The sequence below is a fragment of the Cuculus canorus genome, chromosome 5 (genome assembly GCF_017976375.1).
Source record: "Cuculus canorus isolate bCucCan1 chromosome 5, bCucCan1.pri, whole genome shotgun sequence".
Taxonomy (NCBI): domain Eukaryota; kingdom Metazoa; phylum Chordata; class Aves; order Cuculiformes; family Cuculidae; genus Cuculus; species Cuculus canorus.
This window is the reverse complement of record NC_071405.1, coordinates 20,879,424-21,023,602: the sequence shown is the minus strand read 5'-3', so window position 1 is coordinate 21,023,602 and position 144,179 is coordinate 20,879,424.

Below are 144,179 nucleotides of genomic sequence, written 5' to 3'. Positions count from 1 at the left end.
GCTGAAATAAATTGTAGAACAACAGTAGAGTTCCTTTTATCCATTTTAAGGACATCGATTAATTTAGCACTTGAATACAAATATGCCTTCTCCATATGCCAAGAAATGTCAAATGAGAATAGTATAATTATTCTGGCACTATTCAAGTATTATTCTGTGCAATCTAAACACTGTCTTAGGTCTTCCATGAGCTAATGTGGTACGTTAAATTTATCTTCCTAGTACTAAAATAATCTAACAGTAATAGGTACTGGATTATTATAACAAGCTATGTATGTCTTATGTAAATTTAAATGTAAAGCATACCCCAACGTTAGTAACAAATGTAAAAGACTGACAGTTGATGTATTGTCCCCTGTCTATGTAGATCAGCTAGAAATAAAGTTATAAGTTGATAGCAGTGTTTAGTGCATTCTATGCTTCTCTGCACCGTTCCTCAGTTGTCCCATCATTCTAGATCTACTTTGAGACCACTATGAGGAACCAAGAGCATGAATAGAAGTTAGTATTCTGAAGATCATTGAGTCCTTTCTACTGAGATAATTAACAATATGTCATTATGTGTTGTAGTGATAAAGGCTGAAATGTAGTTAACTGGCACCTCCATCAACACATTATACCTCAAGTAAACTTCACAGGATCAAATATTTCTTATATTCTCCAGATTTTCTTGCCATATAGCTTTCCTAAACATAATGAGTGCGAGATTGAGTGCTTGCTAAATCTTTATATGGCTTATGCATTTCTCCCTAAAAACACATCTGAGCACTGTGGAAGCAAAGTATAATTGTAGCTTCTGATAGTGTCAACATCAGAAAGAAAATAGAAAAAATGTTTTAATGTTATTTTTTTGTATGTGAATACTATTAAGGAAGTTTATCATTAGAAGACCCCTCAATATCTGTTCCTATATTGTGTTTAGACACTTCCATACCTTTAGGGGAAAAAAAAAATTCTCATGTTGTCCTACAAGATCCAGTTTGAAAATCAAGTGTATCACTGTGCACATATCCCTTATAGCTCCACCAGTTCACGTAGATCATGAATAGAAGCCAAGTATGAATCAGTTAGGGTCCCACAAATAAAAGACGCTAACTATATATAAAACATATATGATGAGGATGAGGATGAGGATAACAACTTCGTTCACACCAAAACAGTGATGGACAAGTTGCTAATGCATTAAGATTTCTCTTGTGATAGACGTGCCATTTTGCAAGTTGGTGGTTCAACGTTGTCTTTAACAGAAAGAGACATCTTACTGCTGTGCCTCACTTTTAAAAGGATTACCATAGCTGCCTATACTCAGTGTTTAAATTGGACTGAAAGAACTGCCATATCCATCCATCATTGCCAAATGATAGATTTTCATCAGTTCTTAATAAAATTGAATTGCTTGGACAGTCTGCTGAGATAAATTTAATGCTCTTTGTGAAAAAGGATATTCTTGGCCTTGGCAGCTGAATATCAAGCATGCAATAAGTGTTCGTGGAGCAGCATGTACACTTTTCACTGCATAGTGAACACCCTAAATGTAATGGCATTGTTCTTTTCCTACATATTTTTAGTTATCTCTTTTATCAATTTTATATTTACTAAGAAGGTATTATTTTCCCATGGTTTTAAATAAGATTTAATATTTTTGATAAAGTTTACCTTAAAAGATGGTAGGAAAAGGAAATTCTATAGTAGCTCTGTTGTTAACAAATGTAGGTTTACAAATCTGAAGTTAATTATGGAAAGAATACCAGGCAATGAGTAGAAATTTGTGGTCTCAAAAGCGGACAAAAACTGGACAGGAAAGCAAAGAATGCAGTGTGTCCCTCCAACTGTTTTCCTCTGGCATGAATTTATTATATTTTGAACAAACATATGCCCATACACATAAAAGCAAGCTTGAACCAGTTCCAAGACACAAAATCAAGCACTAAATTTTCATTAAGTTGTTATAATTAACTGTTATTCTATCTGCTTTTAGATTTCAAATAATAACTGGACCTAGTAGAAATTAAATATCCCACTTACATTTATTGAGGCTACCCCAAAGTACTCCCATCCTAAAATGACAGAGATGTAATGTGTGACACACCTTGCAAGGAACAGGATATTTTCTTTGGGAACTCCAGAACAATTCTCCAAGATAAAATAATCTGTTATTCTATTATCTTACATCAGAATGACCTCTATGCTGAGACTTCAGTTAAAACAGAATAGGGTATCCAGCATATGATGTCATAAAGGACAAATACTTGCACTGAATACCATTAGTTAGCTAAAAATGTGAAAGAGGTGCAAATACTATTTGAAACATTAAAAAAATCTTAAAGATCAAATTAACGTGCAAGGAAGAGAAAATAAATTTTGTTATATTATAAGATTTTTTGCTAAATAACTGTATTTTATTGGATTCTGTCACTGAGATTTATCTGACAGATATGCAAAATTTCAAGACCTATGCAATGATACTGTAATTTTGTTAATTTTACGTCTGAAAAAGATTTTTTAGATTTATTTTAAGTCCCTGTTATTTTGTGGGATAGACGTTCCTCATGTTGGACCTTATCCCACATTAATGTCTTGGAAGGTTTAGAGACTTACAGCAAAAAAAGTAATTTAGCAATATAAGCCTCATATGGAAAAGACAATTCAGTGAAGAATAGATTCTGAAAATGAGTTTGAGTTATCAGAAAATGCCCTACTTTATTATTTCTCATATATTTTCTGATAACTCAAACTCATTTTCAGAAACCATTCTTCGCTGAGCTGTCTTTTCTATGAGCTTTAGCCAAGAAAATCTTCCAAATATGCTTGTTTCTTGGTGTGTTCACTAGTCTAAATTTCTCTGTTAGAGGCAGTCACATTTCCACTGATGATTGTTCGGATTGAGACCTGTTTCTAGTAAAGTTTGAGTGTAACCTGTTGAATATCAATGGAAATATAATGCTTCCACTAAGGTAGAATAAAGTATCAGCATCATTCTGAAAAAAAAATAATATCTGTGCTCATTCATTCCATATAAGTGAATGAAATAATTCTATTTTTGTTAAGTGGAATCATAAAGTATGCAAATTCCATGTAGCATAACCAACTAGGAAAACGGTCTTTTCTTCTAGGAAAAGTAACTTCCACTATTACAATTTTTTGAACTTAATTAAAAAAAAATTCTAGTTGTTCCAGACTTTGAATACGGAAGCTTGTATTAAGTTTGTAGATTATCTGTTCCATTTGGTGTTGAATGTACATAGTCAAAACAACCTCCTGATATTGGCATCTTCTAACACAAACCTTCAATGTCATCAAGCATTACTAATGTGCCACTGAATGTTGGCAAATGTTACTGTAAGGGTTAAAATGTAAGATGAACGAATTATTTAAAAGATAACAGGCAGTTAGATTTACACCAGGCTTTTCCTGAAGTAAGAAATGCCTATGAAAGTCATTTGTTAGACATCTCATTTATGATGTCAACATATTTGATGCAAAAATTCAACACTAAGTGTATTCAGGTACATGACAATGATGAAATTAGAAATGTGGCAAAGGTTGTCAATTGATATCTGTAGTAAATGTTTCCAAAATAGTTTTAATATTACATCTGTAGAAATGGTATAAAAATCACTAATTATTTCAAATGCTCACATCTCAATAAAAATGTTTTAGTGTTTGTTTCTCAGTTTTCTCTCCTCATCTGTTTGCAAAACTGATTTGCATCTTTACATATATAAATTGCAAAGTAGAGATTTCAATACTTCTACTTTAATCAGGTAGCTCCAAAAGCTCAGCAGTTTCATCTTTGTTTATGATTATGCAAGCTTTTATAACCCACAGAGTATAGAAGCATCACCTAAGGAGCAAACCAAATTTCTAAGTAGCACATTTGTAAGTATACCCAAAAGCAAGCCAGTATGCATACAAACTGTAACTCGTGAGTGATGAGGGACTTTGCAATAACACATTACTGTAAACAGCTGACTCCTTATGAACACAGTGGCACAGTAACCAGTTATATATAGACTACACTATGGTAACCATGAGCGTTTTTGAGAATGTGAAGCTGAGTATGCAGACTTGAGGAGTTCATGGGTGACCTTATAACAACAAAGCAGAATGACCTCAAAAATTCTCTATGCAAGAAAAGAAAATATTAGAAAGCATATCAGAATAAAATTTCATAGAGTTACTTAAAGATCTGTTATTTCTGTCCCAGGAGATTTTTCTGATATTTTCATTCAAAATTATGAAGAAAAGAGCTATATTTTTTAATATTTGCAATGGGCCTGTGTAATAATGCACTGCAAAAACTTCATAGAATCATAGAATAGTTAGGTTTGGAAGGGACCTTGAAGATCATCTAGTTCCAACTCCCCCTGCCACGAGCAGGGACATCCCACTAGACCAGGCTGCCCAAGGCCCCATCCAACCTGGCCTTGAACACGTCCAGGGATGGGGCAGCCACAACCTCCCTGGGCAGCCTGTGCCAGTGCCTCACCACCCTCATAAGTGAAGACATTCCTCCTTATGTCTAGTCTAAATCTGTCCCTCTCCAGTTTATACCCATTGCCTTTAGTCAGTCCTATAGCTACAAGCCTTTGTAGAAAGTCCCTCCCCAGCTTTCTTGTAGGCCCCTTGTTTGTTTTTGAACAAAAATCCTTTCTGAAATATGTAAACATCATATCTTTTATTTTATATACTACATATTTTTGTGAAGCTTGTAAAGTCGTCCCGGTTCTCTGCTTGAAGTCCAAGTTTTCCTTTGGACCCACTGATATGATGCCTCTTGAGAAAGACAAGGTGACAGGATCTTTTTTCATATAATTTCATGTCATGTCTTTCATTTTCATGTCATCTGCCATTTCATGTCAGATATTTTCAATTAAAATTTTTGTGTACAAATTTGCAGTTTTCCAATTTTTCTGCTAAAAATAGAAAATAAAAGAGCTGATTAGTTACAGTACAATTATAACTATAATAAAAACAGATGAGAACAACTTAATTCTTTGATATTGACCACAATACATTGAACATGAAGTAGTGATAAGAGACACAAGTGGCATTTTGAAAAATAATGCATGACTACTCTTTTGGGAGTAATGACAAAGCTTCAAAGATTTAAAATGAATGGTTTGCTGTAATCAGCTTTTAGTGCTATTAGAAATAGCTTTTTACAATAATTCCTTTCCAAATTAGTACTTCCTATTTCTTACTTTGTTACCTATATTATGATTCATAGATTTTGGCATGCCAGTTGTCACCATTAAGAAATGTCTGTCTCATCAGCTTCTCTACAGGACTATGGAACAATTAATAACACACCACAAGTTTTTAAATATACATTTTCTATAACAGGCTAGAAATGCTGCATTACATTTTACAGATATTCTGGTTCTTGCTGAAGAAGTTCTGTCTTTGTGTTATTTATTCTTACATCGGATAATCCCTTATCATACCTGGAAAGGTATTTCACTTCTTTTACATGATTATATGGGCAGAGAAGGAAAGAATTAATGATCCAAGAGAACGCTGGATACAAGGCACAAACCTGCTTTTGAGGCTCTAGGATCCGGCCGCAATTCAGAGAAAGCAATATTTTAATTCAGATGAATCCCCTATTCTCATTTAAAGGGGGGAAATAGAATATTCCTTTTCTCATTTCCTTACCAAATGCTTAAAGATTTTTTGGTTCTGCAAAAGGGAACAAATTAAATATTATTTGATACAGATAAAACTGGTGTGAGAGAGAGCACACACACAAACATTAAACACCTTTTACACACCTAATAGGCTGAAAAATCTCAGTGCTAGAAAAGCAACATTAGTTCCACAGCAATTAGAGATATAAAGCATTAAATACATATTATTTATAGGAGAGATAGCAACTTACTGTTCGCTGTTTTTTCTTTTCTCCTTCTGCTTCAAGGGTGCTGAACTTAGAGTAAATTTAAATGTACATCTGAAATAGACATGCACAAAGAATGCTACTTATTTATATGTGTGTATATATATACACACACACAAAAATCTTTAACTTTTTCTGTTTAGAGGCAGCATTTGTAGGTGTAATATAAATAAAAGTCCAAAATCTTCATCTGTAACATCAAATGATGACTGTTATTCAAAATTTATATTTTTAGAATTTAATTATGTTCCCATTATGTCTTTATAACCTGAAATTGACTAAGTGTACATAATTTAGGTACTTTTATGATTCAAACAAATAAGTATGAGTGTTTATAAATAATTTGCACCATCATTTTCATTGATAGAACTGTTTAATAAAGACTTTCACTGGAATTTCAGAGAGGCTGTACTGGTATTGTGTCTTTTCTCAGTTGGTCAGAGAGTACTAAAAGTATGTCAGACACAACAGAGAAGCAGCAGGAAGATACTAGTGGAATACTTGGAGTTAAATATAACTTACAAGTCGTCTGCTCTATACAGTCTGTACATGTTGGGCCTCGAATCTTCATTTTTATAAACAAATTGACATCTGGGCCAGATGAAGGCAGGTAATATTTTACAGAATCATGTTTTTCAGATAAGACTAATGACTGCATAATTGGTGCCAGACTAAGAATTTGTACGAGAAGCATTCATCAGTTCCAGCAAGCGATTAAAATTTGTTTAAATCCTATGTACACTAACATATATGAGACCATCATTCATTTTTTCCCTGTTTTTCTTATTGATTTTAATTTTAACTGTAGACCTCTTCAGGCATTTTGCTTACACTGTACAAACAGAATAATACTTAAAATTCCTCCTCCATGCCATACGCATATATCTACATTTCCTTTCAGATGGACAACCTGAGTATGATTTTACACATATCTTCTGCATTCTGAAATATAAACTAGTTTACAAATCTTGCATGCTCTCTTGCAAGAGAAATCATAAAAGTTTATGATGTGGTTTAACTGTTCCATGTACGCCCTCCCTGAAGTAGTTTGTAGGACCAAGTGAAGCTGCCTGAAATCAGGCTACTCGGAAACCGCAGTTCATTGCCTCTAAAGGGAATCGCACCTTTTCTACACCAATTCAGTTTCTGGTTTTTTGATATTGTCATATTAAATACATCAATTACACAATGGTTGAATTGAAGCAACCATCCTAATATAACTATGCAGGACTCCATGTCAGCTCCCGTGTGTGGTACTGTTTAAAGTAAACAAACAGCAAATCCTCAAAACTCAACTTTATGTCATTTGTATATGTTGCTTTAGACCTTTATTGAGTAAAGATTTAGCAAAGACAGGATGATTGTATTCTTAACACGAAACAAAAATCCTTCCAAAAAGGAGAGGGTAAAGAGGGTAAGAGCAGCTAAACAGAAAATATTCCATCTTTATTTCTGGATCTAAATTTCTTTCATTTTCTATTTACACATCCTTCAGAACTGCCCAGAAAACAGGAAAAAGCAACATTAAGAACATAATGTAAAGCTTTGACTTCGTGATTTTGACTCTGTCCGAAGTATTTCAAGAAGTGTGAATAAACAATCAGATCAGAGTGTAATAAACCCATCAACAATGCTCTTTGCATTAACTCTGCCAGTTGCCTGTGTCTTCTCCTGAAACTTGTGGCAAATTACTTTCCACTTTTCCTGGGCGGATTCCTGCTGACTTTTTTAAGCCTCATGACACTTGATGCAAGTTAAAATGAAATAATGGGTGGGGGCTTTGGCCAGAAAAATCATGATTATATCAGTCTTTTTTGTCCTGTTGATAGCAATACCCTCCAGAGTTTACCGAATCACAGCAGCCTGTTATTTGTCTCCTTGGCAAGTTTTCTGTGAGAGAAATCTGCCCAAGAGAAGGCTAGTCACAAGAAGGCTGTATGAAAATCCACCTGGGCCAGTTTATCTAAGGGCTAAGAAATGTTTCTGGTCTTCTTTATTTAGTAATATAGACATAGCTGTTAGTTTAATTGCCTTTCCTTGCCATTCCCACTCCCTTAAATTGTAAACACAGATGGAAAAGCAGTCAGTGTGCAAAATAATTGCATCTCCTTTGATTATTGTTAAATGATAAAACAAAACAGTATGTTGAAAACCCTCTAGAAGAGGGAAAAATAGAGCCTGAAATGGAAGAGCGTTCAAGAAACGCTGCAGTTGTGAAATGATACGAGGATTTGACCTCCTTGTTAAACAGGAGAAGGAGGAGAAAGAGAAGGAGAAAAGAAGACAGAAACAGTAACTCCTCTGAGCCTCTTAGCATTATTTTCGACCTCTCTTTGCAAAGACTCTGCCTTCTGTTTAGGAGGGCAGATGTGTCACAGTGGTATATTTGTTGGGAGGGTGCAAGGGAAAACCAAGGCCAAAGAACAGATTCTCGGGGTTATAGAATACCCTCTGAAATTATTAATATAAGCAGAGAAATACAAGGAAGAAAAAAAGAAGCTGCGTAACACTAAGAGGGAGTTAGAGTATATGAAATAAAAATAAGAAGAATCCTACTCGTGCATCTGCTACCATTCAAGTTCAAATAGGCAATGAAACCATGCTTTTTATCTGGAACCTGGTACAATTCCCACTGTCCTCTGTCTTACGATGCCTGCTGCTTTAAAACACAAAAGAGCTAAATGTTTGCCAGCTATGGAGAAGTTTATGCTGATCTTTGTCAAGATCCATGTAACACACAGATTTACAATGCAGGTTGAGTGCAAATGCATTAGCCAATGAAAGACTGATTATAATGTTTGCTCTGCTTCCTCCTGAATTCATGGTCTAGTTTAACAATTCTTTGTTTGCTTTACTAACTCCTATGATCATATAATTGTGATGTAACTTCGAGCATAGACTGAAGTTGTGTTATTTCTGTTATCAAAGAATAAAATCTTATAGCAAAAGTGAATTGTAAAGATTAAGAGATGTTTTAGACTAGATGTCTAAACTTGCCTTTAAAAGATACTGGAATATCCTTTTAGGATTTATAATCAGGACACTAGAGAACTCCAAGAAACTCCAAGAACAGAAATATCCCTACAATGAAAGTTGATTACTTACTAAAAAAGTTAGTGTGATCCTTCATGTGTAAATGATTGGCAACAGAATTCATACAATGGTAATCATTTGTACCACATGTAACAACTCCTAAACTGTTGTGTCCAGCTCCAATGTCAGCATGTCAAGAAGAATACTGAAAACTTGACAAAAAGCCATGAAAGACCCCCCCTCCACAAATAAAGAAAAATATTCATTATGACAAATACAGTTTTCAGGGTAGCAAAGAGGGTTTGACTCCCTCTCTAATGGACAACTTTTAAAGGTCCCTTCCAACCCAAACTATTCTACAATTCTATGCTAAAAAATCAAGTAATGGCTTGATATATTCCTCATAATAAACTTGTATGTCTTTATAAATATAGACACTAGGAATTCAAATTTGATAAACCTTTTGTCAGCTGTAGTGACAAGAGCATTGCAGGCCAGAAAAGTTGGGAATGGAATGTCTCTATATATTTGAAGAATATTATACATCATATATGTATTTTAGATTAAGATATAGAACATTGTACTAAAGCTAATAGCCTTCAAATAATTTTTAAAGAATTGTTGTAGACTCTTACTAAACATTTAAATCAGGTTGGGATATTTCCACACAAGATGCGGTATTCGTAGCAAGCAGGAAAGGAACATAGGATAATCCCAGGGCCTGAATTGTGGAGGAAGACAGACTAAACATTGGCCTTAAATGCTACTGCCTTCTGGCTTTCAAATCTGTGAATCATAAATCTGAGATTCTTTTCAATTGAGTCATTTAATTGGAAGGGGGAACTTGGGAGTTTAGTCTGTACCATCTGAATACTGACACAGCGTAGAAGCCATCAATAATATTCATAGTTTAAAGACTTTGCTACTGTGTTTCTCAGCCTTGATTAAATAGTCTCTGAGTTGCCATGGATTGAGAAGATAAACATCCAGGTCTTTCAACATACAAACTGAAGCTGTGAAAACCACATCACTGCTTGTAATACATAGAAACAAAGTTTATATTCTTTCAGGCGTGCAAGGAGTATCAGAAATCTAGGTTGTGGGGAGGTGGAATAGGGATCAAGAAGAGAATTTCTGCAATTTACCCATCTCCACTCATTGCTACTAACAATTTATTTTTCTAATTAAAGTTCCATACAGAGTGTATAAATGGCTGTAATGCCAAACTTTAAATCATTGTCTAAGGCAGCTAAAGAATCCAGTGCTTAGACTGTTATTTCTAAAGTGGTTATTTAATGTCTTTGGAGCAGAAACTGAAGAGGGCATGTTTAGACTGATGTGTATAGTTTTTCTTATCCACACATGAGTATGTCTGCAAAGCATTTTGTTTTTTTCTTGAAAGATTCCAGTGAAAGGATGATCTTCAGTGGTTCTCAGGCAAGTACAGTACTCTGTGAAATCTTTTATTTAGCAAAAGGAGGTCAGGATAGGGAGTTAGATATTTTTTTAGTAGCTTATCATGACTGTACTTCATTGCTTTTCAGGGAATATTTCTTGAAATGCCAAAGCAGGTGTCTTAAAATGCCTCATATTTTTTTGCAGTAACCCGCACTCGTAAAATCCCTGCTATGCATGTTAAAACTTTATAGCTGGAATATATCATATTAACATACCAAGAGCTATATTGAAGTAAAATTACAAAACTGAGACACCCAGAGAAAGTCAGGGAATTTAGTGTGATTTCACTTGAACTTTACATCTTTTTACACTGTGTCTGAGTGACATGAGAGTGTGAAATCAATTTGTGATGTTGAATATTTGAAGGCTGAGACTACAGTGTAAACAAATGCAGGCAAAGGAAGCATACATATCACACACTGATTGCTAACTAGAAGGAATGCAGTGGAATTAAAACTATATCCTTCTCTCAAAGCTGTACTTACCTTTATGGATGAATATAAACCAATTGAGTTAAATGGTAAAGGTTGCCAGGAGTAGGGAAGATCAAGCATAATTCTCTTCCTATTCTAGGCAGTTGATAGTTCCCAGTGAACCAGAAAATACAGTTGCATAGAAAAAGAAAGTTACCTATTTTGATGTTAGTTTTTTCAAAGTTTTTATACTTTCGAAAAAATCAATAAAAGGAACCCAGTCTTTAATGTTTGGGACTGTGTGTGCTTGGAGGGGTGAGGAGGGAGGACTTATCACAGACTATGTGAGCAATTATAAAAACAATTAAAATAAATGCAGCTACAGTGCTTCGATTCACCATATCTAATTAGTGAAACACATGATCACAGCTGTAGTGCTTCTGTGGAACTTCTTGTTTCTAAATCATCCTTCCTAACTTTTTAACTTAGGCGGTGTAAATTCCATGTAATTCTGCATGCTCTTGTGATACAATCCATTTGTGGGTTATTCAACAAACACACATGCATCAAAGCTGTGCAGGTCTTAAGCAGGTCTATAGTAATCACTTGTGTATGTTAGAGATGTAGACAGTAATGAGATTCAGGAATTATCTGTTCTGACCTAAGCAGTGTTAGGGGAAGACACAAATGAGAATAGCTGGGTATATGAGAGTCAAGTAAATCGTAGGCTGTTATAGGCACCATTTAATAATGGTGAATTGTAAGGAGTTTCAAGCAGCCTTCCTAGAAAATCAGCAGAAACTTCATCAGCTGAGTAATATTTAAAAAGATTAGTCAAAGTTTTGGAGAGTGATTAGTTGAAAAGCTAATGGTGATAGGGGGAAAAAATTGTCTTTGATTCTCTATTTTGTTTCTTACTTTGTTTAGCGATCGCTCTTTAGAGTCTATTTCTGTATCTTAATTCTCAGTTACATCTGAATCTGATCATTTAAATAAGAAAGGAACAAGGCACATGAAACTGTGTGAGACATTTATGTTTTTGTTAACAGTAGCTCTCTCCAACTTCTATGTCATTTGAGTAATCACCTGAAATACATCCACTTCCATTGTCACAACTACAATTTCACAATCCTTTCAAATACACTTTTACATTAGACATTTGTTTTTAGTAATCCGGCAGTTTATTTCCTCACTTCCCATTGCTTTCAGTCACCAGCACCTCAGACTTTGATGAGAGTTGCTCTACAAAGACAAATGCATAGACAGATACTTTTACAATCCCCACAGCTTTCAGTACCCCATCTCCCTTTCTTTAAAGATCAAATTTGAAGTCAAGGGAAAGAAGAAGGAAATATAAATACTTGGAAGAGATAAGGTGCATGACATTGATATATTTATGCCATAGAAGCAGACTGTCTATGCAATAGATGTAGATAATACAATCTGTTTGGGATTAGCCATTTTTCTTTCTTTCTCCAAAAAGTTTACCTGATATTTCTTTAAACTGAGTTCAGTTAAAGTCATTAACTTAATTAAGATCTGCTTCTAGGCATGATCTGTGTTTCAGCACCATGTGAATTTTTATGACTGAATTGTTACTCCTACTGGAAATAGTGCTAATTTTTAAAATGGAAATAGTGACGGGCAGGCCCTCAGCCATTATAATGTTAGTAGTGAGACCGTGCAAATGCAAGGGCATTAATGGAGTTCCTGAGGTAATTGCAATTACATTATGTATATATGTAATTTCCTGATTAAAACCTGCCATCCATGTTTTAATGAGAAAGCCTGGGAACACATAAATCCTTTAGCCAACAAACCTATAAACAGTCTGGATTGTTTGGACCAATTATGCCTCTCATAGCTGAAGATGCCTCAGATATTAAAATAAGTTGGGTCTTTAGAGTAATGCACTACTCACACTAAGAAAAGGTAAATGACATGAGGCCTGTGCTGGGGTCAGAACCAAAAGGAAAAAATGAATTAAATTTTAAAGAAAGAATTATCAAAAAAGTGAGAAGAAGTTTCTCTTTCCTGTATTCTCTGTCAAAAATGACGCCTCCAAGAGTCTTAAAGGAAAGCTTAGGTCTAACAGAAAAGTACCAAACAAATGATGCAAAATAAAGAAGCTCAAATAATTTATAGTTAACATATATAGCTATTGAAACTTTATAATTATTAGCCACAATTACCCTGATTTCTCTTAAGTCCACAATTTACCTGAATTCATTTCTGTAGCATTTCTCAAAAGACACAGAAACATTCCCAGCTCATAGTAGAAGCTACAGAATTTTTTCAAAACCTTATATGAAGTTTAAAGAAACAATAAAATATAAAAAATAATGAAGCATCGAATTAATCTTCATTTACATATAGGAAAACTGAGTCATATGTTATTTCTTGTAGATGTCCGAGGAAAACAAAAAATAGGAGTCCTTTGTTCTCCTGTCACATTTTTGTATTTAGACCTACCTGTTGTAAACCCACCCCACTAATGGCACTTTTTCCTTCCATTTTAGCAGTGAGAGTAAAGGAGTTGGAGAGAGCTGCCTGTGCTGTGATACAGCAAGGCTTTTGCATAGCACTCTCATCTCCTGGTGTGGGCAGTTCTGCATTTTTTAACTAGTACTTCTGCACAACAGACACCTTCTGTCAATCCAAATCGGAAATTTTTGTTTACATTTTTCAGGGTTCTGTGAACACCTAGAGGACTTGACTTCCCTGGCTAGCTTCCCTGGACACTTACCCATGCTTTTCTTCCTTGGATAAATGAAGATAACTTCTTAACCCAGGCAACAGGCACCTCTACCCGAGGAGGTAGACCTTATGGTCTACCTATGCTGGACCTTATGGTCACCAATGAAAATGAGCTTATCAGTGATATGAAGATCAGAGGCAGCCTGGTCTGCAGTGATCACACATTGGTAGAGTTCAAGGTCCTGAGGGATATGGGACAAGCAAGGAGTATAGTCAAGACTCTAAATTTTAAGAATGCAAACATCCAGCTACTCAAGGAGTTAGTAGGAATCGTGTGAAACGGTCCTGGGGAATGAGGGAGCAGAACAAAGCTGGCAAATATTTAAGGATGCTTTCCATAGAAAGCACAAGTGCTCAGTAGCAGGAGGTAGGAAACCAGGCAGGGAAGGGAAGAAACCAGCATGGATGAGTCGAGACCTGCTGGTCAAACTGAAGAGCAAGAGGCAACTGCACAGGCAGTGCAAGCAGAGACAGAGAACTTGGGAAGCATATAGGGACACCGCCTGGATGTGTAGGGATGGGGTCAGAAAGGCCAAGGCACAGCTGAAGCTGAACTGGACAGGGGGAGCAAAGAAGAACTAGAAGGGCTTCTACAGGTACGACAATCAGAAAAGGAAGGTTAAAGAAAGTGTACACCAACTGATGGGTGAAAATACTGACCTCGTATCAACAGATGAGAAGACTGAGGAACTTCTCATAGCTGACAACCAACTCTCTTGTGTTGTGTTTCACAACAACACAGGAAAAGCAAAGGCTGTAATCGATCTGGACCTCTGCAAAGCTTTGACATGGTGCCCCACAACGTCCTTCTTTCTAAATTGGAGAGATGGATTTGATGGGTGGACTGTTTGGTGGATAAGACACTGTTTGGATGGTCACATTCAGAGAGTAGTGGTCAGTGGCTTGATGTCCAGATGGAGATCCATGACAAATGGTGTCCCTCAGGACATTTAATATTTTCATCAATGAAATAAAGAGCAAGATCGAGTGCACCCTCAGCAAGTCTGCAGATGATACCAAGCTGAGTAGTGCAGTTGTCACACCAGAAGGATGGAATGTCATCCAGAGGGACCTTGACAAGCTGGAGAAATAGGCCTATGTGAATTTCATGAAATTCTACAAGGCTAAGTGTAAGATCCTACACCTGTTGGAACTAGATGGTCTTTAAACTCCCTTGCAACTCAAACCATTCTATGATTCTATAATTCTACTATCTCAATGTCCATGTCAGCTCAGGCCTGTGTAATTCATGGTGGCCTGAACAATATCATGGCTCAGACTGTGTCCAGCCCTGCTTCTGCTGCTCCAGATTACTCGTAGATTATCCTGGGACTACCCACTAGGTTAATTGTCTCCAGTCCCATCTTGGCTCCTGTCTTATCCTGCCCTGTGGAAGACCCCACTCTTGCTCTTCTGTGACAGCAGTTTTCACTTTCTTTCCTCTTCCCTGACCCTTTTTGTTCATATTTGTATTCTGGCTGCTCCAGCCTGGAGCTGAGCACGCACATTTTCCTTGTTTTTAATGATGTGAATTCTACAATTCAATGAGAGGCCAAAGGGCTGCTAATAATACTTGAAGTCTGGAGTTCAGAAGTCAAGTGTTTTAAAACTGTCATCTGGATTCCAGAGAGAAAGAAAATTCAAGAAATCCTACCTATTTCTCCCTTCACCTTCGCAGGTCAGCCTGCAAAGTTATAACAATAACATTGCTTACGTTTAAGCTCAGCTCCATCAACTAAGAGATATAACTTACTTCATTTCTCTAGAGAGGTTCAGATTTTAAGGTGATTTGCTTAAAGTCATAGGTCAACAGAACTGAAAATGCAGCTGTTATGCTCAGTACAGACCACATCTTTTAACCCCCAGTTTCTGCTCAAGCTTCCAAATATGTCCCACTGTTCAATCTCAGCAGCTAGCTTGAAATCTGTATTTCCTACCCAGTCTTCATCTCTACTTGGTGGAAAGAAGAAAGATCTTTCTGAGGGCAGGCCTAGACGATCTGGTTTCTTTCTTTCAGCAAAATATAAAATATAGGCTTTTATTTCAGGCGCATTAAAGACCTATTCTTAAAATGTTCCACTATCAGCAAGAGTATCAGACCATTTTTGTCATGTAGCACAAAAAAAAAATTACATTTGGAAGTACTCCTTTTATAGAAGGGAGTGTACACTGATCAGAGGACAGCCTTGAGACCTATTCATTAAAGTTTGTGTTATCCTGGAAGAGAAAGCTGCAGAGAGTCCATCACTCTGACTATCTAACTGACAAAAGGTTACCTGCATGGAAAAATTAGGTAGAATCAGACAAGGAAGGGGCAAACTGAAATAGGTCCTCCCTCTCCTTCCTCTCCTCTTCTGGGAGGTCTCATCAGAAAATAGGAGAGGGATGGCAGTAGGGTTTTGTTCATTATTTTAATGTTCATGAGATAATGAGCTTGAAATCTTCCTTATAGACATAATACCTGTCTGACATGCTGCATTATAAAAAAGTTTGTAGCTCAAGAGACTGTTACCTAAGGAAATTTACATATATAAATTAGCATAGGGTGAAAATGTAATGGCTGGAGTTTTCTGCTTTCATTGATAGTTTTTCAGTGTAACAGTGTTATCTGTGTACAAATTAACACATTTTTCTATGTAATTCTCATTTTATCAAGGTTTATTAATTTAATAACTAATCACTCTCAGTCCCACGGTACTTTTGCTATATGGAGCTGGCTGGCTCCCATAAACCATCAAATTTATAATTTTAATTTTAAGTAGACTACTAATTTAACACACATGTGGAGTAAATTAAATGTCAGGTTGATATTTGGTATTTGGGAAGGATTATGTAGCTGTGATATGTAAAGCAGTTTCCAAAAAATTTAGCACAGAAATTACATTAATTGAAATTGGTTTGAATTTAATTTTATTACCCATTTCACCAATACACAAATCATTTCAAAATGGTGTTTTATTATGCAGTCATGTTTTGTATTAGTGATCACACACATTAGTATATAGGTTATTTTGATGGGTTTTTTTGCCTTTTAATTTCTGTTTTTAATGACTAATATAAGAATGGTAGTTCCGCTGCAGTTTTACCAGAAGGCAGTATAGATAAGGTAAAAGAAGTGGCCAGTCTTGGAGAGAAAGTTGACGTAAGTTGGGAATGCTTTTTTTTCCAAACTTTAAATAAGTCCTATCTTGCTATATATGTTTCTTCAGTCCTCCAGATACTCAACCATTCTCAGTCAGGGATTTTTTATCCGCCTAAAATCACCTGAGGGCATATGAGCAACCACATTGATAAGCATCGTGTGGAGTAAGACTATAGATTATAGGATTGTTAACTGTAGTATAAATTTTAGGATCTGACTTGTGCAAATCACAAGAGAAGTCTTTCATTGGGCCAAGTCATCTCTGAATGAAAAGGAAAGCAGTAACAGGAGTGAAATTTGGAGGAGGTAGGCTTTAATAGCTGTTTCATTAGGTAACCACAATTTGAACAACCAGTTCTAATGAATTTATCTCATTGTTCATCAAAACCCTCTCTGCTATATGCTAATAAGCAAAATCGCGAGGGTACTTTACACTTGGGGATGAATAAGGAGGTATCCCACAGTGACCTCTTATGTGTATTCTGAATCAACAGGGAAATTCTCAAAGGATTTTTATGGTATTGCTGTATGCCACATGCAATTCTTTCTAAAATGAAGATTCTTAGGGTACAATTTCTTCCTAAGAACAATGAATTCAGTGTTCATGCAGGGCAGATTCAAATAATCACCCAATGGATTGCATGAAATTGCCAGCTGAATACGTAGGAGTTGTTAACACATGTGAATATACATTGTTCAATGCTCCTGTGGTCAAGGTCCTTCAGTTTCACAATGTTTTTGTATGAGAATACTATAGTAATGATACAAAAACTGTGATAAAATTAAGTTTATTCCTGCCCTGTCATTGAAAGAAAAAACAAAGTTTTGAGAATGAGATAATTGTTCTTAAACAACTAGGGAAAAGGATTGCATGGAAGAAGATGACTTCCATGCAGATCCCATGGCACCAAAAGGCTACATCAGTTTCACATTGAAGCCATTTGGATCAATTGCATTTCCAGACTTTTAACATCCCATGGAATTGCCTTGTCATTGTGACAACCAGCAGAAAATGGGATTGGAAAAGAGAGGAAATTGCAAAGCTGAGAGGAAATTAGATCAACTTTGCTTGTCAGAAATACAACTCGTTACACCCTAAATCAATTACCAACATAAACTGAAGTTGCTTCTCAACAGTTTAAGTCAGATTTTTTAGAGGTGAAGCAAGAGTTGGAAAGCGGGGCTCCATTGATTGATTCAATCCCTAGACTACCAAGACTTTCTTTTTCTTTCTGTCTTTCTGTTCTTCAGTGAGTACTGAATAAAAGAATAACAATATCTTTGAGGAGGGGAACTGAGAGAATTATGCCTCAGAATAGGTAGCAATAAGAGGATCAGCTCGCAGCTCTGTCACATGAGAAACATATTCAATGGAAAATGCCAGAGTATCAGTCTTTCTTATATCTGTTTCAATGTTCTATCAGCTTGACTACAGGCTGTAAGAAATTTCCTTCTGCCTGGAATTTTGAAATTGATCAATCAGAGAATGCTTGTTTTATCTGTCTTCAAAGTTAAGCTTCCTTGAGCTACCCAGTAAATGTAAATATATCTTTACTGAAAAACTCTTTTCCTGAATACCTTATAAATTCAGCACTAAATTGCTTAGACTTATCAAGGCTTAGGTAATTTAAGCATAGTAATCATTAGAAATGCAGACTCCTATGAAGGAATCACAAGATTATGTGACAACTGAATGGGGATAGCAAGCATTATTTTTTTCTAAGTATGGAACAAAGGGATTAAAAAGATGCTTAGACAACTTTGTCCATCTAGTCTTTTCTCATAGCTGCACTGACATCAATAAGACATTTACACAATTAAGACAGTTACTCCATCTAACTATCTGTAATTTCAGTAGATATGCAGTGGAGGAATTTGGCCACCTATTTCTACTGGAAGAATATTTGCAAGCATTATTGTGACATCTTTAAATGCACTATCTATTTGAAAAATATTTTGAAAACAACTAGGGAGATATTTCCATTGTTCTATATTTTTCTTTTGTTATTCTGCATGAACCATTGTGTCAAGTAAGTAATATTTTGTGCTTTTCTCTAATTCCAGTGGTTTCAAATCATTCCTGTATACACTAGAATAATGACATTTTCCGTAAGTTTTTATGTGCATAATTCAAAAAAGGATATACTCGTGTTATGCTTCCCAACTTTTCTATTTAGTTTATCCAGACTTTCTTGAGGACAAATTGTTGTTATTTTAAAATGAAGAAAATGGATTATCATATTTCTTGTATAAATATTGACAGATACATCTTTTAATTCAAATGTACGAATACTCCCTTTGGAAGGGCATACACAATTATTTAATCAGACGTGAAAAAAATACCATGTAATTTGTATGTGCCGTGCAGATGAACTAGCAAAGATTGGATTTCAGATATTTTCAGTCATTAGGCATAATGTAAATGAACTCAAAGTAGCCCAGTAATCACAACTGTTAAATGTCTATGAAATTTCTGTTTTCTCTCATTCTTTAATGAGAAAAGACACAAAGCTCATTAGATAAGTGATACTTTGTATATTATTTATGCTGATCAGTGACATATTTTGTCTGGGAACAGACATGTTAAGTAAGATGATGGATTTTTTGGTATTTCTGAAATAGGTGAAATCATCTTTAATCTTTGCCTAAGTTGACATTGGCTACCATGCAGCTTTTAATAAAAGCTTGGGTTGTTTTTCTTTATAACTCTGTTTCTATTGTGTGCTTTCCAAAAATCTAGCAATGGTCTTATTCTACTTTCTGTAGAACTATGTCAGTCCAAATTAAGAACACTAGAAAGTTTAGATTTCCTTCTCAGTTACCATCCTGTTGTCCCCCAGTGAGCAGGATAGAAACTGATCCTGAAAAAAAAAAGATGAGAAAGTTCAAACATCTTTTCAAAAAGTCTTATGGCAGCAAACTGTATTTACAGCTTTTCACTGAACATCATATAAATAGTCTACTGCAATCAAAACTGTACTCTTGGACGATAGTTCTATTACAGGGGAAAAAAAAGTGCAATGGCATTAAATGTCAGAGAAAGTAAATGACAGATAACAGCTTAGAATCTTTAATCTGATGGAATAGCTGCCTAAATCAATGTGAGGAAAATTATGTGCCTGCTACTCATTTTCAAACAGGAAAGAATGCTCTAGTGCCACCAATCACATGCTAACTTGCCATTTTACCATTGCAAATATTTGCTTAAGTAGATTTTATTAGTGGTTACTGAAGATTTCAGGTATTTTTATTCAAGAGATGTCTAGATAATGAAAATAACGAGACAGAAAAAAATAATAAATATACTATCCTATAGGAATTATTAGGAACATCCATATTTAGGATGAATTTTTTGGACTGATTTTGTAGCATTCTTTAAATTGCCATATTCTGAGTGTGTTTGTCAACTAACCAGCAGGTTATTGAGGCTCAGGTCCTCCTGTTAATAAAGTAAGAGTACTCTTTATCTTAAAATAATTAATGAATTAAATAAATTTTAATGGAAAAGAAGAAAACAGGAAAACTATTATTAAGGAAGCAGCAGCATGAAAAGAACTGACACAGCAGGACTGAATAGATTATTTGGGAAATAAACTTGAAAATTCCATTTCCAATTTTCTGAATTTATTTAAAGTGCATGTTCGTTATCATTCTTTTTGGAAGGTGGCTGGATCTCAGCAGCAGGTAGAATAATATTCTACTTGCTTCAATTATACTTAAATTCACTGACCATTCCTCTAATATCATTATATACTACGTTCAATAGAATTATTCTGATACATACACTTATCAGGTTTCGACTGTAGTATTCAATTCCTTCTTCCGTCAAAGTACCTAGCTAAATATCTGTCAGTTTTCAAGGAGGCATAATTTTGCTCATGACTCATTAATACTTTTTCCGCTTTTTATTTGCTATACACTTTTTCTTTTTTTTTTGGGTCAAATCTCTTGCAGTCAGCCTGGCATGTCTTAAAACCACATACGAATAAAAAGTGTGGACAGAAATTGCAAATATACAAAAGTAAGAAAAATGATAGCAACAAATATTACTAAAGCTTGAAATATTTGTAGGAAGGACATCTCTGCAATTGAATTAATAAAATAGAAGACCAAAGAGTTTACTACTGAACCTTTAAACTCTCTTTGGAGATTAAAAAAAACCAAAACAATAATAACATATGAGCAGTTAAAGGATGTTAAACATGGTCCAAAAAGCTTAACCATAAAAGATAAAAGTAGCAGTTACTCAAGTTGCCTAAGATAATTTCTTGCATGTAGTAACAGCATCACTCCTCTTAATGTCTTAGTCTTGAGATCTGTCACATGCTGATAAAGTTGAAGACTGAGCTTTTCTCAGGTTTAGGTTTTCTCCCAGCCTCTTCAACCCAACCCCTTTTCCCTGTCATTTGCAGCTGTTTTGAAGAATTTTGTTATCAGCTCCTCAATGGGGAGACGAACACATGGTAGTTTGGATATTTAAATTCCTTCCAGCTCTAATCATTTCACCCTGTCAGGAAAGAGGGCAGGAATAATAATAACAATAAAAAAGTTAAAACTTGAGATTGTGAGCCACTGTCAACTCTAACTTGTTTCATCTGGGGTTTTTTTTGGTTTTCTCCCTCCCTTGAATCTTTTTCCCTAGATTGCTGGGGACAGTAAATAACATCATGGTTTGAATGATATCCCTCTGCACCTCTTCAGGTGTTCACTCAAACAGATACATACAGATCAGTGCTCGTTCTTCCTTGTTGTCTTAATATTAATAGTAGTAATACAACTAATAATAATGGCATTAAAACACAAAATGAGACACATGATGTTAGGTTTTGATGACTGATATCCTCCATATGCTCATCGAGAGGCCTTACTAACTTACTTCTGTCAGCATGCCAAGCATAAAATTGAAATATTGCCAAGACAGAGACAGGAAAAATGCAAACCCAAAGTTCTCTTTCTTAGGTGGGATTAGATTGAGACGATAATGAAGTTGCCAAAGTAATTTGAACACTGGAGCCAGAAGAGGTGATGCCCTTCTTGGTTGACTGATTTTCTATCGGTGGCCTGTCATAATTTATAAAACATAAGCCACAGAGCAATAGGAATAAAAGAACTTAAGGAGAAGCCAATGGAACACAGTGAGATTTCTGCTAAGTGTGAATATTGTCTTGGGGTCGTCCAGTGCCACTGCGGTTATCAATCTTCTCTCTCAGCTTTTTTGACTATCTTAAGAAAGTCTGATCTATTTGGGAAAGAAACAGGGGTCTCATGGGGTTGTACTAAGAGTGCCACATGTACCACGTCTTCTGCACAGCCACAGAACTACAATTACTTTCTACAAAAATAGGAGTGTACTCTTTCAGATTATTGTGCATATTTTTTTCTCTTTCTCACATGAGCACTAGCATTATTCTGTTTTGGGGATTTTGTGGCTTTAAGGGGAAGTACATAAAGGTGAATGAGGGTATCTCTCCTTTTCTTTTGGGTGCACATTTGATAGAACTTAATTACTATGAGAGGAGATATTCCTTCAGAAATCATAGAATCGTAGAATCACTAGGTTGGAAGGGACCCACTGGGTCATCAAGTCCAACCATTCCTACACTCCCTAAACCATGTTCTTTAGCACCTCTAGGGAAGTGACACAACCACCTCCCTGGGCAGCCTCTGCTGGTGCCCAATGACCCTTTCCATGAAAAATTTTTTCCTGATGTCAAGCCTGAACCTCCCCCGGCAGAGCTTGAGGCCATTCTCCCTTGTCCTGTCCCCTGACACTTGGGAGAAAAGGCCTGCTCCTTTCAAGTAATTGTGGAGAGCAATAAGGTCTCCCCTCAGCCTCCTCTTCTCCAGGCTAAACAACCCCAGCTCTCTCAGCCGCTCCTCGTAAGCCTTGTTCTCCAGCCCCCTCACCAGCTTTGTTGCTCTTCTCTGGACACTCTCCAGAGCCTCAACATCCTTCTTGTGGTGAGGGGCCCAGAACTGAACACAGTACTCAAGGTGCGGTCTCACCAGTGCCGAGTACAGAGGGAGAATAACCTCCCTGGACCTGCTAGTCACACTGTTTCTGATACAAGCCAAGATGCCATTGGCCTTCTTGGCCATCTGGGCACACTGCTGGCTCTTGTTCAGTTCGCTGTCAACCAGCACCCCGAGGTCCTTCTCCTCTAGGCAGCTTTCTAGCCAGACTTCTCCTGGTCTGTAGCACTGCATAGGGTTGTTATGCCCCAAGTGCAGGACCCGGCATTTGGCCTTGTTAAACCTCATGCCATTGGTCTCAGCCCAGCAGTCCAGCCTGTTCAGATCCCTTTGCAGAGCCTCCCTACCCTCCAGGAGATCCACGCTTCCACCCAGCTTAGTGTCATCTGCAAACTTGCTGAGGGTGCACTCAATGCCTTCATCCAGGTCATTGATAAAGACATCGAACAGGGTGGACCCAGTACTGAGCCCTGAGGAACTCCACTTGTGACTGGCCTCCAGTTGGAGTTAACTCCATTCACCACCACTCTCTGGGCCCGACCATCCAACCAGTTTTCAGCCCAGGAGAGTGTGCGCCTGTCCAGGCCAGAGGCTGACAGTTACTGAAGCAGAATGCTGTGAGAAACTGTCAAAGGCTTTACTGAAGTCCAAGAAGTCTACATCCACGTGGTATGAAATGGGTGGTAATGTTAAAAATTTGCCTGATTTTTAAATAGGTAGCAAAAATAGTGCAGGAATAACATGAACCAAGCCAAACCAAAATAATTTTTTGCGTAGACCACTGTTAATTTTCTCCAATGTTAGAGAAGTTCTTGTGGTGTCAGCTGAAATCAGTAAGGCTGAAAGTCACTTTCTCTCATGCTTAGGTACAGTATCTCTAACTTTGCCAATTTGAGTTATGCATTTTGTTCTCATCTGGCTCATATTTTCTGTTGATACACTGACGTGATTTTTATCTGGTTGGCAAAGAAATATGACTTTTTGGTAACAAATAATCAATGAATTCATTTCTGGAAGAAGTCAACTTGTGAGAGGAGAGAAGTGGAAAGGATTGGTATTATCATAGAATCATAAAATCATTAAATGGTTTGGGTTGAAAGGGACCTTAAAGATGATCTAGTTACAATCTTCCTGCCATGGGCAGGGACATGTCCCAACAGACCAGGTGCTCAAAGCCTCACTCAGCCCTGTCTTGAACACTTCCAGGGAGGGGTCATCCTAAACTTCCCTGGGCAACCTGTTCCAGTGTCTCACCACACTCATCATGAAGAATTTCTTCCTAATGTTTAATCTAAACCTTACCCCTTCCAATATAAAGCCGTTCTCCCTTGTCCTATCACTGCATGCCCTTGTAAAAAGTCCCTCCCCATCTTTCTTGCAGGCCTCCTTCAGTTATTAGAAGGCCACTATAAGGTCTCTCCAGAGCTTGCTCTTCTCCGGGCTAAACAACCCCCACTCTCTCAGCCTGGAGCAGTAATAAAAGTAATCGAAGTAGTTTATAGAAGATCTACATCTTAAATATTTATAGTGAAGACATGTGAAAGCTAGGCCAAAGACTTCATTCCATGATGAAAAGCTCAAAGGAAGACCTTGATAAATGACTATGTCATAGAAGAAAAGTGAGAAATTTAACATGTGGGGTTTTTTCCAAGCTATAATCCTAATTTGAATTATGTTTTTCAGTGCTTTTGGGTTTCTTCAGTCAAAAAAAGTGACAAGTGGAATGTAATGATCTTTTTCACAGGATTTTAGAAATGTTTGTGAAGGAGGAACTATGGACTCATTGTGTTTCCATATAGCTGCTGATTCTTCTCTGCATACAAATACATGGGATACAAACCTGTTTGCATCCTTTTTATTTGTGTTTTCTGTTCAGTTGAACCACAATGAGCAACAAGTCTTAAAAATACATTGTCATAAGGAAATACTGAACTTAGAAATGTTTTTTTGGCATTTCAACAACTTTGTTTTGAGGACCAGTATTAAGGGCAGATAGGCTGGTGACTCTAACACACCAGACAGTTCAGTGATAATGTTGTCTTTTCACATTAACATCTTTCCTGTGTTGTCAAGGCAAGACTTTAATAAAGGATTTTACTCAGTCATTTATCATTTCTATGCAGCAAGACTGTCAATGCTATTTAGACTCGTGACAAGATGGCATGTGGTATTGCTAGTATCTTGCTAACGTGGATGTAGTCTTGCAATTTCTTCCACTAGGTTGTGTATTGTACTGAGTAAGAAAAGATGAAGAAAAAAGAAAGTGGAAAGTTTAATTTGGCTCCAGAAGGGCAAGTTTCTAATAGGAGAAAAGAATTCCCCACATTCAGAGGAAAAAAAGATTAAAGCAAAGCTATTGCTGGGTTATCTCAGTATTTGCAAATTGTGTTTGTACTATGTTCATGATATTTAAGTTAACCTGTTACTCAGTAGTTATCCTTCAAGTCTTGTCTCTGTAATGATTAAAGGTACATATTTCAGCACATGATTCAGTCTCTGAAAAACCCTTTCAGCTGAAAGTTTTCCTCTTTGAGTTTTAATTTTTTCTTTGACTATTTGATCAACTCAATCATACTTCACTTAATATCCTACTCTATGATGGCCCCTTTTTTGCTGGCTGTCTAATGTAGGCTGTTTCTAGTATCAAAAAGCAAGGCAAGTCTGAACTGCAAGTTATTTTCCCTCTGTCAGCTTTGATCAGCAGATCAGTTAAGTTGCCTCTTTTTTGTCTTAAGTGCCCATAAGGGAACATGTGCTTCTTGTTTACAATAACATATAGTAGTTGTAAGAGGATGCTCATTTCTACAATGTAAAAACAGCAGGCGTTCAAAACTGAAACACTGAAAATTCAGATAAGTATAAGAGGTTTTCTGAATCACAGGGAGGAAATATGCAACAGAAGATTTAGAATTGGATCCATTGATTAGACACAAGGCGCAAAGAATTCTGTTGCTTAAGAAATGTTGACTTGTTAATCTCTAATGCTGTCAGAATGCTAAAGAGGCTGAGGAAAACCCAGGTGTGCTTTAATTCCCAGCCTCCTCAGGGAAATGGTCTTAATGTGTTTATTAAGCTACGTAAGGTACAGAGACAGCATTTAATAAACTATTTTCAGACATTAAAGATGTTTGCTTATCTGAGAGTGAAAGAGGGAGGGACAAGTTGTCCCTGCTGTACTTTTGATGGCTTTATGGAAGGAAATTACTTGTGGAAGGGACTGGAACAGGGACACTCTGCTCAACTTTGTCACTGCTCCCCAAACCCAGATTGGGGTGTATGGGCTGCAGTTGCTCTACTCTCACAGTCTTGATGTGTTGTTGCAATAGCTAGGAACAAGTTTCATTTCACAAGGGAGCACAGGAAGGGGTAATTTGGCCTTGTCTTATCACTCCAAACATGTGCCCCTTCCCTTGCATCTTTTGGTTTCTGTGATAGGATTTCCAATAAGATGCTACTTATTCTTTTTTGGGGGGTTTATTGCACACTTTTGATGTGATGTAAGTATAGACCTGCTAGAAATTGAGATGATCAGCTGCGATGATACTTCAAACTAACAAAAAGCTATTTTTTAATAAAAACTTCTAGCTGACACCATCTGGACTGACTTTAGACCAGTGCATAAAGAAGGTTACATATACTACAGTGGCATTTTCAAATGATTCAGGATAAGGAAGAGGTGAGGACAGAAAAGCGTAAAAATTGGCTGATGTGCAATAAGCAAATAGTAACATAACTCAATTCATCTGAGATAATGGCATTAACATGGGGATTCTGTACTTCAGCTGAGTCTTAGTCCTATGTGTGAACTAAATTTGCCATTGGGATAAGCTGTCACAGCTGTGTTGATGTCACTGGAACTTCAAAAGTCAGCAGCAAAAGTGAATCTATTTGTTTTCTTTGGCGACTTTGGTCTTGGGTCACTACACATGCTTTCTAAAATCAATAACATGTGGCATACTAAGCATGTTAACAGCCGCAGTTTTGGTGGGGCTGCTGTGCATGCAATTGGCTAATTCGGTTTAAAATAGTTTCAGGAGGAGAATCAAGGTTTTTTTATTACTCCTTCTTTTCACTCATTGTGTCAGACTCTGATTTAAACAAGCTGTGTGCCAACATCTTTCACTATTTATTTATTTAGATTTTGTAAGTACCACCTCAAATGGATTTATGTGCAGGACAACTAGTATTTGACATGAATATGATTTGATAGATTGAAACAAATACTGAAAATTTGCAAGACCAGACTGACCGTATGTTATGTTTCACCTACTGGACTGCATAAGCAACCTTCCTACTGGAATGTGCTATGGCAAGTATTCATTCTGCCACTGTCTTGGTAAGGACAGCTCCAGGCAAATATATAAAATTTCTTATTAGTATTTTTTCTGCAAATTGAAAAATACCTTGTTCATAATTTAGAAGAAATTCTGTAGGGACAATAAAAGGAATAATAATAATTCACTAGTCCTCTTATAGCTATTTCAACATGACACTGTAGTATTTAATTAATATTCAGATTGGAACTTCACATTCTTTTTGTACTTGCAGTAAATGCAAACCTGTGTAGATTGCTTTAAGGCTTTTCAGCTGAACACCATAAGGAAGACATCCTCAGCATCCACTAAAGCCTCAGGCCAAATTCCACATGTTTGATCATACTGGATACTTCCAAACTTCTAACAAGAGAAATATAGCCACTGACAATAAATGTTGTTTCCTGCTTTCTTGAAAATAGTCATACTGTGTATATTCTCATATTTGGCAGTTACCTGTTTTGTATTATTCTTAATTGTGAATAAGAACTTTCTTATATCAGATGTAACATCTTATTTAATTATTTAAAAGTGAAGTGCTTTGTCTAAATTAATAGAATGGAATGGACATTTTCAAGCGCAGAGTCATTCCATTTAAGAAACATAACTGTTGCAGCGGACTAAATTATTTTTAGATTACGTATTGTTCTATTGCCTCTAGTTCTATGCTTAGTAACTTTACATGTAGTTTAATTAGTAGGAGGCATTACTCATAGGTGTTGTGGGTTAACTCTGGCAGGCAGCTAACAACGTCTTGCTCACTGTCCCCCTAGTAGGATGAGAGAGTATCAGAAGGGTAAAAGTGAGAAAACTCATGGGTTTAGATAAAGACAATTTAATAGGTAAAAAGAAAATCGCAAGTGCAATCAAAGCAAAGCAAGGAATTAATTCACAACTTTCTATGGCCAGGCAAGTGTTCTGCAATTCCAAGGAAATTAGGGCTTCATTAATGTAAGAGTTATTTGAGGTGACAAATGCCATGACTACAAACATGTCTTCCCCCTTCCTCCTTCTTCCTTGCATGTTTTATTACTGAACATGGCATCATATGGTACAGAATATGCCTTTGGTCAGTTGAGGCCAGCTGTACCAACTGTGTCCCCTCCCAATTTCTTGTGCACTTGCAACATACTTATTGGGAGGGTGATGTGAGAAGTGGAAAAGTCTTTGATACTGCGTAAACCCTTTTCAACGATAGCTAAAACATCTCTGTGTTATTAACACCATTTTCATCACAAATCCAGAACACACCACTATAAAAGCCACTATGAAGAAAATTAATTCTATCCTCCACAAAAATTACAATAGGGAAGGGTCTCCTGATGTTTTACAATAGCTGTCATACAGTGCAAAGGAAATAAAAGGGTAGCTAAAGTGTCTCTTCAAAAAGCAATATTTAGAGATAAATTTTAGAACTACTAGTTCTAAACCATGACCAGAACACATGAACAGCTTTCAGTTTACTTTCAAAGAAAGGATACCATTAGGTTGTCAGTGCAACACTGTGTGTATTCTTCATGACAACTCACTTAACAAGAGTCACATGATCATAGTGCCTCATAGCAGATCATAGACTCAGAGTCATAGAATATCTGAACTTGGTGGGGAGACATAAAGATCATCGAGTCCAAGTCCCCACTCCTTGCAGGACTAGTTAACATTAAACCATATGACTAAGAATATCATCCAGGTCCTACTTGAGCTCTGACAGGATTGGTGTCGTGACCACTTCCTTGGAGAGCCTGCTCCAGTGACCAACTACCCTCCCAGGGGAGAATCTCCTCCTAATGTCCAATCTGGACTTCCTCTGATGCAGTTTCATTCCGTTTCCTCGTGTCCTGTCACTGATCACCTTTTATTCTCTAAACTGAACAAACCAAGTGACCTCAGCCACTCCTTGTAAGTCTTGCCTTACACTGTCTTGGTCATCCTCCTCTGGAAATAATTTAGTAGTTTGATGTCCTTCTTAAACTGAGGTGCCCCAAACTGTACCTAATTCTCAAGGTGGGGCCACAGCAGTGCAATCACCTCCCTCAACAAGCCGACTATCCTGTGCTTGATGCCACTCAGGACATAGTTGGCCCTTTTGACTGCCAGGACACACCGTAGACAACTTACCATCAAACCAAAGCCCCAGATCTCTTTCTGTAGGGCTGTTCTCCAGCCTCTTGTCCCCTAATTTGTACTTATAACCAGGATTCCCCCCTCCCAGGTGGAGAATCTTACCCTTCCTCTTGTCAAATTTCACGTGGTTAGTGACTGGCCATCTCTACAGTCTGCCCAAATCTCTCTGTAAAACCTCTCTATCCTTATGGGAGTCCACAGTTGCTCCTAGTTTAATATTGTTAGCAAACTTACTAAATGTACAATTGACTCCTGCATTCAGCTCATTTATAGAAACTGCAAGCACTGGAGCTAAAGTTGAACCCTGAGGAGCCCCACTGGTGACTGGCTGCCAGCCTGGTGTAACCCCATGTACTGTAGTCCTTTGAGTCTGACCTATCAGCCAATTGCTCACTCAACATGTTATGGACTTGTCTAGCTGTGTGATGGACAGTTTATCCAGAAGGTACTGTGATCATGTCAAAAGCTTTGCTAAAATCCAAACCCACCACATCTACTTGCTTCCATTCGTCAAGTAGATGAGTAACCTAGTCATAAAAGTAAATGAAGTTGGTTAAGCAGGACTTTCGGTCATGAACCACTGTTGTCTATGACCAACGACTGTGTTGTCTCTTAAGTGTTTTTAAATAACTCTCAGAATAACCTTCTCCATAATTTTACCAGGCACTGAAGTAAGAATAACAGGCCTACAATTATCAGGGTCTTCCTTCTTACCCTTCTTGAAAACTGGGAATTCTGTCAGCTTCCAGTTAACCGGGACCTTTCCAGACTCCCTAGACCACTGAAAAATAATGGAGAGAGGTTCTGTAATGGCATCCGCCAGGTCCTTCAGTATCCTGGGATGTATCCCATTGGGCTTCATAGATTTATACGTATCTCACCGGAACAGAAGTCTCAAAAAAATTCAAGGTTGACTAGGACTTTATTATCCCTCCAGTCCTGATTTTCCAACACAGAACTCTTGGGGGTTGCAGGGCCTGTTATTGATGTTGAAGACAGAGGTGAAAAAGATATTAAAGCACTCCACTTTGACTGTGTTCCTTTTTTTTTGTGAGGTGGCTGACCTTGTCAAGCTGTCTCTGATTCTCCTTTTGCTATTAATATATTCTAAAAAGCCTTTTGTGTCGTTCTTCACAATGCTGGCCAGTCTGAACTGCAATCAAGCTTTGGCCGCACAAATATTCTCCCAACAGTGGAAAACAGAATCTCTGTAGTCCTCCTGTGTCACCTGTATTTGCTTCCAATGTCTGTACACTTTCCTTTTCTGCTTAAATTCTCTAAGATCCTTGCTCAGCCAATACAATATTCTGCCCTGCTTGTTTGACTTCTGACACTTTGGAATTGCCTGCTCATAAGATCTTGAGAGGTAGCTTTTACAGAGTGATCAGTATTCATGGACCCCAGTACCTTCAACAGCAAATTCCCAGGTGACCTTACTAACTCCTTCAGCAGCCTGAAGGCTGCTCTACCAATGACCACGGTCAGAGTTTTGTTGGCCGTTTTACTCCTATCACCAATGGCTTGAAACTCAACAATTTTGTGGTCACTGTGATCAAGACAGCCACAAATCACCATTTTACCCATGAGTCCCTCTCTGTTTTCAAATTACAGACCTGGAAGGGCATGTTTCCTAGCCAGCTCCCTTGGTATCTGCACCAAGAAGTTATCTCCTACATGCTTCAGAAATTTCCTTGCTACATGCTTCAGAATTTTCTTTGTATCTGCTGCATGATATTCCTAGTTGATGCCTGTGAAGTTAAAATAATCTATAAGGACAAGGTCAGTTTTTCTAGAGATATACCTTAATTTCTTGTAGAATAATACAGCCCACTTTGGACTGAGGAAAGCTGAATGGTTAAATTTTCCGAAGAACTCAGACATTTGTTAATCTAAATGGTTTAATATCTAGAAAAACAAAATATACAGTTTTATCTGGAGATATTAACACAAATAATTTCGATATTACCAAATGTAAAGTTTCAGGTTTTGCCAAAATTTTTGTATTTTGGGTGACTAAACAAAAATCAAAACTTTACGTAAGATTCAGATACCTGCTGGAAAAGAAACAAAAAACCTTAGTTGAAAATGATCTCTTCCCTTATGTAGGACTTATGGGAGTACTTCATTTAACCTGGAAATAATGCATCCATTCAACAACATACTCCATTGATAGGTCTGTGACATCAGTATAATGCAAATGCAGATACTCCAGTTTCTAACATATAGTTACAATTCATTTGGCTGCAGCTAGAATTTGTAGTACAGGCACTTTGTGATGTGCCTTGATTTTTAGATACATGAATAATTCAGATTATACAGGCTACATGTGCAGATTTTCCTCAAGCCATAATATGCTTCAGCTAGTCAAACCAAGTGATGCGAAACATGGCAGGTTCCAACACAGGGAAATATTCTCAGAACCTGCATTAGCGGAGAAGTCTTCACTGTATCACCACTCTTTCTTCTACTATTTTTCTCTCTCCTCTACTTCTGAGAGAAATCTGAATAGATGGAAGAAGGAAACAGTGCTTCCTAGTGCTCAAGATTGTTCATTCTTCCTTATTAATATCAAAACAAAAGGAATTCTCTGTTGATCAGTTATGGTTTGATTCACACTTTTGCAAGGATCAATTGGAACAAAATTTTGTGAGGTTTTTGGCATTACTTATTTCAATTCTTCCTACAGTTTGCTTTGCATGGAAGAGGCACTTTCTGTGACAGCACAGGTTATACGCAGTAAATTAGAAGACTTGAAAGAGCTGTTTGAAAGAACTTTTATTTTAACTTCTGTATTTATGTCATGGCAAAATGAACTTATTGGTCTTTGCTCTAGTTTTATTCTCCAACATAAACCACTGAAACATTTTTCTTTGGGAGGATACAATGTACTAATGGATCCAAAAATAAACACTATACAGAAGTGAAAATAGAAATTAATATAAAACCTAGCTTTTCATTACCTAAAGTATTATTCATATAAAATAAATCTAAGACACAAACTCTTTAAACTGAGCAGCAGTTTTCACTTAGTTGTACTTATCTATAGGACAAGTCCAGTTCTGCTACACATAAGTAACATTCTTCACCTCCTCCTACTGATGTTCTCTGACTCAGATACTGCCCAATGAACTGGTAAACCATAGGCCTATAAAACAGAAGTCACTTTATGGTGGTATAATTGCACACAGAAAATGACTTTTACAGAAGCTCCATCTATCATTTGTTAACAAACTATTTCTTATCGTAGCAAGTTCTACAGTAAAAAACAGTGCCCCCTGGAGAAATACCTGGCAGAACCATCCAGGATATTAAACTGGTGTTTGCTTTTCTCCCCCAAAACCTCTCTCAACAATATATTTAATGTCACACAGCTATAACATTACATATTTGTGAAGCAGCAGTTATTGATGACTGTTTCGTAGCCGCTTCTTATCGTACATGGTTTTGTGTTGGTTTGGTTTTTTTTTAGCAAAGAAATGAATGCAGAATTTTACTGACAGAAGTATTATATAGTGGTAGGTGACTGAAACGTTTATAGTCTATCTGATCCCTATACCATAGAATTATGGGAATTAAAATATTTTCTTTCTTGGTCTTTTTTTAGACTTATAAGGTTACATAACACATGAAAATATTTGGTCATCTATTGGCAAATCTGCTGGCCAGGTTCTGCAGAAATATCATTAGTGTCAGTGGTGAAACAGTGTCAAAGTTCCACTGAAGTCTTTTTCCACCTGGAGAAGGAATGTTCCACTCTGCAGTCTTGAATTCTTCAGGGAATTGCAGGTATTCTTCTTCCACGTTCCATTATTTTTATGAATGTGATAGATTCCCTTCTGCTGGCACATCAAGATCTCTAATATTTGAGCAATAATCTTTTTTTTTCAGATAAATATACTTCACTTCCTTACATACAGCTCTTACATACAGATTTTGTTGATAAGTATTGATAAAGACAATTGGATTTCTTAGAATTCAAAACTTTTAAGACCTTCAAACTGTTATTATGTTATTCAAAAGCAGTCTTGTATCTGATTATGAGAAGATGTAACCACCTACCAAGAATTTGCCAAAGCTATGTGTGAAAGATAAAAAGATGAGTGAAAAAAAAATTGGTATTTCCCCACTACACAGCTGTTCAAAACCTTAAAGAGTTTACTTTCCCCCAGTCTATCTTAATACAGTTTCCACCTGGATTTTTCTGATCCCAAGATAAAGAGGCAAGGTGGTAGATAGATCCCCAAAGCTACTTTGAGTTCTGTCATTTAATTAGAGATGTCTTCAGCACCTGTTTTAAAAGATTATTTACAGCAGCACAGAGCACAATTTAACAGTATTTATCACTTAAAATTGCAGAAACTAATCAAGTTTTAAGGCTTCTTTCTGAAAGTCACATACCTTCACTCTTCTAAAATAGCAAAGTAAATTTGAAATGGATTTTTTTTTTCTTGGGGAAACAAAGCTAGAGTATTAAAACAACATATTGTTTCTAATGCATACACTCAGTGCTGAACATATTAGTAGCTTTGAATTTTAGTAGTTTTGAATTTTTTTTATTCCACCCATCTTTTTGCTGAGTCTTCTGAGAATCTCTTTTGGGTATTTTAAATCTTTTTTCCTTTATCAATTGTGATGACTTAGCTGATATTAAAGAAGCTGATGGATGAAAGTAGAGCAATTCCTATTAATTTTCCTTTTTGCTCCTGTGAAATGACTACAAGGACTATTGAGTGTTAAATCTTTTAAAATCCGCAAGTATGTAAGGGATTAAGCTAGCAAACATCTTCCACAGTGTTTAAAATGGCGATGAAAGTCAATTTCAATCTGTCTACAGGCAGTTAAAAACAGAGCTTAGAGTATGGATTTTAAACAAATAAAAATTTCAAATCAGCACATAAGATCAGCATAATGAAGCTCTTCCATTGGGTAGGAGTATATTTTCCAGTGGCTGAATTTATTTTTGAGGTGCAGCTCACGACAAACATAGAATCATAGAATCATTTAGGTTGTAAAAGACCCTTAAGATTATTGAGTCCAACTACAAGCCTAATACTGCCAAGTCCACCATTAAACCATGTTCCTAAGTGACACATCTACATGCCTTTTAAATACTTCCAGGGAACGAGAGGATGAGGATAGATGTGAAGTTTGGTGACACTGAACAAGTTAGGAAGAAGCTGTCATAGTACTACTATTGGCACTCAAAGAATGGTTAAGAAGTTTCATGCTCTATGCTGTCATCGTCATCATCATTACCTGAAAGGACTAATTAACTGATTCTTCACACAACAAAGAGTCAACAGTGTTAAAGGGGAGGCAGTTGTCCTGTTTGAATGGACTTGCAGAAGACAGCTCCAACCTTTTGCAGGTTGTTCTGTAAGCTTCTCTTAAATTCTACTTTCCCTGGTTTCATCCCACAGCTCCGTTGTATGTCCCATCAATGAAAACATTATATATCCTATAAATCAGCTCTGTGTCTCCACTGCTGATGCGTATGAGATTCTAACACTTAACTAAAAGGCACCTATCAGATATATCAAAGAGGTGCTGTGTTAACCTGTTTATGTTTGCACATATAGCCTTCCAGAATAATTGAGTTTAGATGGCTGTTAAAGTACCACATCAAATCCTGCAGTTACTGAGCTGTGCAGTATGTCATGCAGACACAGCAAGAAGATTCTTGCTGTTGAGAATGGCTAGGGGAATTTCATAACAGGAAAATTCAGTCCATTCATGGAAGGAGGAACAGCCTTGTGTTGAACTTTTCAGCTCTGAGGAATTTATTCAGCTACTGGCTAGTTGCATGGGCTAAAGGAATGCAAAGATATATTAACACAGGAGTTTCTTAAAAAGAACTAGATGAAGAACTTGAAGGTCTGAATCTCTAAAATGTTTAAAAAACAACAGTGTGAATTAATAGCACCTATCAGTACTAAAAATAGATGGTTGATGATCTGTTCATGATTACCTGAGTAAACTCACCTGTAACAAAACTTGCAAAGACAAAGCGGTTAGAAAATAAAGATCTTTTTATCTTTTACAAGTTCACAAAAAAAAAAAGGAGCATGATTACATTCTACATAACTAAATAAATCAAGCTTTGAGCCATTAAGGCTGTTCAGATTCATAACATTTTCATTTTTATAGTGCAGAATTTGCTTAATTTGAATTTTCAATTTAAAAAGAAGAATTTAGTTCATGCATATGTCACTGTTGACTTCAAGGGGAAAGGAACTAAGAGACCCAGACATGCGATACTCTTAAATTTTTGTTCTTTTATCTTTCCTTCTACTCTGTTGACTTGTCTTTCTTTTCTTTTTTTTTTTTTTTTTTTTTAAATGCAGTGGTTATACTCACTTGTATATTTGTTGCTACCTGATGTCCACTAGTCATCTATGATGTCACGTAGTCACTGTCAGTATCCAACACATCTTTTTAAATGTACAGGTATAAAAGTTTGAGAACAGTTTTACATATCATATATGGTATATAATTGTGTTCCAGGAGGCTCTTCAGGTCTTTGGGTCATTCTGAAGAGACGCAAACCCTTTACAGTAGCCATTCCCAGTAAGGTTTCTCAGAGAATGAGCCACTGAGGCAGGTATTTGTCCAGAGTTCAAGAGATTGATTAGGATTGATGACTTAGAGGTGGATCAGACAGTAAGTACTATACAGGAGTTAACAGAGTACATCACAGCACGGGTGAGCCACAGAATTGTACTGACCATAAACTAATATAGAATTTTTAGTAAAGTTCAATAGCCAACTATTATTATGTCAGAGCCTCCAAAAGCAGATTCCTTAAGAACTAAAATGAACAAAGGTCTGTTGAGTAGGAGCCAAACTGAGGGGCAAGGAAACAAATAACATGAAAACACAGTGGTGGTTTTGTTTCCTGTTGTTTGTTGTTTACAGATTAAAAAACTCTGTGATGGGAATGTACTCAGAAAACACCGTGGTCTGGGCTGATTTTGTTGAACTGGAAAACAAACAAATATCTCCTGAAATGCTGAACCTGAAGAGAGATTATGATTTATTCTGTAGTTACATTCAGATGCATGTTTAGTTTGATCTTTAAAAGGACAATATTACAAATTTAAATTGAGTGTAAGAGTCTGTTTATGGCTGTAAAAATCCAAAGCTTTTGGGCAGGTGTATGCAAACAAAATCACAGAAAATACTCATATAAGATCAAGGAAAATGTAAATTAGTTAATGAGGCTGGAAAAAAATGTAAAATGGAAATATTGTGTGTTTCTCATCAAGATAACGTGATGAATAAGATATATTAAGTAGTTTAAAAGGAAGAATATGCCATATCAGTATTAGTTACAGGGAGGGAGATGTATGTAATTATGAAGTAACCATGTAAAAGAAGAAATTTAAAAGATTTCAGTTTAGTTAAATAGAATTTAAAAACATATTTTTATTTTCAAACCCTTCTTATATTTTTCACCTTTCTACACTTCCAACAGCTAGCAGGTGTGTGTAAGTTTTTAGTATTGTTATTTTTATTACAGAAATACATAGATAGTGGCTCTGCCTTGGCCTGTTTTTCTGTTAATGGTAGGAGACTGTCTTTAGTAGCAGTTTTTGAAAAAGCTGAGACATTTCTCTTCATGGATACATACACTAAGAGCTTCACATCCTAAGCTTCTCAGAGCACAGTAAGTACTTAGTCAATCTATACATCTGCCTTTCGAAGAGTGTTCATATATCTATTTAATTCCTCATAGAAGAACTGCATTAGAATAAGATTTTCCCATTCTAGAACTTTCATCAGTGCTAAGGGTGATCAGCATTATTGTTTCACCAGTTTCAATGGTGATTTTTGACAGAGCTAGTATATGTATATCTATCTCATAAAGGGGAGGAAAAATCATAAAAGAAGATATCTTTGAAAAAGAGAAAATCTAATTAATGATATGAATTTCCTGGTTTTTACCAATTCCTTTGAAATGAACTATTGTTAATAGGCTGCATAAATAGCTGCATTTTAAAAAAATATTTCTTCACCTAAAAAGCAATGAATATCAAATATGTGCTGAAATCAAATAAAAACATGAAATATTTGCTCCAGGGGAACCAGAATAGCAGCTGGAATTCTAGATACATAAGAAGAAATAAAGTTATAAGAACCATAAGTTTGGTTTAGTGTTTCACTTTTTCTTTATTTATTTTTAAAAATCAGTTCACTATCCTGCTAATCTGAGATCTTGTGGATGTTAGAGCCCTTAGTCTAATGACAGAGTGTTACAGAGTAATTTCAAATTCAACTAAAGTAGCAGTACTGCAGGCTTTCATAGCACCTTGTTAATAAAGGTATGCCTTGATACAGGCATATCTTAATTAAAGGGTTTTAAAAACTTGGAAGATAGGCAAGATTCTGGAACAAACTCATTTTCTTTTACAGAAACGCCAGGTTCCTTTATTGAGGCAAGTGGTACTTTACTTATATTCATTGATTGTACTGTAGTAGCCATCTTCACGTTTTGAGTTAGCTTGTTGCTCCCAGAGCTAATGGGCTCAGTGAGGGGCAGGAGCTGTCATCACTGATAGACCTTACTCTTTCCAGGAAATAGAACAAGAAATACTCGTAATTACCAGTTTGCCTTGACATATTTTAAGCAATTACCCAAGCACTGGAATGTCATGCAAAATAACAATATTTGCTGATTTAACAGGACTAGAGTTTTAAAAGGTGAGAAATCTCAATGAAAGAAGCCTAATGAATAGCCATCTCTTCCTTGATTTTTTGCCCCCATTTACGTCAGTGACAATAGGTTGTATCTGTTTGACTCCTTCCCTTTATTCCCTTTTACTTCATCTTCCTCCAAATTTAGCAATTACCTGAAAGCAGCCATGAGCACTTTGCTTTCAAAGCTGGATTTACCAGAAAGGCTCTTAGGGTTTTCCAACTCCTTGCCCTCTAGATCCCATTAAAGAGGAGCTGCACAGCATATGTCCTTCAAACCTCCTCAAAATCTATTCGCATCTGTATCCACCCTTTGATTTCAATGTTGTTGTGAATTTTATCATAAGAAATCAGACAACTAGAGCCTGAGATTCTTTCGGCAAAGCTTTTCATCTCTCTGCTACTTCATGTTTAGGGTGGGGAGGAAATAAAGGAAAGCCCAAAACATGCAAAATCTAACCAGTTGTACTAAACACCAGGTGGGGGGTGTGGTGTGAAGGGGTGAAGGGGAGAGTCCTTTGCTGACCCACGTAGGCAACTAGCTTACAAAAGTTAGTCATGCAGCTTCATTGGTTGCTCTCTGCTAGACGATATTGCTGCCTTCTCAACAAGCCCACACACCATGTGTTCTAATTAGCTAATTACTGCTATATTTCTGTCTTATCCTATTCCACAAATGGTATTAAAAAGTAGACAATACCACAGATCTTCCAAACAACTTTCACAACTGGTTTGTGACAAATTCCTCTTTGGGCTTCACACAGGTACAAAGGCCACTTTGTTTTGTACTTTTTAATATGTTATACCTGACAAGTACCTCACAGTGCTGAGATGTTTCAACAGATAGGTTTGACAGAGGTGACTGAAAGGACCTTTTCCAGAAGCTGAAATTGAGATTCTTTAATCTCTGGGGCAATGTGCGGTGGGGTGATGGGGAAGGCAGTTTTCCCTATATTCATTCATCAGGATAGAGTTTAGACAGTTAGCCTCTCCAGGAGCCTCTCCAGGATCTGGTTTGAATGCTGCTCTGCAAAACTTGGTGAATTTTACTTTGTTTTTATTTTGATGCATTGTAGTCCTTGATTATTGGTTTTATACCGTGGACTGGCACATTTAATTTCAGCTACAGAATGTTCAAGTTTTTGCTCTTTGTTTTAATGGGACATTTTGACACTTTATAACAAATGTAAAATTCTGTATTTCATGTTGTTAATTTATAGAAACATAATTATTTTATAGAAATATCATAGAAAATGCATTGGTTTTGTTATTAAAGTACCTCTACACATTTTTTTTTTTTTGCAGATCTGTTTTTTTAATGCTGAAACAGTTCTTCTTCCTCGATTTCAGTGAAATATATATCGACAAATAAATCCTTTTTACATCTCAGGAAGCACTCCGATTAAGATCAGTTCATGCTGGTGAAGGACAAATCTCAGAAGATTCAAATCAGATCAATCACACTTTTTTTTATGGTTACACAAATGCCAGCTATTCCAAAATAAAACTGATCTCATAGTTTCAGAGGTAAGAAGATTTATCATGAGACCTTTTTATATTGCTGACTCTACCCTAGCAAAAAAAAAAAAAGTGTAAATTCTTATTTTTTCTTAAATTTTACTTCCAGTCCTTAGTAGACTACATTCCAACATTTTAGAAAGTTTTAAAAGGGTGCAAACACAAGATTACTTATAAAAGTGAAAGCTCTCCTCCAAATGGAAGTAGCTTCTCTAGGCTGTTTTCTTTTTTTTTCTTTTTCTGTGTTGATTTTTTTTGCTGGAAACATTTTTATTCCAATTCTGCTTTATTTATTTCCCATCTGGTTCGCTTTATGATCATTTTGGGCTAATAAACACACCCTGACAGAGATCCCCAGTCTTTATTGGAATAAATTATTACTATTTTCTTAAGCAAGATGCGAGTAACTTTATTAATTATTTAAAAGGTAAGAACTAGGGGAAAGTGAGAGCATAACTCTTAAAATTTGGAATCTGGTTTTTTTTTTCATTAGAAACCTGTATAATTCCATGTATAGTTTCTAAAAGCAAAAATTTAACTAGAGCAAATAAAAATATTTAGATTGTCTACATATGAAACAAAAAAAAGACAATCCTATTTCATCTCATACAGAGTGTTTTCTGTGAATCTATTTTCTCTGTAAAACTCTGAGACCCTGTTCTCTAGACACATAAAGAGGTTTCATCTCAGATAAGAATGCTGTTAGAAGACTTGTATAGCCTGTTTAATTAACTTCTTTCACTATTGGCCATCACTTCAGTCATTTGGAGCATCTTAAATTTCACAGGTGTGCTTGTGTGTTTGTTTGTTTTTCAATCAATATAAAACAACAACACACACTCTTCCTGGCTTATTAGCATTCTACAATCTCAGCAAATTATTGCCCTTCTGTGGAGGAAAGGCTGAAGGAGTGAGTTTGAGAAGCACAAGGCAGTAAGAAGGAACACTGCCATCTGCTGAAGTAGCTCTTCCCAGTCTACATTCCACTCTGTTTTACTGAGAGACATTCAAGCTGAAGTTACTTGTGCTGAGAACTGGGTGATCACTGTTGCCCCTCCAAAGTAACTGCATATGCTGCTGTCAAAGGTCCTGAAGAACCTGCTTCTTAAAATATAAAAAGCCACGAATATCAGCAAACTCCTCACTTTCTTTTTTGCTGTACATCTTTGCTGGTTGAGGAATTCACCTAAATACAGGTGGGAAAGCTGAAAGGAAAAGCCATATGCAGTGAAATTATCTCAGTGCTTCTTCCTTTAGAAGATACGGCATGCAAGCGTTAGAAATATTCTTGGCACTTATACACGAAGACATGTGTCTGACCAATATGTTAGCAGGCATGAGGCCATTTGGCAGATGGATATGAGCATACTTAGCCAACAAATATGTTCGTCAGTTGTATATGTTGAAGGCATAATATTCACCTGGGGAATTTAAAATGCATCTCAGGCCATGGGAGTTTCCACACCCACGATGAAGCTAGCAGATAAATAATTCAAAGTCCAGTGATTTAAGATATAAATTTTTGAATTTATTCCAAGTCAAAGTGGTATTCTTGTGACTTAATTTGACTTTGGAAATGGACTTCTAAAATGGAGAATTTGAGTAAAGTATTGCCATACATGAGACTTCCTTACACTTTGTAATAAAAAATAACAAGCAACATCGTTCTGATTATAGCTTTTGCCATCAATACTGATGTGATCTATTTAAGAAATTGTGCAGCAATATATGACTATTAGTATTTGCTCCTAAACTGAAAACAAAACTTAGTTGATGAAATGATGTAGGAGCAGCACCTAGTTTTTTCAATTGCAAAGTAAAATCTTAAGTAGAAATAATTATTCCATCAATTGCCCATTATTAAACTATGATTTGTTGAATATCATCATTACAGCTTAATTCAAAACTTAATCACAAACACAGATTTTTAAGACAATGTCATTTTCTGATGAAGAAATTTTGTTCTCAATAGTGTTGAACTTTTCTCAGATATATATGCAAAGAATCAGATTCACTTCCAGTGAAGGTTAATGAAAAGACTTCGAGGCTTTCACTGTTCCTATAGGCTCCCTAGACCTGTGTTGGTATAAATCAGTGTTAAAAAAGGAAATGCATTTTTATCTCCTTGCTGTATATACATGATTCCTGTCGAGCTAACTCAAAGCACACTGTTTTTTAGATAAGCCCCTCCATTGTTTGGAATCATGTTTTGAACGCCTTTTGTAAATACTTGAAAATTATTTTCAACTAAAAAAGTTTGATTTTGTTTGACCTCACACTGTACTGCCTCTGGGAAAACTCTCCATCACCCTTATTAAAAATTTGCTTAGTGTTGCCTCTTGTTAGCAGAACTGCACTTCCTTTTTTTTACCACTCATTATGTTATTTTGCAGCTAACTATTTTATTTCAACAGCCTGAAAAACTGTTTACAGTGTTGCTTGCTTTATGGAAGCAATATTTAATGATTTTATTCACACATTTTTTTGTAGCTCAGGCTTTTAATATCATCCATTAATTAGATGTAATCATTTACTTTTTGTTTGCATTTGCTTTTTATACATTCTCTTCAGCGAGGGCTGTAAGTGAGCACTATCGTTCAGTACAGAACCAGTCCTAGTCAAAGTTATTAATTGAATAAATTCATTTACTTAATCCATTAAATAAATACTTTCTATAGGAGGCCATAATTGAACATGCCAAAATGAATAATTTCAATTTGGACATCTTAATGGTACTTACAAATTTCTTTTATATGGACCTAAAGCACTGTGTTAGGTATGTGTTCCTCTTTTCTTTGTTGGTGAAGAAAATGAGTATAAAATGTGAAGGACTAGAATATTAAATAGATTATATTATCATCTCTAGTTCATTAAATGAGCACAGTATTACTTGTATAGACAAAGTATTTGGATGCCTATTTTTCACCAATTTGAGGTTGTCGCTTCGGAACATTCTACATGTATTATCTCAGGAAAATTATTTAATCCCTATAGATGGACTTTCTGTCTTTTACTCTGGCAAGTGTTTCACAATGAACATAGAAAAGATAAAGATCATTGAGACTGATTTTGGTAATTCTTTCCTAGAACTGAAAGTTTATTCACTATGACTGACAAGGCTGTGACTTAATGCTTACATTCATGTTTTTCTAGGTTATTTATATATTTATTTTTATATTTGCCTTTGGAAAGATTGTGTGATCTTAAATAAATATGACAAAATGAACAACTGAGCAGATTGAGAATTTAGCAGACAGGCATATATTTTCATAGATGAGGCGAACCTCATCCATTTCTTTACAGGAATGTTGTCTGGAAAAAATGGAGAAAAGAATAAAGAGACCAAAATCCCCTAATATTAAAAAATTTTATAGTATTTTGTGATGAGTTGAAGAGGTGCAACTAGTTATTAAAAAAGAAATGTCTTTGAATCTGACGGTGTGTGGTTTCATGTATTGCAATTACTGTCACCATACAAAAAAAAAATTGATTTAATGTAAAGTCTGATTTTGCTAATACATCATTTCCCAGTCTAAAGAGATGCAAAAATAACTCCTAAATATTTTGAAAACATTCCCTTTTCTTCTGAAAACAGCAAAAATAGTAGTCTTCAGTGCAGTTTCTGGATTAGATACACAAAGACTGCAGAACACGGTAGTGCTTATTTTGCAAGTGCCAGATCTTGTGAATCTGGAAATATGGACCATGTTAGAGGTCTTAGTTTTTCTGCACAATGTATGGGAAAAATGAATCACAAAGGCCAGTGGAGCAAGTGAGGTTCTGTAGAAGGCAACTGACGTGGTGAGGCGTGCTGGCTTACTCCCTACCTGTCTTAGGGAAACAAGACACATTTCTGCTGTGTAATACAGGGTTTTGCTAAGGATCACCAAACCAGCTCTGAGGAAGTTGGGGCTTTTTACAGAGTAAAGTGATACGCCACTGAAAGATAATCATTTGGATCAGGGAAGCAGTACAAACATGCCAGTTAATTAACTCAGCTCTCAGTTTACACAGCTGCACTGCTTCAGGTTGAGTATGACGCTGTGCTGTGCGGTGTAGGCATGCCCTTGGGACTTTCCTCTGGAGATACCTAACCCTGATTTCCTCTTTCAAAACAGCCACCTAAGCAATTCTTCGAAAGCTATGCAATTATTCGTCTTTTCAAAAGCCAGCCGAAGCAGGTGGAGTTGGAAAACCCCGATTTCTATACACAGATCAATAGTTACCATCATATTAAAGAGATAAGTGGCAGAGTTTAATTTCAGTACCTATCCTGCTCATATTAAGATAATACATATTAAATGAAGAAACTTCAACAACGGCAACTAACTGTATCTTCAGACTAGTTGTGCATACTTCTCCCTTGCTTCCTACCATTGAAATTCTTTCACATTTCATCCCATTTCTACCTGTGCAGTTCTCCCACCAGCCTTCCTTCTTCTTCCAGGTGAGTGCCCTAATTGCTCCAGCAGAAGGTAAATTACAGATAGGAATAGGAGTCAGCACAGACATTTTGTTTCCATCCTTTTTCAAGGCTCTTAGACAAAAATCTATATCAAAATTTTTTCACCTGAAACCTGTATCACCATGTATGAAGTGGTATTCAACTGATGCAACCTTGAAAATTCCCAATCAAGTTCTTTTGTTGCTCATATCAGAATCCTCAGGCACTTTGAGGTCCTGCTGCGGCCAAATCTTTAATAAACTCTTAAGCCATGTCATCAGAAATTAACAAATCTAGTTTAAACACCTGACATTTGCATTGATGCTCTACAGAATTTTCTGTGCAGAATCACAGAATCACAGAATCACAGAATCACAGAATCACAAGGTTGGAAAGGATCCATTGGATCATCAAGTCCAACCATTCCTAGCACTCCCTAAACCATGTCCCTCAGCACTTCATCCACCCGTTCCTTAAACACCTCCAGGGAAGGCGACTCTACTACCTCCCTGGGCAGCCTCTGCCAGTACCCAATGACTCTTACTGTGAAGAATTTTTTTCTGATATCCAACTTGAACCTCCCCTGACGGAGCTTCAGGCCATTCCCTCTTGTTCTGTCCCCTGTCACTTGGGAGAAGAGGCCAGCTCCCTCCTCTCCACAACCTCCTTTCAGGTAGTTGTAGAGAGTAATAAGGTCTCCCCTCAGCCTCCTCTTCTCCAGGCTAAACAACCCCAGCTCTCTCAGCCGCTCCTTGTAAGACTTGTTCTCCAGCCCCCTCACCAGCTTTGTTGCTCTTCTCTGGACACGCTCCAGAGCCTCAACATCCTGGGGAAGTTTCTCAGTTTGAATTGTCTTCTTCTATGAAACTATACCTCTGCTAATTTTTAAATTTCTCTCCACTGCATGTAATTGCTGAAAAACTCTCCTTTGTTCATAGAAGCACAAGGCCTGACAAATATTTCCTACAAGAATGTCATCATATTAGGTGCTTTGAGCAGCAGAGGGCTCAATGTGACCCCTGTATTTGTGCCACCAAACTTTCTCTTGTGAAACACAGGCTAACATTTTATTGGAAGAGAAAGGGAAATGAGAGGAGAGGAATGGAGAGGAGACCCAGGCATTCCTACTAGGAAGGGCCCTAGAAATGTAAACAAGCGAGAGATAGTACAAACCAAGCCAAAACCAAGCCACTGGACTCCTGTAGCTGGAATACACACACATGCTCTCCATTAAAATGAGTCAGTTTTATAGAAGTGTCACAGAAAAATGGTTAGAAAAAGACCTTTGCAGTCCATGTAAGTTTTGTCCCTTCTCCAGCCCTTACTGTTTACAAAATCCAGGCTGATTCTATGAATAATTTATGTTTCATCTTTCTTCAGCCTAAATAAACAAATGCAAATAAATTATATTTACACAAACAGTAAGTCTACAGCAGCTGGTGAGAAGACGAAAGCCTCATCTTAGATTAAAAAATAATCACAACTGTTTGTGAACTCTGGAACTTATTTCTAGTGTGTGGCATTTGTTACAATGCAAGAATGGCAAATATTGTTTATCTAAGTATTTCTACTTTTTTTCTAGTTTGTGTGAAAAGATTTTAAAGAGTTCCTTTTCAAATTATGAGCAGCACCTCATTGACACACAATTGTTTTGTAAATACTTTTCTTTTCAATATATTTTAGGTAAATTTTTATGTGCTGTGAGGCACACTGTATACCAAACTGAATGGGACAAACTTCTAACACAAGTGTGTTGGTGGATTCTAGCAAAATTAACCTTGCCATGGAGTGTATGTAAGCAGACTTATAAACATTCTGTAGTCCTAAATGTAGCCATTGACCTACAGGTTCTTTAGCCCTCACTTTCCTATTTTGGTATTTCTTTTCATCTTTATATTAAATTTTATTTACATTTTTTCATTTAGTCTATTCTTTTGGATCAGTTTTGGGCCTCTCACTACTAGAAAGGCATTAAGGTGCTGAAGTGTGTCCAGAGGAAGGCAATGAAGCTGGTGAAGTGTCTGAAGAACAAGTCTTATGAGGAGCACCTGAGGTAACTGAGGTTGTTTAGCCTAGAGAAAAGAAGGCTGAGGGGGGACCTTATCACTGTCTACAATTAACTGAAAGAAGGTTGTAGCAAGGTGGGTGTTGGTCTCTTCTCCCAAGTGAGAGGTGATAGGATGAGAGGAAATGTCCTCAAGTTGTGCCAGGGGATATTCAGATTGGACATCAGGAAAAAATTCTTCACTGAAAGGTTTATCAGACACTGCAACAGGCCTCCCAGGGAGGTGACTGAGTCACCATCCCTGGAGGTACTTAAAAGATGGATAGATGAAGTGCTCAGAGATATAGTTTAATAGTGGACAGGTACAGTTGGATTTGGTGATCTGAAAGGTCTTTTCCAACCAAGTGATTCTATGATTCTATTCTATGATTCTGTATAGCGTGGAACAAGGGCGAGATTTTCTTCAGAATATTATTTGCCTATTCTGTCCCTTCTTTCTGCCTTTTCTGAAGCCCCTACGTATCTGCAGTCCAAAAGCTTAGAAAATTGGAAAATTTAATTTCACCAATATAAATCTGACCCAGCGGTGCAAACCATTTCATCAGATCTTAGAGATTATTCTTTTATTGCTCAAAATAAACTAAGCACAAATACATAATTAATTCCTGAATAACCATCATCACATTGAAGTTGGCTCTTCTCTGTGATTTCTCAGACTACCTGTGCTGAGATAACAGTTGAGTGCTTGGCTCTGAATTGCTGCAGGTGTTTGAGTTTATCTACTGACATGCATCCAGGCTTTTCCAAGTATTTTGTTGGGTGTGCTTTCGTGGCATATTCTGTTAACCTAGGATTTCAAGCAAAGTAGAAGTCAGCTCTTGGATTAGCCATTTCCATGTTTGTATAAACATAGAGAAACCTCTTTACATATGTCCCACTCCTCATCATCCTTACCCATTGCATGTGAAGAAAGGTTACCTGTGCTGTAGTATTCTTTCACTCTGATTTCATGGGCTTACTATTCAGGAAATGGAAGGAAGTAGAACTGCTCTTTCTAAAATCTGAGGGAATTCAGCACAGAAAGCTGAAGCCTGAGCTGAGACTTTACGGCCTACATAAAGGAATTCCAGGTAAGTTGCAATTTTTAGGAATGAGAAAAGAAAGTAAGGAGCTCAGAAAGAGATGGGCTAGAGCATTTCAGTATATACCTGGATTTAAAGTCTGCAAAAAAGAAGAGACAAAATTTGCTAGACAGAAAAAGGCGTCCTTTTTAAAAGTTAAATATTTTCTAGTCATTTGGGATAGGAATCTTAAATTTGCGTTCAAGTTTCAGAACAAATTGAACTTGAACATCTGATGGAGTTTAAAATACTGTTTTCTAATCAAATAACTATTTGTTTTTTTGGAAGATACGTGTTTCTAGTTTTTAAATGAAAATGCCATATGGTTTTTCCAAGGATAAATTACACTACCAAAATTCATGTAGTGGAAAAGCTGTTAACACTATTCAACTCCTCTTGATTTGCAAATCCAAGCGGATCACTTCTCAATATCAAGGAGCCCAGTTATACGGAGTAGTAATTAAACAAGAACATAGAATTCCCCTGAAGTAAAATATATTGGGGTCCTAGCCTCTAAATATGAAAATATTTTCCCAAATGTCTGGCTAATGTTGAAGTGGGATTTTCTTGTCTCAGTCTCCTTTTCTTGCCAAGTAAACATGATTATCTATGGCAACATTCAGAATTGAATGGTATTTGTTTATTTTGTACATACAAGTACTTTCATTTTAGAGTAATAGAAAAGAAGATATCAATACCAGAGATAATATAAATCAACAACTCCATTCCTTTAGTAGTTTTTCTGGAACATGAGGTGGGCTAACCTTGGACGGCTGCCAGCCTCTAACTTGGCTGCTCTATTATCCTCCTTCCTCAACAGGACAAAGGGAGAAAAAGAAGATGGAAACGCTTGTGGTTCAAGTAAAGGCAGAGATATCACATATCAATTACTGTAAAAGGCTACACAGACTTAAATATATATATATTTAAGGTCCCTTCCAACCCTAAGTATTCTATGATTCTATGATTCTATTTTTTTTGCCACTCCTGTCTCTCAGAACTGTGGCACTGTGCTTTCTATGCTTTCCTAAGTACATTTTCACAGAGGCACCACCAGCTTGGTTGAGGCTCAGCTGTGTCCTGTGGTGGGTCTGTTGGAACCATACGGAACCAGCTGTGTCTGGCACAGGTCAGCCCCTGGCCTCTTCTCACAGTGACAAACCCTGCAGCCCCCTGCCATCTACACTTTGACAAATAAACCCAAGACAGAACCATTCTCAAACATATAAGCTGAGAGTTTTGACCAGAATATGTCTCCATCAAAGAAGATCTTCTTGACATCCCATTAAGTGTTGTAATTCCATAGGCAGGTCAGGCTATGGAACTGGCAGTAATAAGAAAGTAAGAATCCAGCTCCAAATTGCCACTTCCTTACCTAGGCTTCTGTTAGTTTGTCCTATTACATTTTAATTGTAAATTTCCTGTTATTTTCACATCTTGGACAGCAGAAAGCTATGCAGGCACTAGCAGAAGACCAAGAAAATTTTGTGAAAACCTCATTCATTAGCTATAAAACCAAGAAACATTGCATAAAGACAAAAGCTCGTCGGAACTTCTAACTGATAACAGGCCTAACACTTACTTCAAGTTGCAAACACTGAATGTTTCACACAAAGGCATGGATTATCTATTTCAACTGAGCATCCAAAACTTTTAAGTATTTGTTGCAGAGCAAAGTACCAAAATCAGTAAACTCCTATTAGTCTCTAAAATAAAGTAAGGTGTTCTGATTTCAGCTTTGTCATCAGGATTTGGTTTGAGACAGGCTTGTTAAACTAGGAGAGAAAATCACAAGATCCAGTTCTTCCTCCTACTGATCAATCTCATCAATTAAAGTATTGCCATGTCACTGTTGTTGCCACTGATGTTGTGCTTTTAGAATAACGTTTGGATTTCAAACACTTGTCCGATATTTGCCCCTAATCAGCACAACCTACCACGAAGTGTGTTTGTTTTATTTTATTTAAGTTCAATTAATGGACCTAGACTTAAGCATTTACTTAAGTACTTCGATGAATGGAAAAGAAGGAGAATGCCAATCTAAGATTTATGGAATTTTTTTGATTGATACAAGTGATCGTAGTCTGGGATTTCTTTTTTCTTTCAATTACAGATAAATAGCAACTGTAAGGTCTTCAGGGGAAACTCTGTTCTCATTTACTTTGATGTTCTTTACACTTAATTTTCTCTGACTTCCCTTTGTTACCCCAGATTTATTCCAATATAACTGCAAGAAGTTCTTGTCAATTGAGACAGAAATAAAAGCAAGCACAATTTAATTGCCAGTTTGAAAAGCCCTTACCAGACATTTATTAAAGAGTTCATTTTCTAATCTTACTTCCTACTTTTAGAAGTAGGTGGTAGTACAGAATACGATATTGCTGTTTATAAAGCCAAACATATCTGCCACAAGGGATTAACATTCTTTTTCCTCCCAGAAACACACTGCCTTATATTCTCACATTGCTCTTTAGGTGTAAAAAAAATCGAAGAAAGAAAAATGAAACTATCATTTCAGTGAGAAAGTCTTGAGATTTTGGCAGAATTTCTAAATCTGCATTTGAAATTTCTTCTTCAATACAGAAAAAAATAGTTAAATCGTTAATGGCAGCAGGGATTCTGACAAAGTCCGATTTAATTAAATTAGGCAGTATCAACACATTTACCTGACAAAAAGGCAGAAAGAAAGATTTGGGTAATTATTTTTCCATTTTAATGGTCTTTTATTAGTGTTTTTGTATTGATGTTTATTAATGATAATTGCCTCTCCCTGCACTGTTTATTTTTAATGAGCCCCTCAAAATGGAGAATAAATACTGTAAAATCTCAACAGTAATTATTCTGATGTACCTGTAAAGGAATACTAAAAAATGAACACAACACTCCTGAATTTAGGACTTAAAAGAAGTTTGATAAATGATTCAAAACACTGTTCAATATCACAAATTTGGGAAACAGATTTGGGTTTAACCTCTGCAAAAGTATCATGAGAAAATGGCCCAGTTTCTAAGCATTTCTAGTTCAACTCTGGTTGTTATTTGAAAGCCATAGTCCATACTGAGGGATCTAACACTGAGGAGTAACCCAAACAGCCTTAAGGCCAACTTTTATATTTCTATTGTGGAGCAAGTTTAAGTCCCATAAAGAAGGACCAGCTAGACTATGTAGTGATGTACTGATGTTGCTTCTGTAACAAATAATTTGGTACTAATTCACAGATCCTCTGAGTTTAACTACCGGACGTAAAGAAGTCCAGAAAGTAAGGCTTTTAAGTACCCCTACCAGCACTGAGGGTGCAGTAGGGCCCCTCCCGTACCACAGTGGTCAGAAACAAGGAAATTGTAGGAAAGTCCTTGAGAGCGTCAACATAAGGTTATACTATTAAAATAATCAGTGGGCGGGAATGCTTCCAGGTGCTGGATAATCATATATTATTGGAATAGTTATAAGATGTTTTGCATATAGCACTTCTTTCAGAAGTATGTGGAGTACAATTAGCAGTATTATCCCATGATACAGTGGAGGAAAGTAGAGAACTATCTCTCAGCATCACAATATGCTGCTTGGAAGGGAAAAGAACTGTTCTCAGGTCTGAACATCAGGTAATCTCTTTTCATGCTCGGGAATCATGAAAGCTTGTTTGCTTTCTACCCATCCCTGTGTTGTCTTGTACTTCCGCTTTATAATTCAGCACAGCTTCCTGTGAGTTCCTTTCCTCTAAGGAGTGACAGAGTTCAATGACTGCTAATTCTCCAAAGATTTTTCACTATGTGTATGCTGAGTTGTCAAGATTCCTCAGACCAAGTGCGTGGTGTAACTTCTTAATGCCTTTCCATCTCCCTGCCTTGGTACTTTGTCCTGAAGTCACGGTACACCAGCTGCCGGTTCCCGTAAAGCGTTTTTTTTGGGCACAGTATATGTCTCTGCACCACTTAATCTGACAGCTCTGCCTTGTGGGGGTAGATTTCTCAGTGCCCTCCTCTCCTCTGCATCGATTATACAGAGAGGATGCACAGTTTTCTAAATGTGCATACATTATACAGACCTTTTGTTTAGCTCTGGATATTAAAAAGCAAGTAATTAAATCTTACAGGGGAAACATGACTCTGGTGTCAGACCACATCCTCTGATACAGAGCTCATTTCTGATGTCTAAGCCATACTAGCTAGAGCTGTCCATACAGCTATGACATTCCCTTTGTTTGCTGTACACTACGTTTTAACATTGCTAAGGATGCCTACTCTCAATAAACATTCTACTCTCAAAATGAAAGCAAAAGACGTATTCATACGGTAGGATACCTGTTCACATCAGATCAATTAGTCCATGAGCCTGTCACATGCTATTTTACACCCCGGTTTCATCCTTCAACAGTATTTCCAACTTATTCCAATGTTTCCCTGAATCTCTTTGGCATATGGTGTTTCTGTGAAATTGGAGTACAGAGACAAAAAAAAAAAGATTGGCGTTTGATATACAGGACTACTAGCTTTGCAACAAGAGAGTCTACACATTTTTCAGGCCCCTTTTATACTATCTAATCTGTTACACAGTCTCTCTAAGGAATGCCAGATCAGGACCACGAATCCTTATAACAGGTTTCACTTCTGTTCCTTCTTTTTGTTTAAACTTTCAAGGATGATCTGACAAAAAGGATACATACTTTGTTGGAAGATAAAACATTTATAATGTCCATGGTGATGAAAAGGGGATTGTAAAGTAAAGAAAAAGGCCCATGAAATAAAGACGTCAGTTACAAAAGGAAAAGTGAAATGAAAAACAAGAGAAATCACGCAACATCGAGAAGAAAAATTTTGCAATATCAGAGGTATCTCTACTACAGCAAGAACAATTGTGAACTCTAATGTACAAAGAACATGTAGAATCATATAACCATGGAATGTCTTGAGTTGGAAGGGACATTAAAAATCATCTAGTTCCAACTCCCTGCCATGGGCAGGGGCACCTCCCACTAGACCAGGCTGCCCGAGACCCCATCCAACCTGGCCTTGAAGACTTCCAGGGAGGGGGCATCCACAACTTCCCCAGAAAGCTCACTTGGTCTCACTGTCTGCATCATTGATGAAAATATTAAACAGCACTGGTCCCAGTATGGATCTCTGAGGGATACTTCATGTCACAGATCTCCATCTGAATATCAAAACTTTGACTACTACTCTCTGAATGCCATCATCCAACCAATGCCTTATCCACCAAACATTCCACCCATCAAATCCATATTTCTCCAATTTAGAGAAAAGATTGTTGTGGGGACCATGTCAAAGGTTTTACAGAAGACCAGATAGGTTACACCCATTGCTTTTCCCTTGTCCACTGTTGTGGTCACCCTATCACAGTAAGCTACCATGTTGGTCAGGCAGGACTTGCCCTTGGAGAACCCATGCTGGCTGTCTCAAATCACCTCTGTGTTTCCCTCCTTGAATGTTTAGAGTTAATTCCCTCAGAATCATTTCCTCTAACATTCCTATACCACTTCTTCTCCAATACCTCATTACCAGTCATAATGAAGAGAATATAATTTTTCAGATGATGATAACTCTTGGACAACTGCTAACATTTCTTTTTTTTGCCTATTGGAGAGAACTCTCAATGATCAGGGTTAAGCTTCACTTTCACAGGCAGGTAAGCAACTATAAGAATCAATTGCTGCCTCAAGATGGCCATCCGTTCTTGTCTTTTCTGTTAGCTGTCCCTTGACCCTTTCAGTAGTACTGAATTGCTTTCCAGTCTCATCACATACCATATCACTATCCTAGTAGTTTCTTAATAGAATATGCAATAGTTTTGACATATATAAATGATAACTCGAAAAATAGAGGCTTATTTATGTTAAGTGATTTATTTAAAATCACCCAGAGGGACAGTGACTGAGCTAGAGCTAGTCACAGGATTGTATCTAAAGCAAAGTGAAAGATTTGATTTCTACCATGGTACCTTTTTCTCTCTCTCATTCCCTCTCTCTCTCTTCTATGTTGTAACTCTTTTTTTTCTCACAGAATTATATATGTGTAATGTAAGAGGTCCTCCCTCTGAGCACAGACTCCAGTCTCTTTGGGGGAAGAATTATGAGTTTTAGTTTGTGAGGTCTTATCATAGCACAATTTTGTTTGTCATAAAGTGAACAAATAAATACAACAACAATAAATAGCAGTAAGAATGACTTTATTTACATTACCACTAGTGTAGAAGAAAGCTGTAATTTATCAACACTTTGTAAGCATAAATAGTACTTGTACACGGCTTTTTGTTAAAGCTGCTATATCCAGATGAAATGCCAGGGAACTCACAAATAAACTGAAACAATTGGGTCACAGCTAGAGTCCTCTATAGATAGACTTGTTATTTTTTAATAGGAAGTCAGATGATTGCCATTGTGACAAAGAGGGAGTTGAAACTTTCAGTTTAGGTATTCAAAGGGCGTTGCAGGCAGCTGACAGCACTGCTGTTCATTCTATCTGTGTGTAGAAACGTGTGCATGGATTATGCATTACTGATTATGGTGCAGTGGAAAACCGAATTTTGCCACCTACTGCCATTGCTGCCAGTACGTTTTTCGATGGGTGAACTTACTATGACAACATCTCAAGCCATACTTCAGTATTGTACTGTTAGCTCTACAGATATACAGAAATATACTACAATGCACCAACAAGATTCCATTCTTAATCTTAGGTCATTAGAATCTGATTTGGGACTCCTAACTAATTTCAGCCTGTCAGGGCAGATAAGTGCACCTATCCCAGACCTACACTGACATATATATGACATGATCCAGGTCTCATGTCTGATCTTCACCTTTCAGTCTCATGACTAAAAAGCAAGAAAAAACAAAAAGGAAAAGTACATTTTAACATGCTTGATAACAACAAAAAATTTATGGACCTTCTAGCACAAAGGCAGATGTTTGAGGATAAATAAATCATAACATAGTAGAGTAAAACAGTCTCTTAAGATAGCACTGTACATCAAGGTCTGCCAAGTACTTTTCTAAACATTGTTATTGAAAAGATTGGTATGAGTCACAGAACCACAGAATTGTTTAGGTTGGAAAAGACCTTTAAACTACATCTCTAATCACCACATCGAGGTCTTAAATGCAGACTATCAGCACGGATTTTTTTGCCTCCACACTGGAGAAAATTTACACGAAGTTCTCACACAGTGAGAATAGAAGTAGCAAAGACAGCAAAGTGAAAAGCTACAAAACCATAAGGATAAGCCAACAGATAATTCCATCAAAAAGTGTTTAGGAACTGTTCAGCCAAGACTTAGGAATCCTTACACAGTCTTTCATATTCCTTTATTATTCATTAAGTGTGAATGCTTGTACATATGCATAGGCTTGCATGGAATTAGTGGTCACAGCAGGGATTCTGTTTTCTACAACGAAGCATAAAATCTTAGTTATTTCAGAAATGGTATGGCAAAGGTGAAACAGTTTATGTACTCCACACATTGCCTTAGTTAGATGCCCCAATCCTACTATCATGTCTTAGACTGAATATCTATACCTTTCTTACACTTACTGCTCGCTTTCTGCTCTTCTCGATAGATACTTTTACCATCTTTTCATGCCTTTGTCTCTTCCTGTTCTTCAGACTGGCACTGAAAAATTGTCTGTAATGAATAATGAAGGTTTGTAATACTGGAGCTCAATGTTATCAATCCTTAATAAACTGTGTATCCTGAATTTAGATACAAAAACCAGCAGAGTCCAAAATCAGATCAGATGCTGCCTTCAAAATAAAGTACTATAAGTAATGAAACACTAAGTCGAAAGAAGAATATTTTTTTTGTTTGTATGTTTTGTATTGTTTTGGTTTTAATTATTATCCTCAAACTGTTTTTAGAGTTGGTATTTATACATAAATTAATTGGGAAACAATATTAAAGTTAATCCAAGAAGATCTTCCATACAATCCTGGAGATATGTAGGTAGGTTAATATATTCGTTGTATTTGCATAGCAGTATAGGACGGTCATGTGATTTTAACCATCTGTTCCAGATAATACAGTGAAGTGAAGAGTTTATAAATGAATAACACAAATGAGAATTATAACTAAAGATAGAAAACACAACAAAGTGTAATGGTTCTTTGGGCTAATTGAATAGCTATTTATTGATGTTTAAGACTGCATTTTGTAGTTTTAGAATGGTTGGAGTTCTGCTGTTGTTAATTGTTTTTAATTTTATGGTCATCAAACTATGCAAGGTTCTACAAATACTTGAAAACTAGGTTATTCATACATTAAAATAAATGGCAGTTTCTCAACTTAGTTTAAAATTAAGGCAAGCAACACATGAAAGGTAAGGTAAAAGTAAGTACACTGTTTTACAGGCACAGTAAACTCAGAAGCTTTGTGTCTTACATGATCTTGTGGCTGTAGTGTCTACACAAATTAATTGAACTGTGGTATAAAAAGGATTAATAAATATTCAAGTCCATGTAAGAACTTCAAAGACTAATAAGAAGTTGAAACCTGTATAAGGTTACTACCTGCATCTTGAAGTATTTCACCTCTCAAAAGACAGGAACACTGACACATTGTCTGTAATGCCACACTAGAAAGTTGAAGCAGAAGATCTGACTTGTAATTGACTAGCCTAACCTCTGCCCAAGGAAGATTCTGCTGTAGTAGAAATGAAGATTCAGACTTTTTTCACCAGTCTTACAGGTCAAGAAGAAAAATATAGATTCTGTAGTAAAGGTGCATATTGAGTAACATGGTAAATGCTTTAGAGATATTCAACAGGTAAAGTTCAATCAATTTAGTTAAATTATGTTCTTTTCTACAGGAGAGTCAGCAGAGTGGGAAAAGCTCAGTCAAGCATCGAAGCGTTCATAAGCAACAAAAGCCCCCACACATGACGATAATGATTTAAAAATGCCTCACCTATGCTGAAATTCTATTTATCAAAAAATTCTCAAATCTGGATCAAAAAAGATGTATTGTCTGTAGTCACTAATGATGGCAATTACATCTAGTTGCTTATGAATTCATCTTGCACAATTTGCAATTACTGTACAAACCATCCAGGGAGTTCCTATTGTGTGCAGAGAGATCAGCATTCATGATTTCTAAAAACAGTAGCTGACTGAGCTTTACTGTGCCCCAATTCTGTACTATTATAGTATTGTACAGAAATAGAAATAATATTTTATTTTGCTTTCTGTATCAATATCTTTTTTTAATCCATTTGTTTTTGTATAAGTGACAAGAATACACTCATCTAGACAGAGGCTAAAGCTATGATTTCAGTAGGAATGAGCGCAAACCTGTTCAATCCGTTAGACCTGTTTCTTAATATTTTCCAATTTGTCAGTCTCAGAGGTTGACCCAAACTCTAATAACAAGTTCAGAGCTTCCCCAGAGTTTGTAATCTTTGGTTAACTTTATGTTTTAATCTTATGGTGATTATCATTTCTTTCTCTTCTATAATGTAAAGTAACTGAAGGTAATAAAATACTTCACAATTTTTGCCTCACTGTTTTCCACCAGTACATCTCCTTCCATTCTTACACCTAGACAGGTTAGATATATCAGAAATCCCTACAAGATGCATGAGGCTCCCTTTCCACCTAATCTTTTACTGAATGTATCTAAGTTTACTGCTTAAATCCACCTGGTTTATCAGCCAAAAATATGAGGAGTGAACTCCTTCTTCTTAATTTTCAGTGAGTTTTGACTTTCTGAATTTTCATGGCACGTAAAAGTGATAGAATTGATTTTAATATTAAAAAAAATATATCTTAAAATGTGCCTTAAAGAGAGTAAACACTGATTCTTCTTCATCCAGTACAGAAAAGTTTGAGACCCAAAGGCTGGACAATAAAAATTCCTTATTTCAGTGTTTTCTTATCTTTTTCCCTCTCTATATATTTTGGTTACGATTATTTTTGCTAGTGTTGCCAAGCAATAGTTTTGAGAATAAAATTAATGCTGACAGCTGTAGAATCACTAGTTCATTGAGATCTTTGAAGACTTTGGTTTTATGGACTTGTATCTATGTTTTCTATTTAGATCTTGTCTGCCTGGCACTGACATTATTCCAAACATTGTATTCTTCTCATCTTTTATTCAGATGACTTTTAAGTAAAGTTACCCTCTGTTTTGCTTTGTGGTATGCTGCTGATTTCCATATCTCTGTGCACCTAGTTTTGAAGTTATTACATGTAAAAAATAATTGAGTTGAATATTGTTACAAGCAATTTTAGTTGACTCTTATTATGTTTATACAAAAGAAGGAAGAAAGTGATTTCAACAACAGGCACATATTTCATCAGAGGTAAAGCTGCCTTTTATGTTGTTTGACAAACTCAAACCTTGGTGTTTCAATACCCTTCTATGTTCTGAATAGGCTACCGAGTATAAATCACTTTTATTGTAGTATGATTTGTTCTTGATAATAAACTTTTAAACATGATTTATTGTGTTATCCATTCAAAACCAACAAGCACCTTTTGGATAACAGCAATAATTTATCTCGTGAAAAGTAATGATTTTAATGAAAGACTATGGGAAACATTGGTACTCCAAGAAAGCCTAACAGTACCCACTGATTAATGCTTTTCACACCCAGTCCAGTTTGTTATACACAACTGCCTAATTCTGTCCATTCTCTGAAAAGGTCTAACAATTTCCTCCCAGCAGTTTTAATGTATCATAATTGCTGTTGTATGACCAGCAAATAGCTATGCGAGCAGTCAGACACAGAAAGAATAAAAAAAAAAAAAGGCAAACTGAACAACACAAAACTCTTTGATTCTCCCACATTTAAACACAAAAAGAACTTTTCCAAGACTAACAGACTGTTAGTCTCTCTGTCATTTGCACTTTGGAGGCCTCACATGATGAACTTAGCTACCCAACACCTCATACAGGAATGATAACCCTAATAGTATTTGAGTGATATAACTCAAAAGATAACAAAATTCTCTTAAGCCCATCCACTTGTGGAGTATGGCATAAGCATTAAAACACTGCAGATGGGCTTGGAGTGGAGGGATTTTTTCTTTCCACACAATTAAGTTTCTAAGAGGTCTTCTTAAAAACAAATACCAACAGGTTTCACACCTTTCTCTCTTGGAAATTTCAGGCTACAAGATCCCTTTTTTTGGATAGATATATCTTCTGACAGATAGCAATGATCTCTCTACTCATTTGTAAAATGGCTTATAAAATACTGATAGAATTTATTGCCTTTAAGAAAATAACCAAATAGGTCCTAGGAGAAAAGAAGTCTACCCATTGCTTTAGTACCAAAATTCCCTTCTTGCTGCCTACTGATATTAGGGTAGTAGGTGCTATTTTCAATCATGTGTCACTTAAACTTTCTTTTGAATCTTGTTTTGAGTCGAGAGTGAGATGCTTTGAAAAGGAGCTTAGAGGAAGTACGTACTGATTATACTGTGGTCATAATACAAACAAATAAAGCTACAGACTTTGACTTCAAATTTCAATACTCTCAAAAATCATGAGTTTTTTATGAAAGTATCTTAACTATGGTCACTTTACCTTCGCAACTACAGTGAACTAATTAATTAATTAATCTTGCACAATTTCTTCAACTCCTTTTAAACAGTGTTAACTTCACACCAGCAACTCTTTCAACTTTGAGTAACCAAGTTAACCTTTCCTCTGTTATTCAGGACTCTTTTTATGTCTCATACCATCTGATGTATCTCAGTTGTATATCCTATAAACTTGATATTTGTCGGTAGGTGAAAAACTTTTGCAGAGATGTCTGTCTATCCTGAGCAGTAATCAGTTCTTATTCATATCTTTTCAACTGTCTCTCAAAGACCTGTGTAATACTTGTTAGAATCCTATCTAATTTCTTTAAGACTGTGAAGGAGGCAAAAGCTACTTGCTAATCTGCCCTCATACATTACTTGGGCCAATCAGCCACTTTCACTGCCACCTCAGGAAAATGGTAATTTGTAATTTCATAGATGATTTAAGCTATAATTTAAGCATTTATGGTGACTCTATATTAGTAAAAACCACAAAGTGTGCTTCTGGGTATTGTAAACCTAAAACATTAAATAATTAATCATTATTAATCATTACTATTAATAGCACATGAGATTTATGACTATTGAACTAAGTTATACATACAGAACATAAACTGATGAAAAGAAACTTAGTCAATTAATCCAGGTGACTATTGCTGTGCTTCTTCAATGCTTTCATGTGAACAGGAAAATATCATCTGTTACCTGAAAAGGCAAACATATGAGTTATTTTTATTGATATGAAAATAATTTTCCTTTCCTAATTGCAGTGCTCCTGGAACCTATTCCATGTATGAAGAACTTATTTTGTCTGGAAATGAAATAAGCTGGTGAACTTATTTCTCATTTGCCTATATTTTGGCTCCATGTTAAGTCACATCAGTATCTACCTGTAAACTGAAATTTTTTTCTGTATGCTGTCGTATAACAGAGTAGCTAGGCCTTGTGAACAGCAAACACTAAACTCACTGTGACTTTGCAAAAGGGGGTGGTTCTATTTGAACAACGAACAACCGTATCTGATGATATAGATAGATCAGGTGGTGGTTAAACTCTCAAATCAGCTAAGTGACACCAAGGGTGAGACAGAGGCCTCATAGTCTGGTGTTATAGAGTGCATATACTGAGCTCCCTTCCTCTCATGGTAAGCATGGTCAACCACTGAGTTCCCACTTCTGATGACATTAATGGTCTTGTCAAGACCCAATCAACACATGCTAATTGACAGACCCACCTCACCAAGAGGCAGCAAAGAGTTTTCTAAAAGCATAAAATGGGCACCTGCAAACTCTTTCTTTGGGGAAGAAAAAATGATCACCTTATGCAATGGACGGGTTTATGGCCCTGGCATTTTCTTTCCCCACAAAGAAGGGGCGCCTTTTTGGTAAAAATTGTGTGCCTCTGCCTCTGTCAGATGTTTCCTGGGAAGATACCTACTAAATGAGGTTTTCATTATTTCTAGGTGTGTACATATATATATATATATGTGTGTGTGTATGTGTGTTTGCTCATCGTTAACCTGTTATAATCACCTAGTGCTAACACAGCAACTGAATTTATTAATGGCAATCCTGAACTTGTTTTAGTCTGTCACTTGAATTAAATTACTTGCTGCCTCCAGCACTGTGGCAGGCACTGTGAAACTTTCTAAACTTGCGGTTGTCACTGGCTTGATCTCGCAGGCCATAGGTATTAACCTTGTGGGTGATAGTCTCTGAGGAGATTCTCACATGTGACACTAATTCTGACCAGTGGCTAATACATAGACACATATCACATAATCCTTTAGTCATAAATTGTTGACCACGTCTGGGACTAGAGATGCATCCAGCCACACTTAGGCTCCTTTCTGAGGGGGTGCTTATGAAGCAAGACCATCCATCTTGAACCTTGTGACCCAACAGGAGGACGTCCCTCAGCCACCTGTCAGAGCTGTACCTATTCAATGTGACATATGTTAGTTAACCAAGGCTGAATGAATAACATCCAAATAGCATAGGCAGCCATTCAGCTAATCATAAAACACATGCCTATGGTACGGTCAGCAGAAAAAGTCTGTTAAGCTACATTGTTGATATTAATTAGCTCTTTGTTAATCACAGTGATGTCTGTTTCCTCACTAGCGTGTAGACACTGACTTGTAGTTATCTAATCTCATATCTCTGAAAAAAAATCACTATTTCTGAGCGTAGTCCTTATTCCAGTGGAGTCCTTCTCGTGACTGCAGTGAAAAATGTTAAAAAACTGTAATGATATTAGGAATCTTCTTGTTATGAAGCCTAGGAAACAAGAAGAGAGGGTATAATAATCAATGCAGGTAATAATGGAAATATATAAGAAATCATTTGGTGTTGTGAATCTCCGTCAGTGATATAACTATTCTTGAATGCAAAATAAGCCACTATCATCATGAAGAAATATGTCTTTAAGGCAATAGCTTTCCACTACTTTTATCTTAACAGATAAAATATATGGGAAACATAGATACTTCCTACAGCATTGATACTCTTTTGTTATCCATTCTCAAGTTTCTGTTCTGCAATATGTACAAAGACATGGTACCTAACTGCGAATCCCATAGAGCAGTATCAGTCATTTTAAAGAACTTAACAATCCACAAAAGTTTTATGTGGATTCAGGTTGTGATGCATTCCTTTACTTTGAAAAGTAATAGATCTACAGCAGCTATAAAGCAAATACAAGGCAAACCTATTTAACTTCCGGAATATTCCTGAAGAATGAGAAAAAAAAAATTTTCCAAGAAAATACAGTGCTTCGATTTCAAATTTAGAAGTAGTCACTGTTTAGCCCTGACCCAGCTAATTTTGGCAGTTAAAACTGTGCAGTTGGACTTCCAACTCCCTTCCCTCCACCATGAGGGAAAAGGGAACAGAAAATGAGAGGAAAAATGCTTGCGGGTTGGGAGCTAAAATAGAGTTTTAACGAAATAATATTAATAATGACAAAAATATTTAAATAATAATAAAATATATTCAAATATATGAGATCATGCTCCCACCTCTCTATGATTATATGTCACCACAAATGCTGTAGAGCAGACATGAGGGAATGGATCCACAGTTAGGAAGAAGCTAAACTCAGGAACTGGATTCAGGAATGTACAGAACCATGATTAGGAGAAATCAGACAGGTGACATCCTCACTGGATGTCAGCCATTGCCAAAACATATTTTTTACGCAAATATTTTCCATATTGTTTATGTAATTCTGTTTATGAATTTTTAGTACTCAAATGAAACGGATAAACATCTTTGTGAATATATACCAACTCACCTCACAATAATATACCAACATTTAAAATAGTTCAGTAAAAGCCGTACACTTTAAGCTTCCTAAATGTTCTTAAAGAAAAGAATCATGTTTGAACTTAGCAATATAGAAACAAGTATGTCAGCAGATCCGCATGCTTCACATTTCAATAACTTCAGATGCTGTTTAAATGTTCTTTGTGCCTTTCCCAGGTTTTATCCAGAAATATAACCACTCAGAGAAAATATGAAACAAGGCACTGTTATAAACTCAATCATCACAGCATGTCTTTTATTTTTATATTGGCAGACCTTCAATACTTGTCATATCATGAGCATAACTCCCCATTAAAACATGTTGTTGGACCTGAGGGGAGAGGAAGAAAACCAACACAGCACAAACACACTTATTTCCCAAATCAGTTTTGAACACCTAATTATGAATTAGCAAAAATCTATTCACACTTCGGGTTTTTAGAGGCTATTTTGAAAGAAAGAATGGTTGAGCCATGTCATTTAAAACCAGATTGAACAAAACCACTTCCTGTTATTTAGTGTCAGTGAAATATGTAGGACCCTTTTTAACTGTCACATACTCCGCGTCCCCACTTTTTAAGCTGTTCTTAGTAGTCACTTCAGGAGAGACCAATAGAACTTGACATCTTTGGTGTAACCACTGAGTTAGTCATTTAGTTCAATTGCTTCTATATAGGCAACTAGTGACAGACATCTGCGATATCTGCCTGTGGGCAAATGAATTACATCAACGAAAATAGACATTTGTAGGACAAAATTTGTTTAAAGAAGATGCCTAAGACATGTAAGTTGGGCTGTTCTGAGGAACCTTCAGTTCTTTTGTGGGAATCTGAAGTTAGATAAGGAAAATCCATTCTAAATTGCTGATGGAAAAGTTCCTAACAATTTCAATCAAATACATGATAAGTTATACAAATCTTTGCTGGCAATCTTGCACTAATGGGGAAGGCAAAGAATGCGTAAAGACACAGTAGTCTAAGATGAACAGTCTGGTGCAGTGGAAGTAAAGTAACAAATATGTGGACAGAGAGTTAGAAACGGTGTCCTATCAGGTGTATCTATGTAATCCATATAGCAGAAAATCTAGACTTCAGGTATTTACTGTTTCTTATTATTCAGAGAGAGGGGAGATGTTGATTTTTCGGAGAGGGGGAGAGGTTTTTTTCTGTTTGTGTTGAGATTTTACTCTCCCAGAAGTTGCAGGTGGAATAATTAAAGACCCTGCTGGTTATTTTGTCCTCAAACATTAATTAGAACTAGTAACTACTTGTTAATATTTTCTGATAGTTTTGTTTTATAACAAATTCCAGTTTGAACTACCTGGTAAAGATTTTTAAGAATTTGAAACAATCCAGGAATTGGGACTCATAGTTTCAGAAACAACTTTGTTAACAATGTGATGTATCAGAATGAATGCGAGCTTTTATATTTGGGGAGATTATACGTGATTGTGTGGCTAATTAAAGAGAGAAATAAATTGAAGTAAAAATAATAAAATAAACAGAAAAAAAAATCCACAGCCTTATATACATGTGTAAAGTGATGTACTTTTCAGACACTGAAAAGAATAATCAGCTGTTCCCTGTAGTGATAAGAAAAGCCTTGACAGCTGTGAACCAATTATGGCCCCTGAAACCTTCACCAAGACCTAATCAAGAAAAGTGTTATTGTCTTCCAGACATCAAAGTAAACAAGGCAATTGTATGCCTTGGAGGCAAGAAGGAAATGTCTTAGGTGTAAAACCTCAGAACTGTCTTTAGGCGCATTTGTATTCTTCACAGAAGACGGAAAAATTTCTCAAATAATAAATTAAGTACATTCCCCAGAGAGATCCCCATAAGAAATAATTATAACAAGAACCTTTCAGCTCCCTATCTTTCTGTTACAGAACCTTTAGTTTTTTTCTCCATGGAAAACTTTCATCACACTTCACTTTACCCATCTAAACCTAGCCTACCCCTTCCAATTCCTAAGTGAAACCATACGCAGCGCCAGAAATATTCGTAGCACTTGTCCAGCATACTTAAAATTATGCAGGAAAAGGCTCTCATTGATCAAACCTGACTAGTTTACTGCGGAAAATGTTTGCAGAGAGCTTCGATTAAAACTTGGATTAACCAGCTGCTGCATTTGGCTCCAAAGATCCTATCCAAATAGAGTGGGATCAGGGAGTCTGTGTGAGCATGGGAAGCCACAAAGGGCTGGGAGATCTGAATTCAATGTACTTGAAAGAAGAAAGAACCTTAATTCACGGTGCAGGGGTTATTTTCTATTGGTAGAACATAGAAACATAAGTAGAAGGAAGTTAGTGACTAAACCACAGTAATGAGACCAGATTTCTGACTGCAACATCATGTAAGATTTGTTTTATAAGAAGCCTTTAAACTGTTTTTTTTCTGTGGACATACATATCATGTGTGTTTGATGCTTAGACAATCCAAGATAATTCCTTCAGGACAGTGTATCTTAGCCTGTAGGGTTAAATAATTTTTGCCACAATTAAGTAAAGCAGATCTGGAATGAGAAAAGCTAAACAATTTCACTTGCAATAAACTAAAATGAGCCATTACAAATAGCTAGATTTTTTTGTGGGAAATTTGGATATTTTCTTAAAAAGAAACTTGTACCCTTTCTTGGTTTAAACTGAGAGTAGAAGTCTGTGAGATTGGGCTGTTGTTCTTAAAAACATTTCACAAGGATGTGCTGACTCCTCTGTCTAGCTTCCCTTTCTAGGTTTCAAGACCAGTCAAATTAAAAAATTAAAAGCAAAATCTAGACTTAAGAATTGAGTCTGATCTGATTTTGACATGGAACCACAGATTGTCACCAGATTCATTCCAGTCTGGACCTGATTTTCATTCAAAGATTAGAAAAACCTTAGCAATCCTCTTGATGAACGTGGGCTCTGGGTAGAAGTTTCAACAATAAATCCAGACCAAATTATGGTATTTCCTGAATTTGTAACAGAAGATCTACAAATTCTAGAAGTCAAATACTTCCAATACCCTACAGCATGTCCAATTTATCCTAGGAAATTGTTCATCTTATTTACTGTTTGTATTCGATAGATATTGCAACCTTTCAAAATTTAAAGAGAAGAATCATGAACTGATGTGGGTTTATAATGTTCAAGGTCTCCTGAACTGCTTTGCTATTATGAAAGCTTGGCACATGCATGGGACAAATCTGTCAGAACTTACACTCCTCTGCACACCCATGAGGAAGCTGCTCCAACATCAAGTGCTGCTAAGGAAGTGGACCTAAGCTGGAAATACCAGAACTAAAGCTAAAATTATCCAGAGGACATGACTCTTTATTCAAATGGTTTTTTTGTGACATGCTCTGAGGCACTGGTCCCTCAGTCACAGAGACCAGGGACCTGTCAGGACATTCCACAGTAGACAATCATGCAGTGTCTAATTTTCATTAACACGAAAACATATAGAAGGAGGAATAAGGTGAATACTAAAGAGAATTAAACAATACAAAATATTTAGGTCTCCCACTGGTGTCCAGATGAAACTTGAATCTGGACATAAGAAACTCCCTGAAATTTGGTAGAAGTTCATATATCAATCCGGTTTTAAGTATCTTTATATATTCAGTCTAAAAGATGGTATTAATTGGTGTTATTTGCATGGATTTAGAGGGCAGAATGCTCTTCTGGTTTCTGTGTTACTGTATGAGAGAAAAAACATACATTAGAAAAGAATACAGCGTATGAAAACACCAGTGATCAATACCTGGTCCCATAGAGACCAAGGATGTAAATTCTTAGAAATTTGCTGTCAGTTCATGGAGACTCTGGCATCTGTCCTGTTTTCTATTGCCATAGCATCTATAGGAGGAATTTTTGCACCTTTCTAGAAAGAATATAGCTGCCAGAATATTTCACTAGGCTTTCCTAACCGTAATTCAGTATAAGATAGTATTTTGTTTTAACTGCAGTAGAGGGAAAAACAAATAGACATGTAGGTCTAGAAAAATATGAAGTATGGTTGCAGACATGCTCTTTGGATTCTGAACAAGGATTACTGAAGAGAAGAATATTTTTTTTTGAACTCATGTTTTTGTGGTTTTAGCCATGAAAGTTTATCTCATGAGACTCAATGGAATGATGATTGATGCTTTTATAAGTATATGATGAATAGGAACTTCCGTCCTTTCTACCCATTGAATCAAATACGAAATACTTCACTTTTGCTCTGAGAATATTTTCATAGGAGTTTTCATGTTTACCTCTATTAGAGCTCATCAGATAGAGTCTTCTCACCAGTACTAACTTTAGCAGAAGCCCTGAGGATATCAGAACAGCAAGGAAATAAATTCATTATACTCAGCAATGAGATATTGTTGTAGATCTTTTAGCTTATAATTTTTCTCTCCTAAAATATAATGTTTTCTTGGTTTTGATTATGTAAATGTGGAGAGGAGACAATTTCATTTGGTAACACAATTTAAAAATAAAATAATCCATATGTACAGAATATATGTGAAAGGACAGAAAAGCTGGAGAGGCGCTACTCATAAAGGCTTGTGGTGATAAGATAAGAGGCAACAGGTATAAACTGGGGAGGGCAGATTTAGACTGGACATTAGGAAGAATTTCTTCACCATGAGAGTGGTGAGGCACTGGCACAGGTTGCCCAGGGAGGTTGTGGATGCCCCATCCCTGGAGGTGTTCAAGGCCAGGTTGGATGGGCCTTGGGCAGCCTAGTGTGGTGGGAGAGGTCCCTGCCCGTGGGAGAGGTCCCTGCCCGTGGGAGGGGTCCCTGCCCATGGCAGGGGCATTGGGACTAGATGGTCTTTACAGTCCCTTCCAGCCCGAACTATTCTATGACTCCATGATTCTATGATTTTATGATTCTATGATTCTATGATATGGGTATTGCACAGAGGGAAAATAATAAACAAGTAAATCTTAACCAATCTCAGCAATGCATGTGAGATAGAATGTTTTTTCCTATTTCATTTTTACATTCCCCTTGAAGTGTATCTCCAAAGTGCTGATGTCAAGAGAAATGATGGATTGTTCAGGAGAAATTTCTGCTGTTGTGTAATTTAGAATATACCTTATTCATAACAAATAAAAAAGCACAAATCTTCATTTTTCAATACTAAATTATTCTTTTCAAGTATGATTTGTTTCAATCTTCTGCTTTTGGTTAAAACAACAATGCTAACTATTTTCACTTGTGCTTAAACCATTTTTTCCCCCTAAAATCCAGCTACAAGTTTAAAAATGTTTTTCTTTCGTGATATGAGTATTTTTCCCATTTGGTAAGTGTCAATAATTTTCCTCCCTAACACAGTTAAAAGCTATCATGATGACAGTTTTCTTATAAACACTCTGCTCAGAGTTAGGTGCCTGCTCTACTTTATAAAATAGAAAAGAAAATGAAAAAGCCTTCCCAATAGGCTGATGAAACCCTCCTAAAAGGACTTTTGAAGGCAAAAGTTAACTCTTTCGTTAAATGATTTGATATATAGGATCCATGATTTTTTTTTTATATGAGATTCTTCATTTTCCCTGTTCATTTAGAACAGTAGAGGGAAAAAGCTGTATAGAAATGAAATTATTAATTCATTATTCAGTGTCTTCCATGATCATGCTTGTGCAAAACATTTTAATGGATTCTTGTTGATTTAAACATTTTGTATTTCACTTTTTATTACTTTTACTCTTATATACACATTTTAAATGGACCTCCCATGAACTACTGAGGAACATATAAGAAGTACAGATTTAGATAACAAAACTGTATTAAGCAGCCTTATTATCCTAGAACATTTTCAACATGCTGCTAGTTATGGGGAGGATAACAACTATCAGCACTTTTTCATAAATCTCTATTAGTTATTCTTTATAAATCTCTATTAGTTATTCTCTATAACAAGGTGTTTCTGTTGAACCATTTACTATACATTCTGTTTCAGAAAAATTATTGTGCAAAATTATTTAATATTTCTGGTCTCCAAAACTTTCCCTTTATTTTCTTTTGTTTCATATTTTTATCAAATGCAGTAGTCAAATATGAGAGCTTCTGCTAATGTGCTCTTTGTTATTTTTTTAAATCATCCCGAAGCACACATGATTTGTTTGATCTGCATATAAGAGCAAAAATAAAGAGTAAGAAGCAAAAAATTCATGTCTGCTTAGCTCTCACCAGGTCACAGAAGACAAGTTTTTGGAGAGATAGGGAAAAGAGAAGGTATTGACTAACTGGTAAGTATGGCAGAGTGTGTGTAGCTGATAAAAATTATCAGTGGTAAAAAACTGTCACAGATTATTTGCCCCATTTTCTGAGCAAAGAGCAAGGAGGAAGCAACTTTCCCTGATGTTAAGTATACTGACGTGGATTTATATGGCATTGCCTCCTGGAAGTGATTTTTGCTGATGGTAAATTTGTGCTCAGAGTAGAAGTAGTATTCTGAATCAGCACTCAGATAACAGAAGAATGTGATAAGTGGCAAGTACCATTGTGAACTCAGTGCAACTGATCCTTCTGTCCTTCTGGAGTTCCACTTTGTTCTTTTTATGACTTTATGTCGGACCTCATATACTAATAATAACAGTACTTTTGACTGTTGCATAATGTTGACATTTCAGGATTTTAGCATAATTGCTAAGGTTAAACACCACTCAATCTCATTTCACAAGTAGCTATAGTAGCAGCCAAACAGAATACTACTTTTTCGGTCCCTAGGAGGAGTAATTCTCGTTAGAGGAACACAAAGCAAGTTTTCTTTAAGAGAAGCGTGATCTTTTCCCATACTTATAGGTTAGTCAGAACAACCCAGAAAAGCCAGGAAAAAGTACTTTAAGTATCTTGCTTAGATTAAATACCTTTTATTCCAAGTCAAACACAGGTTGTTAATTTAAGCTTCATGTATTAAAGTAAAACAACTTCCAGAATGTAAAGAAGTGTTACATAAATGGTAATAGATGCGAACTGACATGTCTTTAGTATTCTGAACAGCTTTCCCTGGTTTAATCTGAGCTTTCCAGCTCTTCAGTAGCACCCGCCATCCAGCCATGCCGGTACACAGACAGGTTAAATATCTTAGTAATTCTGTCCAGTAAGCCACTGAAAGTTCATAGTTGGGCACTTCCATACCTGCCAGCCTTGAATAAAAGTGGTGAGAGAGCTGGCAGTGTGTTAGAGATCTCAAGCTGTATGGTGAGTAATAGTGGGACTTTGGCTGTTTCCCAAAAACATCAAAACCAAACCTCTGAAATGTAGTATAGAAATTTCAGAACGTTTTTATGCAGCTGTTTATGTGCAGTTTCACATAAACAGAAATACACACTCTTCCAGTGAGAGATTTTTTATTAAAAAGAAAAGAATTTATTTATCAAAAAGACTTGGGAAGACATTTAAAAACTGAAGACTATTCATTGAAACCTTGTCAGTTTTCTGTTGAAAGAAAAAGCCTAAGATGTGACACTTTGCATATGTTCTATGTAAGAGGACTTTGTAGGTATCTTTTTGTTTTCCGTAAGAAAATCAGGCTATGATCCTATAAACCTCAGCTAAATATAAAGCTAAAGTTAAAGCTAAAGCTAAAGCTATGTTAAAATACACCAATGTGAGTGCTAATGAGGATGCAAGTACAATTGAAGTACCCTCCATTATCAGATTTCAGAACAAAGACTCAGAGGAGATCCTCAAAACAGAAATATTAATAAGATTTGTGAATAGAAATCTACATATGTTGCACTTTGGTGATTTATACTATGAGTTTTCTTGATGGAAACATCCTGATCTACAACCCTGGATTTTCTGGATTCCTACACATTGGTGGGGATTGCACTGACAGGAAGCAATCCCCTGTGTCCCTGACCATAGGACATCACTGACCAAAGTGAAGGAGATGGGCCGACTGGTACCCCAGATGTTATCACTCCAGAATGGGCTATAAGAGAATGAGAGGAGGAAGCCTTAATGGGAGCTCCCCCTCAGCTGATCTGAGATCTCCCACCGACGTCAACAATCTATGAACACCGGAGCGTTTGCAGAAACTTCACTCACAGCAACTTCTTGGGGGAAACATCTAAAGACTTTATCACTGAACTCCGCACAGGTCATATAGTCCGTCACAAATCCTTATAGGATGCTAATATTGGTCTAGACTTAAGCTTATATCTTGACTTAGAATTGTAACACTATAGGTTATAAACTAAACGTTTAAATACAATTCTGAGTCCTACTCTGTCTCCCTCAGGGTGTGACAACAATCCTTTTAGTGAACTGTATTCCTGTAATTTTACTCCACCCATCTTACTCTACAGTATCAGCCCTTTTATTAGACCTAATTGCAAAATAGAATTATTAGCTTAAAGTAAATATATTTTTAATGTTCTTTCACTGGAATTTGGATGAAAAATAGTGATCTTTGATTTAATATGACATTAAAGATATTCTGTGTCTTTTAATATTTGTTTTAATGGTAGGAATAAACATTTTGAAATTTATTTTGTTTTAGGTCCTGAACACTGAGAAAAAGAAGAGAAAGCAAAGACATTTGTAAGTTTTGAAAGGTACATAGCTGTAGAAGCTGTGCAGTTTTATCCTAATAACTACTAAAAGCTAAGAAAGGTTAGACATTTATTTTGATAGGTTCTTCATAGATAAAATCCAAGATTGTGCACAAAGTAGGGATAATATATCAGAAGGGGTTGGTGGAACCTACAAAGATCTTTAAGCATCAGAAAATCTATGTTCTTCAGGGACGGATGTACTATAATTCTGTTCCATTAACACTCACATGTAGAGTGTGTTCGCACAAGGTCTGTATTTCAATGTTCCTTGAACATTAACTGAAGCTTTCACGTATGCATGAATAGTTCTCTTTATTAAGAGCTTATATAATTTTGGACACACAGCATTTTGTTATCTAACACATGGTATATCAAACATGACTTATAACTGAGTTGATTCATAAGTTTCACTAATAATATACAAAACTAAGTTAAAAGCAAACATGAAGTGGGTTTAGAAGATGTATTTATTTGTGAGGTTTTGGAATAAGCTTGCAATCAGGAGAATAATATTAAAAAGGCAAAATTCTGTTTGAGATCTAACTTACTTATTCAAATAGGAATCATAGCATGATGCCCTTTAATGAATACATGCATTACATTTGGCTTTTGATTTCTGTGTTCCTAAATCACTACTCACATTTATCCATTAAAAATTTTATTAAGTTACACGTAAGCAAGTGTCTTAACAGGACTGACCTGGCTAGATTTTTTAATTGATATTCTCCCTTCCTAACATTCTGGCTATTTCTTTCACAGGATGTTAAATTATCTCTCTTGGTTTTTTTTCTCATGATTTTTTTCTTGATACATCAAGCATTCAAAGCCTGGTATTTCTGATGTAGATGACTGGGCTAAAAAATAGTACAAAAAAGAGAACTAGTTTCTTGTTAAGAAAGAACACATATTACACGACAGTATCTAGGGCTGAAAATATAAGAAATTAACATCTAAACATAATTCCACACACACTCACATATGCATTCCTACACAATCACAGAGAAACCATAAATAAAAATGTCTGAAATTACCCAGAAATAAAAGAATCATTCATGGAGCACTTGATAGTCTCACAGTGTGTTACAGAGTGTGGAGCAATAGTTGTTTCACATCACAAAGCCATCAGGTGTTTCAAGACAAAAGAAATATAAAAGCCATGTTTGGAAGGGGAGGAAGGTTGTCAGAGTTTGAACATACCTATTCAATCTCAGTAATTGCCACTTAGTATTTGATTTAATGAAAGCCACTGAGTAAAGGCAACTATTTCCTTTGTCATGGCTCATGTTTCCATTTATAGTACATCCTTTTCTGTCTTCCAAAGCCACAATCCTCCATTTTGATTGAAGTACAACTTAGTTCCCTTTTCTTTCATTCACTTTCATCTGCATGCGTTTCTCCACACAGTAAATGGCTGTGTTAAAAATTCCTGTTTTCAGTTATCAGCTATGAAACTAAGAAGCTTGCTTTGACTCAGCTTTAGACAGGCTAAAAAAGACACAACCGCAAATGCAGTCAAGTCTATGTGTCTGCCTGTGTATCCTAGCAGAAATGGTTGGCCTATAGAGGTTTTTATCATCCACCAGGGAGGTTTTTGTCATCCAAGCTCCCTGCAGACAGACCATTTGTTTATCATACAAGAGATTGTTTACAACTTCTTTTTCCTTCTCAATAGCAAGAAAAATTTTGACAATCTACCAAACTCTCTGTGTCAATATAGTGATGGAAGGGTGCTGTTTTCATCACATTCAACTCCTCAAATTGTTTTAAGTCCTGTTCTGATAACAGATTGGTAAGAAGTCAAGAGGACAAACATGGCAAGAAAACTATTTATTCAGTTGCTGATTTATTTTACTATTAACTCTTACTGAGTCTCACTTGTTTAGGGTTTTTTGAGTGTCAAGGAGAATCCATTAGTGTTTCAAGCAGCAGTATTTTAAAAATTAGAATCCTTTTAACTTAGTCAATGTCTGTCCTGAATTCTTAAACAAATTATATTTAGAAATGGGATCGGAAACAGTTTTGTTGAAACATTATGAGAAATGGTTATTTTATCTTTCTCTTCTTGGGAATTTAACTGAAAAATATTAAGATATTTAACTACAATTCCTGTATTGTTAAAAATGTCTCAACTTAATTTAGGATTTAAATTAAGATGGGTACAAATTACAAAAATGGGTACAAATGAGGGCATATGGAGGGCAGAAAAGTCTTCGTTGCTTTTATTCTTTTTGAGTAACTAAAGAAAAATAAGGAATTTGTCTTTTGGGGATTGAGTCTTTTCCTTAGAAATAAGTGATTTGGCTCCCTGTGATATATAAAACCTGCCTGCAGGGGGAAATTTTGACTGGCAATGCAATTTCATTTAAAGGCCTTGACATGAGCAAAACAATTATTCTGGAAAAAACAGTTTTTCTCTTTTAAAATAAATTGTCCACAACAGAGATGCTTTGGTCATTTGAGACATGGAAAGAAGTCTCCAGGCTCCCAAATGAATAATCACTTCTAAAAATGCAGTAACACACCAAAGTGCTTGAGAACAAGAATCAAACCAAATCCAAACAAAACACCAAAAAAACTTATTTTGAAGAAACAGAAATCATAGAATCACACAATGGCAGAGGCTGGAAGGGACATCTGGAAACCATCTAGTTCAACACCCCTGCTAAAGTAGTTTCACCTATAACTGGTTGCACAGGAAAATATCCTGGAAAGTTTTGAATGCTTCCAGAGAAGGGGACTCTACAACATGCCTGTACAGCCTGTTCCAGTGCTCTGTCACCTTCACAGTAAAGAAGTTTTTCTTCACGTTCAGGCGTGTTCCAGTTTGTTCCTGTTGTACCTTGTCCTGCCACTGGGGACTGTTGAGGAGAATGTGGTGCCATCTTCTTGACTATTGCTCCTTAGATAAGCATAGATAAGTCCCCTCTCAGTCTTCTCTTTTCCAGCCTAAACAGACTGAGCTTACCCAGCCTCTCCTCATAAGAGAGATGTTCCTGTCCCCTGGTCATCATTGTGGCCCACCACTGGACTATCTTCTGTCTTTCTTGAACTGAGGAACTCAGAACTGGACACAATACTATGATTTTACCTCACTAGGGGGCAGAGTAGAAAGAAAGAATAACCGCCTTCCACCTACTTGCTGCTCTCTACCTGATGCACCCAGTGATGCCATTGGCCTTCTTGGCCACGAGGGTACATTGCTGGCTCGTTGTCAACTTGTTGTCTACTAGAACTCTCACGTTCTAGTAGACAGAGATTCCTTCCAGCAGAACTCTACACTTGCCTTTATTGAAATTCACTAGGTTTCTCTCCAGCCTTTCCAGGTCTTGCTGAATGGCAGCACAATCTTCCAGTGTCTCAGCCTCTCTTCACAGTTTTGCATCATCAGCAAACTTGCTGAGACTGCACCCTACTCCTTCAGTTAGATCATTGATGAATATGTTGAACAAGACTAGGCTCAGTACTGACCCCTGGGGAAAACCACAACTACACAGCAATAGACTTGCACAAACCTATGGATGTCTATAAGACACAAATAATTTTAATCTATACACTGAATTTTATATTTTCATTGTTGAAACTTCTTTACTATACAGGCATAATAAAACTGTTCTTTTCATCTTTGCTTATATCTCCCAAATTCAATTCTGAAAAGAAGGACAAAAATTTTTGGAAATTGGAGTGGATTTTTATGATTGTTTCTGAGAGCTGTTGAATCTCTCTAGGCTGCTTCTTTTTTCTCTGCCCAGCTTTCATTTGGTTGAAAACCAGTATTTGCTCTAACCTGGTCTTCATAGTCTGTTTATTTAAAATTAGAATAACAAGCTACAGGCTTTGAAGAAACTTGACAGAATAGATAGGTATTTTAACCACTTAGTTGCTTATGAAACCTCTGTGTAGATTCAGGTAGAGTGCTCTGGCTGTGCTGCTGAGCAAACACCATCTGTGTTGGAAAGCATGCCAAAAGCGTCTATGTAGAATGTCTCTGCTGGCAAGTATTTCCAATACTGCATATCCTACACTATATCTCCCTCTACATCTGCTGCAAAGCTGTTTTTTTTAATTCTTTTTTTTTTTTTTTTTTTTTTTTCCCCAGAGCAAGTGAGGAATATCTACACTATGACATTGCTGAAAAATCATAGGTATCTAAAAATGAGTAGTTCAAACTTCTTCCGATTCTCTAGACATGTTGAAGTAGTAATCTCTTCCTGGTCTTCCAGGACATTCAGCAACAAGAACATGCCACATACAAATCAATAATTTATATCCACAATATGTAAGACAACCATGAAATCCATTGGGGGTCCAAATGAGACTTTCATACACAAACCTCAGTACTTAAATGGCTAAACAGTGATCAAAATATTATTTTGCAGTTGATACTGAAGAGAATAAAACAAGAAGCAAGAGTTCTCCTGGTCTGAGTTTCACAGCAGTACACAATTCCCTCTTCATATGAAGACCAGCTTTACATCTCTGCATTATTATTTATTGTTATTGTTGAATAAATACACTAAAACTTACACTTTGCTTTTCATAATCATTAATCCTTATTGTTCCTATTTGTAATTAAACAAGAAGCCAGGCTAGGATCATCTTTTAGTATGTTTGAAACAAATATCTTTTTACTTTTATCTTAGTTTATTCTGGTAATGTCTGTTTAAGTGGGAAATACAGGATATAGAAGGATGCTTACATAAATAAATTTCATGTGCTAGAACCAATATCAACCCCCCACAACTTCTGGGGCTGTAAACCTAAATTGCATCTGTGCAGCAAACCTGAAATGTATGTAGATTTGAGTAATTTCATTACTACTTCATTTTTTTCCTACATATTGTACCTCTGAATTCTAGGAAACCTATTTGTCTGTAGATACAATAGAAACTTTATCAAACTATTCATTTGGTTTGACAAAAGAAAAAAATTCTTATGATCTTGCCTGAAGTTTTTATTCTTGTTCCTTCTGCCTTTTTCATTACCAAACGTGCATGATTTTGAATTGAAAGCAAATGTTAACAGTTTGAGTGAAGAAAAACAACTTCACAGATTTCTGTTTTTAAATGGAGGGAAATTCTTTAGGATTTTGGTGTTGGTGTTTTGCAGGATTTCATGTGTTTTCTGTTTCGCTTGTTTTGTTTTTAACAGTGGTAATTAAGAAACACATTTCCCTCTATGTGTCTACATGATACAACAGCCTAATTGAGTGGTTGGGAAGCTAATGAATCTGGGGTGGAAGAGAAATCCAGGTAAGCAATTCAAAAGAACAGCTTATTTCACTAGTAGGCTGCTGGAAACCAAAGAAAATAGACATGTGGGGAGAGAGGGGAAGTAGAAGTTGTATAAGGAAAACTTAGAGAATAATAAGAAGAAATAAATGCTGAGTTCTAATGGAGGTTATAGACTTAACATTAAGCCTTTCAAATGTTAATGTTCATTAGCATCTGAAAAGTACTACCAAAAGAATAAGAGAGTAGAATAGAGAAGATTCTTATTTTGGTAGGTGGAACAGGGGAATACCCATTTTCTTATGTGTGAAATACAAGAGTTTCCTAGAGTAGGCAGCTGCAATCCAACTGAAATATTTTACAGTCATCTCTCTTTTTTTTCTCTCTCAGTAAGAGATGTTTGAACTTTATAGTGGTAAAGTAAGTATTTAATTAAATTCATAAAAGCAGGTAGATTATAACAGTATGTGTGTTTTTAGAGCATAAAACCCTTCACAAAAGAATCTTCATATGTTTTTTTTTTCCATGTTGCCTATCTTGACATTGTTAAGTTCACATACACTTGGTGAAAAATCCCATGCGAACGTAAATCTTTCATTTTTATAATGGTATGCTGACAGACCTGACAGTGCCCCGTAACATTATGATGTCTATTTCTGTAACAGTGATATGGAGGGAAGATTGCATAAACCTGTTATAAACTAAGCTGTTTAAAGCTTTATTATCCTTTATGTAACACTCAGTGAAAATGTGGACTCACTTGTCCACAATAACTTAATGCTTAAAATAAAATGAGAATAAAAGTGAAAAAAAAGGCAGATATATTTCTGGATGTTGCATTACCTTATGAATCTTAAACCTCTTTTTCTTTACTGTATAGTGGTATAAAAGCAGTGGTAACGGTTTTAGTTATGCCTCACCTAAAGTGTTATTAATATTTCCTTACAAAGAAACATTCCCTGAAGTAGAATTCTGATGTATAATTAGAAAATATATACATATATGGAAAGCTATATATATAATTTAATTTTGAATATGTATGTTTAATTTTAATTATTGTTCAGCTCTGTAAAAACTCTTTCTACTTGCGTCTTTCCATGGAGTTTGAGTTAAATTTAAAAGAATGAAGGAGACATAATATATGACTTTACTATTAATTAAACTTATTAATAAAATGAACAGTGCTATTTCACACACTAAGCGGTACTGAAGTCAACTTTCAAATTTTCTTATTTTAAAGAAAGAAGAATATTATAGTATTTTAGGTACAGTAAACATCTAATAAAATCTTCATTGTACAGAGGCTACTACCACAAAAGAAATGTCAAAGTAAATATAACTAGAGCTTTGTTCATATTAAGAAGAATCTCATTTTCTGTAATGATATCTGTTCTGTCACATTTTGCTTTGCCATTAGTTTTAGACTTTTCGTATTTTGTTAGCAGGCAGCATTCATTTAGAATATTATCCAGAGGAGATATAAAATTATACTTCTCCAACTGCTGATGTGATGTGTTCCAGCAGCTGGGCAATGTTTGCAACGTTTATAAAGCAAATATAACCTTGACTCAAAATAGTTTTTTTCATATAAACAAAAGGAAACACCTTGGGCCTGACCAACCAAAGCCATAAAATGCAACCTGTGCTCCTTTGTGTCCCCTCTGCACCAGGGGTGGGAACTGGAACCAGTGAGATGTTTGTGCTGAAGGTTTTTTCTTTTGGAATGATCACACAAACATTTCTACTTTGAGTATCCAAAACTGAGAGCCAACACAGGTTAATTAAGGTTAATGTGTTAGAAGATTTTCCGCTAAATAAACATTTTTTTTTCATTCTTCCTCTCATTACTGGGAAAATATCTGTCTCATTCATGTACAGATTCTAAGGGTTATTTTAAAATGCTTCCATAGTGGAGTATGTCATACTTCCTTTTCCTCCTGATAACTGTTGGGCAAGGAGTTTTTCTAAATTTCCAGAGAAAATGTTTGGAGTGCCTAAAACACAGCCTGTTACAGTGGATGTTCTAGCAGTCTACCCTTTACCTGCTGCTGTTCAGCCTCCTTTCTGAGCCAAAGATCTACAAAGTCTAACTTTAGGATACAGGCTGAATCTTGACGATATCATTAGTCCAGAGAGAAAATTGTTTCCAGCTATTCCATGCCTACAGTCCTTTGAGATTAAATTCCTTCCACTCACCAGGCATCTTACTAATAATAATAATGGCCTCTTAAAAAGTCCTTGTGCATAGATTTCAAGTTGCTTTATATAGCATGGTTCCATTTAAACCCAGAAAAGCAAAGGCAGATGTGAGTGCCATGGCTCTTACGCCATGGCCAGCAAAGTCTCTCATTGTCTTATCACCCACAAAAATAATAACCAGACTTTGGCAGCTTGCATGATTGTCTTCCTAGCACTGCTTTCTTTTCATGAAAACCACTGGAATATAGAAAACTGATAGTCCTTGTCTCATGCAAAGCAAGGGCCCAGAGGCATCAGGGAATGCAAACTTCAATATTGTGTTTGAATCTATTATTATTTATCAATAGACCAAACTGGGCCATACTGGCTTACACCAGTAACTACTTCAGTCTACTGCTTTTTCCCAGTCTTGGCTTGTACTCCTTGACTCTCAAGTGCACAAATAATGCAGTAAAGATTCCAGCACCATGCACCATAAAATAATCGGAGAAAATTTGGCGAGGGATCAATTGTTCAGCACAAGAATAATATTTCCCTTCACATCTCTTATTGGGATGCACTCCTTCAAATCTAAATAACTTGCAGTAAAAAAATAATAAATTTTGTGAGAAGGAGGTTCTGAATACAGTTTTAATGTAAGTAATGCCTATAATGGACAGCTTGGTAATTTTTCTACATACATGACATAGAATGCGGAGAAAGTAAGAATCTATCCAAACCAAACAAAATTTCTTCTATTCATAGTGATAAAGCCAGACATGTAGATTGTTTCTTCACTGGATGTCTTTTAATTATCTCTTGATTGTTTAAAACAACACAATCTTTCGAAGATTCTCTTTATTTCTGTTAAGATCAGCATAAGGCTGAGCTGAAATGGACCTTTTAAAACTTTGGAAGTCTCAGTTGCACTGGGCAGCTTTTAGAAAATAATTTTCTCACTACTATTTGGTCTTCCTGAGTATGTCTATCCCCATTTCTTTAGTGACATCTATATGTGTTTCCTTACCAGTCATAATGTGTTCAGCCTTGGAACCTAGGCAAGGAGTAAAATAGAGCTTTACCTGCTAGATAGTACCATGAATATATTCATACTTGTGTTTTGGTGCAAATTGCAGTTGTCTGTGTCATCAGCAAATTTGTCCTATACGTAGTGGAAGTATAGGAAAGACTTCATACCCTGACAAGAGTTTTCTAAGCATGAATTTGAGAGCACTGCACTCATAAACAGCAAAACCATGTATGAACTATACAGGCTATCCCAGTAAGACATTAACACAGTTATAATACCACCCCACACCACAAGAAATCTGAATGCACCATCTATATTACAGGAAAGAAAGTGAGCTATTTTTAAAGAAGTTTTTTTAAAAAAAATATGGAAACCTTGTCTTTATCCCCCACCTGTGAAGCCAGGTGCTTTATTTATTACAAGAAACTGAACAAGGTATATATTATACTAATAACACTTTAAAAAGTCAAAAACGTATTTGAAAGTGTATTAGAAAGCTTTTGTGAGTTTCTCTGCATGATAGTTTATTGTGTGCCTTTTACCCTATATAAACAGTCTATTTTTTTATTACGCACCTGTGGTCAGTTCCTGTGGTCTTTATACTCACATATTCTTCCCTCATGTCTTTGTGATGTAAACCAGTATTCTGACTTTTTCCTTCATTAACTTTGACACAATAAGTATACACCTCCTAATTCTTAATGCAGCTAATGGTCTTTATTCATACCCACCTGACTCTGTGATAATGATGTCATTGAAACAATGTTCAAGATTTGCACTGAGCAAGTCTTTTTAAAGAGGGAAGATTAACCCCCTCTTCATCCTTCCTTTGTATTTTAAATGGTTGTACAAAATGATTTTGGATAGTGTGTTTTATGGCACATGCACCATAAAGTAAAGTATGAAGCTGCGTTGTCACTGATAAATGCCTGACGTTTCTAGAATATTCTAGCATCTCATACTGAATCCTGCCATTTTATTGTAGAAAAGGCAAACATTCAGCGAAGTTGGTTTAGTCCCTTGAAACAATAACTAACATGTTGTGGTCTGGCAGCTATACAGTAGGATAGCAAGGGTAAACATCTACATTTATACATAGGGAGATGTCTCTTGGCAGGGAGAGGGATGGACTTTTGTTTCTCTTATAGTAATTGCCAAACTTAACCATTTGGTAGCTTGATCAAAACAGACAGAAATGTGCTTGTGCTAAACAAGTACAAGAGTGCTTATCAGCAACTTGCCATTATCGGTACTGTGCAGAATACAGACCAGCAGGTTTGGACTGGCAGAGAGAATCTACCAACTAGGCAAAGTTGAATAAAGATACTTTTATCTTTCTTTGTCCCTAAAAGCATTATGAAAGCATACTTATATGCAAACACAGTGAGAGAACACAGATTTGCTTACTGAAATTTCTGATAATGAATGTCTAGTTTTTTACATTGAGGGTCCTCTGTACCATATAACTAAAAGATAAGCAAAAAAAATTCTCAGGCTTGTGTGTAGAGCCAAAGTCCACAGAGGCCTCAAGAGGTCTTCAGGGCTGACAAGATAAGAAGCCTCATCCTGAGAATTCAGGCCAAATGTGATTACACAAACATTTCCATTCCATTCCACTCAATTCCATTCCTCAAAGCTCTCTTGCATCTATTCAGCTTCAGAAATCATATTAAGCTGAGTTTTATTTATTATTTAAGCTGAATTGACCTGAAAGAAGGTTTTCTGAGTCGCTCCACTAGCAACTCCATTGCTTATTTTCCTGGAAAATTCTTTTCAGGAAACAGAGAGAAGCAAGCTAATCCAGCATTTATCACGGTATGACTGGTGACATTTTTTTGTTTGGCAAGGTCAATGATGCTGGCAAACTTGAACTCCCAGGTCATTATCTCCTTATTTAATCTCCTCTTGGGGTGGTGACTGCTGTAAATGAGTAAGAATAACATCCAACCTCATTGCCTTGGTCAGCAACAACTGTCTAGCCCCCATAAAGACCCTGCAAATACCTGCTGTTTCGCTAGCTGACTCCTAAGTAGAGCACTTGAATTTTATCAAAAATTTCATTACAATTGGTATACAAACAGCTTAACAGAGCATGAAAGTATCTGCATCAGTTCTGCATTATTTCATATTTGTTCTTAACAGATCTTGGTGTTCTTCATCAAAAAGATACAAAATGTTACTGGTAATAAGGAATTGGCAGGTTTTGGAATTTTGTAGAAATGTGTGATCTTTTTTTGGATCTGCAGCCTGATGAAACTCTTCCTTTTCTACCCACCACTTATTTTTCTCTACTTGCTTGTTTCCTGTTTTCTGCAAGATAAATGTCTTTTCCCTTCATCTTTTTTTTTTTCTTTTATCCGAGCTTTTGGTAATACATGTATAACGGTTAATAGAGATTTGATAGACTCACCTTTTTGTCAAATTAACTTCGATTATGGCATTTGACAAAGGCAAAACCCATTGTGTGACACTTCATAAACTTATGAGTCTTTTCCACTCCTATTCAACACCTTTTAATTTGACATTTTAACCTAAATATGAAAGGATTCAACTTGGTGTCCAGTTAATTCTTACTTTTGGGCATTTTTAAGTAATTCAAGATCTACTGCTTTAAAGAGCTTGATTCACTACAAGATATGACAGTGGCAGCCACTAACATATAGAATTTCATAAGGCTCTGGTCAGACTGGTTATTCGCATGGCTTGGCTATTTTTGAATTATGAATATCAGCTTTGATACACTGAAGCAATCAAAAAGACAACACAGTGTGGAAAACAGATGAACCCTCCCCATCAGTTGCTGTAGTATATGTTTGCAATTGCCACCACAAAATATTAGTTGTTGGATAGCAGTTGAACTTCTCTTAAGAACACGTTGCCCTTTCCTAAATCTTTAAAGTCTTGACCACAGGTGCATTAAAATCTCTCAGTGTAATAAGATTTTATAATTTCAAAAGCTGAAGGTAAATATGTTCTAGCAATACAAACTGAAGTACTCTTTGATCATTCTGTCATAATCCATTCATTTGTATTAATAATGGAGTGACAACTACATAAGAATCCTGTTTATCACTCCACAAAGTTGGCCTTGGAGTCCATTGGGAAGAAAATCCAACCCACAGGGAACATATATCACAAGGTCTGCTGAAGAAAGCTTGTTTTCCCCCTTTCTTATACTGTGAAAGTAGAGTTGACTCTAAATCCTTTCAAGCAGAGCTTTACCAAGAAGGCAAGTTTTGTCAGTCTTGTATGTCAGTACTGGAGCAGACAATCTCAAGTCCAGAAGTGCTCTGAGTTCTTCAGGTCCTGCACCAGTATCAAGAAGTATCGAGACTTTCCATGTCTTGGTGTAAAAAGTATGCAAACTCTCACATACATACAATTCTGGAGTTATCTACGCTCCATGTCCATTGTCATTCATTCTTTGCCATATGACTTTTGATAGTCAAGGGTAATATGAATATAACTTCGTGTAAAAACTTCTGAAAAGTGTACAATGAAGTGAATACTAGCTCTGGTCCCCTATCTCTTCTGCTCAGTAGCTGCATTATCTGTGCTATGGTTTAATGGAAAATTGTTATGGAAGTCTAATAACCACAGGCTTATTATCAAAACTCCCTTCCTCTCCATCTACATACATCTTGTTTTTGATTTTTTTAAAAAGAGCAAGTCGCTTGAGAACAATAAATAAAAATCAAATGTAATAAAATTTAGTGCTCTGGTACTTATGCATCTTGTCTATACCTTTATTGGCTTGTGTGAAGTTGTGGCTAGCTCCATAGCTTGCTGTGCTTCTCACCAAGTCCAACACTATTGCAATGAAACACACAAACTACTGCCTAAAACTTCTGACTGTGACTGTGCTTCTTGGATGACAACAATGAACATGTGGGACCCTTTAAAAGGGTCTCAAGCAAGCAGATTTCATTTTCTTCATCAAAGACTGCTTCCACCAACAGAAGGATATGTCTCCAGAACTGGTTAGCCGTGAGCCTGGAGGTTAAGGGTGCAGCAGGAAAAAATATCCAACATGTGCTTAACTGTTAAATAAATACATTAAACATTTCTAATCCATGAAACTAGAAACTAGAAACTAGAAATCCATGACTATAGAAACTCTGGCAAATAAATTATGTAAATGACCTGATCAAAGAGGCAAAAATACTGTGAAGAATGTGACCAGAAAGTAGATAGTTAAACCTCAGCTAATACTGTTATAAATTCACTTCCTTTACAGTAATGCAAATTCTATCCTTGCACTGCAGGCATAAAGGCTCCCTGGCAACATGACCCATGTGGGATATTCTGTAAATAAGACTAAATGCAATGCACAGAAACAACTTGTTTCCTGGGCAATGAGGAGATTGGAAAAAGAGTATAGGAATAGCAGAGAGGAACAACAGGAGGACCTAGAGCAATCATATTAAAAAGCACAATTATAATTCTATATGTATTCTTTTATCTTCTTATCAAGAGGTACATGACAGGATCAGAGGAGTAATCAAAGTACAGCTTTGTCCCTCCTAATCATTACCCAAGCGTTTAATAATGACCCTAGCGATGATGGTTAGGTGTTAAATTGGGTTTTGCCTTAACCATCAAAATGAAAACCAGCTAGTACTTGATTTAATATATTCTTTTCTCTCTCTCTATCCAGGGCGGAGGAGGAGCAGGAAGATATAAGCACACATGGCATGGAGGATGATGATAATTATAACGCATGATGTAGGAGGAAGAAAATTACAGGGAAATTACTTATAGCAGTTCACTGGTAATTATATTGCATAGTTTATAAAAGAATCACTGAAAATACATATATGTAAATTACCTAAATTTTATATTGGAGCTTTCCTCTGTTCTCTGCATTTGGAAACTTCAGTGAAATTTTCTGCATTAAAGAAAATGACAAAAATAAGTGTCAATTCATTTTATTATAAACAGTTCATGACGCATGGAACCTGCATAAATGGTTGATTTTTGTGTGCACATTTATTTTGCAAAATATACAAGTGTTGATGAGTTAGTTACTGTACTGATGAAAGGGAATTCATGTGGGGAACAGTACAATTTGGAGTTATGAAGATATTACTAAATAGTTGCATGTGTATTTTAACTATACTATATTTTGTATACACACAGTCATTTTCTACTGTACGCCTATATATCAGTTTAAATAAGTTCCAGTAAAGCCATTTATTTAATGTACTGTTGAAGACAAATTTGGAGAACAAAATTTTCCCTGTTTCTGTATTTATTTTATTTTTCACACCAATATTAGTTCAGCTGTTTCACAGGAAATAGGTCACTTACAGAAATTCCTTCGGAGTACCTGGAAGAAATAAAATAGGAGGATGAAAGATCTTATTTTCTATTATAATATGACCTTCAGAAATGAGGGTTATAAAGGATGTCCAGATAAAAACTTTTTGAGCTTGGAGTTTGATTCAGTTACACCGATATAAATCAGAAGCAACTCTCTCAAAAAATAAAGACAATTACTTAAAAAAAAAGAGAATCCATGAGTTCTGAGGAGAAGCCTAAGATTTTGTTGCTGTCCTGTTTTTTTCATCAACCTGCTTAACAAGCTAACATTTTTGTTATGGATTTTACCCAGCTCCTCTATTTGTTTGTTGTTTTTTTTTGTTTTCTTGGTTGATTAGTTGTTTTTTAAAGGTCTGTATTCCTGCTTCATTGTATGTATGCAACTGCCATGTTATTTGGGGCAAAGATTTTCTTAAGTTACTGTTTACAGAATGACATTTCCTTTTTCTGTTTTTCACTTGTTACGCTCTAACTCCTGCTAAACATTACACTAACATGCACCAAGGTAATTTCCCCAGTGATATGAAAAATTGTATCACAGTCAATCTACCTGCACTAAGGGCATAGTAGGCAATTATTAGTTCTTTGTATTGGTTGGGTATCTCCATGTCTTGGAATGGGAGTTTGCATCTATCTGTAGAATTGAGAGATAGGGCAGGCACCATCTACTGCATGCAGATGCAGCAATTTCACATTGGTTCCCTTTCTGATTCTTCTCTTTCCATGTTCTCTGTTCATCATCAAGAGTTACAGTCTAACCATTAGAAGTGGGTAACAGCACTTATAAGAGTACACAGACTTCTTTGAGGAAGGTATTTCATTCACTTTATAGTTTTTCCTGTTCCAGGTAGTCTCTATTCACTTCAAAAGAATTTCAACAGCCTTGGTGGAGCTCATTGCAAGCTGGAAGAAAGCAGGCTCTGATCAGACACTGCTACACAAAAACGAATACTGGATTTTCCACACTGTCTCTCTGAACTTGTTTTGGTAAAACTGCAGCAGTGGCTATGTTTGGTGTGTCTGGAGCTATTGTTCTTTCACAATGAACCACCCAGGAAAGCATTTTGAGATTGCAGTTCATGTCTTCATGAACTCTATGAGTGCTCTTGAAGCTATGATTCTGATTTAAGCCGAAAATATTAAAAAAAACCCAAAACTGGGTGAAATAATATATATTTGCATGATTTCCTCTGAATTTCCTCACTATATTGAAATTTTCTGGGACTGGGTCAGAATATTAAGTTTTCCTTAAAACTTTTCCCTGCACTTCCTGTTGTTTTTTCCTAAATCACAAAGTTTTGCAACTCAGAGAACAATCCTAATATGCTTTGAGTTTGGTTTCTGCCCTTTTGGAATGAAATGAAGAACATTTTTCTTTTGAATAATCATGTCACTTTTAAATGATCATAAGATTAAAATCCCTTATGAGAGAATTTTCAGTGTAGTTATTGCTCCAGAGAATCAGATTTCAGATTTCATCCATAGATTGCTTTGAATGATAACCATCTTTCAGTTCAGGGATTTTTATTTAGCAAGCAAGAATTTAATTTACTATAGTGTTACAAGCAAATTTTTCTCTCAAAATATTTCTTTGGGGTTTTATCTCAGCATGGAGGCAAATGTAGCAAGGCTGGCAATTGCATCTCATCCAGAAAACATCCACAAGATAGACATAGGTACTGGTACATAATTTTCAATAGTGAACATCGTTAACAACCTGCAATACAGCCACAATCTACAGAAGTTCAGGTTAATACATAATTGAAAGTGGATTATACCCTGTTTTAAAGTGAGGCTTCAGAAGGGTCATCTTGCATTTGTTTCTGCATCTGATTTTTGTGGTAATTTACAGAATACACATAAACTTCACTGAAAGGAAGAAAGACAAAGACAGTCTAAAAACTGTACTAGACTGATTAAATATGACCCTTAGTAACAGCACCAGTAATAAAATACACTGAAAATCCATATCATGTCTTCTACCTGTGAGATCAGTGACTTGTGTTCCTAGGGACTGAAGCTCTGAAGGAATTCAAGAAAAATATATGAGTTATAAGTTGTAGGCAAACAATGCAGTATTGCTCATAGGAATAGAAAAAAGGGTGCTCAAACTCAACCACTCCTGTTATGAGAAAATTTTTGTCCTATACTTTTTGAGATGTGAAGTAAAGCTATATGCACTTTTTACTGGAATGAAGAGAACCTTGCTTATATCATAAGGGAAAATGGGATGTGAGGACAAATGCTACTTGGCAGTTCTGTGTCGATGCAGTACTCCTCAGTACTCCTCCAGGCTTCTTCCAAATTATGCTTCTCTAAATCAAATGCCATGTTGTAATTCCCAGAATTTAATATCTGAAAAAGATAACATTGTACTTAGTCTCAGAACTGCACTTTGGTTTGGAATGATGTCACTAATATTCCAAGGTTAAAATTCTCATCTGATTTAAAGCACCTAAAGTAATTTCCTTCACATTTCCTTTAGAAATAAGTCCAGTAAGTTCTAAACTAAGTCCATAATCCAAATTTATGTTCTCTTGAGTCATTGTATGCAGTGAAAGTGCATCAAGACACCAACTAATGTTTAATGAAATTTCTTAACATGAAGCAGCACCTCTCACTAGAACTAGAATATACACCGGTGTACATATTTTTTAAAGTAATTTTCAATTCTTTATCTCTCAGTGAGGTAGACCTACAATCTGTCAGAAGCATAATTGTGTCACATTATATGAGCTCAGATACTCAAACATCCTCTCTGTGGTTTTAATCTAAAGATGACAGAAGCAAGTAGAGTCTTCTGCTCATGAATATCATTTCCATGCTGAGCCCTGAGACTATATTTGTTGAATTTAAGACTGTTAAGTCAGCAACACAGTAATAATTTCTGAAACTGAGGGATGTTGTCCCCTGACATCTGTTCTTTTAAGATAAAATCTCCTTCCTGTTGGCAGTGCTCATAAGGAAGTCTCTGGTGGTCGTACTCATGGTACAGCTGTTTTACCAAGTTTCTAAAATACGTATTGAAATTGAAAGAGAATTTGAAAGCAAAAGAGAAAGTCAGACATGTAGGAAATTTTCCTTCAAGTTTGCCTTTTAACTCCAGAATAAACAAAAGGGTTTTGAAAGCAAACACTAGCAATGCTACTTGGATTTTATCACAGTAAAAAAGTCACTATACTTTCCCTCCTTGCCCTTTTACTAACTGATCTCTGGAAGCTGTTCTTACTCAGATATATTCCTTTTACTAAAAGCTTCATTCTCTCTTAGATGCCTAATGCTTCAGAAAGAAGGCTGTATAAAAGGATTTAAGATATACTGATAACTGGAGAAGAATCAGAGTTAAGCAGCTCTTAAACCAGCAAAGGTAGACAAGTAAAAAATTATTGTGTTCTTCAACAGCTTTGCACAGTAAGCAGATTAGCTCTATATTCTCATCAACATCAACCATAAAGTTCATAATTTATTGTCTCCAGCTAGTAAAAATATGTTTTCATTTTTTTAAAAAAAGTCATATTTTCTTACATGATAGAAATAACTTTTGTTGTTGTAGAAAACATTAAACATTTGTTCACAGAAAGCATTTACCAAACTTCACCATTTCCAGTTGTTGAAAGGGGGTACCCGAGTCCTCTAATACTTTATATTGTCCCATGACTGTTGTATATGGCCATGGACACTCCAGTCACTTCAGAAGTGTTTTCTGATGTAGTTCATTTAGAATCAATCTGTAAACAGGAAAGTATAATCTGTGTAACACATTAAGAAGATAAAAATACCAAAAAAAATATCCAAAATAGAGCTTAGCTAGTGAAATCTTCAGCAATGTGTTCAGGAAAAAAGAAGGAAAGAAGGCCTGAAGCTTCATTTGTGGGTAGGTGGCTTTGTCATGCGTTGCCTGGATTTTTTGCATCAGAATCTGAAGTCATGAGACTAATGTATTTTATTTTTCTGTAAGTAGCATATGTTATGTATATTTTATCTATAAATTTTCTTTTTGTTTGGAAGAACATAACTCCACATTTCTGTCTTCTGACAACTGATAGCAAGCTGTGGTAAACAATTAAATTCTGAAATAAGTAATAAACGTACTATAATGAAATAATTCAGCTTATTAGGTTTGTTTTTTGCTGTTTTCTATTCAGTGTAGTGAATAGTGTTCTGATTTACATTTGTGATAAATACACAGATGAAAGAAAAACAAGGAACAAGTACACTAGTTATTCTTGAACTAAGAGGAAATTTTTTAATGGATGAGATAAGTAACTTTGTCTCTCCAGTGAAAAGAATCATGTCATAAGTAACTTATCTCACCTAATAATTTCAAAACCATGCTGTCTAGGTAGCTAGCCTTCTGACTGTAGTACATAGCTGTTCTTAACTTAATCTTCAGATATAAAATATGATATGTTTGAGAGAATTTTGGGAACATATTTTTTTTACTTCTGATGAATTAAATATCCGCTAACACTTTTCCAATACTTTCCAGCTTCTGGAGAAAGCACGTAACCTTGACCGCTAACTCCTTCTATATATTATTCAGTGAAAAGTAAACAAACCAAACAACATCCCAAACCCCCACAACTATCCACTTTCATTTTCAGTCTAACTTTCACAGATTCTCTAGAGCAACTCTAACTACTGAAGTACACAGACTAAAGCCGCCACTGAAATCCTGGCCTGCGATCATCACACTAATTCCCAGTGGTCAAATTTTCTTCCTTTCATCATTCTGCCCAACTCCTTGCCTGATGCTGCAGGGGAAATAAATGAATCCTTAGTGTCACAAGGAGTAGTAAGACAGAGCTGATCTTAACTTGTGTCTCTCATAGTCCCTCCTGTAATCTTAAATATCAGCTAACATCAAGTTACTTTATAAAGCCTTTTTTTTGCAGAGAGTCTTTGCGAAGGGTCTTTCATTATATTGCGTTTGAAAGATATTCTGCTCCTACTTAACAGAGGCTGTTTGATGTCAAGAGGTAGAAGAAAAGAGAAATTTAGGCTATATCTGTGTTTGTTAGCAAAATAAACAGTACCAGAGGCCACTCTTTGGTCTCTGGGCTAACTAGAAGCATCTAGCTATGCCACACTATTAAGCTCCTACCTTTCAAAGCAGTTGGCTATTCCCAGTTTGCTTAGTGGGAGCACTTGCTGATTTGGGTAGACAACGAAGATGTGCCCCAAACTTATTTTGAAAGTTTTTAGTTGGAGCAGAAAGCTGACATGGACTGATTTAACTTACTGATTTAATGATAAAAATGACACAATTTCACTGGTAGGAGAGAGAACAGGGTATGTTTTATCCAGAAATATAAACTGTCTGCTATTATCTGGCCCTAATGGAGCTAACAAGTTTCATGGGATTAAAAAATGTGTTGGAAGGTGGTGGCAGAAGCCATAAGTAATCAAATTACCTACAGTTGTAGTTTAGAAAAGACAATTAGATTCTGTGCAATTCTCATCAGATCATAGCTTTTAATGTACAATTTTTGGTTCAAGTTGATGGGGAATCCTGTTATGATCTGAGTTGCATTTGTTTATATTGCAGGAATGTATTAGTGACAGAGATAGAAAAGGGGAGGTTTTTATTTGTGAGTTTTTTTAGCATCATAGTAGTTTCACTATGATTTATAATATCTCATTGCAATCTTAGAGATGCAATCAAGTATATTTACCAGGAGTATAAAATCCAGCTAAAGCAGAATGTTATCTACTGACTGCAGAATGTTATCTACTGTCTATCTACTTCCATTGCTAGATAGCACATGACTTTTGTAGGGTAGGTTATTGTGTATTTGTTTATAGCCCCTAAGCTTTCAACAATGCATTTTCCTCACATAGATAAGTGATGGAAAGCTTTTACAACACAACAAACAAGAAGCTAAAAGCTTTTTGTGAAGATGTTTTTATACATGAATATTAACAGTACCACATTTCCTGTTTTTATTAAAGATACTGTAGGTAATCTATACATAACACATTACATACTTCTCTGTCTATGCCTACAGAGACCCCAGCTGAGATTTCACAGGTATCTAGCTGGAATGTGATCCAGAGAGAAAAATCTTGGTAGTTACTGTTGATGAAATATCATTTGGTAGGTGTCAGTTTTTAATAGTTATTAACTACTCATGGTCAATGGGATGTGTTGCTAAAAGGACCTTTAAGTGGGTTCAGTACCTGAGTTTTCTTTTCCAAATAGAATGAATAGGTTGAAAAAATTATTTTGTGGTCTGTGATTTGTTTAGTCTCAATTAGAATGCTTGCTGCTTTTTTTTTCAGTAATTTGGGTAATTTCTGTGAAGAGTTATCCATTTATCTTCGCCTCCACAACTTTTTCCTTCCCCTGGCTTCTTTTCAAGTCTTGAATACTTTCATGGAAGCTCTGATGGAGAGAGAAAAATGCCATCTGCATTAAGATAGTGCAGACAGTGGATTCTGTTTGAAGGAAGGCTGCAAAGCGTGTACCAGTCATGTGTGGAACAATCTCTGAACTTCTGTGAGGGGGAGCTGAAGCTCTATTCCTGTCTCTGTCCTGAAACTCATCCAGGCTTGGAGAATATTTCACATTCATGAGCACACTAACAGAAATCAGCTTTCACAGCTAAAGCATAGATCAGTATTTACTGGAGCATGGCACTAGAACTCTCCTTTTCCAGCTAATATTATGCAAGCACAGGGAAAAAATCTACCCCAAATTTTTTTCAGAGGTGACAGGTCATGTAAATATATTGTTATATTTTCTAATAGTCCATATGAAGAAATACAGGACTGTAGGGTGGCACATAAACAGGATTAACCCATAACTAATGTTGATTTAGGATTTTATTTCTCATTACCACTCAGTTGTATTTAATGTACCTCTATCTTCAGATTTGTAAAGGCCACTGGTTTAAAGATCAATTTACAGAAAAACATCATTTGCTGTTTGAAGGACGAGTGCTCAGCTTTCAAGAGCTGCTACTTACACAGTCAGGTAGTGGCTACTGAACTGCTGTTTACACATTTCCTTGCTGTGTTCTGCATGTGAACACCAAGTAGGCATTTAAAGAACTATTCGTTTGCTCTTGCACATGGGACTGGATAACCTTGCATTATTAAAACTTGTGGTTTTTTCGCCTTTCTATCTAGAAGCCGAAACATAGAACTACCATTTTCATTCAACAAAGTAAAGAGAGAGCTGTATGTTTAAGCAGCTGAACATGGAAACATGCAGAATTGCTGCTAGTTTCTGTAAGTAATGTAAAGTTCGGCACCACCAGATATTGGCCTATGACACAGGCTCTTTTTTTTTTTTTTTTTCTTCCAGTGGGAATTAAATGCCCCAAACTAAGCAAAGCAAAGCAAAAAATCCCAAATCAAAACAAAATAGCAGCTCCTAAGAAGTGCAAAAACCAAATCCATTGGAACTTATAGAACTATCCATAGCAGTAATGAAAACTAAAAAGTCCAGAATGCAAAATCTGACATGCACCACAAATAACATTGTCTGAGCAGTCTTTAAAATAACTTTTATATACATATTCTGTGCAGAATTATATGATAAGTTGTAAAACTGAGAAAACTTCCTGTCAAAATGCACAGGGAGCTTGATACTTCTTAATAGCTCTTCACTATATTGGTTTGTGCTTGCTGATCAAAGTGGATGATGATTTTATTCTGCATGATTATTTAACATATTCAGCAGACAGGATCATTTGTTTTCTGCAGTATTTAGTACTTTTCAGAAATTAATTTCCATTTAAAATACTCCCGTTATTTGGAGGAATTGAGGGACAGAACAATTTGACACTGTATTTGACATAAGTGTATAGTGTATTTTACTGTTTTTTCCACTATGCATTAGTACCAGTTATGCTTAAAAGGCAGATCCTCTCAATTTTATTTGAACGAATGTGGAATAGCTGAAACCCAGAAACAACTAATATATATTTAATGACCCTCACTAAAAAGTTTTTATTTTAAAAATGGACTATTTGCCTAGGCTGACACAGGAATTCCTCCATAGAAACAGGATTTCCTTTGCTTTTTCTCAAATCCAAAGGTGTATCTGAGCAATTAGATTTTGTTCTCAGCAACATACGTGCAGGGCCCAGAAAACCCAGATGACATTACCAAAGTACTCTGATCCATACGAGAAGCTAACAGCAATGTATCTCTCCTTCCCATATATGTCATGGTCGTGCTTCCATTTTGATTTAGTTCAGATACTAGTTTGGACTTCTGGTTCTCTGAAAGCCTTGTGCAATTTAAGACTCTTCATTAAACCATCCAGTGTTCAAAATACTATGCTACTTCTTCTGATTTCTCCTTTCCTGGCTGTCACAATTTTTCCTTCCTTATCTGTGAACTTTTGGGTTTGAGATTTTCGTCTGTGAGTTGTTGCTGTAAATCTTTTTTTTTTCATACTTTGAAGTTAATTGTCCAAGTTATGAAAGTTGTATCCAGCTGCCAGTTTTCTAATTGTTTTGCAATTTCTATATCACTGCTACTGCTATTATTATTTATATTGTTATTTACATCTATTTCTGTTATATAACATGATTAGTATTAATTATTATCTGTGTTTCTCTCTAATAATTTGGTGAGCCATTTAAAACATCAAGGCTGAACAGACTACAGGAGACAACTAAGTTCTGTTACAGCTTTTTCAGTTCTCTGGATGATATATTTCACCACCAAACTGAAAACTTTAGCAGCAATACATAACTTATACTTTCTTCTGGGCATCGAGACAGAAAACAATGGCTAACAGATAAAAGAGCAGAGAGTAAGTCTTGAGCCCTGATATTGTTACAAATTTCTGAAGCAAAACACAATCCCTACAAATATTCTTTTTGTAGGTTTTCATGAGTTCAGGGTAGGGTTTGTGTCATTCTAAAAAGGACAAGTGTGGGCAGGTGCTGTGTACTTTTCTCTTCATGTCTCTGCAGATGCTTTAAAGCTTTCCTTTAATGGAACTCCATGACAGTATGTGGTAGTGCTGTGAACACCTGGCAATTAATTAAGGCAATGAGGTTCTGCTCTTGATCTAAACCAGTCTCGTACTAAGCATCACAGAACTGAAAGCCCACATGCTGTATTATTGCATGTACAGTCTCTTCCAACAGTGGTTTAGTGCAGTCATAGCCATTCAGACAGATGGATATTTTCTGGTGAATTATGGGAAAACTCACCTTCATTGTAGGTTTTGTCATGTTTGTGTATTCATCCAATAAGTTCATGAACCTTGACTAGAGGTCTTTTTCTTCAGTTTCTAGACTTTAGGCTCATTAATATCAGATATAACTCAAAGTCTATGCATTCCATTTGGTATTGCTGGCAGCTAAAGTTTTTACCATAAAATCAGTGATGAATCAAACAATGATTGTATATCGGAAAGGGTGCTGATTATCTTAATACCTACTTCCATGACAGTAATATTTCTCCTAATGCACTTTGACAGGGAAATGACCATTAGACAGCCTGCTAACATGTTAATTGAACTTGTTTTTGTGATCAATATATATGAATTATTAGCTCATTTTAAGGAAAAGAGCTGAATATTCTAAAAAAGCATATGCAACAGTATATTTTTAATTTCATATTTTACTAATCCATTCATTTTGTAATTAGCAAACATAAAAATGAATAGCCTCTTTCCAAAGAAATATTTACGATGGGAATAGTTGTGACATATTCCACTAAGATTTATTTTTTTTAATAATAAGCTTCATCACTCTTTGCATTGTGAATATTAATAATGAAAATTAAATTATGCTTTACAAAATACAGATAAATTGCTATTTATGAACCATTATGTTTAAAATTTTACAGTTTGTTGATGTTATTGTATTTGTTTCCTTATCTACTAATACACAGTATTAAGTAACTTCCTTTGTTTCTTTTTGTCATTAGGGAGTAAGCAATACTGTCTCATAATACTGTAAAAGACAAAAACATCAGTGTATGCTTCAGATAGTCTTTCAAATAAAGGTTCTGGAACAGTGTAAACTGGGTTTTTTTTTTTGCTTGCCTGCTTCAAAGACTTATGGGAATCCAGCTAGTTATCTCATAATTACAGTTTGAATATATTTTGGTACATAACATTATGAAAAAAAAACATTTACATCTTTTTCTAGGAAAATACTTCTTTAAATTTTCTGATTTCTGTCGTTATCAGAAATATCAGCACAAAGGATTATTCTTCCAAAATTTTCCAATCTAGAAATCTAAGTAGGATTTAAGAGAATTATTTTTAAAAGCTTAAGATAAGTGCTCACTCACTCGGCGGCATTTCTTCCTTTAATTTATTGCTATCTGAAAGGCACTAAAAAAGACCCCTAAAGTTTCTGAGCACCCTCAAGTTCTTAGTAACTTTGCTGTCAGATGATTTATCCAGCGTCCATCAGGATCACGGGTGATCTGTGTGAAATGTTGCAGGGCTGCTTATCACTCGTCACCAATCTGCAATTTATTCATATCAGAAAGCTGTTTTCCTCTGGACATCCTGATTGTAATGTGGACTGTATATCATCAGGCAATGACAAGAACACAGGAATTGATCTCTTTTTGCATAATAAGCTTATTTTTGTCTTCAACCATGCTTTTGTAGTAGAGGAGACACTCTAAGATGTCATTTTTTTGGAGATGTATTCACAGAAGGAAAAACTCCCATCAGCTTCAGGGAGTGAGCTGTGTGTGCTCAAGTAAAACTTATGAAAATATTTCATAATAAGCTTTGGAACAAACAAAACTTTTAATAGGAGAAATGACCTGTTCCTACCCTAGAAGCTTTTAATAGCTGTTCTTCTCCCCAGATGAGATTTGGGTAAACTGGCACACACTGACCTGGATTCAGGGACAATGGCTGTAATCTGCAAAAAGCCCAGTGGGCTGAACAGAGGCTTTAGTGTCAATCAGAGAAAGTAATGGAAGTTAAACAAGTACCACCAGATTTTGTCCCTTTTTTTTTTTCTCCCAGGCTCTGTTTGTTTAACCAGCAGGGTGGCACCAGGTGAATGTTAGCGTTTGTGTACAAGGCTTTCAGAGAAATTGATGTTCACTGCAACGGCTGAGTTCATTTACAATACTGTTCTCTGAAAGCCTCACTGAATAGATTCCTGAAGACAGTAATTTACTGTCTGTCTTTTCGTCTTCTGTTATATTACACCACCAAAGATGCCTATTCTTATTTGATGACTAAGTATCCTTGCTCAAAGGTGCTTATATATTTTAAAAACGCTGTTACTGTTAGAAAAAGCAGAGAAGGAAGAATTATGACTGAACTGTCTTTGAATAGTTGCTGTGGTCTTGCTTTCCTGTCACTATTATGAAGTGTTGCATTCTCTTACTATTACTGGGAGGTGTGAACAGTAAACAAAGTTGAAAGAAAGAAAGTACAGATTCTGGAAAGATCCCTCTACATTCTTTACCATCTCTTTTCTTGTGTAATGCCTGTGAGCACATGAAGAATTAAAGAAATAAAAGAAGAATTAAAAAGGAAGCCACACGTCATAGAAACTGAAGAATTGCTTGCCCCAGGATAGGATGTGCTAGCCAGTCTTTTTAGCAGAAATTTTGACCTTCAGTCTCAGCAGTGAGGTAAGCACATATTTCTTCATTCAGTTTGCACATAGACAAAACTGACATGAATTGACAAAAGTTTACTATCTGTTTGTAATATTCAAGATTTAAATGCAAAAACATGGGAGGAGGTAACATGAAAAAAGAATTGAAAACAACAAAAACATTCTATAACATTCCCCCAGGGCTCAGTGCTGGGTCCAGCCCTGTTCAATGTCTTTATCAATGACCTGGATGAGGGGATTGAGTGCACCCTTAGCACATTTGCAGACGACTAAACTGGGTGGAAGTGTGGATCTGCTGGAGAGTAGGGAGGATCTGAACAGGCTGGACCACTGGGCTGAGACCAGTGGCATGAGGTTTAACAAGGCCAAATGCTGGGTCCTGCACTTGGGGCACAACAACCCTGTGCAGCTACAGACAAGGAGAAGAGTGGCTACAAAGCTGCACAGAGAAGGACCTGGGAATGTTGGTTGACAGCCGACTGAACATGAGCCAGCAGTGTGCCCAGGTGGCCAAGAAGACCAATGGCATCTTGGCTTGTATCAGAAACAGCGTGACCAGCAGGTCCAGGGAGGTTATTCTCCCTCTGTACTCGGCACTGGTGAGACTGCACCTTGAATACTGTGTTCAGTTCTGGGCCCCTCACTACAAGAAGGATGTTGAGGCTCTGGAGCGTGTCCAGAGAAGAGCAACGAAGCTGGTGAGGGGGCTGGAGAACAAGTCTTATGAGGAGCGGCTGAGAGAGCTGGGGTTGTTTAGCCTGGAGAAGAGGAGGCTGAGGGGAGACCTTATTGTTCTCTACAACTACCTGAAAGGAAGTTGTGGAGAGGAGGGAGCTGGCCTCTTCTCCAAAGTGACAGAGGACAGGACAAGGGGGAATGGCCTCAAGCTCCACCAGGGGAGGTTCAGACTGGATGTCAGGAATAAATTTTTCACAGAAAGACTCACTGGGCACTGGCAGAGGCTGCCCAGGGAGGTGGTTGAATCACCATCCCTGGAGGTGTTTAAAAGACGGGTAGATGAGGTGCTCAGGGACATGGTTCAGTGACAGATGGGAATGGTTGGACTCGATGATCCATGAGGTTTTTTCCAACCTGGTGATTCTATGATACTATAAAACTATAAACCATTATTCCTGACAATTCATGCATTTGATAGGTCATGGTTTTGATACGAGGGTGTAGGATCAAAATCGTGTTTGCTGGTCAAGCCCTTAAATCAGCATCTGGAAATAAATATAATTGATATGGACTAGATTCTGGATTCCAAGAGCGTCATATGGAAATAAACAGATATCCACCAAGGAGCTGAACCAAAATTTATTGAAATCACTGAGTTTTTTTCCACTAATGGTACTGGGTTTTGGATCAGGCTTTTGGAAAGCTCTCTCAGTATAGCAGCAATCTCATCACTCACCCAGTATCAAAAGTACTTTCTAAGGGATTATACATTCTAGTTTCAGTCACCAGAATGTTACATCTTGTTCAAATCAAGTTTTTTTAAATTTTAATCTCACCCATTTAAATGTTATGAAATTTAAAAAAAAATTAAGATATGTAGAGGAAAGGAGCTATAGGAAAAATGGACAGCACACTGCTGTTTATAGCTTATAAAGCTTCACCTTATAATTGAGATTTGGCAAATATCATGCATGTTACGCAATTTTAATCTATATTCTGAAAGGTGAGATATACTCATCTTAGTTTTCTCAGATAGAAATAGCAGTGAATTGCTGTAACTTTTATAAGTAGCAACATTCTGGGTGAATTTCCCAATAAAGATGATATAAAAACTCCATTGTAGGTGGATCTTCAGCTTAACAGAAGTTCTCTCATTTTTAAATTATGAAGAAAAATATATAGAAAATGTGGGAGACATCTCTGTATCCAAGGTTGAACTTATTAAGAAGGGAATGCTCAAAGTCTAATGATCTTCTATTGTCAGAACTATACTCTGTGTCAGCATCTATTTTACTACCACCTCCAGGTTTTAGCTTTCCATGAAAGTGAAAATACTAAGAGAAAGCATTACGTTTTTTCACTGTATAATTTCCCTGAATTTTCTTTCAGAGTAACTTGTTCAAGAGCTTGGCTTCCTTTTTTTTTTTACTTCCTGAACCAAGCTGAGGCATGGATATTAATAACAGGAGAAAATGTTCATTGTTTTGCTTGTGCATATATAAAAGTGGTCAGTATTATAAGCAAGAAATCTGTCAACCGATGTCAATGCCTTCCTTCTCCAGAATAGTCCAAAAATGCAACCTTAAGATTGCAAAAGACAAAAATAACTCATCTCACATCGTAAGCAGTGGACAAATACATGAGAGAGGAACACGGTATTTAGTAGTTTTTGAAAAATCCTTGTTTCCAATCCTGGTAGCACAGATGCATATCCTAAACAGTCATAAAAGTCAAATGTTGTTCCTGTTAATGTTTTGTTAAGTGATTCTCACAACAATATACATTTGGCCTCTTTATAAATATAGCATGCCTTGTCCTATGAATTGTGGATGGTTTGCACTATGTTAAGAATGACAACAATTACAAAATTTGCATACATCTGCCAACAGAACAGATGGCCTTGTATTTAGAGGACAAAGGAGAAAAAAAGCAAGAACTATTCAAATGAAATAAAAAATAAGAAAGAAATCTTAACTGGATGTTGACATACAGGGCAATAAAAATTTAATGTGAAAGTATTGCAGTAGAAGGGGAAGGAAAGAGACTGAAATGGATTTGAAATGCTTTCTGAAGACTGTATGGGACGTGGATGGCCACACTCCTACAATATTAAATCATGTATATATATATATTCCTTAGCCCTCAGATGGATACAACTGCTCAGGGTTTTATCAGTGTACCTTATTTAGTCCTAATGTCTTTTTGAAGTTAAGGTTTTGATCATGACAAACATATGAAGATACCCACAATATGGAAAGTGTATTTGTAGAAACAGATCTTAGAGTGTATATACTGCTAAAGCTGTCAAAAAAATATTGACATTGTTAATACAGTCATGATTTTGAAGAACTGAAAAAGCTAAAGACATATGCATAGTTCCATTTCTTTTATCCTTATACTTCAGTGGCTAATTATTCAGATAACCAATGGCAGACAGTATATGCATACTAATACTTGCATTTTCCAACAGCAAAAACTGTTTTTCAACTCTGATGAATGCTATACAATATACTGAACAAGCATATAACACTGTCTCATTCAGTTTACAATCTAGGAACCACGCAGATTTCTCTGTGTATATAAAAAGCAAGACGCAGGGAAATATACGATACAAAACTGAGCAGTGTGGAAGACAGATGCCATAGCACACCTGTAGCTGAAATGTTACTTTTTTTTTTGTTTTATTTTATTTTAATTTTAAAGCACTGACACAAAAAGAAATTTTAAATGAAAGATTTTAGTGATAGAATTAAATAGATCTGCAGAAATCCGCAGTGACTTCTTCCCACATATGACAGTCAGCATGGGAAAAAGGGTATAAAGATCCTATTTGAAAATGTAATGATTTAATGGTAGCAGAATAGCCAATTAGAACTGATTTCTAAACAAAAAAACGCTGAACAAAAAAACAATCAGAAAGGTGAATATCACCTAAGAAATACTATGAAAAAAGCTGTGCTTGGGAAAGTGAAAAGAGAAAAGGAGATTCTTAATGATCCACTAGGAAACAGCTGATAAAACACACCTCTGATTCACAGTTCCCTATGATTCAAGGTACTCTCAATGGATGAGAGAGGGCCAAACCGTATGCTAATACAACCAAGTATTTCAGGTTGATGTTTTGTCCTTTTTGGACAATATCATATCTAGTGTAGTTGGGACAAATGTTACTTGACTGGTATCTTCTGAGTTCCTTGACCATTGTTCCATCGAATTAAAAAATTTGGCCTAAAGTATTTTATTTTTACTAGTATTCATTGTAGGTGTTATTTGTCCCCTTGTTGCCTTGCCACCTGTAAATACTTATAATTCCAGTCTGCTCTCCTGGATAGCATCTAGTCGCTCTGAATGACACACTCTCATTTCACTTCACTTTGCCAGGTACTTCCATAAGACTGCAAAGGGGTTTTATTGAAGATGGAGGATTTAACACTGAAGATATCTTCCTGAGAATTCATCCATTAAATGTTTTTTTCTATTCAGCTGTATATTCAGATGTAAATGACTGATACTGCTGTGGCATCAGAACACTTCACAGAAGCTAAAAAATAAAATCCCATTTTCCCAGACTATGATTCTGGAACTTAATAGGACAAATTTTATTTTCTTACTTTTCCATTTTTTACCATATTTCCTTATTTTTCTCTTTCTCAGAATCTTTCTTCTTTAGTCATTTAATTTTATTTTATACTGGAAAATGTAGCAGTGAGGAATTTTAAATTGAAGAAATGGGCCTTGCAAATTGTTTTGAAGATTTTGACCTTTTTATATTGAAATTTCTACCTCCAGTCTGATGAATAACAATGGCTTACTTTTATTTCTACAGAAGCTCTATTCCCCCCTTTCATGACTGTCATCTTTGATGCAGATGATTGAATTCTATATTCTTCAAGAAATTACCATTAAGGAGAAAAGGCAAGAGAGAAAGAAATTCTCTAAATTAGCTCTTGTATTACTGAATGAATGCATTGTTTCTGTTTAATGTCAAACTGTGTATGAGTGACCACATTGGTTAGAAAAAACAGATTCAAAGCCATAAAGGGGTGGTCATTTAATAGATTAGATCACAGTCTTCTATCCCAAAGCCAAAGGGAAGAAGTGAGATGAATTTAGGAAGAAATCAGAGATCTGAGAGTGACAACCTTCCACGTCTCAGGTTTATATTATAATAATCTCTGATGAGGCTTGAAAGTTGCTCTCTACAATCAAGTTAGGGGTGGTCAAATGCTGACAACAGCCAATGAGATTTGTGCGTTTTCCTTTCACAGAAAATGTGCTCTGTACAGAAGGCGTCAGATGCCATTCACACTTGAATGTAAATTACAGGTCCTCTATGCTCAGGCAATCAACAGAGGATGTGAGTTGCTACAGATTAAAAACTAAAAAAAACCAAACATCTGCCACTTGTCTTTCCAGTGAAAACTGCCCCTGAGTGGGGCTGGTAGTCTTCTAAACGTATAAAAAACCCCAAAAAACTATATATTTTTTCTTGTGGTAAAGCATAACTCTTGAACTCTTCCTGGTAAGATCCCATTTAGATGTATTTGTATCCATGTTTGATTAATAGCCTCCTTTAATTCAGATCTTGCAAAAAGATGTTATCAAAACTGATATTTGAAATCTGAAATCCCTGAATCCGGCCCTCTGAATTACTGCATAAAATTAACAATAAGAAATAGAAGAACATTACCATATAAATATGTGGAGAAAATTCCCACAGTTAAAAGATATTTCTAGTATTTCTCTAGTTTTTTTACTGTGCTTCATTTTTACATTTAAAAAAAATAAAGAGAAAATTTATTCTTAAGAAAATGAGTAGAAGGGCTTATTTTTTTTGTGGACATGATTAGTCACATTTTGATCTCAGTTACATATGTGCAATATTGGAGAATTTCAGAGAAGTTGAATTAGTAACAGAATCTGTCTCATGGATTTTTTAATGTATTGTTCTCAAAGACCAAATAAATAGAACAGGTGTACAGTCTCCTCCCAATAGTTTAGGTGAATAAAATCATTACCACATCTTAGAGCTTTAGGTCCTATGGCTCATATATTACGAGTATCATGGAAACCTGAATATAGTCTGCCTACAAATTACAGTTATTTTTATTGCTATAAAAAAAATCATATCCTTCATGCTTACTATTGGCCATGTAACATCCCCAAAAGATCCATGTATATATTTGGGAATATATTCATTGGTAGAGCACCAATGTTATGATGTGTTTGTACAAATTACTCTAGCAGCAGCACAACACTTGAGCCCAAATTAAGATAACACTCCTTACCCATTTATTTGCTTTCATCCCTGATACATCCAAGAGTTATCCTGAAGACGCTGCAGCTCCTACAATTGTTGTTGATTGAATTTTTATTTAGTGCTTATATATATGTAAAGTAAGACTGTATTCATTGTATACTGAATATATTCTCTCATACACATTTCCTATGTATCATTTTCTCTCTCCCTGAATTCATACACACACTGGTGCATGCATGCAGTGGCTATCACACACTATATGTTTTCATTCTTTTGTCAAGGAGCTTGCACAAACATTAGGACAGTAAAAAGTCTGATTTTGTGGACTGAAGATAATCTGATCTTTGAAAATACACTCATTTGAATATACATTTATTAATAAACTAATTTTTCCTCTGGAGACTCAAGAATATGGCCTTATTTTCTTTAACTTTCTTAAAGGTCAAGTGTTAAACAGCTAATGGTACTGATTTATAGCTAATAGTCATTTCATTTATGTTATGGGAACTCTGAGGATAGACTTGGTCTCCAGGCTGTGATAAAATATATATTAAGTATACCATTTATTATTTGTCCCCTTGCAATTATTTGATCATTTGGAATGTTGATTACTTAATCATCCAAAATATTAATCGGCAGCCAGCTAAACAATAGCAATAAATTGGTTTAATACCAATGACCAGGTGGCCACTGAAAGGAAGAAATCTGTTCAATTAAAGAGCTAACTTTAGATTTTGCTGTCAAATACTCACTTCTTGCTGCTGAAAGCTCAGTACCAATCTGGCATTTCACCAAACTCGGAACTTTTAATCATCAAATGTCTACTTCAAAATCTGAGGGAAATTCTGCGTGGTCCAGACAATGTTTTGTAACACTGTCACAAGATCTTCTGTATGTAAATAAATATGTCTGCACCTTGCTGTAAACTAACTGATTGATGTGATAATTCAAAGTAATACTGCAATGGTAGCCAAACTGACTGTTGTTATGTGAGGAAACTCATTATCACATAATTAAGTGTCCAAAACCATTCCACCTATGTCATCTTTATTATCCGTCATGAAACAAATTCCCTGCTTCAAAATGTTGTGGTTCCTTTTCACTTTATTAGTGAGTACTGGGAAAATTGCCCTCTTATTGTAGGCTCACCATAACTGGGAACAATATTTTGTCCAGATGACTCTGTAGGCTGAAGATTTAGTAATCAACGAATTGTTGTTGTAACAACTGTATTTTCACATTTACTACAAAATAGCACCCGATCTCTGTGTGCCTCAGTTTACAGAATAATAGATTATTGTTATAATGATGTTACTGATGCTTTTTTTTTTTTTTTGTAATTTACTCAGTTAATAAACTGAACTTACCTAATTATTACATTGATAAATATAACCAATTATAATACATTCTGTTCTTTAGCTATTTGGGGTATACTGTGTGTATCAAACCACAATACTTTTCTGCATTGCCTAGTCATCTTCAGGAGGAAATAAGGACTTCTATGAAAGGAACATAGTGGGCAGTAATACGTTGATACTTTATGTTTCACTTTAATTTTCCAGATAAAAAATAAAAATGATAGAGGATAGTCTAAAGTGACCATAGCACCAGTCTGTTCTGATCAGCCCAGAGCTACAACAAAATGACTAGTAATGCAGAAATTACATTGCTAGGTGATGCAGCAAGCATTTACAACCCTAACCTGTAGTTGTTAGATTAATTCAATCAAATCCAGTCATGAAATAGTGAATAACAATGCTTAGAAACTTTGGCTAGCACTTGCTTCAAACACAGATGATATGATGCTACTCAATTACTGTCATCAGCAACGAAACTTCCTACGGAGCTTAAATGTTTAATTTATATTTTAAATCCAACAGATTTGGCTACTATAATTGGACTTCAGGAAATCAGATAGTATGTTCCTTATGTCAAAATGCTAGTAAAATAATTTGACATCTCCACTCAAGTTATTACAGTCCATATTAGTTTACTTTTCTGAATGTCCTCAATTTATAAGTTTCTACCAACAGGCATTTAATCAGAATTTCTTCATGACCACTTTGCTCAGTTTGTAAGAAAAGCTGGAAGAAAAGGTGGAGAAAAAGTCTTCTCATGGGCAGGACAAGTTCATGGACAGCACACTCATTAGATAGAACCATTAAGATAAGTTTGTTTCCCAAATATTTGTAGAGATAACATGACCATTCATCTTCCTAAGTAAACTCTGATACATTAGTTAACATATCCAAATGAGTTCAAATCAGATAAAAGATAAAACAAGAATTTAAAATGTTAGGAAATGTCTATTAAGTGTTAGGAAATAAAGTTTCCTCTTACCATGTTTTACAAGACTTTTGTTGAGAAATACTTTTTTTGAGTCAAAACTTAGTTTATGGAAAAACTGCATAAACACAAATCAGAAGTTTCTGATCTTCTGTGTACGAAGACACTCTCAGAAAAGCTGAATGCTAGGGAAATGTGAAAACTGAGGTTCAAATTCCTCCAGTTTTGAGCTGTCAGTGTTTCTGAACCAGAATCTCTCACATCAGAAGCAGGTGTCTTTATCTCTGGTCTTTTCCAAGATGTCATTTTCATACAGTTCTTATTTTCATCTTGGAGCAGAAACAAAATATTTTGACAATATTTTTGTTCACTCACATATGTATCTTTAATGTTTGTGAAAACAATGAGTATCTTTTTCCCTTCAACTTGTACTTCTTAAATTATCTTTACATCTGTGTCACTCAGTCTCTGTTGTTTAAAATAGTCAATTAAACAACAGAATAATCTGGCCCAGGATTTCTTACAATGCGTATCTGTGATCAACCAATATTCCAAAGTGCCTTCAGAGTTCTGTTGATCACATGGGCTTAGGTCCACACCCTATACAAGTAAAATTCAAAGTCAGCAATAAGACTCTTTGAAGGTCAAGTAGCACCAATTCTACTTCCTATTTTTCCACCAGTCTTCTGTTTATGTTGAAATATGGACTCTGATATGGATTCTTTTAGAACTAGAAGAGTACCAAGCCTGACTGAGGTCATAAATCTAAGCAAATACTAAACATCACTGGTATGATGCATTGTATTGACCCAGTGTCTATTTAGGTGTAGCAGGTACATAATACATCATTTCCAAATAAAAAGCTATCTGAGGTAGTAAATAACAGCTTTTGATTTTAATGGAAAACTGAAAAAACTTGGCTGCACTAAAATTATAATTATAATTATAATTAATGACATTAGTTATTATGAAACTGAAATAAAAGTGCTTATGGTTTCAAATGCTTCTGTATTATATCTTGGCTGAATGAAATAATAATGTCGGAGAGCAGAGATAGAAAAGCTCAGAGATTCATTTAGTATATCCCTGGTTTTATGCAATAAATGGCAATGTGATGTGAAGGTACTTTGAGTTTAAATGTTGATATGGTCAGTTGCTGGAACAAAGGCAGGCATGACATTAATTCCATAGAGAATCATAAAAAAGATCATTTTCATAAAATGAAATAGGATCTAAACGAAGAATTTTAGTCATCATTATCCTTTTCTAATTTAGGAGAGCAAGCGTGTGCTGTACAGCTCAGGATTCTAAAATGCAGCACTCAGTGCTGTGCAGATGGCCTTCTGTCCACTGCAGACTCTAACATGCCCCTGTAGACAACTCTGAATGATTCTCCAGCTACAGGCTCATATGTCCCACATGATATATCAGCTCTTCAGGAATCCGAGCAGATTTCAGACCTCTCCTGATTCTCTTGGATAAATGATGGCCAGATGTCACTGTTATAACATAACCAATGTAATGCAATACTAAAGAATTCTGAACTCATATGAGTATCTTCAAATAGCAATCCCATCCAGTGGAAATTTTCTAGCTATAATAAAAGAAATCAATGGCATTTGGAATAAGTTATTGTTAAAATATGTTGTTGAATAGGTTTTAAATATGTGTTTAAAACATGTTCAGAAAAATGAATCTGAAGTGCTTGCAGTATAGGAGAAGCTAGGTACAAATGACTACGTGATATACATGATTACATGGCTCATATAAATGAATATAGTGATCACTAATAAGTCACAGAGTTTACAAACCATTTGTCTGAATATGCTCAATGACAATAATAACCAAAATCATAATCATTAAACTTCTATTCTTTTATAACCTTTGTGAAATAAATCCTTGGACTGGACCATATCTTTAGCCAGTTTGGATAAATAAAAAGACTACAAACAAGATTAATTAGATGAGAGTCACAGATGAACAGGATACTGAGTTCCAAACACTTTTTGCCCTACTGAGAGTAAATGACATGATGTGTGAAATAGAAAAGGCCTTACGAGAAAAAATGAGCCATTAAGCCTTTGATGCTGCAAAGAACTGTAGAAAAGTTGCACGTGTATTAAAGGTGATGAATTAATAGCAAAACAAAGTCAACTCCCTAGAGAATAGGCAGTTAAAAGAAGCAGAATATAGTGTGTTCAAATTCAACTGAAGTGGAGCAGAAAGGATCCTGAGAAATGAGAGACTTATTTCCTGGTCACCTACGTGAAAGTATGATCTAGGAAACTGTTGATTGATAGGTGGACAGTTAAGGTATTAATTTATTTGATGTCACACACACTTTATGAAGAAAATCTCTAGCTTGATTATGGCCTGTATTTTTGTCTCTTTGATCTTAAGGGACATATCCAAACTTATATCTGAGGACCTTACAAAGCTCCACAATTTTCAGTTTCTAGAGGGAAATATGTAGGTACATTCAACAGAAACCATACAAGACAAATAAAATAGTGATGACCCACTGTGCTAAATGACAGAGAGATTATTCAACTGATTCTACCACTCATTAACAGTAAGAATATTCCTTTCATGCAGAAGCATTAGAGCATCAGAGTGAATACACTGTAAAGGCATCAGACATTCAGCTGATACAGGGATTCAGTGCCCCATACAGAAAAGTTGGTGAGCAAGCAATGAAAGCTAGAAAGTAATCAAGAATCTAGATTAGCATCTAAGGTACTGATACACAAATAATCATAAAGTACAAAACAAAATAGCAATAAGCACCTCAGCCGCTACAGATCACTGAACAGAATAAGTTGATGTTATTGGATTTCTTCACTACAGAGGCATGTGTGAAACTGAAGTAAACCCTGTGAGTAATGATCTCATGCCTGAATCAAAAAATGAACAACTGTGTAGTTAATGTGACAACGATGAGTCGACAACAAGTTAACAGGAGTTAAGCTTTCCACTCCAGTATGCCAAATATGACAAGATTCAGAAAAAAGACCTCTTTTCTAAAATAAAACAAATTACATAATACTCATATCTCCACCTATTTTTATACTAATTTCTTACTGCCCCTAAAAGCAATCAGGAATTGCTCCCTTACCTTGGGAGTAAGGTAAGAAAAGATGTCTCAGTTGTTATAGTCATTAATCCTTCAAAACCTCAGGAAAAAAAGGATAATACAAATTTTATGATCTCTTTGTAGTTCAACAACAACATATCTGTCATACTTAAATGTGCTGGTATGAAGATACTGAGGCTTAGAGTCCTGAAGAAGAACTAGTATGCAATCATGGTACCTGACATGTACGGCAAAAGTAAAAACTCCAAAACTCTCAAAAAAAAAGCCAGTTTTGCAGTAAAAAGTGTTGATAACTGGTAGCACAGAAGGGCAATCTTGGAACATATTTGCATATGTTGAGCATGTTTAAAAGATATCAGTGTTAAATAGGAAATTATGCTTTGGACTAGAGATAAGTTTGTAGCATTGAACATGGATAGAAATTTAGGCTAGTTATGCCTAAATGTTCCTGGGGTGAGTGGTGACCTCAATCCAAACCCATGGCTTTTATTACTGTATTAAAATGTCCAAGTCTGAAATAAGAAAAAGTTAAGAAACCTAGTGCAAGATTTTCCTGTGAGCAGGGACATGTGAAACTGCTCAGTCTCTTATGAGCTGAGCAATTGTTTGGTTCACCACATGATACAGTCTTTTTCAAGAGCTAAAATAATACCTCTGGGCAGATTTGTGAGAGTAGGCACAGCTAAAGCGAGAGGCCAGTGGAGTGAGGAGCAGGTAGCAAAACCAAGTCATGGCACTATACCACATCAATTTAAGTCAGACCTTAGTACGAGTAAGATCTGAAAACCAGAGTGAGGGGAAGCTATTGTAAGAGGAGGAAAGCAACCAGCTGGCCTTTCAGTGGCTTCCTGAAGGCAGAGACTATAAATTGGTTTAGTTCTGTTGCGGAAATTAGGTGTTATTCTCGCTTTCCAGTTAGAGCTTTTTTCTCCCTCTTAAACCAGTATGTTTTAACAAACTACTTGGATCCTACCTGAGAGAGGAAAAAATGAATTTGCTGGAGACCTGAATTTTGGAATTATTTCCCCAAGTTCAGAGGATTTTGCCAGAGCTTTGAGCCACAGTGTTTTGTAGTGACCTTTAATTTCAGCCCAGACATTGTTGTCCTCTATCAAGTAACAAAGGCTTGAATAAAAGAGAAACATACCACTGGCCTAGGAAAAATCAGAGTATTAAATGTCAAAATATGCATAATTACACATGTATTTGTTTGGTCATGCCCCACGCTGTAGATCTTGATGTGTTTTCACTTCCTTCACATTGCCAGACCCTTTAAATTCATCTGGTGGAAATGTCTCCCTGAAAAGACTGGGGAGGTCTAACGAACACCGTGAGTCTTAGGTATGCTGAGGGGTGTAGCAAGCAGACTGAGCAAGCAGTCTGAGGAGACTTAGGGCAAGTGAAATTCCTGCAGAAGCGTTTGGTGTTTGCTTTTTTCTAAATTACTTTTTTTCCTAATGAGTTGACAAGCATTGCAGCTCTATTTATTTGGTGGCTTTTAAATGAGTAAAATGAAAAAATAACCAGAGACACAGAAAATCAAATGTGCATCCTCTGATAAGCACTAAGAAAAAATGCTAGACTTTATTGTTAATCTGGTTAAATGCTTTCCTTTCTCTACATGATACATAGTAGAGACAAAAACTTAGGAAAAGCTGACTAGGAAAATGATTTCACAAGGAGGAAGATAGCTATTGGCAACATAATATTTTTTCTTGCTTAGAGATTCACTGCTTCCATTCTCCTCAGGGGCAATATTAAAGAAATCAAGAGCACCATCTACTAGAAAAGAAGGAGTCTGGAATACTACCACACTGCTTGATGTATTTTTCTTCTTACCTCAGGACTGCCTACTACATAATTGGCAATAAATTGTTACTACTTCCCACTATGGCAAATCCCTTTGTATCTTTTACACAGTTTGGACAGTCTATGTCTGAGCCATAGAGGGAATAAAAAACCCCAAAAGCATATGAAAAAAATAATAGTGACAATAATACAAGGCCTGAAAAGGATTTCCTTATTTCTCATAAGCTCCATGATAGAATTCATGTGCCACACCTTGGGCCAGTCAACACAAAGAATATAGTTTTCATTTTCCGATAGTACATGTTAGGAAAAAACTTATTTGTATCTCACCTGTTTGCGGATGTATTGCTAATTTAGCATTAGTATGTTGTGCTTGCTGGTAGAAATAAACAACAAGAAAATTACCACCTAGGGCTTTACTTGCTCTGTCTTGTTGATTCTTACTTGGCTTTCTCATTTTTTATTCATTTCTTTTATTCTTTTATTATTTTATGTGTAACAGAATCTCTTATCACTCTGACAGTATATTTTAAAATATTTTTTTCCTATAGTTTCTTCCTAAGTAGCTGAACTTCATACTGGATTCTTAAATCTACCCCAGATTCCAGAGACTTTAAGAGGAGCTGCATTTACTAAGTGAAGTAAAAGACAAACTGAAATAAACAATAATAAATCCTACAGCCCTCTCCGTTAATCTCGCATGAGTTTTTGGCTTTTATGTTGCTGAAAATACATTGAGATTTTAGCTTGAGAGATTGAGAAAAACAAAATGGAGGCTTGAATGATTTGCAACATGATTTGAAATTATTAAGGCGCCTGGGGTACAGTTAATAAGAAGAGATTCCATATCAATTGATATAAGGCCCTATATTCAGGAAAAAATAAAAAGTGCAAAACCAAAATGAAGAAGCAGAGGGGACTATAATCAGGCATCTAGACCAACCACAGCTGCAGAGATTATAATTTTTGCCTGGCCTTTCTGTCTCAGCCATTGCCATTGCACTCTCCAAAATCCTCCCTACCCCCCACCCTCCCCCTGAATCTTTGTTTGGAATGATTGAAAAGACCCTATGGGCAAATTCACAGAGTAGTCTGACACTGCAAAATTTGCTTACACATAAGCCTTTTATAAAAGTTCTGGGAGATTTTAAGGCCTGAACCTAAGCCTCTCAAAACCAGGGCTATTTTTTTCCTGTGTGGTCTTGTGCTGTGTCTGCTGAAGACTTGATAGTGAAAACTATATTTTGAGTACAAGACACAGAGAACTCTTATTTGTTCATATAAGTGCTGTCAGTAATTCATCCTTACCAATCTACTAATAGAGGCACATCTTCCCTTTTTACATACTCACAATGAGGCTAAAGACAAGGAGAGAGTGAGCTCAGAGAGCTGAAAATGTTTTCAGAAATATAAATGTGAAGTAAATTAGTGGTATGTTAATTAGAGGTGTGCTTGAAGAAAGAGGACTGCCTGAAGATAAAATCCAACTCAAAGGAGTGTTGACATCTGGAAAAGAACTGAAATAGCTTTCCAAAGCTAGACCTGAATGTCTCACCATTCCATATGGAATGAAAATTTTCTCCCACCCTAAAGTTCTAGATTGAGGAGAGCAAATGATTGCTTCAAGCATTTTAGAACTATAAAATAGAATATGATTCTCCATCTATAATTTATCATTAGAATATTATCTTAATTACCTTCTGCATTATTTATGAATAACTGTTCACTGTATAGAAAGGAAGTAATGTTGGGCCATATTAATTTTTGTGGGGTTTCTTATGAAAAAGCATGCCAAATTCAAAGTATATGAAACCTTTTTGAAATCTCTTTTGAATCTTTTCTCTTAACAATATCTTTGCTGTGCAAAAAGAACTCATACTATGTCAACATGTCTGATTTCTGTTTTCTAACAGAAATTACCTTAGCCTGATGAAAAGTGAATAATATAAACAAAGATTCAAAAAAAAAAAAAAGAAAAAAACCACTCTTAAAATAAAACCTGTGTTTATGCACCTGTGTTTATTTTCTCTCCTCTTGATAAACAAAGAAAGCTGATTCAAAACTGAATGAGCATTTACTCATCTTTCCTCAGGCAGAAACTTGGATTTTTCCTTCCCTTTTGATGCCTATAGCCACACACCTTACTGAGTTCTCTAACGTATCTTAATTCTTCAATTAAGAACAAACTAGTTTATGCCCTAGAATTATAACATGAGGCTTCTTGATTGCTTTTTTTTGTTCCTTATTATTTCTTTCTCAGAGAGATTCCTTGGATATGACCCCCCTGATTTAGAATAAAATTATCTTAGATCAGTTAAATTTTCTTTTGTCATAGTGAGAAATATATATGTAAATATTGAAATATTCTCATGGTAGAAAACCCAGTATCTTTTACACAAATACATTCTTCCTGTTCACGGTGCATTTTGGTTTGTCTTTGCTTGCATAATAGTAAGAAGAGAATTTGCTGGTTTTCAGATTTCATCATTGACAAAACCGAATTTTATTAAATAGATGGTAAGACATGGGTACTGTGAAAACAGTGGCTAAGTATGTTTAGTGATTAATGGTCCTTTCCAGTCACATTAGAAACCAAATAAAATTCGTAAAAATCTTGTTACAGAAACATCAGCTTTATTAAACTACAAAGTAAATATTTTTTGATTAAATGCTAATATTTCTATCCAGCTGAACATAACTCTATTTTACAAATACTGCTATCATAACTTTTTAAACCACTTCTGGCAGAACATACTATTTGGAATGCAATAATCACAGAATTATAGAATGGTTTGGGTTGGAAAAGACATTAAAGATCATCTAGTTCCAACTCCCCTGTCATGGGCAGGGACATGTCTCCCCGGATCAGATTGCTCAAAGCCTCACCCAACCTGATCTTCAATGTCTCCTGTGAAGAGGCATCCACAACTTCTCTGGATAACCTGTTTCAGCACCTTACCACACTCAGATTAAAAAATTCCTCCTAATATCTAATCTAAATCTGCTCTCTTTCAGATTAAAACTATTACCCTCCTTGTTCTATCACTGCACTCCTTGATAAAGAGCCCCTCACAGCTTTCTTGTAGGACCCTATTAAGCATTGGAAGGCTGCTATAGTGTATTCCCAGAGCCTTCTCTTCTCTAGGCTGAGCAAACCAAACTCTCTCAGCCTGTCCTCATAGGGAAGATACTCTCACGAGAGCAGAGTAGAGTGGGAGAAACATCTCTCTTAACATGCTGATCACAGTTCTTTTGATGCAGCCCAGGATGCAGTTGAACTTCTAGGCTGCAAGCACACGTTGTTGGCTCATGTTGATCTTCTCATCCATCAGCACCCCCAAGTCCTTCTCTTCAGGGCTAACCTTATTTCATTCTATTCCCAGTCTGTAATTCTGCTTGGAATTGCCTGGACCCATGTACAGAACCCTATACTTTGCCTTACTGAACTTCATGAGTTTAGCACAGGCCTGCCTCTCAGATCTGTCAAGGTCCCTCTGAGTGTCATTCCTTCCTTCCAGTATGTCAAACATGCCACACCACTTGGTGTCATTGGTAAACTTGCTAAGGGTGCACTTAATCCCGCTATCCATGTCTCCAACAAAGATGTTAAACAACACTGGTCCTAATACCAACCTCTGAGAAATGTCACATCATCAGTCTATGTCCAGTTAGATGATGTCATTCTTCCCTTTTCCACCAATGCTGAAGCTCCACTGTAGAAGACCACCAAATTTACCAGGCACAGTTTGCCCTCAGTGAAGTCATATTGGTTGTCACCAATCATGTCATTATTTTCCATGTACCTCAGCAGAGTTTCCAGGAGGATCTATTCCATGATCTTAACAGGGGAAGAGGTGAGACTGGCCAGTCTGTAGTTCCTCAGGTCTTCCTTTTTTTCTTTTTTAAAAATGAGAGCTTTCTTCCCTTTTTCCAGTCAGTGGGAATTCCATTGAACTGCTGTGACTTTTCAAAAATTAATCTTTCCAATAGCTGGAAACTTTTGCAGGTTTTTCTTTTTTTTTTTTTTTTTTTTTTTTCCCTAAATAGATGCCATTAGAATTCACAAAACAAGGAACTTGAAAAGACTTTGCCACATTATCTATCTTCTTTCTGGAAATGTCATAAATTCTACATAGATATTTGAGTTAGTCCAAAATCCATGCCTTCAGTGAAAAATGTTTCTTCTGAAAAAAACTTACATAGTTCTTTCATGTGTCCTAAAGTTAGGATACAAAAAATTTTGTCTTTGAGGAGGAGTCCTAAAAAATGGACAGTATAGAATATGCATTATTAGAGATGCTAATTTATAGCATTTTCATTCTGTAGCTTACCTTCCATCTAACAGTGATTAACTAAAACCTTAGAGAAAACATACCCTGCAAAGAAAAATAAATTCAGTATAACACTGAAATATGTTCTTAAGGTAAAATCAAGGCTCTACAGCTTCTAAAATAGTAAAGTTAGTACTCCTCTTCAGCAAAAAAGCCTATGTGATATTTATAATCAAATTCCAGCTCACTATACCCCTTTCTCAAGGGATGTAAAGTAGAATTTGCAGTGTCTCTGGAATCAAAGGACTTCTTAGTAATTCTGAATCCTAGCTTTCATTCGTTTTGGTTTTTTTTTCCCCCTCAATTTTACCTTTCCTTGCAGTATTTTCATTCTTCTTCTGATTCACTGCAGAGATATCACGAAGCTCCTATGCACCAGCTACCCTTTTAGTGTGTAATCACTAGCCCATCAAGTGAAATAGAAATATCAATTTCACGGTAGTTTAAAATGACAAGTAAAACTGCTTCGCACTTCTCATCTGAACACATGCACATCCTAGTTACTACTACGAGCTCTCATAGTTATATAGCACTCTGTTAGGATCTGTCTGTCTGTTTTTCAATTGCTTATTGAAAGCCCATTTTCTAATGAAAACTGTTTATTTGATGTGCCTAAGCTAGCATTGCCCTTTCCAATAAAACCAAATCACTCAATGTGTGGGAATACAAAATTCTGTTTCAGATATCTATGCTAAGTTTGGGCAAATGATAGCAAGGGCCACACAACTTGATACAGGTCAAAAATCTAACCATTGAAGTAGTTGTTATAACAGAATAATAAAATATCATCATGGTGTACAAAGAAAGAAACCTTACAAGTGTGAAATACATCACTACCGTGTGAGTTCTCATAGGAAGAGCTATAGCAAAAATAACTGTACTCAAATTTGTGCACACACTTTTTGCACATGTGTAGCTTGCTTTTATGATGGATAACTATGTTCCTGGACAATCTGGTAGTCCCCTTAAGTGTTTGAGAACATCTGAAGTCCAATACCAATCTCCTTCCAAAATAATAACGGCTTCAAATTTTTGTTTCGAATGGCTATAGGTTTATCAGCATGAAAATCTAATTCTCACAGACTGATGTTCTGTAGGATAATACTGAATATAGGTAAACCTCTATAGATTGAATTTTAAAAGGACAAATTTTTCTACTTTATCGTTCTTGATGGTAGAGAGGAGTGGATAATACAGAGACTGAACATAAATGGCTATGAAAAAAAAGCTGAGAGATTCAAAATGATGACTTGCTTTTGTGTCTGTATGGATGTGTTTGTGTATGCCTACCTAAATATTGTAGCTTTATACAGCCCGTACATATGTACTGTAACAACATTTACATCAGTCTATATTTATACAAAACAAGAGCTCTAAATTTTTGAAAAACAGTTATGTGAAAAAAAAAAAATTTATAGATGTATTTGCAGGATCGAATTTCTAAGTGTTTTTGAACCTCTATACACCAGGTAGAATTCTCTTCCTTATGCTGTTGCAGTGTTTAAGTATGCTATTTATACTATGTATGTTTTCTTATATTTCCTGTCTGTGCTTCTCTCACACCCTTGCACCTGATCCATATGTTTAAACCTCACAAAGACCTGATTTTGGTTTTTACTGATTCTATTTTTTTTTTCTGATTCATTTATAAGATATGTGCTGCCAGATTGATCTTCCAAAGAACAACACATGGAAAAATCTTCTTGCTCTTAATAATATACAAGCATTAGATTTTTACAGTAGTTTATAACCATTGTATAATCATTACATGTGTGCATTCAGAAAAAAAAAAAAGTCTTCTTACTTTTCTTTCTTTATCCTCTTCTTTCTGTCCCAGATTACAATATAAAATTATTGCAATTATCACAAAGCAATATTTTCATGACTAACATAATGAATAAGAGCCCTTGTGGTAAATAAGGCTGAATGCGTCAGTAAGAGCTAAGCATGGGAATGGGGCTGATGGGGAGAAATGGGTGCTTTTCCAGCCTCTCCTCCTTTCCTTCCCCCTCCTCCTTGCCACAGACTGAGTACAAGGCATTCAACAGAAAGGAATGCATGAAGGGCACATCAGCATCTGAAGTTGGGAATGAGGTGTCTGGGAATAGTCACAGTCAACTCCTGCTACCAGAGCAAGGACCCACCAAGGACAAGAGCCTAAATATTTTCTAAGAAGATGGATTGCAGCTGCTGTCCTAACAGCTTGGCCTACAGATGACCTGTGCTTGTCATTGTAATATCATTATAATACTAAAACACACGTCCACACCTAAGGCTACCTGCCTCCTCCTCACCTCTGAGCCAAATCACTCCCACGGCCACCCCTACTGGGCTTGCACAGTTAAGTTTTGGCACGGGAAGTGAGACTTTTCCACCAATCAGCAATGAATATAGTGATCACATTCATCAAGCTTCTCCGTCCCCAGGTGTAAGCTTAACTATAAACAGTGTAAACAGAGGAAAAGCTTTGGTGGGTGGACAGCTGTGAAGAAAAGAAAAATGTCACAGAAACTCTAGGGACCAGCTGAGGGACTGAATTCTACCACTCCCCCTTCCCACCATCTCCTACGGGCTTCATCAGGATAAGCAAGAGAGTGGGGGGGAAAACGTGATAGAAACTTTTGGGATCAGCTGACAGGCTGCATCACATCCCCCTTCAACTCCCCTCGCTGGATTCAGTTGGGGTATGTACTTCGTGTTTGCATGCTAAATATACATCAAGTTAATGAACATCAAGCTAATGAACATCAAGCTAATTGCCAGCATCTCTCTCTGTACTCTAACCCTATCTACATGTTTTCTTTACCTGTGTCTGATCATTATTGGTACGCGTATAGCATTGCTTGTCATGTCACAATTTTTACATGCTGCATGGACTGTATCTCTACATAGATACAGGCATATAGATACAGCCATCCCGAAAATGCAGTGATAAGAAACAAAATGGCAAATCTGCCTTTGTTCACATCTTCCTCAATGAGAGACTCCATTGAAGAAGATATAAATTAGATGATAAGATTTTTATAGTATTCTCCTCTCTTCCTTTCTTTGGACTACTAGAAAATGCTGCTTCTGAAATAAATGTACTTCTTTGACATAAAATTGAACGCAATTATTTTCTTTAATGGGACACTTCCTACTTGGAATGCAGACAATAAAAATATCACCCACTTTGACCAGAGGAAAAAACAGCCAAAGTCATTCAGATTGTATTAAAACTGGGATCATCCATATTATTTTTGCAATCCATAAAGAAGTTCACATTGGCTTAAATACCTATACGCCCAGGGCTTAAAATTCAATATAAATATCAATGGGGGAACCTTGCAATTATTTCTTTCATACATATGTTATGAATTATAGCATTTTGTGTTCCTTTACATATTCTTTCTGTTCCTTTGTCACACATGAATTGTATTTTCAAAAGGCCTCAGTATTGGTTTAATGCAGTTGAAGTTTATCTCACCCTAGACAGTTACCTCAATGGCAAAAGTTAAACTAATGAGAAATTAAGAAATTACACCCCTATTAAATGTTACTTGCTCTCTAAAAGAAAGTATCATAAATCAATTATTTTACTGTTGCTACTAATATTAATTTACTATTAGTTTTACCTAATAAATCAAAGCTCTACCTTCTAGTTTGGTAGCTTGTTTATTTTTCTGTTGTTTATAACCACTGTAGTTTGAGTATTTAGAAGAAATACAGGTTGATAAGAAAATTGTGAATCAATAAATGACCAGCAGTAACCAAACACCAGCAATGTTAGGCCAAATTGTAACTGCTGGCTGTATTCAGGAGACTTCTGTCACTGATTCCTTCAGAAAGCTTTTTATTGCTTAGACAAGAATACAGGGCAAGTATCACAGTAATTTCTTTGTTTTACTCCATTTTCCTAGACTTTTATGCATTTCAATACCAAATAGTCCTGCAGCCCTCAGTATCTCACAATATCTTATTGTAGAACTGAATGTTTCATATGCCGACACTCCTTTCAAATGAAGCAAGAGTGATATAAACAAATGCTTAGCCTGCAGCAAAGCTCAACTCTTAGTTAGGAAGTAATGTGAACTGCTGAAGAATCTGGCTTCAGAACAAATTAGTGGGTTTTATTGTTTTGTAGTACTGCCAGAGAGTACTTTGCCAAAGGGTCATATCGGGCAAATAATGCCAGTTAGCAATTCTGAAGAGTGCCTTCTTTGTAACTCCATTCATTTCAATGTAATTCACAGAAGTCAATAATAACTGGAGAAAAGTTTGTTGTTTTACATTTTTTCTTTCATATTAAAAAAATAAAAATACAATGGAACCCTCACAATATAAGTTCCTACCGCACCTGAGCGACCATGTGGTACACTTGGAATACTTGAACAGCTCATGAGTGTTTGTGATCTGTCAAATCAACAGGAAGGGAGAAGGGGAAGGAGTAACAGAAAATACCTACTTATTTCAAACATGCTATGAAAAGAATCTCTGGAATTGAGTGAACTCGTTGCTTACTAAATCTGCCTTTCTACTGCTTCTTTCTGGGAATGTATACCTGGAAAAAATGACCTTTCTCTTCTTTTTAGCTGTTTTATAGACAAGAAAAGCAGCTGACTTACTCCTCCATCATTGATGAAAAGTTTAGTAATAATACTACCTAAAATTCTAGGACTTTTAAATTTATATATATAGTAGACATGTTAAGTATATTTTAACTACTGCTTTTTCAAAACTTAGAGCACTTTGTACTGGACTGAGTGTTATCTAAGAACACACAGTAGGAAGTGTGTTTTCCCACAGTTTCTCCTTCCAATTATTAATCACTGGGAAATAGCACGTGGTGCAGATCAAAGACCTGTTCTTTATTACTTGAGTATTCAACAGGTCTATCTCGTCACATGATCATATGATAAATAATCATTCACCTTCACCAGAGTATATTTATATACTTTTAAACTTAATTTCTTATGCAGAAAAATAAGAAGTACTATTCCAAAATTATAGTTCTACAACACTCTGAGTTGTCTCCATGAATCTTTTAACAAATTGATTGGCTTAATTAAAATTTAGGGTGCTTAATTAACTTCCGTTAGTTGTAAACCTCCACACACTTCTAGTTTCTCACCGCTCATTTGGGCAGACTTAGGATATAATTCCATTCTAGGTAGCTTTGGGCCATGTTCAACTTCCCATTCAAAGAATGGTAACAGTGAAACGATAGATGAGAAGCTATGAAGCCAAATTTTGAAACCATTTCTTCAGAGGTCCAATATATCAGCAAGAATCAGTATTCTCTTGTCTATGTAAACTCTTTGAGAAGCCAGAAGATGCTTCCAACATGTTGAAAAACTTTTCTTTCTTGCCATCTGCATGTCCAGAAGCTCCTTTACCCATACACTTGTACACACTAGTATTGGCTTTTAAGCATATGTCTGAACCTTTATGTGGTTTTGGTTTAGTATTTAGATGTTGAAAAATGCAGTTATATTTTCGTGACTTTCTTATTTTTTATTTTTTTTTTACCAAGATAGTTCATCCTTTCCACTTACAACTACACCTGAAAACATCTCAGTGAACTCATGTTAGAAGGATAAAGTAAAAATACTCTAAAAGATTCAATTTATTTTCATTGTGAAGAAATGCATTGAAGTTTGAAAGTAAGTGATTATTCCATAAAGATAAGTATAAAATTAAATACACAGACAGAGGCTGTAATAACCAAATAATTGATTAAACAATTAATCATTCTACATACATTTAATTAATCAGATAGAAGCATCACAGAACAAAACATAATCATTATATAAATGGAGCTGGAATTCTAGTCATTAAAAATAGCCAACTGTTCTTTTGATAGATAAGCTCTTTGCCATACATACAAGCATGTGTTTTTTAATTCCATTTTGATAAATCAACAAGAAAATTCAGGTATAAATACTTTTGTCTTGTTAGATAAAGATGACTTCAGCTGATTTTCAACTAATACTTTTTATGACTTGTTTTTATAAGAAATATGTGAGCTTTGGGATATATTATTACCATGTAATAATGTATAATTACTTGCAAAGACGCTGCTTTAAAATATTAGGCTGGCTAAATTTATTTCTGCTAATGAATTTACAAGTAGATACATGTTCCAAGAAAGGCACTGACTCAGCTTCCTTTGGCTCATATCTGTTATCCAGATGCATACCTACTAGACTTGGCTGATTTCTTTTTCTTCCTTGCCTTTACTTGCCTCACCTTGCTTCATCTTGCCTTTTATGAACTTAACTCCTGATTCTTTTCAGGCTTTGTAACCTCTTATCTCTTCATAATTAGCTCAGAAGTCATACTAACAAGTAAGATACTTCCAACATTCAGTGTGTCGATCACTGCTCTATGAACTTATGAGGAATTTCTATAATTTCAGTTTTCAAAGTCTCATATATTAGAACTAGATATCAGTAGTTATATAGGTGAACTGTTTAACAGATCTGCAAAATGACCTGTTTAATAACTTCTGTTTGTATTCCTTGGTCTTTGTGACTACCTTAGACACAGCAATACACAACAATCTCTCACGGGATCAAATCCACCTCCTGTCAAAGTGAGAAGTTTGACTGAACTCAAGCAGCTTTTTAAGATGTCATGGCTAGAGGGCTATGGTAATGATTTGACTACTTCTTTCTTCCTGAAAGTACTCCTTCAGGCAGGACCTCATTCCTTTACCTAATTGAAAATTATTTTCTGGAATTCTTCCGCTGTTAAATTAAAACTGAGTACAGTATACTCGTGGTTGCCTAACATGCAATTTCACACACAAGATGCATTTTCTTCCCTTTGAAAGGAGTTCAATTCACAGAATCACAGAATCACCAGGTTGAAAAAGACCCAGGATCATTGAGTCCAACCATTCCTATCAACCACTAAACCATGCCCCTGAGCATCTCATCCACCCGTCTTTTAAATACCTCCAGGGATGGTGACTCAACCACCGCCCTGGGCAGCCTCTGCCAGTACCCCATGACCCTTTCTGTGAAAATTTTTTTCCTGATGTCCAACCTGAACCTCCCCTGGTGGAGCTTGAGGCCATTCCCCCTTATCCCCTGACACTTGGGAGAAGAGGCCATCTCCCTCCTCTCTACAACCTCCTTTCAGGTAGTTGTAGAGAGTAATAAGGTCTCCCCCCAGCCTCTTCTTCTCAAGGCTAAACAATCCCAGTTCCCTCAGCTGCTCCTCGTAAGACTTGTTCTCCAGCTCCTTCACCAGCTTCGTTGTTCTTCTCTGGACACGCTCCAGAGCCTCAACATCCTTCTTGTGGTGAGGGGTCCAGAACAGAACACAGTACTCAAAGTGCAGTCTTATCAGTGCCAAGTACAGAGGGAGAATAACCTTCCTGGACCTGATGGTCATGCTGTTTCTGATGCAAGCCAAGATGCCATTGGCCTTCTTGGCCACCTGGGCAAAGTCTGGCTCATGTTCAGATGGCTGTCAACTAAGACCCCCAGGTCCTTCTCCTCTGTGCATCTTTCTATCTACTCTTCTCCTGGTGTGTAGCACTGCATAGGGTTGTTGTGCCCCAAGTGCAGGACCCGGCATTTGGCTTTGTTAAACCTCATGTCATTGGTCTCAGCCCATCGGTGCAGCCTTTTCAGGTCCTTTGCAGAGCCTCCCTACCCTCCAGCACATTGACACTTCCACTCAGCTTAGTGTTGTCCACAAACCTACTTAGGGTGCATCCAATCCCTTTGTCCAGGTCATTGACAAAGACATTGAACAGGGCTGGATCCAACACTGAGCCCTGGCAGACACCACTTGCGATTGGCCTCCAGTTGGAGTTAATTCCACTTACCACCAGTCTTTATTCATATACTTCCATATATAATTCATGTACTTTCACCATGGGGATGAGCAAACTTCTTAAAAGACACAAAATTAAACACAGATTAAAAAAAAAAACCTAAAACCAACCGAAGAAACAAATAAACAAAAGCCACCATAAAGCATGTGACTGTTTTACTTACATGAGGATGCAGGGCACGGCCAGAATCCAGAGTAGAATCACAGGAAATTGTGAGGAAAGTGGTAGGAGGGAGAGCCCTAGGAGATCAAGATACTTCTGCAGAAGAATCAGCATAAACTGGGGTGGCAACTACCTATGGTTGTTGCTCACACACAGTTCCAAACTTGCTTGAGCAGTATTGATCAGTTTTGAGGACTCTGCTTAAGCAAACATGAGAGCGATCACAGATTTTCTGATGCCTCTCCATCTGTGTCTGAGACAATCTCTGTTTTGCCTTCTCATCTGCTTGTAGGGCCCGGGCTGGTCTCCAGACTTTTGAAACATTACGTGGCTTATGTTTTTCTCTTGTTACCAAAACTTCCCTTATAAATCTCCACTATTTCTCTGTGAGGCAGTTTTATATACTGCATTGGTCTGAACTGTAAATCCTAGATATGAAAATTTCTATTTTCTACAACCTCTTTTATGCAGTTAGGTGTTATTTGATGCTTTGCCATTCAGATTCATTATACTAAAAATACTTTTTATTGCCAAGCCTGTCTCCAAGAAAGATTGTACTTTCTCCTGCCACCACTATTTTCCTCCCCTCCTGCTGTTCATTGCCTCTATCTAATTCAGGAATCTTACACACAAAATCCTTTCTTCATAGTAGAGAACTATTGCCATTAGTAGAGTCCCACAAGATGTTGCACTGAGATTTGTATTCTTTTCAGATTCATACTGAGAAAATATGCTAAGATTTTGAATTACTCGTTGAAGTGACTGGTCTTACAAGGATCATTCTAAGCAGCCTGGTTTATTTCCTGTTGTTCTGAGAGCAGCTAGGCCATACAAAAACTTTTTGCCTTTAAGAGAAGGCCATAGCAATCAATAACGGTCTATAAGTATGTAGGATACGCCAGCCTCTAAAATGAAATAACAAAACAGGGGCAGCCAAGGCGGTCCATTCATAAGGAATCACAGAGGCAGTTACTGAGCTCAGGTTGGGTTCCACTGTGGAGCTTCATACTTGTTAGTGTAATCTCTGTACTGCTACATCATGTTTTTATTAAATCCAAGATAACACAAGGAAATCTAAATAAATGATTAGGCCCGCACATTGAGGAAGATCTTTTATAAAGATATAGACATTTTAAGGTTAAAGAAAAAAACATGGAAGTCTGTTCATTCTCAGTTTGCAATGGAATTAAATCATGATGAGCATTTTAAATTATACAAGCAGTACTCTCATTGCCTTCCTTTTCCTAACAAGTAATTATCTTCATTTTCTTTAGTATTTTTAAAAAATCACATTGCTTCTACCTTATTAGTCACATTAACCTTCTGCATAATCCCAGAGTAAAAGCACAATTCACAATTTGTGACATTTGCAAACTCCCTCTATGGAAGCTAGAAACACACTACAAATTCAAATTTATATCCAATCTCTTTAAAATCTCCCCTATGTTGTTTGTTCTTTTCTCCCTCCTGTTTTATAGATTATTCTTCTTCCCTTTTTCTGTCTGATTTTTTTCCTAGGCTATCCCATTTATGTATACTGTCCAGTTCTGGAATCCCCAACATAAGAAGGATACAGAACTGTTGAAACGGGTCCAGAGGAGGACCATGACCATGATCAGATGGCTGAAACACCTCTGCTATGAGGACAGGCTGAGAGAGTTGGAGTTGTTCAGCCTGGAGAAGAGAAGGCTCAGAGGAGACCTTGTAGCGACCTTTCAGTACCTGAAGGGGCTACAAGAAAAGACTTTTTACAAAGGCATGTAGTGATAGAATGAGGGGGGATAGCTTTAAATTGTAAAGGGGAAGACTTTGACTAGATACAGGGTGGAAATTCTTTGCATTGAGGGTGGTGAGGCACTGGCACAGGCTGCCCAAGGAAGTTGTGGCTGCCCCATCCCTGGAGGTGTTCAAGGCCAGGTTGGATGGGGCCTTGGACAACCTGGTTTGGTGAGAGGCTCCATGGCAGGAGGGTTGGAATTAGATAATCTTTAAGGTCCCTTCCAACTAAAACCATCCTATGATTCTGTGATTCTATATGTAGTATCTAAGAATGAGAAATATAATCCTGGTGAAAGAGCCCCAGTGACAATTATTTACTTGCAAGTAACACATACTGGAATGTTTTATATCAGAGGTCTGTAAGATGCAACTATATTTTTTCTTTTTTTTCCCTAAACATTCTCCTGGTATTCTTTCTTTTACTGCACAAACTCTTGGTATTTGAGAGGTGATAAGAAGAAATATGGAAATATTGAGAAGGCACAAATACCATGAAAACTGAAGACCTTGCTGTAAGGTCTAGTGAAACTGTCTTTCCAGTCAAATATTTCAGGTCCAATTAATTTGAGTAATTTTACAGAACATCTCAACAATTGAATTTACAATGTTTTCAGTTTCAGCCATCACTAGTCAGGAGTCAGACACTAACCTTGTAGCAAAAGTGAGAATTACAATCAAATTCTTTTTGATGTCCATATTCTTGAAAATAGTAATGTTGACTACCGCATAGAATTACAAGTATTAAACGTTATCTGATTCACCTAATCTGAAGGAGAGCTAATCAAATCTTCTATTTCAAGCAGTTCAAACTCATTATTTTGTTAGAGAGCAAATGCTTTCATCATTTTCAATGGGTATTTTTTTGTGTTCATGATATTTAAAAATAATGATCAAATAATGTTGTAGTTCCAAGGAAAAATATAGGGGTTTTCCTAATTTTTATCAGCCAAGTCGAGGGTGCTGAATTTATGCAAATTAAATATTAATCCAATTTTAGGCTTATGAGATAAAGAGACTCGAAACATTCACTGTTTCCACTGATATAATAGTAATGCAACCAGCTTTCTGACTAGAGATGTAAATGAAGACAAATTCTTTCATAGAGCTATTTACTGAAAGCATTTCAAAACAGAAACATGTTAGTAGAAACCATATTAACCTGTGAAGTCACAGTGTGCACTTCCCTTTCTCATGCTGTAAGTAAATTCTTCCACTTCACCTTCATGAGTCCTATATTCTGTATCCTCCAAAAGAAGAAAGGGTCATGGAAACCAGTATTTTTAAAACAGTGTTCCAGTCTTCTATATAAAGAAGGAACATCTACATATGTAGACCACATAGTCTATGCTCAGTAGGATCTGCTCCATTTCTCTCATAACAAGCTGATGAGGTGCCAGAAACGCAGAGCAAATCTGGGAGGAAAATATGCTCAGATCTTTGCACAGAGGAACTTTTGGAGTGCACGATGTTTTTAAATATCATACTCACCAATTCGACTGGAAATGGAAAAACTTAATGTTAACTCATGGACATGACATCTGAAATCAGAGAGTACCTTAAGGTGCTCTCATAAGGACAAAAAAGCTATGGAATGTAGATGAGAATAGTGAGGAACAAGCACCATTTTGTGTAATAAAAAAGTGTTGCCTTTTTGGTTCCATGCCTAAAACAAGACAGAAAATGCTTAAGACACAGCTGCATGATCCTACCAATTTCAGTATCCTGTGCTATTCTCATTCTTATGCCCATTTATCAACTTGTGAACACACATGGAAAATATTTCTCATTTGTATCTGGCAAAGCCAAGCCTTATGGTTTATATCCTTAGTCTTTGTTAGAAGTGTGAGTTTGAGTTATCAATAAATAAACAAAATTCACATCATTTATATACTAATTACTTTAAGATTCTGGGAATCTCCCAAGTGAGGGTTGGAGACCAGAGAATTTAGCTCTGTTCTGAAATAAATATTCTATTTAAGAAAGGAAAAGTGAACTAATAGGAGATCTGTTACAAAAATCTGGCATTTTTGTTTCCACAATGTCTTAGAAAATAAATACTTCTCTAATGTACTTTATTTACATAACTAGTTTTACCACTCCAAGTGTGCTTCAGATTATCATCAATCCTTTCTCTTATGTTTTCTCCCTGTGACATATAAGTGTTGGTACTGAGGAAAGAAAGAAAACAAACCAGTGAAAAAATATGAACCAAAGAACAACATATGAATCTCCAGCCTAAGTACGTAGAGAGATTTTCCTATATTCTGCCTGAAAGGGGAAAAATCAACATCTAGACAATATCTGAGATATCTGTGTTCTACACAGCAGTGTCTTTAAGATCGGCTTCAAACATACATTGCAAACAGGCCATTGTCCGAAAAATTGTTACTTTGAATATTGTTTAACATATGCTTTTGCTATGCTCTTATCGGTTTCTGAACCTTTGCTTCTGAAACTTACTAAAGATTTGGATGCTCAAAAAATAATTTAGTGTTTCTTACCTGGAAGCCTGAGAATTTCTGGAAGTTTCTTAAATTAATAAAGATGTCATTTCAGGGAAGGGTAGTAGTTAAATATTGAGTGAGGAAACTGAGGGAGCAAATAAGAATTAAGTATTGAGACAAGAGTAGCATAGTTAACTACAGTGCAGAAAAGTAAGATCTACGGGTTAGTGCTGCTGATGAGAAAAGTGTGGCTCAGAGAAATTTTGCAGGTGTTCAGACAAGACTGTGTTAGGACATACTGCAGCTCAGCGTGTAGAACCATTCACATGGGCACAGCTTTGCCACAGCTGTAGGGATAAGATGGAGAATTCTTCAGCAAACAAAAAAGTTTTTAACTCTGTTGAATTTAGTGCTGTCTTATCACTCTGAATGTTAATGTCTATGATGAAACTGAGCTGAATTACCTCATTCCTTAAAAAGTCTTGGTATGTTTCTCGCTCTTTTGTGCTCCTGGGGTAAGTAACTTGTGAGGTGTGTATGACAGTGAAGCAGACAGGTTCTGCGGGTGCTCTCCACTTAAATGGAAGTAATGGCGAGCACTAATAGTACATCTGGTGTCCTGGATACATTAGAACTGGTGACCAGTGAATTGTATGTAGCCAGAATTTCTGGACAAATGAATACACCACATACTCTCAATAAACCATATTTTAATGGTAGAGCTGATATGAATGCAAAGAGTATGTTTGGCACAACCATAAATTCTGAACAATAGTAGGGGAGCGTGGCTGGTTTCATAGATATTTACCAGTTTACGTAATAATTCTGTACTATATACCACAATTCCATTATTGACAGACTGAAGAATAGCTTGTATGGTACACTCCACTAGAAAAAGACTAGAGCTTTTTGAAAACTTTATTTCATTAGCAAAATAAATAATAAAAATAAAGGAATATATGTTTTTAATCAACCCAATAACTATTTTCTCACATTTTTTTCCAGTAACTTAAAAATGAATAAATGAATATTGTTTCAATTTGGAGGATATTTTACCCTTGAATTTATATTTTTGAATGAAAGAATATTTTTAAATATTATCCTAAAAGAAATCTTTCTTTAAAAGTCAAACGAAACATTAACCTTTAGGTAGGTATGTGTATAAGTGTAGCCTACTGCAAAAAAATTTGTACTCGCATACTCAGTGCACTCAGATGTCTGCAGGGTAATCATTCTGAAATTCTACAATAAAATTCTACAGTAAAATAGATTTATTCTGCCTAAAACTTCAAAATGTTAAAAAGAATGGAAATTACTGCAAATGTTTAAGTGACACTCCCTTTCACTTTCTGTGTTTAAGAACAAAAAATAACCATTACTCTGATGTGAATACAAGCCAACACAAAGTGATTACATGCAGTATTTTACTTGTTTCATTGTTTATCTTGTGTGTCACTATAGCTCCTCTTCTTTGATATTTTTCTTCTCAGTTTTAAGTTTAGGACTTTTAAACCCCTTGAGATAACTTTTCAAATGTCAGTGTATTAGAATCTTCAGACTTCTTAAACTTTTCAACTTGGTGTCCAAGTCTAGACAAAGTTCTTGGACACAGATTTTAGTGCCTTGATACAGTCCTTTTCTCTGTTTAATTGTAACAGGTGGCCTGTGTAGTTGTGCTGGCCAGGCATAGAAGTCTTAGTTTCTAGGAAAATTGCAGCTGGATTTTAACAGAGGATAGAGCAAAGAGTGCAATAGCAAAGTATTAAGCACACGCATGGTGACAGTATGGCAGTAAAGTCTGAACTATTGTGGCACGACCGTTCTATTCAGTTCCGATAAGGCATTATTTTTGTATTAAAATCAGCAATGAAAGGGAAGGACAAGGTAATGAGTTGAGATATACTTGTTTATGTAGTCCTTCTTGTGCAATGGTCCTACAGCTAAGAGGCCTCTCTATGGCTGTAAAGGAGACCACCTTAGATTTCTTCCTAAAATGTTGAGTGTAGAGAACAGTTTGAGGATAAAAACTGATAGTTGTGTGATACAAACCATAAAGCAGGAAATGCAAGACTTTTTCCCTTCTTTTCTTACTTCTCCTATTTCTCCTCTCTTCTTGATGATATTCTTCAAGCAAATGTGCATTGGATGAAAAAATATCATATTATTAAAAAAAGATTTTGCAGTGACAATGGAGTTTTCTTTAAAGACTACCTGTGAAGAAATTGGCTTTAGCACTTCAAAAACAGGCAATGTTAGAGAAAGAAAATTAAACACTTGCTGTCTGATTTGCAGTAAGAACTGTTATAATTGTTGTCTGTAAATGAACCTGTATCTTTGTTCTATTAACTTGATCCTGTGTTTTCATAGATTTGTTTATATGTTGTTTCTGCACAAAAGGGAGAGTCCACAATGCTTTTCCATATGCTTATTCATTGATGCCTATAAAAAACCATTTCTGCTATGTTGCCCCAGAAGTCATATTGACATCTTGAACTAAAACTCAGTCACAAACACATTGACAGAATTTCTTGCAGTAATGTACCTTCTCAAAAATGAGTATGTCTTAGTCTATGTGTCATTTTTCTAGGTTGACTTTAGTGAGCAAAGCCTTTATATGTTTTCATGTCATGAAATATAACAAAACACTCAGATCTAAAGTCGGTATCTTTAGGGTTTTTTTTTCAGATATTACTAAAAGTTGAATTTAATAGAAAATTCTCATAAAAGAATGGCAGAAACAATTTGATTGCATAGGGGAATAAATAGCGTTTAAAACAATCCATCTTGCATTTTATTAACTAAGGAACCTGGGCTATTTTCTTGATCACATGATTTTCAAGATAAATAATATATTTCAACATGTTGACTGAATAAAAATTCTGACCAGTGGTAGAGTTATAGATTTTTATTTCATCTTGAACTGCATAACTCATTCTCATGCATTATATCAGAACTGATTGGACTTCAGATGGCTATGAGCCAACTGAACTGAATCCAGAACAAAGTGCTAAGCTTTGACATGTTACCCTTGAAAAGAACGGTTGAAATAAAATTAAAATTCTTCTCCTTAAGTTGAACATTTTACACTACTTGGGAACCAATTACTCTGGGCATGTCAGACATACAGACTGATGTCTTTTCCAGACCACTTGCTTTAAACTGTTGAGCATGGATTAAAAAAACTAATAAGAAATCTTTATACAGACCAGTTTTCTAGCTTTCTTTATTTTTATTAAGAAATATATGGTAGAAAACAATAAGGTTGTGAAAGTCATCTTTTTGTTCATTTGTTTATGAGAGTCTTTAGTTAAGTAATATGCAAGTATGAAAGAAATATGTGTTTGTATTATGTCTCAACTGATAATACTGTCGCTTGCACAATAGGTCATATATGCCTGTCTATATCTTCACATCGTTTCTCATCAGGTTTAGTCATGTATATTTTCTGGCTTTTTTTTTATGAATGCAGTTTCAATAAATGGCTTATGACTGGACTTTTCAAATGCTGCAATTATATGCATAATAAAAAATACAGATCATAAGCTCAGTTGGCAAAATTAAGGCACAAAGTTATACAACTCATGCACTACAATGTAAGACTGGAACTATACTGCATGTTAATCAAATCCAAGTCTCTATTACAAATGTCACTCTTCTTACCAGCTGTAGACACTGTTCCTGTGTCAGCCACAGAACTTGACTAAAACACACTGTGCAAAGGAGAATTTTTCAAAAGGAAATAAGGAAAAAGAATCACAAATAAGATATTTGAATTACATCAATGATTGCATAATCATTGATAAAAAAATGACAAGACGGGATGCCTAAGTTAGGTTTTAAAAAGAAAATTGTGGTTGTTTTGAATAAAAGATACTAAAATATTTTTAAACTGTGATACTGACTTAGTGCAATAAACTAGTAAGTAACTCCTGGAAGTAGAAAAAAGAGATAACATTTCTTTTTCTACTTCCATAATAGCCTTGCAGGTTTACAAGTTGTTACTCAGTATCCTTCTAAACAGAAGGAATATTAGAAATGGAGTTCTCAAGAGTCTGCCACTACCATCAAATGATTACCGTTTCACTTTAAAAGTAAAAGTTTTCAAAAGACATCTCAGATTCAAGAACCCAGGACACAGGTTTTCTTTCTATAATTCACAATAGTGTTGTGTTCAACTTCATAATTGAATGGGCAATCTGAATGATGGGTACTTAGTTAAAAATATCTATTCCTGTTTGATCAGATGGTAAATTGTCAATATTTTGCTTACTCTTTCTGTGAAGTGTGAATTTTCTGTGAAGCAGGTGTTAATTTTCTGCAACTCACAGAGGAAGAGGGAAGCATAAACCTTTCCATACACTAAGCCTCGCATACTCAGTCATCAAATACATGTTTTCAGTTTTTCTCTTCTGGCATCCTCAATGTGTTCAGACATTCAGAGAAGCTGAAATAAACACTGTGAGTTTGAACAATAATTTACATCATTTGATAACAACAAGAAAAGAAAGAAGTGAGGAGAATCTGTGACCACGACAGTAGCAATGGAGTTTGTCTCATCCAGCTTTAAATGTGTGTAATGTAAGTGTTCTTTTTAACAAATATGTTTTCTGTAATCTTCTCCCTGTGCTATGAAAAAACAGAAGAAAAATAATTCTAACAACAGCTGTATTTTGTTAAAATATTAATTCCAAAGTCCTTAATCTGGGATACCTGTACCTTGCAGTGAATAGAAACAGAATCTCATTTTGAAAATAAATTAAATAAAAAGAAGGTTAATTAAGAGTTTACGCTATGATTTTCTAAAGTTATTATGTCAGCAGCCTCCTCCATGGTCTGTTTGGTTCTTTACTCAGTTTTGCTGTTTGGTGCAGCACATGCTGAGATACCAGAAAGAACTGAAAGCAGTGCAATTTTAGAATTCTGCTTGTTGGTGATTCTACTGGAAAGCAATTTTTAACAAGCAATAATAGGTTTGTTTGCTTTCTTCACAAGTCCATTTTCGGTTTTATAGTCAGGTGAATTATAAAGAAGATAGTGTACATAGTGATGCCAAAGCTAGAAAAGAAAAATCATATGAAATACAAATTCTGGTGAATCTTAATCCTTATGATAGCTGAGTAAAAACCACATCTTTGGCTTAAAACAAGGAAAAGTGGTACTTACACAACTTTAAACTTTACATCTGACTTTTAAATTCTTTCTTCCTGAGGGAATACATAATTTTAAAAGTTTGAAAATATTTCATGCACAGCTATACAATATCTAGTTTATAAAGCTACTTTTCAAATACTAATTTCTGTAATCTCCTTTCACTCCTCTGTCTCTAATACCTGGTGCACGAGCAAATGCTTTAGAATAACAGTTAACAGTGTACTACTTGGGTTTGACTCATTTCTTTTACAGATCACAATTATTGCTCTTACCTATAAAGTATCATTTTGTATGAATTTTACTGAAAGGCTTGCATAAAATAGTTGTCTTTGCTGCTAGCAGGGGACAAGAAGTGGTGATCCAGGAGGTTTCTGACAGTATATATAATTAATATATCGGTATTGGAATCCTTTTTCTCTTATAGAGTGAGCACTGCATGAGATCTATGTTTGACAATAAGTTAAATATCTGACAAACTCTCCTATTACTTAGCCATCTCCCATCACTTCACCACCCTAGCGAGCTGCTTGTGTATATCTAGTCTGTAATTTCATGCACTGGCCACATTAAAACTGACTTCACATTGGAGATAATTAAGATTCTCAGGAAATGGGTGGAGATAATGGAATACAAGGAGGGACTCTGAAAGATCATATGTTGGCTAAGATCAAAGACTTGTCTTAATGATATTGAAAAATTTACTCATCAAAGCTCTGTTTAATCTTTCTACTCAGAAAAGGATCAGCTCGTTTATTCTTTGGGGGAATGAGGGAGGAGGAGAGGAGAGGGGAGAGAAAAACCAGGAGAAGGGGAAAGGCGAGAGAAGGCAGATAGAATATCTCTCTAGAAGGAAACACGAAGATATGAAGACTTAGTAAAGGGTCTAAAGTGTTTGCTGATATTTTCTGGCTGATAAGGAGCGGCTGGAATTGTACATTAGAAAGCGAGAAGACTGCAGTGTAATGGCTTCATTTAAATACTCAGACAAAGAATCCCAATCTGCTCCACTTAAGAAACATCCCCACAGTGAAGCAGATAGAAAGTCTGTGTAGCAGAAGAAGCCAACTTTCCTCACTTGGTACTTGCATATCAAAACTGTTACATTATTGCATTCCTTGGGGAGGCATGGGTGTAAAATTACAGAGGAGACTGGAGATAATGTTCAGCAGGGATCCTGAGACTCCAGGGTTGGCTTTTGGCTAAATTTCAAAAAAGCTACCAAAGTCAGTCATCAGCAATCATGTTTACTCCCACACCCAGGAATGTAGGTCTAGAAAAGTCTGCATTTGCATTGCTTATGAACTCCATATGACAGAGAGACAGTAGCTGGCCTCAGTTTCAGATAGTCAGTTCTCCGAGTGGGTGTTTCAATCAGAAAACAAAGCAAGGGAAACCATGCATAAAATCTAAGCCTCTCCCATGGTTTATAAAGCAGGATCACATTTCATTCTGTCATAAGGACTGGCTGCAATGGCCTCTCCATCCACCCACTTTAGCCTGGTCATTTTATTTCTTCCTACTAGTTTTATTCAACTAATGGTAGAAGCTTGCTTTTGTTTAACGTCATAGATTGTGGGCCCCTCGCTATAAGAAAGACATTTTGGTCCTGGAGCGTGTCCAGAGATGAGCAAAGTAACTGGTGAAAGGGCTGGAAAACAAGTCTTATGAAGAGCGGCTGAGGGAACTGGGATTGTTTAGCCTGGAGAGGAGGAGGCTGAGGGGAGACCTTATTGCTTTTATTACAACTACCTGAAAGAAGGTTGCAGAGAGGTGGGTGTTGGGCTCTTCTCCCAAGTGATAGGTGATAGGACAAGAGGGAATGGCGTCAAGCTGCGTCAGGGGAAGTTTAGATTGAACATTAGGAAAAATTTCTTCACAGAAAGGGTTATCAAGCACTGGCAGGGGCTGCCCAGGGAGGTGGTTGAGTCTCCATCCCTGGAGGTGTTTAAAAGGTGTTAGATGAGGTGCTTGGGGACATGACTTAGTAGTAGACAGGTACGGTTGGAGTTGACAAGGTCTTTTCCAACTTAATGATTCTATGATTCTGTGCTATTGAATAGCCTAAATTAAGGTAATAATGAATATAAATGATATTCAGCATTGTACAATTATTGAAAATATAACTATGGACTTATATGCCAAAGTTGGTGCAAACTTGCAAAAGGTGACAGTCAGTTGATTTGTATACCATTTGTACTTTATTTAACAACTCCTTGGGTAAAATCTATGAAAGTGCATTGCAGATCAAGTCCCCCCTGAACTCAAGTGACTGATGTAAAAACAGCACATTAAATAAATTTAATAAAACTGGCATGAAATGAGGCACTGCAGGAACAGCAAAGTGATACACAAAGTGCGTGACACAGTATGATAGTTTTGGGAAACTATGTTTAACAGAGAAAGATTTGACAAGCATTAACCATTTTATTTCATTCTTTTGTGTAAAGCTTAATTATCAGGTCTGGTTCTAACATAATCCTACCTGATCTAGATGACAGTGGAACGCAGGAGTCATTCTAAACCAAGGTGAATATGGTGTCATTTCTAGCATATAACTAACAAGAAGGTAATGTCAGTACTTCATAGTTATAACTGTTTAATGGAGGAACAGATATAGTAACATTAAAAAGTTTGAAAGAGAAGAAGGAACTTTATGTTTCTTATACGGCTAATTCTCAAAGTTAACAATAGGATGAGAGATGGCTTACACAATTTTTTCTTGAGCTGGCAGGATAATGAATGTTAGACCATGTATTAAAAGACCAAACCATAGGACAGAGAGAAGACAGCTTTCCTTTGCTTTGTAATACATTGTCCTTGATATATAACAGCAAATAAATATTGGATAAAACCTTAGGTTGTGTTGTATGTCTTCCAGTAATTCAAGGGGTGGTCTTTAATCGAGAGTTACCAAGCTGCTTTCAAAAATCTAGAAGGAAAAAATTTCAATCTATGATTAATTGAACCATATCTTAATAGAATAATCAGCAGCACTGTCTTTTATTTTGTTTGATGCACTAACTTTGCTATTTTCATTTTCTTTAGAGAAGGCTGAGTAGCAATGATGTAGTGCATATGTTGAATATAAAACCCTACACTCAAAAGGACTATTATGTACTGAGGAGATTGCATTTAATACCAACAAGCATGGGAAGACAAAATACCCAATAGCAATGCCAACAGTACTTATTAACAGTAGTGGTCTGGGCAGGCTGGTGATTGGAGCTACTGTTGTCTTGGACATGAATAGACTATAAATGTGTTTGAGTGCTACAAGCCCTTTCCACTACTCGATGCCACTTAGAGAGTATATTATTCCTAAGCGAACAAAATGAGTGATAACACTCCTGTCTCTACTGACCTACATAACAAAATGTACACTTACGGCGTTCCAATCAATTACTTTGCTAACCCAGCTGGCTCTTCTGTTCTCAATCAATGAGATCATAGATGAAGTGCTCATTCCTTATTTCCTTAGTCTGAATGAATATGGATTTGCTCATGAACTCAACATAATTCTTGCGCTTGGGGCAGAGTAAAGAAAAAGATGTTTCTCAACTTAGAGGATTTTTGACAAAGTGTTAAAGGATCTAGCCCTTTTCCAGTGAGGCTAATGGAAACTTTTCCATTTATTTTAATTAAAAGAACATCAGGCATTTTTCTAAGATAACGACTGAAGTTACAGATTCCTCAAATGCATCTAGAATATGAAGGCCTCAAACTTCAGAGCACTAGTAATTTGCTTTAACATATAAAAAAGTTGGGGCACTGCTGGAAAATATAAAAAAAGTTAGGTCTACCATCTGTGATGTCAAGGAAGAAAAAATATCTATTAGTAAGCTCTCAATAAGGTTGCATGCTGATGGCAACCTTCCCATGTCCTTTATAGAGCTACCAAAAATTTTCTTTTTTCTTTCTTTGGAGTTTCGAGCTTCAGAACAATCAGGCAAGAAATGCCAAAAGTAAATAGATTTTTTGCAAGAGTTAACAGTCAGTATTAGACACTTAAATCCACATTTAAGGATTTGAACATGACTGACCTAGTTTTCAGGAATGCTGAACATCAACAACTCTCAGTGTCATTGGTGTTAATAAACAGCTGAAAATCAAACAAATAATCAAATAAATAAATACACCCACATACCAAAAAACCCAAAAGCTCACCTAAGCAATGTATTAAATGCTTGTGCAAAGCACCACGTCCTTAGTAATGATTCTCCTTAAAGAATGGAAGGTTTTCTTTTACTTATGCTGTTAAGTACTCTTGCAAGATTCCAGTACACTTAAGGAAGTGTTGGAATGGTGCTTTGCTCAGTGAGCACTTAGCTAAACAAGTGCAGAGAAAATCACTAAAGAGATACTGGATCCTAACACTAATAGTGCACTAAGAAATTTAAATGCTATTTGTCATTTTTAGTGATTAAGAGTCTAATCATTAAAGTTAACATTATACCAACATGCAGCCAGAATCTCAGAAGCTGTACAAAATTTGGTAAGTATCACATACTTTCAACGTGAAAATCTTATCTGCAATACACAATTTTAGTTAGGCTTTCTTTAATGAATGGATTGAAATTGGATTTTGGCTGTGTTTATTAGTCCTGAGTACAAGAAATCTTTAAATATAACGGAAAGTCACTAGAAAGACATAACAGAACTTGAATGTATTTGATAATATTCCACTGGCCATTTTAAGCCACAGTAAGGTCAAAATGATTCTACCCCTCATAAAGCTTCCTTAACTAAGACAGGATTTTATAAAGGCTTTTGGATACCCTATCTAAATGACCAACTATAATTTAAAAAATGTTTTGCACTCAGAAACAGACACAGACATCAGAAGACATTCACAGGGCATATTTAAGTGAGAAGACTGAAAGGAAACACACCAATATGAGTTGCCACATGGATTTGTGAGAAGTCATTAAGCTGATGCAAAGTTTTCTCTGACATTCTCTTTTTAAATTACATCCCAAATTCTATTCAATACAAACATATTGGAAATATCTGCAAAATGGTGAGCATAGGGAATGGTTTCTATTTTCAATATGTTCCAAAAGATTATTTGTTTTACATGATTTAAGTTTCAGGCCTCAACTTAATATTATCCATTAAAATTCTTACAAATTACTCAAATTAATAGTTGCAGATTCCAGAGAATCATCTCTTCTGTTTGAAAAGCAAAATGCTTTTTTTCCAATGCTCAAATAGTATCATAATTTTAACTTATTCAGTCTGAAAAAAGAGAGACAAATATAAGTAAACAAAATAACTAGTAATTAGATGAAGTGAGGAAATGGATGAATTTTGATATGATATATTTATATTTTATTTTATATATTTATAGCTTATGTTCTTTGTAAACAGTGCCCAAAGCTTGTGAATAAGATGAACATATTCAACTGTCTATATAATGATGAGTTTCTAAAGCAAAGAAACTGAAGTCATCTATTTGTAGATTGCAGCACAAAAATTTCCTGTTTCTTTGGCAAGACATTTCTAGCACAACCACTTGATGATAAAAAAAATACTCTACAGGAACTCCTGCTTTCAACTCAAGAAGACAAAGAGTAGATTTCTCTGTGCTAGCCACTGAAATCTGACAAACTGAACAAACTTCCTGCAGTGTATTTGGGTCAGTCAGCAGTACAAATGTGTGAAAAACCTTAGGATAGTAGGAATAAGTAAGATGGAACAAAAGAACTGGTGCTTCAGTGATGTGTGAAGCTTGACTGTTAAAACAGGAATTTTAGGGAGGGGAAAGACTTCATAACACATTTCACCTATCTCAAGTGTGTTGATGTAGACACACACCATGTATTTATTGTGAGTTTGTGTATAACCAAATATAGGGTAGGTGTAATCCTAACCAATTGTCATTAAACTTTACTGTGCTTATTGAAATCACATGCTGAAAAAAGTAAAGTCACACTAAAGCATTTGCAGGGAATGATGTCAGTGGTTGATATCTACGTTACAGCCATTCATGGAGCAGCTAATACTCAGCAAGATATAAGGGCTTTATACATGAGTTCATACACTAATATGCCCTTCTTGAGATTTTGAAGTAAAAACTGAAAAAATAATTTAAGTATTTTATCTTTTTTCTGACCCTTTTACTACAAGTCCAATCATTTAGTCAGGTAGTTTTTAAAACTAAACTAGACTTTTCATCTGGGTCAGCTCTTTGCAACCACAATCTGTTTTGTTGTAGTTGTCTGTGTTCACATTATTTTTCTGATTCATCCTTATTATCTGCTATCTCAGCAACTGAATAAGCATTTTGCAAGTCTAGGCAACAGTTTCATATTGGATATTTCCCCTGACTGCTCATTTCAGTCAAGTATTCATTTTAGAATTTTTAATTGATTGTCTCCTATCTTTTTATAGAGAAAGCACAGGGCAGAGTGAATCACATAGGCAGCAGTAAAACGAGATTTGTCCAAAAGAATCAAGGAAAAAACAAAGCCACAATCAATGTCAAGAAAAAGGTACAAATTAACGTTAAGCTCTATAATTACGTTACAATTTAGAGGCCTTATACATATGCAGATAATATGCTTTTGTAATGTGGTTGAAATTATGTTTCTGAAAACAGATGCTTTCTCCTGCCATCTGTGATAAGCCTGTTTGTACCCCAGCCTTACTTGTTAAGAAGCCAGAAAAAATAAAACAAAAATATCTCCTGTGAAGCATTGGCAAAATAATGTCAGTTCATTAGTTTTCATTCCACATCATTTTCCTCATTTTCCTGTGTCAATATAGAACACATTTTTCTCTCTGTCACTGTTAAGAATAAACTTACGATAATTTTATTAGCAATTTTTTAAAAGAAATTATAAAAAAATTCATAGTCCTTTCTAGAGGGACTGCTTAACAGACTGAGGAGCACCTCAGCTAAGAGCTATGAGAATTTTTAGGACGCTTTCTGGCCATGTGAACCCGACAAAAACTATGGCCATGGAAGTTCTGAGAAGCAAACACCTTGTGAATGCTGGTCATGGCCATTGTATTAACAACAAAAGTAGGGTTTTCAAATCTGTGGTCTCTCCTTTGGGCATTGGTCAGAAGGACATACTAAAATGTTAGCATATGCTCTACGTTTTGGTCTTAAGAGTTAGATTTTTCTCATTTCCTATCAAATTGTGTAATGTAAAACATTTTTTTTAGTTTCTCGGTGCATGCAAAAGTTCCCTGCTCCGATAATTATAAATAAGTAACAGTAACCAGCTGATACAGCTGTATTTGTCTTCATATCTATATCATCTACATCGAAATCTATATCTCTCATAGCTGCACAAACTCTCTGTGTATTGAGTGGGTTTGACAAATTCTGGCTGATAAATTACTTTATTAAATGAGCTGTTATAATCTGGATAGAAAATTTAAGAAACTTTGATGTGCAATGGATAACTGTAGGTGGATCTATCAGCCACATTTTTTCATGCAATAACATGATTGCTTTTTCTTTTTTCTTCTGCATCCTTTGCTTTTCTTTTTCTTTTTTTCTTCTGTATCCTTTGCTTTTTCACAATGATATCTTATTTGGAATGAGGACACAGGAAGCAATGAAAAGGATAACAATAAACCTATGCCTCAACTAGAGACAAACAGACATTTCAGGGAGAAAATAACAGAATTTCCTCACAAGTTTAATGGTTCAGAATACTGGGACTAAATATAAAGTTTATTTCTGTCCTTCCAAGTTCTGCTTGCAGACTGCTGAGAATGACATTGTAACATGTTCTGATTCAGTGGTTATTTTATGGCTAGGACACTATAGTGTCCCCAAGTCTTTTAATGTCTGGGAAACCACTTTGACCTTGAGTCTTTTCACCTCATTATAGGGAGAAATAATTGTTCTGAATGAAGATGGTAAGAAGACTATCACAGCTTCAAAACACAAATGCTGAAAAATATTGTATTTCGTTCAAAACTGCTACTGTCTTCTCACTGAATTGTACAACAGCTGGAAAAAAGGTACTATACACTCTCCAGTGGGTCTTTGAAAATACTGTTAGTCATTAGTATATATAAAACATCTTAGAACGCTATCACTGAAAGGTAATATTAAACCTCTTAACATTCAATTATGGTTTAGATGGGTTTTTTTCCTTCACTTACATTTATTTTAGACTCTGAAGCGTAAACTCAATACACTTTCTCAAGGGTGGTTTAACTCCACAGTAAGACAGGGAGTGCGATTAAAAATTATTTTCTTTGAGAAACCTATTAAAACTGAAGACTTCAGTGTGTTTATGGCATACAATGAATTTTGGTTTGTGTGAGCTTGGAAAGTAGTATCATATGCAAATAATAAAGATTAAAAAAAAATCCTGGAACTTTCCCATATAAAATCTTAATTAAGGTTTATTCAATAAAAAAGAAATAAATACTGAAAGCTTAAATACAGATTACCAGCATAGCACTGTGGATGCTAGGAGTGATTGTGTCAATTGCAGAAACAAAAAAAAAACCTTGAAAGTATTTGTGTACCTGTTATAAGACAATGTTTTGGGACAATGTAGGGTCATATTATGATATTTCTTAAGAAATGTTTCCCTTGCAGTGAAAATATTTGCAGTGTCATTCTCAGAAGCTTGCATACCAAACTTGGGGAAACAAAACTAAGCAAGTGCTTATAACAAATACATTTATTTGTAGTTTGTACAGGTCTATGATAAGTGATCTTGTAAATGATTATCCATATTGATTTGAGGACACTGAAAACCACCCAGATTTCTACATAACACAGAATCTGAAACCTTTAATATTAATATAAATAGACTACAAAGAGTAACACTTTTATTTATTTACTGATCCTGCAAAAGTTAACAAGATCGGGTAGCCAACCGAAAGAATAGCTATTCTACCTTAACAGCACAAAACCAAAGCCTTATTTTGAGATATGAATAAAGCTTAACTTGGTAAAACTTGTCTATAAGCACTCCAGTACAGTACCATTCCCAGACCAAAAAAAATATTAATTTTTAGTTTCAAAAACTATCACTGCATATTCTAAATTATATTAGTTAGTAGAATCATAGAATATTTAAGGTTGGAAAAGAATTCTAAGATAATCAAGTCCAACCATCAAGATAATACCAACACATCTACTAAACTATGTCCTGAAGCACCACATTTACACAGTTTTTGAACCCCTCCAGTGATGGTGATTCCACTACCAACCTGGGCAGCCTATTCCAATGCTTCCTTGGAGGTAGTTGGTCTAACTATTAAAGATTGAGGCAAAGAAGGCAGTAAGCACCTCAGCTTTTTCCTCATCCTTAGTAGCAATGTTCCCCTCCATATCCAGTAAAGGATAGGTGCTATCCTTAGTTCTCTTTTTGACGTTGATGTACTTGTATTCCTTCCTTTTTCTTCTTGAGTTCCAGTAAAAGCTCCAAATGTTTAATCCAATACTTTCTATATAGGATTAGTGATTTAGGAATCCTGGTATAAATATATATATATTCATATATGCACATATGCATATACTTACATGTATATATATTTACAGAGGTGCACATATCTATGCTACATCGGATTAGTAACAAGAGACAGAAAATTTATTCTTTAAACTTTTTTAACTTTTTATAAGATGTGCCACTGAAATTTTCAAAATGACAGCTATTATAAGGTTTTTGGTTTTTTTAAAAAACAAGCAGAGAATGTAGAAGTTCTTTACCATCAAATACCTCCAGCTTCTTCTTTTCTTATACATTATTGTTTACTGTTTCTAATTCTGCATTGACCTTGAGATCACCAATGGTCGCGGATGAAATAGCAAAAAAGCCTTTTTCAGTTATTCTTTTTTATGTCATCCATTTGTAAAGATGGAGGGGTAGTAAGAGAAAAAAAAACAAAATAAAAGTCTGATTTGTGTGGGTTTATTTTAATAAAACAATGATAGCATGAGAAAGATCACAACAAGCTTGGAATCTCACTGAACTAGATCCAGCTAAGATTATTGGATAAAGTGCTGGAAAGCAAGTTCAAAGACAAAAAAAATATATTTACGATCAAAAGTTGATTATGTTTTTCTAGATATAAATGAGATATATTTTATAGGTTGCATGCTTATGTGTATGTGTAGGATTTTAAATAGAGCAGATATACAAGGTGGAGGAAAATATCCCAATACATTTTAAGGTGTTTCCTCTTCTTCTCATCTCATTTTTCTGGGTCTAAAATACTATTGGTGTAAATATCATGAGAAAAATGTTGTCCTGCAATGCACAATGCTGCCAGAACAGAGAAACGTTGTAAAATTTTCAGAAAATATAAATTCTGTTTCCATCTTGAACTGATTACTGAATCAAAGCACTACAGAAATGTATATGTTCATAGGGATTGCCATAAACAAGGTTACATGACAGCTGGCAGTTCCCTAGGAACTTCAGTGGAGCTATTATATGTTGACACTCCCTGAGATTTAACTGATGTAGTGTACACATACAAATATTCAGTAAGACAGCGCGTGAAGCATATGAAGAGTATATGAAAAGTTACTGTGGTTACAGTACATTGAAACAAGGTAGAATTTACCAAAACAAGGATGATACTGTTGCTTACTAATACTGAAGAAAACACGGGAAGTCAGGAGAATTCTTCTTCATTTAAGCAGGTAAAAGGATCTGGATCATTCTGTGTTTGCCCATACTGTAGCTGCTGGGTAAATACAGGGATCTACACAGGGAAGGATCTTCTTAGACAGCCCTGGGGAATAGGTCCACCACCTGACACTGTCTCCCCTAGCATATGTAGATGCAGAATTGTAATCCCGCCTCCCGTATTGATGAATTTTTTGTGCACACACATAATCATGAAAGTTAATATGTTTTAAGAAAAAATTAGAAAACTTGAATTTAACAAAACTAAAATCGTACTTGAACTCTCTGTAAGAAAAACAAATCAACAAACCCTGCTGGGAAAATAAATAAAGAGACATGATTGCAATCTTGTAATTTTTGTTCTCCCCAGCTATCTCTCACAGCTATCTACACAATCATTCATTATTAAACACACAGTAATAGCTAAGACATTCTTTTTAACGAGAGCAATAATGTGAAACATTAGGCTTGTGCTTTTTCACCATAGTCTTGACATCAGATTTTATGTACAGCTTATTGCAGGAGAAGAATAGAAGAAATTAAAAAAATAAATGTTTTCTTAAATTACCTGCCCGCATCTGTGTACAGAAACATATGATTGTCTGCATGTATGCCCACATGTTCATGTCTGTATTTTTGGCACAAACACGTTTCAGCTTGCTATGTCTATACTCTGAGTTGATATAATAAGCAAACTCCAGTCTAATTGCGTGTATAAGCATAATGCCCAAGCTGGTTAAGCTCACCATTTCAAGCACAAGTCCTCCCCATCTTGATATCTGCTCTGCTGTGAAGCAACTCCTTCTCTTTCTCTGACCTTAATATTTTCCCTATTGTTTGTCTCTCTTTTTTATATATTTTTTCCCTCCTCCTCTTTCCATGCAGTATTTTCTACCCATTCTTAAATATATTTTCCCAGAGGTGCCACCAGGTTGTCTGATAGGTTCAACTGTCTCCTGTGGTGGGTTGATTGTAGATCCAGATGGAACCACCTATGTCTGGTACAGGGCAGACAATAATCTGTTCCCCCAGAGGCCACTCCTGTAGCCCCATCTCCTCTGCTCTCCACTGTCATGCTACCAAAACCTTGACATATACACTCAATACGTTAGTTCTATCCTTTCAGAAATACAAGGTCTGACAAAAACAACACAACAAAACCCCGAGACTGTGCCTATAACTCTTTTTTATTTAATAAATTAATAAAATTGACTACAGTCACCTTCAAAATAGTTCTTTTCTGAGTTGATACACAACTGTATATAATGCTGTGTTCCTTTGAACACTGACAATCTTTGGGATCTCTTTACCACAAGCCTCATTCCAATTAATAATTGGAAATTTTCCATTGAAGATTTCTTCAGTTTCACAAGAAACTTGATGTTAACTTGCTACTCACTCTTGCGCACTGATATTTTATGAGGGTAAGAAAACTTCTATTTAAACACACATCCACTCATCCTGAGCAAAGTCATCAAGTTGAGCTTTGCCTCATTGAGACAGGTTAGAACATATTCTGTAACCATCTCTTTGTCTCTCCCACTCTTGGTTCCCAAGGTACAGGGTTAGTCTCAGGGTTTTTTTCATCAGATCTATAGTTTCAATACTTAGGACATAACATTATATTATTTTTATTTCAACTATGTTTTGGTTTTGGGACATTTTTTTCACGTCAGGTAATGGGGCCTTGGAGGAAAAATGGAGGAGTTGTTTCAGCAGTTTGTGAGAGCTGTTCCTTCTAATTTATAGATTGTAGGGCCAACAGGGGACTAAAAATCATCTGGTCTAAAGTGCTATGTAATGTAGACCGTAGATTTTCAGTCATTGTAATTTATTCTGTTCTGTTCCTGATAAATGGTGTTTGACTAAAACGTATGTGTTAGCTGTGCTTAGAAGGTGTGAAAAAAAACCGTATCGAACTCAACAGCCATAGCCACTGTCTTCAGTTTGAGCTAAGTGTCAGGAATGACCAAACTCCTTCACAGGATCACATGGCTGAAGCAAGCATCGTTAACCAATAGTTAGGCACATGAGAAATCCCAAGTAGTAGTTGCACAGTACTTTCTAAAATGTTTGATAGAGCTTCATGCAGAATGCTTACACTATTTAATTTAAAAAAAAAAAAAAAAGTTCACAGAAATACAAAAAAATGAAGAGCAGAAGCTATTAAACACAACCAGGAGACCTTTTGCAATATTACTGACTGATAAACTAATGAGAAATGTTTTGCATGATGTGTGAAAGGGAATAAAGAGATTAATTTGGCTGTTTTCTTCACAGAAAATTTTACATGCATTCTTTGTAAGTAAACATTGATACATGGAAGAAATATGAGATTCTTTCATACATTTCTCTTATTGATACAACTAAAAAAAATTCTGGACAAAAAAAAATAATGACTTGAGGAAGAAAAATCTTGTTTTTTTCCATGCAGTTATGTGGTCTTAATTTATAGACTTTTAAAAAATATAGAGATTCTAATGATTTCATGTTTGTGAAAATTCATTGAGCTCAGGTCTTTATATCATTAACACTATTATTTCCTTTCTATGCGATGCATTCCATGACCCAAACATGACTTGTTCCATTAAAACAAAGAGAAGTTTTCTATTGACATCCTTGACAGAAATCTTCCAGTTCAGCACAAAATAGAAGAGTGACATTGCTACTCATGTAAACTGGTGCAAGGGAAGTATGTTGATTTATCAAAGCTTTGATAACAGATTGACAATGTCTATAAGGTATATTCAGTCTCTCTGGCAATGTTCAATTTATCTAAAATGAATCCTGGGGTATCACCAGCCCATCATCAGGAACCTCAAGAGGTCCCACGTAAAGAACAATGCAAAATGACTGTCATAATCTTTCATACACAGATTTCCTTCCTAATAATCTACTGTGTGGAGGCTGGCTGGTGAATACTCAGGCTTCACAGTGGAGTTGCAATATATCTGGAGGGCACATCTGGATCAGGTGGTCAGAAGCATCCCAGGTTCAATTATTCAGTCATTGCTAGTGAATGGCGTATTTGCACAAAAGGGCCGTAATTCCCAATACTTTCTTACAATCTACTGTGCCATATTTTCTGAGATTACCAGAAACATTTTATCTCACCCTTCAACAGTGGGATGAGCTCAACAG